The 114,501-nt window shown below is 37.3% G+C and overlaps 5 protein-coding genes and 1 long non-coding RNA gene across 6 annotated transcripts; 4 read left to right on the forward strand and 2 right to left on the reverse strand.

Moving 5' to 3' along the window:
- Positions 1–9,251: 9,251 nt before the first annotated feature.
- Positions 9,252–10,034, forward strand: LOC117343840. The gene has a single exon (XM_033906376.1). It carries the CDS (start codon positions 9,252–9,254, stop codon positions 10,032–10,034), a length of 783 nt encoding a protein of 260 aa, XP_033762267.1.
- Positions 10,035–12,783: 2,749 nt separating this feature from the next.
- LOC117343847 lies at positions 12,784–13,575 on the forward strand. Its single transcript, XM_033906387.1, has one exon. The coding sequence runs from the start codon at positions 12,784–12,786 to the stop codon at positions 13,573–13,575; it is 792 nt and encodes a 263-aa protein (XP_033762278.1).
- A 2,297-nt stretch (positions 13,576–15,872) lies between these two features.
- LOC117322483 lies at positions 15,873–20,459 on the forward strand. Its single transcript, XM_033877423.1, has 3 exons — positions 15,873–16,036; positions 17,172–17,758; positions 19,146–20,459. Exons 2-3 carry the CDS (start codon positions 17,229–17,231, stop codon positions 19,183–19,185), a joined length of 570 nt encoding a protein of 189 aa, XP_033733314.1. The 5' UTR covers positions 15,873–16,036; positions 17,172–17,228; the 3' UTR covers positions 19,186–20,459.
- Positions 20,460–33,625: 13,166 nt separating this feature from the next.
- On the forward strand, positions 33,626–60,450 carry LOC117322484 (speckle targeted PIP5K1A-regulated poly(A) polymerase-like). Its single transcript, XM_033877424.1, has 11 exons — positions 33,626–33,900; positions 37,045–37,238; positions 38,149–38,787; positions 39,529–39,643; positions 52,388–52,497; positions 53,121–53,359; positions 54,103–54,332; positions 55,111–55,197; positions 55,900–56,024; positions 57,579–57,773; positions 59,281–60,450. The coding sequence occupies exons 1-11, from the start codon at positions 33,858–33,860 to the stop codon at positions 60,124–60,126; spliced, it is 2,823 nt and encodes a 940-aa protein (XP_033733315.1). The 5' UTR covers positions 33,626–33,857; the 3' UTR covers positions 60,127–60,450.
- A 633-nt stretch (positions 60,451–61,083) lies between these two features.
- On the reverse strand, positions 61,084–61,820 carry LOC117322485. Its single transcript, XR_004531559.1, has 2 exons — positions 61,528–61,820; positions 61,084–61,139 (listed from the first exon to the last, which is right to left on the reverse strand). It is a non-coding gene; the product is annotated as an uncharacterized LOC117322485 (long non-coding RNA).
- A 33,261-nt stretch (positions 61,821–95,081) lies between these two features.
- LOC117322486 lies at positions 95,082–102,626 on the reverse strand. The gene is made up of 3 exons (XM_033877426.1): positions 102,583–102,626; positions 97,102–97,449; positions 95,082–95,269 (listed from the first exon to the last, which is right to left on the reverse strand). The coding sequence occupies exons 2-3, from the start codon at positions 97,433–97,435 to the stop codon at positions 95,193–95,195; spliced, it is 411 nt and encodes a 136-aa protein (XP_033733317.1). The 5' UTR covers positions 97,436–97,449; positions 102,583–102,626; the 3' UTR covers positions 95,082–95,192.
- Positions 102,627–114,501: the final 11,875 nt, after the last annotated feature.

Below are 114,501 nucleotides of genomic sequence, written 5' to 3' on the forward strand. Positions count from 1 at the left end.
TGGACGAAAATCATGATATTTTGAAAGCAATGGAATTTTAACAATGATTTGAAATGCAAAGTGACAAGTCAGTATATAAAAACAATGCTTTCCAAGTGATACAAAGATTACTATTAATACGGGAATATGTTAGAAAACACACAACAATATAAAACGAACAGACATGGAGGAGTCAACAGCCGTTGTTGGCCCAATGTTGAATGAAATTACGTATTTTATTTACAAAAAAGTAAATTGTTTACAAATCATGTACATTAAATACCTTAATCTCTACCAGTATGGATATCAAATTCAAGTTACTGATTGGTTAGTCCTCAAATACATATTCCAAATGACTTGGTTAGAGGATAACACGTGATTTGAAGCAAATATGAAATACAGTACATCACAAAACAACTATATATAATATTAATATACCCCTAGTGTCACCCCTGCGGAGTTAATAATCCCTGGCTAGGAATGTCCTAGACTAAACATCATCTATTATAATATCCTGCCTACAACTTGCATATATGCCAAAGGCAGTACCACTTTCTGGTAATTTCAGTATAGTGGGGCCGCGGCGATCGAGTGGTTAATCACTTTATCACTAGCCCTCCGACTCTTGGTTGCGTGTTCGAAACCTACTGTATGTGGGGCAGTTGCCAGGTACTGACCGTAGGCCGGTGGTTTTCTCCGGGTACTCAGGCTTTCCTCCACCTCCAAACCTGGCACGCCTTAAATTACCCTGACTGTTAATAGGACGTTAAACAAAATAAACCAAATAGGAACGAAAATATTGTAGAGAATTGTTTGTGCTATTGGACAGGTCCATAGAGGTGTAAGGGAGACAACCCCTATGAATTAACAATGATCGCCTGGTTGTAATTAAATTTTCCCGCGTTTCGCTAGTATAAGCCGGGAAAATGTTGTATAAACGGCTCGTGCTACTCGCTCCGTACGTGTAATAGATCACGTGATACAGGTGAAATAGGGTATTGTAGTAAGGTGAAATATCATTATCTAGCTGCCCACAGTACGGTTAACACCATGGATTCGAATTCAGACGTCCGCATACAGGCCCAGATTACAGCAGCCATATCTCAATCACAAAACGACATAATGAGCGAAATGAGAAACTTATTCCAATCCATGTCGTCAGAGAACGCGTGGCTTGCGGACAATATTAGCGGTGATTATAAATTCAAAAAACGTGGAAATGAGGAGCAACACAAACACAACGTCAGAGTTTTAAACAAATTTAAGGAAATTGAGGCAGTTGTTTCCTCCATGAACAACGAACACACACCAAGCCTTATGGAAAAAGTCGAACAAGGTATGCAGTTAGTTTCCCACCGCCAAAAGCTAATTAAATTAGCAGACTCGTCCGAGGCAGGTTGGCTCGCCGTCAGCGAGTACGAAACAAATCCTTTGGCCGACGACAGCGACGACGAAAGGAGGATTATCAAGGCACAGTCACGAGCCGATAGGAAAATCAAGGCAGAACGTCAAAAACGTCAGAACGACAGGCGACCTTATAATCCAGCGTTTCGACAAAACAACCACACTGTACACAGGGCTGGGAACGGTGAAATGGACCACAGCACGTACACGAGAGCCACACCGCTAAAGAAGCCTGGGAGATGTTTCAATTGTGGGGACCAGGGTCATTGGAAAGGGGAGTGTCCCAAGGGAGCAAGACTCACCAATGAGAAGATAAGTAGTTTTTCTTTAATTCATTTGAATACGGTGAGTAATACTGTATCCAGTAATCTAAATGTTTTGGTCGGAGGCGACGCTGTGACGACGCCAGTAGGCAGGCTATTAGCTCAGGTACACCAGTGGGAGAAAATTACACAAAATGGTCATATTCTCGACATTATAAAAGAAGGGTACAAGATACCATTGAAAACCACCCCGGTAAGTACCGTTTTAGACAACAATAAATCTGCTAAGAATAATGCCGAGTTTCGTTACACAAGAAATACAAAATTTGGTTAAAAAAGGATGCGTTTCCATGGTAACAAAAAAACCAGAGGTAGTCAATCATTTGACAGTGGCCTGTAACAAAAAGGACAAGCTTAGGTTAGTACTAGACTGCAGACATGTCAATCCACATTTGTTTCAATTTCGATTTAAGTATGAGGACGCTCATGATCAAGTAGCCAGAAGCACATTTGACAAGGGGGATTTTTTATTCAGTTTCGACCTCAAATCTGCTTATCATCACATCATGATTTATCCGCCACATCGCACATTCCTAGGATTTGGTTGGCAAGGTAAGTTTTACGTATTCAACGTGCTATCATTTGGTATCAGTACAGCAGGACATATTTTCACAAAAGTTACCAAAGAGGTGGTTAAATTCTGGCGAACGAAAGGATTTAATATTCTGATGTATTTGGACGACGGAATAGGGGGAGGTAAGTCTGTCGAGGCGGTACAAAGAATTAGTCAACAGGTTAGGTCTGACCTGATAAGTCTCGGATTTCTATTAGCTGAGGAAAAATGTACTTGGATACCCGTACAGAGATTGCAGTGGTTAGGTTTCATATGGGATACAAAGGAAAACAGGTTACATGTATCTCCTGAGCGTATCCAAAAGGTCATCCAGTACTTGGAGAACATTAAGGCTCAGTTGAGCGTAGGTAGACGCGTAGTCAGCGTTCGTTTTCTGGCTTCCATCGTTGGACAGTTAATTTCCACCCATGCGGTATTAGGGGACAACGTGCGATTTCATACGCGCAGTATGTATAGGTGTGTTTTGGAAAGAGCGTCTTGGAATTCAGCGGTAGTAGTAACTAAGCAGGCTGAAAATGAGATCGATTTTTGGCGGGAAAACATTCAAAAAATGAACGAAGGCGGTTCAAACATTGGTCATTTGACAGGCACGACGTTCGATGTTGCGTTGTTTACTGATGCTTCATTTGAAGGTTACGGCGGCTATTTAGCTACCAGTGACAATGTCCATATTGGTACCCAGGATATGTTTGGGTCATAGAGTTACATTGAAAAACACGCTAGTTCCACTTGGAGAGAATTAGAGGCAGTTAATAGAGTTGTCAAACACAATTTACCCTTATTGACAGGTAAGTCGGTAGAACTGAACACTGATAACAAAAATGTACAGATCATTCTCTCAATAGGCAGTCGAAAAGAGCAGCTACACGAAATCGCCAGCGATATCGTAAGTACATGCCATTTGGCAGCTATACACATGCGCCCTAAGTGGATTCCTAGAGCGGAAAACGGTACCGCCGACGAGCTGAGTCGGCAGAGTGATTACGATGATTGGGGTGTTCAGACATGGGTTTTTAGAAAGTTGTCATGTCTGTTTGGTGAATTCACAGTTGATTGTTTCGCATGCGATTACAACAGAAAGTGCGAAAAATTTTATTCAAGATTTTGGTGTGCAGGGACCTCGGGAATAAACGCATTTGACTTTAAATGGAATTCAGAATTCAGCTGGTTAGTTCCACCACCAAGTTTGATAGCTAAGACTATTCAGAAAATAGAATACGAAAAGGCAAAAGGGGTATTTATAATTCCGGAATGGAAATCTGCGGCATATTGGCCTAAAGTAGAACAGTGTGTTAGTAGTGGAATTTTTAAGCACAAAATGTATTTCAAAGGAGAAAGTTTCACCCACAAAAGGAGGGGTAATAACGGTATATTTGGCAAGGTTTCACAAAAATTTAGATTCATAGCTCTAATTTGTAATTAATTAGGTTTTTGTTTCCATCCTTCAGGCCTAGACCTACATACTGATGTGACTGCAGCCGCAATCGGAAGTGGAGTAATGGGTGACAGCGGTTTGGGTAAATTATCCAGGAAGATGGCACATTTTTTGCTACAATCCAAAAGTGACAATACGACCAAGGCATATTACTACAGTTTCAAGAGGTGGGAATCTTTTATCAAAGGACATGGCTTTAATCATTTACCAGCACAGCCCATACACGTAGCGTTATATATCACGCATTTATTAGATAATAATTGTTCGTATCATTCCATTAACTCTGCTATTTACGGGATCAAATGGGCTCACGAACTTAAAAATTTTATTGATCCCACAAAAAATGCATTTATATCAAATCTTCAGGAGGCGGCCCGCAGAATTGCCAAAGTGTGTAAAAAAGATCCAGTGAACGTGGAAATGCTTGTTAGATTGTGTGAGATGTTCAAAGATTCAGACGATCTAGTTGTTATCAGAGATTTGTGTATGATACTACTGAGTTTTGCAGGTTTTTTGAGATATGACGAAGTAAGTGCATTGCGCGGTGTCGATATAAAAGTTCGCGATAGTCATTTATTGTTGTATATTGAAAAAAGCAAAACCGATCAATATAGGAACGGTAACGAAGTTCTCATAAGTAAAGGACATACTTTAGCTTGTCCTTACCAGATGTTTCAGAAATATACGGAGCTATCCGGCATTACTCTCGATAGTGAGTTTTATATTTTCCGTCCAATTTTCAGATCAAAAGACATTTGCAAATTGGTTTATAAAAAACGATTACGTTACACGAGAGCCAGGGAAACGATTATTACCAGGACTACGTTTGGTCGGACCAAACCTTAATCTTGGTCTACACTCTCTGAGATCAGGCGGCGCTAGCGCGGCGGCTAACTCTACCGTGAACGAGAGATGCTGGAAGAGCGAGGGTAGTAAGGATGGTTATGTGGTGGACACGGTAGAGAAAAGGTTAGATGTGTCTAGGTCCTTAGAGCTGTAGAGTTTACCATTTGGTCCCAGCTTCACATGTCCGGAACCCCCAATTGTTGCGTTTCTACTCTACGCGGCAGGCTAGTCGGCAAAATGTAGTATTTGTGTCGGTGTTGTTTAAAATGGAGTAGATAGAGGAGTTTATACTTAAATTTTCCCGCGTTTCGCTAGTATAAGCCGGGAAAATGTTGTATAAACGGCTCGTGCTACTCGCTCCGTACGTGTAATAGATCACGTGATACAGGTGAAATAGGGTATTGTAGTAAGGTGAAATATTATTATCTAGCTGCCCACAGTACGGTTAACACCAAAACTTGACAAGTTTTGCAATGCACTTGTATTCGTTTATATATATACAAATGTACTATATAAATTTTATTGTGTAATAGTATAATTTCCGAATATTTTTTATATGTGCTGTACATCTTGGTGATTAGGGGTAAAACATTTGTTTCAATATTTTTGTCCATCCCGGATCAGTCCAAGGTTTTCCAGAGTTTTTTTATATACATATTTAAAAAAGAACGATTTATTCTGAAACATACTATTGAGAAAAACATGTTTTTATCTCTGGTTTTTAGCCCAGGACTCGATCTTTAATTTCAATTTCTACAATAAACGTCACATATGAGGATAGGAGTGGAAGCGAGGGACGGGTATATATATATACGTGCGAGGTCATGTTACATTTGTAATTTGCTCAAAATGCAAAATTAAAATAAACTCTGGCTACCGTACTCTACGCGGCAGGCTAGTCGGCAAAATGTAGTATTTGTGTCGGTGTTGTTTATAATGGAGTAGATAGAGGAGTTTTATACCTATCTATATAATGTGCAATGCATAACCTTTATACTGAAGTAGATCCTGCCTGTTCATACAATATGCACATGATATCATTGCAAAACAACAAAAAAAATTCGGTATTCCAAAGTAGCGCACAACACGGTCCTTATAACTAGTCCATTTCCGTGGTAACGACAATATGATATATTTTAGTGCATTCTCACCTATCCGAACGACGTCAGTTTATTTCATGGTTGTGCGCCGGTATGCAACTTTATCGAATGGAAATATGGTCCGAGTACCACAAAATACAACATTGGAACAAACATTTAGTCACATATACGTCTACCAAACATGCAACAGTGGCGCCCAATTGTTAAGGTTCATGACCACACTTCTGACATAAAATCACCGTTCAGATTTATTTTACCTGTAAACCCAGGGCTTCTTACAAAGGGACTACGGTAAATAGGGTGTATCTCTGAACGCCAACATTTTGAATTCACCTGTAGGGCAGTTTGTTTTGATAGTGATTATAGTCTTTTTCCAAAAAGGAGTCTCAATGCCAACAGGTAAATTTACCTGTAAATGTTTACTGTTGATACTCACTTGTAGGTAAATTGAAGGATTTTAAATTAAACATCATATACTTATATGTGTATTTTTTTCTAAAGTTTAATATATCATTTCTAAAAAAAATGCAATACAATATTATATTTCTGAATATGATTTTTATGTCAAAAATTATTATTTGAATTTATCACAGTCTTAAAATTAAAGTCTTTAATTATAACTGTTTATTTTCCCCAAAAAATGTTTAATGCGATAAATGAAATAGTGAAATATATACAGCTTTATATAGAAAAGTATATCCAAACAGCAATATACATATAATTATACACTCTGTACATATAAGTTGAGTGCACATTCGTTGAATTTTAATACTGGTAGATACGCCATGTGAAAGTTATTAAGATGTAGATGAAAATCATCTTATATTGTTGTGTCAATTTATTCAGAATCAAGAGTTACAATATATCTACTCATACTTTTATTACCGACCATCGGTTTACAAAGTAACGGAATTTTGGAAGATATTGATTCATGCTAAGCTTAGGAGAAAATCACTTTTAAATAGCTAATATATCATTTATATTTGCCATCTTTATAACGTAATGTGTTTTTGTCTTGTAGTTTACAAATACTAGATGCTTATGCAAAGCGTACGATTTTCAAATGAACTCCATTTAGATATATAACATTAACAGTTTCTTTGGAATTTTTGAAAATAAATATTAAGAGAAGATGTTTTCCTACTTTTAAATTTCCTACTTTTCAAAACGTGATTATGTATACAGTCCAACCCGGCTATGACGAATTTCAGGGGACCCCTCAAATGTTTTCGTACTATACGGGTTTCGTATTATGTGGGGTCGTATTTCCAATGTGCAACACCATGTATGCACGCACAGCACATGTGCACACGTTTCATGTTGTCAAGGCATTCGAGGGCCTTGCGATCTGTGACGCATGTAAACTTCCGGGTCAGTTCCATCATCATCGTCATCTTCGCTCTCGATGAGCTCTGTTCCTTTCACAGAATTGATGTCAGCCTCAGTAATCTTCTCTGATGTGACAATACTAATATCAAAGGTATACTCATTACTTAAATTATTTTTTTTTATCTATTATTCCTGTTTTTAAAAATAATGGTAGTTTGTTCGATCCCCGTTTAAATGAATATGCTAATAAAATTGAACTCATTCTCGAAAATCAGGAAGGGTTTCGAAGAATTGTTTTGCGCCTTTATAGATTTTGAAAAGGCGTTTGATAGTGTATGGCGAATTGGTCTTTTTTGGAATAAATCTTTGATCAATAATATCAATAACATCGATGCAAATGTTTTCGAATTATTAAAAATTTGTACAATTGTATCAAGGCCCAAGTAAGTAAAGATGGTGTATTCTCAACTGTATTTTTGAGTTCTTCCGGGGTCCGACTAGGCGATAATCTATCTCCGTTTTTAAGATTAAGAAATAACCACGTTTTTTAATCACATAAAATATTAGTTTGTTGTTAAATCATGATAATTGTACATATTGCATTTTGAATGAAATTTACAGATTTTTGTCTCAAGAAATTGAAAAAGCTTATCCAAAATCTAATTAGCTAGAGTTTGTAAAACAGGAACTTTTTGAACTTGGATTGGGTTTTATATGGATGCGACTTGCTCCTCAGTTTATTACCTTTGATCAAACAACGTTTAGAGGATGAAGCTAAGTAAACTATATTTAACTCTTTGAACATTTCTAGTAAATGTGATCTGTATAAGTACATATATATAAAAACATGATGTTATTACATGGTACATTGTATCATATATTTGTTACCATTTATTGAATGTGGGCATGTACAAAAAGCTGGGAAAAAATATATTTATGTATTCCTAGTGAAACACATGTAAATCTCAGTTGACTGTACAGGTAAAAAAGGACAACTTATATGAAACAGTATATAATTGCATCCCCATTGTTTCCTGAAACAACAACTATCTATTGTTTAAGAAAATGTTGGCGTTCAGAGAACACCCCGGTAAATACACCTGGCCTATATATGCCTCGGGCTACTGAGACAACGCTCTCGGTGAATCCGATTGTAACACCGTCATGCTTGACCACAGACTCCATATTGGCTTCGAAACAGGTTTTGCTGGTGAGGTACTGCATAGGGTATTTAACGAAAGTGAAAACCGTTGTTATGTAAGCTATCATTGAAAATGTATACTGTACCCGTAATGGACCCCAGGTTACTTTGCTCTTTTACAACCCAAGGACATACTACTGTATCTGTGAATTTCACCTATTCATTGCCCAATATTAGCAAATCCAATGGCACAATTTATTTCCTTTAAAAAAATCCAGAGCCATTTCTGGAACTAGCATCATTATGAAAATAAAACAAGTTGTTTATCCATTTGTCTGAAAGGTACTTCTAGCACTCTCTTACCTGAGTATTGTCAATACCCAAAATATCATAGACACATGTATATGTACCTACTCCCTCTGAAGTTGCCCGATGCTACATAGGGTAGGTGAGTTTGCAACACTAAAAGTTAAAATCCAAAATGTATTTTTAGAATTCAAGCATAGGAGTACCTTTGTCAATGTCATATGGCAACCCATAGAAAAGTATAATTTCCTACCTGTTACTTGTTTTGAGATAGATTTAAAAAAAAGTTTCTACTTATTCTCGCTGTAAACGAACCAACCACTTTGGTTTATAAGGAAGAGTTTGTAGGCCTGTGTGAATACGAGAATGTTCCATTTTCAAAAGAAACATAGGTAAAACCATAGCTAATCATTGACTGGCCACTATCGTCCATCTTGTGTATATCAATGTATAAATACACTTAAAGATCGTGCAATAGAAGAAAAACGTACTTGTTTTGGCGTAGGTCGATCATTCGGGTTCATTGCCTGTATGCTAATACACTAAAGGTGAACTTAAGTAGGCTAAAAACTCGTTCTTAGATGTCATCACCACATTCCGAACTGTAATTCATATCTTTATTATATCTACATGTATCATAGTTTTATATTCAGAAAGCAAATGAAGGTAATGAGATAAAGCCATCATCTATTTTGGTATGCTGTCCTGTTGACATAAGGTGTAGGTTCATGGAAAATTAAAAGGAAGCCTTATGTACTTCAGTACCTACTTACCAGCTATACACCTATATCTCATTTTTCAAAGAATTCACAGTATGACAAGTGAGCTTTCCTTTCTTACAAGTGAAAGTAAAAACAACGCTGGCTGGTACTATAATGACTGCCAGGCGCCAACTAACCAGTGGAAAGAAATTAATGCACAGGAAGAGAAAAATAATGATGACGTCGTCTCGATAGGGACAGAAAACCGTCAGGATGCTAAACCTGTACCAGAGGCATGTAAACAACATCAAGGTAAACTCTGTGATCTATACTGCTCGGACTGCAATGAGCTGATTTGTTCAATGTGTGTGTCTAACATGGAGAAGCTACACATCCGAAAATCATTCGAAGACCAATTTTCTGTCAAAAAGCAACGAATACAGAGATATATGACCGATATATGTGATATAATAACACATCCGAAGGCGTCAAGTAGCGGAAAATATGATAACGATTTATTCATCGACAATATTAATATTATCAGGACAAAGAAAATGGCAAATATTCATGTTGATTCTATTGCGGATTCTGTGAAGGCTGAACTGTCGTCTCTCGAGGACGAAGAGTTCACGATGCATAAGAAATATCGTCAACTTTCTGTAGAAATAGTTAATGAGTTGACGGGTTTGGATAACGACACGGAATTGGCGGACACATCATGCGTACCCATGTGCGAATCTGAACTTTCATCTAGGCCCAGTTTTGATACAAATGTAAAATATATCTTGCCCGACCTGTCAAGTTCTCTTTCTGAAAGTTTTGACGAAGCTATGGATATGTTGGATGAATTACACATCGAAGGCCAGTATGTGGTTAACGATATCAGCAGTGATTAAGTCAGAATCTACAGTAACATGAAAACATGATTTAGGTCACGTCAATGACAATCACGTGTGGTAATGAGTTATAGATACAGAAGTCTGTTATTGGTAAACAAATGACTTCTTGTTTTCCTTGAACTACCATGGTAAATGTTAACATGATGTAAGCAACAGGAATACTAGTATATTTACATATATCCTTAATTCACAATAAAAGAGGCATCTTTTGCCACCATCATGCCAAGGGATGTCGGCAACTTTTACTTTTTCATTGATAATTGAGAGTCTTATTAACAGAGACTGAGATCTGTCAGGTTGGTGACAAACAGAAGTACGCCCTACAGTTACGGACATGACGGTGATAGTGGTCGGATATATATAGAGGCTTTAGTGCAAGATGTGACAGTAAAAACACTTGAGGAACTTGTTTATAGCGATTGTTTGGACAAAAACTAACTTTGTAGTAGCATTCATCAAGTTGTGGTGTACATGTACATGATATTGTGATATTTCAATATTACCAAGATTTTATGCTTACAAACTGAATACTACATTTCTATACCTGTAGTATTATGGTAACCTATAGAATCCATTTGTAAACACCTACAAAGCTTTCTGAAACCATCCAGATTATGTAGTTACAATAAATATTCTGTTATATAGAATTATCAGGAAAGAGGATCAAACAGTTAAAATACCCACTCTTTAAACACTCTGTATATAAGAATGATGTTGTAGGGAAGCACAATGGACAAACATGTTTTTAGTGGTTTTTTTTCTTTATATTTGTAAATTTGAATTTTTGTGTTTTCGAAATGTATATACCGCGAAAAGTATTTTCTGAGTGTTAAATATCAACCTAAACCCAGTGTTGATTTATATATCTGATTATGTAATTATAAATCTAGATACCAAGTCTTAGCTTCTATACTTTGTTTTCTCTTGTCTTTATTCATAAACGCTTGTAAACTAACGTCATACCTAAGCATAACCCCTATGCCGTTACAAGGTGAACTGTTTCTGCTATTCTAGGTAGGGTTGAAACGTGAACACATCTGAAACAAGCCTTCTGAAAACCTGCATATAATCATTGATAATGTTTGACAGAAAAACACTTTGTTGCTAAAGTCATTTATATTTTTTGTCTTGAAATGCAGATTACCAATAAGAAGTCATGTATCATTTCAACGAAATATATTTTACTTTTATCGAAATGTTATTCACTAGAAAAAAAGTATTATAACCCAATGGTCGATCACACCGATATTTTGTTATTCTTCAATGATCATGGGGATATGTACGGCACCATTTTTAATACAGCAATATATCAATACTTCTTACCCGGTATCTTGTTAATTAATAATGATAGATTCGTCAATCAATTTGACGTCATGATATATCTGTTTTTTAATTATAATGTCGAAATATGTATTTATTATCTTAACTAATGGATGAATGACCAATTAACAAGTTCAATAATGTATTTTGATGCCTTTACTTATTACTAAATAAACGGACAGCAACATATTTGTTAGTCAATCAAAACAATTGTTTGGTGATAAAATATTTATTAATTACTCATAACTATAATTAAAAGTACAATACAATTCTGTGGGGCAATGCACATTCTTACCATCATCACATTAATAGTTAAGTTTAAAGCACTCTTTTGATATTACGAGGCGCGGAAATGCTCATTTTAATCAGTTTCTATGGCGTATCTGTTTAAATGCCTTTATTGTGTCTGTATAACTGTTGACAATGTATTTCTCCGTTTATAAAATTTATAATTGATTTGCATAACTTTCTTAAACAATTATGTTCATCACGTACATTTCAATTTCGTGATTTAAAAACTTCAGATAGGCAAAATATCTGTCTGTTGTAGTTCATTATCATTCTAATTAATCTGTTACATAATTCCTATTTAAATGAAATCCATTTGTGCGACATTTGAGTATTTATTCCTTCTTTAGATAATTTCTCCATCAGTAAAGATATCGATGTAACTTTGTTTCTGAAATATAATGATAAATTATCTTTGTTAGAAGTTTCTTTTTTGCCGTCCCCACTGAAAAGCCTATATGAGTTAAATTGATTCATATTCAAAATAGGGAAAAGGTGGATTCCTGATGTTCACCCTTTAAGATTAACAAATGATAAAATTCGAAACGTCTGCAACGATTACAGTGCAGAATGTCAAATTATATTTAGCTAATATCTGTTTAACATCTGACAATGATAGCCATGGCCTTTCATCGATCCGATCGTAACTCTGTCAAATGCCATGTCAGACAGGACTGTTGTCGTATATGGATTCGACCGTTGCCCTTTTAAAGTACTGGTCAGACAGTGCTTGGCCTTTATCGCCCATCTTCTGTATATAAATGTATGAATTCTAACTTAAAGATCGTGCAATGGAAGCACCACATACTTGTTCCGGCGTAGGTCGATCATTCGAGTTCATTACATGTATGCTTCTACACTAAAGGTGAACCTAAGTAGGCTAAAACACGTTTTTAGATGTCATCACTACATTCCGAATTGTAATGCATGTCTTTATTATATCACATGTATCATAGTTTTACATTCAGAAAGCAAATGAAGGTAATGACATAAAGCGACCATCTATTTTGGTATGCCGTCCTGCTGACATAAGGTGTAGGTTCATTGAAAGTTGAAAGAAAGCAATATTTATTTCTGTACCTACTTACCAGCTACACACCGACATCTTACTCTAATTATTTCTCAAAGAATCCACAGTATGGCAAGTGAGCTTTCCTTTCTTACAAGTGAAAGTAAACACAGCGTTAGCTGGTACTGTAATGACTGCCGGACGCCAACTAACCTGTGGAAAGGAGGTAACGAACAGGCAGAGGAAAATAACGATGACGTCGTCTTGATAGGGACGAAAAACCGTCAGGATGCTAAAACTGTACCAAAGGCATGTAAACAACATCAAGGTAAACTCTGTGATCTTTACTGCTCGGACTGCAAGGAGCTGATTTGTTCAATGTGTGTTTCTAACATGGAGAAGCTACAAGTCCGAAAATCTTTCGAAGACCAATTTTCTGTCAAAAAGCAACGAATACAGAAATATATGACCGATATATGTGATATAATAACACATCCGAAGACGGCAAGTAGCGGAAAATATGATAACGATTTATTCATCGACAATATTAATATTATCAGGACAAAGAAGATGACAAATACTCATGTTGATTATATTGCGGATTGTGTGAAGGCTGAACTGTCGTCTCTCTCGGACGAAGAGTTCACGATGCATAAGAAATATCGTCAACTTTCTGTAGAAACAGTTGAGGAGTTGAAGGGTTTGGATAACGACACGGAAATGGCGGACACATCATGCGTACCCATGTGCGAATCTGAATGTTCATCTAGGACATCAATGCCCAGTTTTGATACAAATGTAAAATATATCTTGCCCGACAGATCAATTTATGTTTCCGAAAATTTTGACGGTGCTCTGGATATGTTGGATGAATTACACATTGAGAGCCAGCATGTGGTTAACGATATCAGCAGTTATTAAGTCAGAATCTACAGTTACATGAAAACATGATTTAGGTCACGTCAATGACAATCGCGTGTGGTAATTAATTATAAATACAGAGCTCTGTTATTTGTCAACTAAGAGGATATGATATCAGACAACCACCCTGGTAATACCACCATGGTAGGAGGAATAGGCGTACAGATAAAAAGTGATATCTTTTTCTACCATCATTTGAAAGGGATATCGGCAACATTAGGGAAGGCAAGTTTTGTACTAGTGTGTAGCAGCTGTATTGAAGCTGTAAAGACAGATATTTGTACAGTTGTAAAAAAAAACATTTATATGGACCAATATAGTGGTTTTATATCCCTGGGTTTGAGTAAGCGTTAGAAGATATCGCAACGTTTACTGTTTTCATTCAGAATTGAAAATTATTTAACAGAGACTAAAATTTGTCAGGTTGATGCAGCACCGAAGGATGCTTTAATTTTTTGGAAATGGTTGTGGTATTGATCGGACACGTACGGAGACTTTAGTGCAAGACGTGACAGTAAAGGCACTCGAGGAACTTATTTATAGCTATGACTTTAATATAGTAATCATCAATCGGCAGTGCACATCTACCTGGTATTGCGATATTTATAAATAATCTATTGATAATCTTTATTGATAATCTTTATTGATAATCTATTGATAATCTTTATTAATAATCTATTTATAATCTTTATTGATAATCTATTGATAATCTTTATTAATAATCTATTTATAATCTTTATTAATAATTTATTGATAATCTTTATTAATAATCTATTGATAATCTTTATTGATAATCTATTGATAATCTTTATTAATAATCTATTGATAATCTTTATCAATAATCTATTTCATTTGATAACACGGACTAAACTTTCGTTATTAGTTCAGAGTATGTAGTTACAATAAATGTTCCGTTCTGCAAAATTATCAGGGAAGGAATATAAAAGCTAAAATACCAAGTCTAAAATCAATGTCCAGAGTATGGTATGAGTATTAAATAACGTTGTATCAAAGCCTTTATATTGAGATATTTCCAGGACGTTATACCTACAGGCTGTTTCTATACTTGTAGTAATATGGTAATCTATTTCATTTGCTAACACGGACTAAACTTTCTTGATTAGTTCAGAGTATGTAGTTACAATAAAGGTTCTGTTCTGCAAAATTATCAGGGAATGAATATAAAAGCTAAAATACCAACTCTAAAATCAATGTCTAGAGTATGGTATACGTATTAAATAACGTTATATCAAAGCCTTTATATCAGTTGTAAAACGGCGACAAAACGCCATGAGAAATACCATATACAACAAGGTTTTATGACCTGTTTCCAACACAAAAGAAAACCATTTCATCACCACATAGTATGAACTATAAAACATTCTACCACAATAGATGGGCATTATCCAACTCCAAAAGCATGAGCTGATCATTACAACTGTAGAATAACATTCTAAATCTGTTTGGATGTGTTGACACGGTAAACCATGGCCAGGACTATTTTTAATCACATGGTTCAATCTATTTTGGTTGGCTAATACTTTAAGGCCGCTTCGCAAGATCCCGGAAATGATAACTCACATGAACTTGTTCAGTTTAAAAAAATGTTTAAAACATATAATTTTTTTTATCAATGTATTGCTTAGAACAAAATAGACTTGCTTATTTTTTTGATGATGTATATTGAATTGTAATATTTCCACACATTTCCGAAATTGTCAGTTTTGCATATTAATTAGCGGCATTTCACCTTAGGCCATGTCCTTACACTGTTAAAAAGAAAACAAGTTTGCACAAAACAGCTCAATGTTTCCTCTACATAACTTTTCTTTCTTTTGTGTTGGAAACAGGGCATGAAACCTTGTTTTATGTGGTATTTCTTTCATTATCGTAAGTTTATTTTTCTAAATTTAATAAAATATTTGCTAAAGCTTTTAAAAAATAGCTAACTCAAGTGAAAGGATTATCATATACAATGACCACTCGTTGAACCTCTAAATTTCAACCATGGTGACACTTGTTATATAAGAACACTGTCCACACTCTTTATGATATATTGTTGTGTCCCTACACTATACATACTATAGTAGAAATAACAGATTCATACATGTATATACACAGAGTACATATTGAAAAATGCACCTTTCTTGGTTAAGTTTAAAAACAAAAAATAGATAATAGCCCTACCACATACATAATCGTTACTTCATCGTTGATATAACACTTCTCCTAAACAGTGTAACATAGTAAAGATATTAAACCTACATATGTACACCAAATGTGTCATTAAAATTAGTATGCAAGCGCCCTAGGCTGCCAGTGATGTATGGTCGTCCTAATCGTTTTGTGACAACAACAGGCACACTACCGCTCCAGGACGTACACGACAGATGGGGGACTTACTCGTACATATATGTCTTAAGGAAGTCTGTCCCCATCATACTACTCGGACGTCTACAAGGTAAGACATATTCATATAACGAGAGTCTAATCTAGATTATAGTTCAAAAGGTTAAAAGCAGTGAATAATACTGGTCTTTTATTTGAAAAGTACCTGGTAACATACAAATGTACATATATTTGAATTTTAAATAATTTCAAATTATATATGTGTTTGTCTTTATGATACACAAGCTTCTATGAAGTATATTATATATTATAATTATCTCCAAAATGTTACTTACATGTATCCCTCCGTAAAACTGTGTGAACGTTACCATTGTAAATAGATTTTTTTTTCTATTTTACGAATTTTGATATTTCGAATACTGAATTTGTCTTCTTTTAGAATACCTTTTCATTCATTCACACTTTAATTCCTCTAAAAAGATATACATTTCAAGATGATAATGAATACAAAACATTTTTTTTAGATATTACAGTCAATTGTTTTCAAAAAAAAAAAAATAATAAGAGAAGTATAAATCATCGCGTTCGCGATGTATCTTAACATAAGCTACTTCGTGAAATGTGACGTGACGTCAGTAAAATTTTATGATATGAATTTCTCACGAATGTAAATCATCTTAAAAAATCACTATGGTGTCGGAGGAACCTGATATAAGCTACAATCTGATGACAGAATTGATGTCTCCTTTCTTCATGCAGTTCATCGTTATTAATCGGTGTTTTGTTAAATAAATTTAACTCAAGAAAGGGTTCTTTCCTTTCTGTCAGAGACTTTCGAGAACTATTTACTGTAGTGAAGTTATACCTTATCACAGGCAATATTACCTTGATATGAATTGTTTGTTTGACCCCGTTGGAATTATATTCCTGTCGGACCTTAACTTAACCAAACACGCCGATGCAAAAGGTCACTCTACTGTATATTATTGAAATAACGATATTGTTATAACAAGGAAAAGTCAACAAATATGGTGGGGTTTTTAATCATCCCAGTGTGTACAAATAGTTCATGCTTATATCGCTATGGGTAGATAACGATTATTTTGATTTGCTATAATATTATAATCAAACATAAAATTTAATATAAACAATTATGAGACACTTATGGTAATCTAAAGAAATACTGTAATTATTTTTTTCTATTTGAACAAGGAGCTGTAATTTATAATGATTTTCCTTTCATTTAGGATACAAACTTGATCGAGGTGCGAAGCATTTAAAGAAGTATCAGACGACAGAACGCCATGTTACTACGAATAGGGCAGATTACACGCGTTTACTGTGTGTTGTTGTGTTTTCGACTAGCTTGTCAAGCTTTTTCACCATCAGAAATAGAGAAAGCGTTTAAGAGCAAAATATTGGCAGCCATCAAGAAGAACAGAATTCAAGCCCGTACTGCTTCATCCGGATCTGAAAACGTTAATTCACTGGTGCCACCTGTTATTAAAAAAAGTACGCCACCAATATCTAAAGCAGAAACAAGTGTCCCAGCGACATCTAGTGGTGGAAAAGGCACACATCCTGTAATTACTCCGACTGTTGAAACACCAAACGGAGCGAACAATCCGGAAACTGTAGTGTCAGACTCCACATCGACATCAAGGGGAAAACCGGTAAAACCGAAAAATTTGGACTCACAAAGCGTGGACGTAAATATAAACATAAATAACAATATCAACAACCAGGATCCCGTAACAACAGAAACTGTTCCGCAAAAGAAAACAACAACGAAGTCTAGCCAAATCAACTGTGAATATGCCTGCAAATTCATTACGTAAGTATAGGTCATATCATGTGACGTCGTCCACAAAGACCAGCGAACATGCCAAAATGGAATTAATACGAATCGAGTCGTATCAAGGATGTATGTAGATAATTACAATCGCACTATAAATTGTGTTTTTGAATTTAGGTTTATTTTGAATAAAAAAAAATCTGCATAGATTTGAACAAATTTAATTATAATTTATATTTACATGAATCTGTGTTCTCATGAAGTACATGTACATATTCAACGTCGGGGGTCTAAGATATGATACACACATGTGCCGTACCGTAGCCGCACGTGTATGCTTCCCCACGTTTTAGAGAACAAAGAAATGCGATGGATTTGTAAGACTAAAGCTAACCAATAATAGTTAGTTTCTTACTTACCACAGGTAAATGTAGGTAAACATACAGGTGAATTCATTTGAAATAGACTACATTGTATATTCTAGCATCGCTCTCCGTACACGTATGTACCGCGGGTTAAAGAGACTAAATGGTTAGATAACATATAAAAAATGTTTAAGGATTAAAAGCATGCAAAGAGTTATTTACTTTGTGTCAATTATAAAATTTCAAATTGTCTATAATATTAAAAAAAAAAACAAAAAAAAAACGTGAAAAATTTAAATTTAAAAGAAAGGACCTAGTCACTTTCTCATATCATTATCTTTCGGCGAGTGTAAACAATGTCTTTACGCATGCGCGAAGCGGAAAATTGAAAACATAATTTTGAGGCAACGAATTGAATGTTTATTATCACTTTTTTCAACATAACATGGCATGCATAATGTCTTTTTTCATGTGTTCTTACCCTAATTATTACTTGAATCGTGCATATTTAAGGAGATATTCATTATGGCGTCTCTATATGTGACACCAAAAGCTTCACGCCTCGATGGCGATTGATAATATATAAGGTCACCGACAGGAGTCACTGCTATCTAGTTGATAAAATGACAGCATTTGATTCAATTTCCCTAATATTTTACAGGACGGATAAGATGACGTATGTAATTCAGTAAAAACTATCACAGTATTTGTATATCATGTTTGATTTTTATCCGAACCTTTCTGAACGTGTTAACATTATTATTTATCAATTCCTAAATTTATATCAACCACAATGTAATATCACAAATTTCGTTTCGTCTACCCATCGTGCGGACACCGTGCAGACGTTGTGTGCACATTGTACAGACATCGTGCGCACATCATGTAACGTTTTGCGTTCCCATAACTGTAAAACAAGATTTCGTTTTAACATCCTACATATATGTGCTTTTGTTATGACTCATACTTCTTGATTGTATAAACACTAATTGTATCGTGATATGACATTATTTTATTGTATACGATGTGTTATCAATATTTACTTTGTATTGTTTCCCCAGACTGCCTACATGTGGGTGCACGCAAGGAGCATGGGCCTGACACTGTGGTGATGATTCCTCGTCTGTTCTTAGAAACAGCAATTCGCCATACAGCGACCTCTGGTGGTTGAAAAATCCATCATCAACAATGCTATCTTCGTCTACTACAATGCCTTAAATGTACAGACACGCGTGTATGTCTATAGATAGTTATTGATCTGATGTATATTATGATTTTGGCTTTATGACGTATTGCTTTAATTTAGTTTTTGTCATTTATTTGACGTTATTGCATAAATTGATGATATTTTGTTTAAGGAATGGAATTCATGAATATTGATATTAAACAGAAAGACTGTTTTGCATTCATCTCATAAACTGTTTCACATCAAGTCTATACTATTAAAACTATGAAACTTTATCAATGAAATGTGCAGTTTCTAATTCTATTTTCAACAATATGTCGTCGACTTTAGATTAAAGGTAAACATGCGTGTTAAGCGTAATAACTTGCATGGTGATAATCGATGTATTTCTTATTTAAGTTTTCATGCCGATTATATAAACAACAGCATGTCACATTGTTTTGTTCTTCGTTGAGATAGTCATTAATCATACGGTAACAACAGTTATAGCCCTAGTCTGTGTTCATGACTTGACTTCCCCGTGTGTTATATCACAGTTATTACGTAACGTATAGCTCATCAGTTTCGTGATATTTATTACACAAATGGTGTTAGGGACACAGGTAAGAAAATACCTAGCGGAACTATGAACCGTTGTTATTGATGTATGTGGTGCCAGTATCAATTAACATACCATAAAGACAGGCTTATATGTATTTAAATTGACTTTAAAGAAGGCAGTATTTATATTTCTTACCTTTTAATATTACAACAGATATCTTACTATTTGGGAACCAAACACTTTCACCACAAGAAAATAAGGTCATCGTCTTAGCTGTTCAATATTATATAATTAAAACAAACAGGTTTTCATAAAATTTTATTTTATTTATCCCAAAAGAATGTTTTTGTACTTAAAGTCAAGTTGTCTGTATCAACAATCTGAACTCTACACCAAGTATTCACCATTTTCCTTTTCTTCTCCTTGCTTAAACTTTTGTTATTCATTGTTAATATATGGTCTTATATGGCAAATAATATGTTGTCCATCCTCATTATATTTGCTGTTTATGATAAGGTGATAGATTTACATAAGTGTCTGAGACACTTGTTTCTATTTCCTATTCTCTACATTCAATTTTGTAACTATACATGTTTTGAAATGCCTGAATAAAAGAAAGTTTAAACTAATTGACTTTAAAAAGGATCATTATGAATTTTTATATATTTTTTTTAGTTTAAGTGTTTTTTTAAGATAACGACTTAATGTTAATGGTAGTCTAAATTGATTGACAGCATGTATCTTATCCAATATGCCGTACTCTAAACGTGGAAATGTACGCGAGGGGGAAATTTACGCTAATTACGCGGATCCCTTTTGATCGCGAAAATTTCCCTATGTCTATTATTTTGATATTAATTTGAGTAAACTCGAACTACAAACGAAGGTGGGTCGATCGCTAAAATTACCCTCACGTGTTTTATTTTGATATTAATTTCAGTAAACTCGAACTACAAACGAAGGTGGGTCGATCGCGAAAATTACCCCCACGTGTATAGTTTACATATCGAAATCGCGAAAATAACCACCCGCGAAAATAACCACGTTTACAGTATTGGTATTCAAACAATCTCTTTAGATACGTAGAATAATAGTAAACCTGTAATTCTTAGGGTAACCATGTAGTTATAACATTTCATATCTCCAGCAATAATACCTTATTGCACGCAGATAAAGATTTAGTCAACGAAGTAGTAACAAGTAGGGACATTAAACACGCACTCACTATAACAAAATCATTTGTAATTTTAGATACATGATCGGGTTAACAAAAGACAATATTGATGTCATTGAGAAGTTGATACTAGATCACAAGTACTTCCACAGCCAGTTCGAAGTAAATCACCTAGGCCGGAATATCAAACATGATTTATAAGTTTTGTATTACCTATTCTTTAAATTACATCAAAGAAATAAGCATTATCTAGAGATACCGCTAGTAAAATACAGAGGAATACCAGTTTAGGATGTTACACTGTGGTGCTGTTTCTAAATAATAGCGGTAAATATTATTCCAAGTCCGATCCATCTCAAACCGTTGTTGTAACCTTATAAAATAATCCACGAAAGAGAAGCCAATGTTATCATGTATTGTTGTCTTAATAGGTGTGGTCGATGAACTGATAAGGCGTTGATTGTCCTACTGACTATTTCAAAGATTGTTTTCATTATGATGACTGTACGAATGTTAAAATCCCCCTCTCCTTATGTTTGTATGAGATAATTAACTTTGTTTCACACGTCATGAAATAAATAATGCTCCGGATCAATCTTAGGACAAATAAAAAAAGAGTTTAATTACAATTCGCACAACATTCTCTTTAATCCATCACACAGCGCAAGAGACACCGAAGATAAATATCATTAAACAGTCTTAAGCAATGATGAGTGTGTTTCATTCATCAAAATATACAGCTTTTTAAAATCATTGGGGAATTTAGAGAATGTAATTAGTTAATTAACATGACCTCAGACGGAAGCATATGTGCATGTATATGCACGGAACCTTGTCACATATTTATACCTTCATACAATAACCATCCATCATTTCCTTTGTTAACTGTCAGTTATATTGTTGTTTGTTTCTACTTATCTAACTGTCATTTATATTGATGTTTGTCTCTACTGTATCTAACTGTCAGTTATATTGATGTCTGTCTCTACTGTATCTAACTGTCAGTTATATTGATGTCTGTCTCTACTGTATCTAACTGTCAGTTATATTGATGTCTGTCTCTACTGTATCTAACTGTCAGTTATATTGATGTCTGTCTCTACTGTATCTAACTGTCAGTTATATTGATATTTGTCTCTACTGTATCTAAGTGTCAGTTATATTGATGTTTGTCTCTGTTGTATCTAACTGTCAGTTATATTGATGTCTGACTCTACTGTAGTTTTGTACCATGTTTGCGTAAACTGTATATCACCAGTGTGATTTTGCTGGGGCATTTTATTGGCTGCGCGTGTCAAAATTCCATTGTGACGTTTAAAGATAGTTATGACGTTATGTCTGGAATTGGTTTATATGGCGAAACACCTTTTTAATTTTTTCCTCCACATTTTGACTTCAACACATGTAAGTTTGCTGAGTTATGTGACAAACTATATGTTAAATTTATTTTCATTATATACGCGATTTTATGAATTTCGCCAAGGGTCGCTAAAATAAAATAGAATTTCTAGGACTCTCCTCACAAAATCTTATAAGAAAATTAATGGAAACACAGTTAGGACCCTATGTATATTGAAAGATGTTATAATGTGTCTTTAGTACAATCCTAAGACGTAGTGTATGCCGAACAATGCTGTCTCTTCTTATGATAAGGTACGGCATATTTAGATATTTGATACGTGTATTTTTAAGAAACATGATGGTTGATCACCAGTCGTTTTTCATGTATGACGATACAGCAATATCATGTACATGTACCAGAAACTTGTTCTGTTCAAATCATCTACCACTAATCAATGATATTATACTATCAACAAATAAAAATTAACGAACAAGCTTACGATCTAATACCGAGACAGTGTAACATAAATAAGTAGATACATTACACGCCGGGGGATACATAGATAACACCCATACTCTTAATCAATCAAAACGGATGTTTGTCATTGTCAATAACATCTGTACAGTACTAGGGGCGGTACGTTCAAACATCTGTGTTCTGAAACACGCCTACTCCAGGAATAGTTCGATGTCCAGGTTAACCTTGTGTATATAAGTAGGGCTCACAACATGACAGCTGGGTTTGGGTTTTATTATTTTATTTGCCCCGTGGGGTTTTGTCTGATGAAGAATAATACCAACATTTTTTAACACATTACAAGTTAAAACATTCACATGTGTAGAAAAGGCATCATCATCATCATCATCATCATCATCATCATCATCATCAAAATTTCATCATTGTTTATCCATATTCCATTTGAATTGCAACATTATATATAATTATCATCCTCCTCAACATCCATCCACACATAGTCATAACAATGTCCACTCACCCTGTTGATTAACCAATCATGTTTATCACACGGTAGAGTAATGACGCGAAGATCATTTTATATACGTAAATGTTATGCGAAGTATTTACATGGTATGTATAAATAGATTGATGGCATCATAGTTCATACGGTCCCTTCTACATCAATCTCCATCCACGTTTTCTAGGATCCGTGTAAATGATGAATTAGTGATAAAGAGAGACTCCATGTAAACAGGTATTTGTCATGTGTAAGACGTCATCCGGGTGATAATTACTTTGATTTTGTAATAGAAAGTGAGAAGATTCTATCCATTGGTTAGTTGTGCAGTTGACATTTATAAAAAATGCATGGAGACCTCTCCTGGAAGAAAAGAAGTAGAATTAGACCAGAAGCCTCGTAGGGATGAGCGTCTTCTGCTTCATGGGCGGCGACACCCATCATACAAATATAGGCAAAATCTGAGTTGAGTCACAAGGAGGTGACAACGGAACCACATGGCATATCAGCAAGCATCAAGTGTTTCTTTCTTCATATCGCATACAGAAATAGCATATTTCTAAATGAGATAAAAACATTTCTACTGTCTATATCAACTTCTATGTCTTGAAACCCTATGTTGGTACTTTCCCGACATCTGTCGCGGATATTGTAAAAGTAGAAACAAGTCCTTGAATGACAACTGGGACATATACGGTATCGTCGGTAACACTGTAGGTAGGGGATGCAGGTATGTTTCTATCCAGAAAGGGAAAATGAACAATTAGAAAGTTGAAATAATTGCTCATATTATGCAGCTTAGTTGTATAAACATCTTCAATTTCTCTAATGGTAAAATTGAAGTACTTTGCCATGTCTCTATTATTTGTCCTGTAACTCAGCAATCAGTTTGGTTTCGTTCTAGTGGAGGGTCTAAACAATCAGTGGAAGTCGAAGTTGTATTTGGCAGTCTGGACGTCAACTTTGACGCGATAGAGTTGAATCCGAGCTGATGGAATCTTCACGTTATGGTGTCTCGGTAAAAGAAAAATAACTTTCGCCTGTGAAGAAATTGACCTTTCTTGCATTTGTTTTCTTCGTTGAATGACTAAAAGGTACACTGGGGTTTCTTTGAATATCTTGTTTTATATATGCCCGTGGGCATTGTTAGTTTGTATTTATATTTTAGTTAACGTCTTTGCAAACTTTACAATGTATGAAAGGTCATGACAAGCCAAGAAGTTATCCAATTATTTACAAAACAGCTTCATTTGAACATGACTTCAAGCGTCCACTTGCTTCTAGATCGACCCATCCATCCAGGAAGAGCAGGTTCTCTCAGCAGAAGAGGCGGTCGACTGGTCATAACGGGGGTGATGAGATCATAGCACGCGCTGACATTGATGCTTGGGAGATAACAATGAGTACTGAAATAGTAGCAGTGTAATTCAAAACCACCGGCGCTAATATAACACGTAGTAGTGTGGAAGCTTATATGGAGCAAAGGACAAAAAGAAAAAGAAAAAAAAAAAAAAAAAAGACAGCTCCATTGGCATGTGCAGAGCCATTAAGGGACACTTCAAAAACATCACTTTTGGGTCGGAACAGATGCCTAGATATCAACTAGGACACGGGGCAACAAGCTCATCATCCAGACCTTCTTGGTCAACTTAAGGGACATCGTCTACCAACAGACCTCCCGTAAGGCTGTGTAATTTACTTGACATCTTTGCTACCTATCCATCACTCGTCAGTACGTTTTCATCCTTCCAGTTCTTGGTGATCATGATGTGATGATACTGGATATCAATATCATATATCAGCGTTAGGAAACAGTTCCTAGACTTATTTACTTATATTCTAAATCCAACCTACAAGCCATAGAAGAGGAACTTGCTATATTGTTTGAGGATTTTACCAACGGTGACTCCATCACAGACCGAAGGAATGAATTTCAACAGAGGAGTGTGGAAGCTACCAATACCCATGTCCAAGCCAAATACATCTTCACATCCATAGGTTCTGCTAGCCATAGTGTGACACGGAAACCCGTCATATCAGCAGATGTAAGACGGAAGCGCATCGTAGAGCTAGGGAGACCGGGAAAGCACCCAACTGGAAGAGGTACCGAGCGATCCAACGATAAACCAAAAGGTGTGTAGAAACTCGTACCACAGATTAATAAACGACATAGTCATCGAGGAAGGAAAAATGTGTACAAGAAGCTGTAGAAGAAGCTGTGACAGTTCAGGAGCCTCGTCATTTAGGCCTCGGTGTGGATGACATGTTATGGAATTTACAGCAGACTGATGTCAGATACACTAGTCTACAATAAGTAATGTTGTTTGTTTGTTTGTTTGTTGTTGTTGTTGTTGTTTTTTGTTTTGTTTTGTTTTTTGTCTTAGTATAGAGTTGTCGTTGTTCTTTGGCTACTGATATTGCTATGCCCTTAAAGAAAGTGGTTGAGATATCATACGGGTAGTATATGGCGATATCTTCCTCCAAGATTTAAAATATCCGACACTTGCGTCGAGTAATGATTTTCACCAGTTGCTGGCGTCGCCGTGCCATCCACGACAGCAAACTATACAAATTGTCGGTCCACGATCTCCTTTTTTCTCCTAACGGCTAGAGAAAAATATTTCGTCATCTCTTTACTCGCATGGAAAAGAACAATATCCTCGTAGACAACATGGCTTCAGTAAAAGGAGATCGAGAGTGCCAAATCATAACGACTATCCACGAACTTCCTAAGGACTTAAAGACAAACGGCAACTCGATGTTGTCTTCGATTTCAGCAAGACATTCAACAAGGTGCTAAATGCAGCAGTATGAGAAGGCCTGGGAAACGACCTTTATCTCGCATAAGTATCACTACCACAAACAATTGAGGCATCGTTGATTCCCACTGACAGGCAGCGCCAAATACCTGGGAGTCACCATCGATCCGAAACATGCCGCCGTGTAACAAGTGTTACCAGGCAAACAACACTGTCGTTTCCTTAGACACAATGTATCATCTTACTTAAGGACAACATCAATGACACCTGTTATACAGGACTTTTCTCTCATATCTCGCCATGTTGGATAGAGTTTGCCCATGTAAGATAGCTATGTAAGATAAATCTATCTTACATAGCATTTCACGCGCGCGGATTAATCTGCGTTCAAGGGGGACAACTCAAGGGGGACAACTCTCACAACGTCGTCTGCTTGTGTTCACATCCGACAGTCCTTATCGTCGGTGTCGGTTTTGAAACGTTGGACTTAACTATAAAAATACATACATTCTTAGATAAATATATATCGTATCAGCAGTAAATCAATAGGGCTACACGGTTAAACGATTAGACATTTCATCTGAGCGAACATATAACTCCGTTACTGTAACAAACAGACTACGCCTACAGGCCTGTTGTAACAGTTACAGTACAATACAGACTTGCCTACCCGACAGATTTGTCATTTGTCATTAAAAACATGTAAACACACACAATCACCTGGCAATGACAGGAAGTAAAATAAAAGCCATACATAAAAAAAATAAAAAATAAAATGTCAAACGTCACAACCTATGAAACGGTTCCGTTTGCGTCAGCAGGGGGCCCTGGAATTTGTGTACTCTACTGTACTGTCCGTAACTGTTAGGCCTACTCAGTAACCTGTGTATTTGGAAGTTGGGAATTGGCTCTTAAATGAACGAACATTCGGTAAAAATGACACCCCTCGATGTTCATATAAAAATATTTATTTTAATTGTAACTCAGAGTCTATATTTGTGTAGAGTAACCATGAAAACTAACTGCCATCCTAGCCTTTCAATATGATCATCGTTAGCCTATCGACTGACCTACCTTCGTCATTCCATCAAGACAACCGGTTAAACACATATAATCCTATGTCACAGAAAAGATCGAATACTCGTATAGAGTCACTGTTCGCTGGTTCACACACGAAGTTGCCAAAATCACAGTGAATTTAAAATTACCAGCCACGAAACATCGCCGCGTCATGGCGATCGAGATCGACATCACTCTCAATATCTTTGAACTATGAATGGAATTCCAATGACAGTCGTGACGTCATGCAGTGACGTAGTATTTTATAAAAAAAAATTGACTTGACATTTAAAAGTACAGTGTGTTCTGTGAAATGATTAAATATGTCGAGGTGCAAATCAAATTATATGTGAAGTTGAAAACTCATTTCAGCGTTGGCTTTCAGTATTGTTGATAGAACTTCTTTTTCTCGGATGTTGACAATTTGATCACGGCCACGTAAAAGTCGGTCAAGTTACGGTAATTTTTATCGGCGAATTGTTCATTCGTTCATCACTTAACCACAAAATGAATGAAATTTGTGTGCAAACATAGTTTGACAAAATAGGGTATGGTCTTTCAGAATATCACAAGTATATTTAGTAAAAACGTCAAATAAAGAAATTAAAAAATTGAAGAAAATGGATGGCTGAGGGACACTTTCGCCAGAAATTCGGTAATGATATGAGAGAAAAAGACTCTTTCATTATATATATGTGTATGTAGGATAGGGATATTCCACCCTCGGGATCACAAAATGTTGTAAAGCCCTCGGCAAGCCTCGGGTTTCACCACATTTTGTGACCCCTCGGGTGGAATATCCCTATCCTACATATACACATATGAAAGAGTCTTATATGGTTCATCTTTAGTATGTGGCTACGGTATAAACTCCGCCGAATGCTGGGCAGTACATTACTGGTGGCTCGGTTTATCATTGCTGATTAGCTAAAGGTTGATCTCGAGCTGGAAACTACGAGTGAGACGACTCGAACTAGACCAACCATGACGACGATCAATAACAATAACATTTATTATATATCGGGCAAAACAATGGTAACTGATTCATTACTGATAAATAGAATTTTGAGTCCAATTTGATATTTTCATTGTAGATTTGACATTTCCGCAAATTGACAGATTTTGCAAGCTACAAATTATGCACTCTAGTCATGCTAATTCGCACATATAAAATTCACTTCCAAGATTCTGGAAGTAGTCATTTGATTGGCTGATCCAAAAGGTCACCCCGACGTGACCCCTTAGGGGATGATGTTAGATGTTCATGTAACGTAGTGAGAAAGACCATCTAGATTTTAATTAGATTGGATCATATCCTTAATACCAGTATCCACACTGGTATTTTCCCAACTAAGCTCAAAGAATCAAGAGTAATTCCTCTTTTTAAGTAAAAATTATCCTGGTAACTACAGACCAATATTAGTCCTTCCCACTTTAGCCAAAATATTTAAAAGACATGTAACCATGTAATCATCTAAATAAATATCTGGGTAAATGCAATCTTCAACATGCTGCACTGTCTGGATTTAGGGCGAAACATTCGGGTCAAACAGCACTTGTAACGTTAATTGACTAGTGGAGTAGGAAAATTGAGAATAATGAAATAATTGGCACTATTTTTCTTGATCTCAAGAAGGCATTTAACATAGTTGATCACAAAATACTATTATATAAACTAAAATTATCAAAACTATCACCCGCGAGTCTACAGCGGTTTGAATCCTATTTGAATGGCATACGACTTATCATAATGGCTAATGATTACACATCTTCTCCGCAAAGGATTATAACAGGAGTATCACAAGGGTCTTTACTTGGAACTCCGCCGTAGCCGGTCCCAAGCCCGTGTTGAGAAAGGAGGAGGGGATCACCAACTGACAACATCTAACAGTCACCCCGGACTAATGTTCTAACCTAGAGTCGCGAGTAGAGGTTGTAACCTAAATCACCCCGGACTAATGTTCTAACCTAGAGTCGTGAGTAGAGGTTGTAACCTAAATCACCCCGGACTAATGTTCTAACCTAGAGTCGCGAGTAGAGGTTGTAACCTAAATCACCCCGGACTAATGTTCTAACCTAGAGTCGTGAGTAGATGTTGTAACCTAAATCACCCCAGACTAATGTTCTAACCTAGAGTCGCGAGTACAGGTTGTAACCTAAATCACCCCAGACTAATGTTCTAACCTAGAGTCGTGAGTAGAGGTTGTAACCTAAATCACCCCAGACTAATGTTCTAACCTAGAGTCGCGAGTAGAGGTTGTAACCTAAATCACCCCGGACTAATGTTCTAACCTAGAGGCGCGAGTAGAGGTTGTAACCTAAATCACCCCGGACTAATGTTCTAACCTAGAGTCGCGAGTAGAGGTTGTAACCTAAATCACCCCAGACTAATGTTCTAACCTAGAGTCGCGAGTAGAGGTTGTAACCTAAATCACCCCGGACTAATGTTCTAACCTAGAGGCGCGAGTAGAGGTTGTAACCTAAATCACCCCGGACTAATGTTCTAACCTAGAGTCGCGAGTAGAGGTTGTAACCTAAATCACCCCGGACTAATGTTCTAACCTAGAGTCGTGAGTAGAGGTTGTAACCTAAATCACCCCGGACTAATGTTCTAACCTAGAGTCGCGAGTAGAGGTTGTAACCTAAATCACCCCGGACTAGTGTTCTAACCTAGAGTCGCGAGTAGAGGTTGTAACCTAAATCACCCCAGACTAATGTTCTAACCTAGAGTCGTGAGTAGAGGTTGTAACCTAAATCACCCCGGACTAATGTTCTAACCTAGAGTCGCGAGTAGAGGTTGTAACCTAAATCACCCCAGACTAATGTTCTAACCTAGAGTCGCGAGTAGAGGTTGTAACCTAAATCACCCCGGACTAATGTTCTAACCTAGAGTCGCGAGTAGAGGTTGTAACCTAAATCACCCCGGACTAATGTTCTAACCTAGAGTCGCGAGTAGAGGTTGTAACCTAAATCACCCAGGACTAATGTTCTAACCTAGAGTCGCGAGTAGAGGTTGTAACCTAAATCACCCCGGACTAATGTTCTAACCTAGAGTCGCGAGTAGAGGTTGTAACCTAAATCACCCCAGGACTAATGTTCTAACCTAGAGTCGCGAGTAGAGGTTGTAACCTAAATCACCCCGGACTAATGTTCTAACCTAGAGTCGCGAGTAGAGGTTGTAACCTAAATCACCCCGGACTAATGTTCTAACCTAGAGTCGCGAGTAGAGGTTGTAACCTAAATCACCCCGGACTAATGTTCTAACCTAGAGTCGCGAGTAGAGGTTGTAACCTAAATCACCCCGGACTAATGTTCTAACCTAGAGTCGCGAGTAGAGGTTGTAACCTAAATCACCCCGGACTAATGTTCTAACCTAGAGTCGCGAGTAGAGGTTGTAACCTAAATCACCCCAGACTAATGTTCTAACCTAGAGTCGCGAGTAGAGGTTGTAACCTAAATCACCCCGGACTAATGTTCTAACCTAGAGTCGCGAGTAGAGGTTGTAACCTAAATCACCCCGGACTAATGTTCTAACCTAGAGTCGCGAGTAGAGGTTGTAACCTAAATCACCCCGGACTAATGTTCTAACCTAGAGTCGCGAGTAGAGGTTGTAACCTAAATCACCCCGGACTAATGTTCTAACCTAGAGTCGCGAGTAGAGGTTGTAACCTAAATCACCCCGGACTAATGTTCTAACCTAGAGTCGCGAGTAGAGGTTGTAACCTAAATCACCCCGGACTAATGTTCTAACCTAGAGTCGCGAGTAGAGGTTGTAACCTAAATCACCCCAGGACTAATGTTCTAACCTAGAGTCGCGAGTAGAGGTTGTAACCTAAATCACCCCGGACTAATGTTCTAACCTAGAGTCGCGAGTAGAGGTTGTAACCTAAATCACCCCAGGACTAATGTTCTAACCTAGAGTCGCGAGTAGAGGTTGTAACCTAAATCACCCCGGACTAATGTTCTAACCTAGAGTCGCGAGTAGAGGTTGTAACCTAAATCACCCCGGACTAATGTTCTAACCTAGAGTCGCGAGTAGAGGTTGTAACCTAAATCACCCCGGACTAATGTTCTAACCTAGAGTCGTGAGTAGAGGTTGTAACCTAAATCACCCCGGACTAATGTTCTAACCTAGAGTCGCTGAGTAGAGGTTGTAACCTAAATCACCCCGGACTAATGTTCTAACCTAGAGTCGCGAGTAGAGGTTGTAACCTAAATCACCCCGGACTAATGTTCTAACCTAGAGTCGCGAGTAGAGGTTGTAACCTAAATCACCCCGGACTAATGTTCTAACCTAGAGTCGTGAGTAGAGGTTGTAACCTAAATCACCCCAGACTAATGTTCTAACCTAGAGTCGCGAGTAGAGGTTGTAACCTAAATCACCCCAGACTAATGTTCTAACCTAGAGTCGCGAGTAGAGGTTGTAACCTAAATCACCCCAGACTAATGTTCTAACCTAGAGTCGCGAGTAGAGGTTGTAACCTAAATCGAGACTTTAAAGCAGCAACATCAACATCAAGGTCTTTACTTGGTCCGCGCCTTTTTATAATTTATGTTAATGATCTTCCGCTCGGAACACTCGGATGTCGACATGTACGCGGACGATACCACTGTTCATTTACGTTGAACATCATCAAATCTAAATTACGAAAGGAAATTTTTAAAACTGAAACTTGATGTTCTGTAAATGATATCAGCGACAGAAAAAGATTTTGAAATTAAACCCAGTAATAATATTTGTACAATCGTGAAATACCAGAAAGTCTTGTGAGTACTAATTGACGACATATAGTTGGAAAGACCATATACATAATGTTAGTTCTAAATTGGCAACTAGGTTGGCTCTTCTTCGTGAGCGAAATGTATACCTAAATAAAGAAGCTAAATTAATCGAATGTTTCACCATGACTATATATCACATGAACTTGTATTATGCATCAGCAGTGAGGTGAAATATTTGCCTATAACTTAACAAAGTTGCAAAAACAAGCTCTTTGAATTATTTTCGATTCACCAGTTCAGACACCTTCAAGGGAACTTTTCAAAGATCTTAATATTTTACCATTCAAATTTAGGACATTGTATCACACAAGTGTTTTGATATACAAATTACTTAATGGGGGAAACCCTGGTTATTTAACAGCTTTATTAACTCCACTATCCACAAATGTATCGTATAGACTGAAGATCTAGCTCCAGAGAAGATTTAGCTCTAACTAAAGCCGACCATGAAATACGAAAACGAGCTTTCAGTTATTCTGGTGTGGTGATTTGGAATTCCCTCCCTTGTAAAATCAGAGAATGTCTTGATGCTGATATTTAAATCAAATCAGTTATATACTAGATTAAGATTTCATTAACAGTACTACCGCAGTACAATATCAAACATTAACAACGGCGATCGTGTCTCGTTTTAAAGCTGTAACACATTTAACTTGTAACTTGCCTATCTTTTACTTGTAAGCGACTGTCGTTTAACCTCATTAATTATTGGTTTCATGTGTATATAAAGAGAATTCGTCAACGTTTATATTAATACGTATTATTATCATGTGTTTTACAATGAGTTTGTTATGTACTTGTAAGATCGTAGTTAAGGGGCCATGTGGAAAATTAGTAATGCATTAGAATCTATAGCCATACACATATGTATGCTACTCTCGTAAAATAAAGATATTATCATCATTGTTACTTTGATAATTTGTTTCGTTTGTTTGTTTGTGTACGGCATTGTATACATATAGTCGCGACCAATTGTACATCTCACAAAAAAACATATATATATTCTTGATGCATTTGCATAAAAAATCACCCTGGCGTGCTATATAGACAAAAAATTGAAAAGCGTTTTCATACTGATATCTTGAATTTTCTGTACAAGAACAATGTCCATGACATTCTGTTTGATTTTCCCAATATCATTATTTTCTTCCTCTGGCAAAAACTTGTAAAATGCTTGCGTTTTTTGTTAAGAATCGAATGCTTTTAGGCTGTGTGCAGTAAGCTCAACATACGACATTCAAAACTTCATATCTTGTGTTTTTACCAGCCAACGAGGTAACTTTTGAATGTTCAGCCGCTGAACATACGACATTCAGATTTTGAATGTTCAGCCGCTGAACATACGACATACGACATTCAAAACTTCATATCTTGTGTTTTTACCAGCCAACGAGGTAACTTTTGAATGTTGTATGTCGTATGTTCAGCGGCTGAACATTCAAAATCTGAATGTCGTATGTCGTATGTTCAGCCGCTGAACATTCAAAAGTTACCTCGTTGGCTGGTAAAAACACAAGATATGAAGTTTTGAATGTCGTATGTCGTATGTTGAGCTAACTTCACACATGTACAGCCATGTTGTTATAACGTATGGCGTATGTTTTACCGGAAAACTGTCTCCGGTTTTATATTATACACGACAATGTATTTCCGTTTTAAACAGCGAAAATATACGTAGCCTTGCTTTATCTGTTGGTTTCGCTATATTTAGCATTATCCTATGATAACGACCGTTTAACGTTGTTCAATGCGCCTTGTTTGGAGAGCTATAGAGTGCTATGAGAGCAGAGTATTGGATATAATTCGGTAAAAAAAGCGAAGTTAGGTGTTACCAGAAACAATTGATTTAGATTTTGTAGCTCCAGAATAATCTAACAAACAGATGCGCGTTGTTCTAGGTGGAAGTCAAGTGGATGAAACAACCGTAGTTCCCTTTTTTTGAGCACGCGGCTGGACGATGTTCGTGATTTGTGAGATTTGCGATATCACCATCAACACAGGTAATTTATGATACCACACCTGGAAATATGAGTGATTGATGGTTTTGAAGCCAAACCCTCGTACCTTTTGTGTCAAAAATACTTCGGATGTTGCATTAAATTGTGCGTTGTACTCTGGTTCAAGGTTTCAGCTATTGGAATTCTGAAATATTTTGCCTTTCGTATATTGACAATGCCACATTTTTTTTAATGTTTAATGTCTTGTCATCAGCCCGAGTCTGTTAATTGTTGGAATACATAATGAAATAACTATGAAATGATGCCCGTTACAAGGGAGGTATTACTCCAATAATATTAGAGGTTTACACGACAGGAAACTTTTGACAGGCTGTCATGTAACCTCTAATCACCACCGCGCATAAAACCTGTTGCTGTGACCCACCTAATTAAAGTCGTTTAAAAGTTATCTTTACTCACATTTCATATGATCTGACCTACCTTATTCTATTTATCTATCATAAATACACAAAGTCACACAACGTGTGTCCATAAATAAATCTTAAATGGGGCCCCCACATACAAAACATCTGCAATAAAGCCAACAAAACACTAGGTTTTCTAAAACGAAATTTAAACATCAATTCCATTTCTGTGAAACAGCAAGCATATAAATCATTAGTTCGGCCTTCAGTAGAATATGCTTGTACAATTTGGGACCCACATCTAAAAAACGACATTGACAAACTAGAAATGGTCCAACGACGAGCCGCCCGCTTTGTGACACACAGGTATCACAACACATCCAGTGTTGGCGATATGCTCCAAAGACTAGGCTGGCGTAGTCTTTCAGACAGGCGTAGGGATGCCAGACTCACTATGCTGTATAAAATCACACACAGCCTTGTTGCCATCAACAAAGACAATCATCTCACCACTCAAAACCGTCCAAACTCGACTATCACACTCCTTTTCCTATCAAGTCCCGCACTGCCGCACCACCTGTCGTAAAGAATCTTTCTTTCCAAACACCATATCCGAATGGAACAAACTCCCTCCTGATCTCATCTCTGCAAACACTATTACTGCCTTCAAATCCCAGCTCTCTTCCTACAAATATTAATTTCGTCCTCAATGTACATAGTTTTAACCTGATAATTTAGTGCTACTTCTTATTTTTCCCTTTAAGCATAGCGCAGATCATTGACAGCATCTTCATAATATTGAAGGAGGTCACAACAATCGGTAGAAGTAGAAGTAGAAATATCTATATCCAAGATCAGTGATTATTAGCCTCTTTTGTCGTTTAAGCGTAGGTCCCATTTGTATATACCGCCATACTTGTTTTGATTGTGACCTCTCGAGGTTATTTCCGGTTTATCCAAATATGGAGTTGAAATAGACGAAACAAACGAAACGCTGTGAAAATATCCACCAATGTAATCAGGTGGAATAAGACCTCATATACGTATAGGAGTAGGGAGGTATATGAATTTTGAGGGAAGCATTATTTCAATGATTCTATTGTTGCATCCATTAATCTACTTATGGTGATGGCAAAACATTATAAAGTCCTGACCCCAAGTAGTTGTGTAACAGTATATAAAAAGAGTACAGTTTGCCGCTTGGACTAGCACTAACACTAGCCTGATGCTTTACCAATTTAAACGATGATCGTCCCAGTCCAGTTCCACTAATCACTATGCTGGTAGGTTGTATGGTTTGAGAGCAAGAAGTTGCCTAACTTCAGCTAGCTAATTAAAGGTCTCTGGCTATTTTTTGGTTCTGACGCCAACCGACCATTAGCAACCAAACCCTATTTGAAACTGGGTAATTAAAAGTTCTACCCTGATTTAAGGGCGGAAAGAAAGATAAAATTAACACTTAAACGTTAATTAGCTGCTTGACATTATCAAAATCCTGGCTATGAAAATTTAACATTCTGCGCAGTGTAAATCCGTCTTGGGATGTTTGAGGTTACACGGCGTCTGTCATAATTTTCTCGACGTGTTATATATCCTCTAACATTGTTGGAGTAGAGGTTGCCAGTTCAAGCCCCAAGCATGGTCAGGAAATTTTCATTACTCCTTCCTATAACAGATTTGGTGCTGTTGACCACTGAAAGCTTGAGTAGATTGAGAGGCTTACTTGGAGATAAAGAACATGGGTTGGGGTTGTCTTCAGGGGCGAAAAATTTGTGAAGGAGGGATTAGTTTATAAGTAGAGAGTATAAGGTCACCTTACCACCTCAGACACAGAATTTCCCTTTAACCTAGTGATAGGATGAACGGTTCTAAGTTCGAAGCCTTGCACAGGCAGGTAGCTAAAATAGTTAGAATGTCCATCTAGAGTTCAGAAGCTTAAGTCACAGGTTCGATTCCTGGTCTGTTTGTTGCATTTTTCTTCTCCAGTTACACAAGCCTATGAAACATTAGAATTCCCGCAGAATGCTTTTTACCCATATGTAAAGGTTATTAACAATAAGAATAAAACTAGTTTGTTCTTGTCTCACCAATATGTAAATTTGGCATTATTGTAGAAATCACTAAGCATTCCTGTGTCATTTCTTTTTAATAGATTAATGATCACATGATATGCTGTTTTATGTAATACAATAACTTTGAGTGTTTCCATTTGTATTCAGAAAATCTACATAACACATTATATCAGCGTTAGAAACTGGTTGTTCAAAACAAAATACCACAATTTAATGAGAAAAAGTGGGAAAAACCTGCAGCTATATACATATACATCATTCAACAAGAAATTGACCCGGCTATTCATTTTTAAAAAAATTGAATATATTGAATAATTTGGGAAGACAATTTTATTGCTTTACATAGCATCACTATGTATTTAGCTAGCACACAGATTGAGTCATCAGTGTCCCAGGGCTTTTTCTCACTGGTTTGGGAAGGGTCCTTTTTGTCTCATTTTGGGAAGAAAATTGGTGAATTGGAAAAGATTTTTTAAGGAGTATATATAAACTGCAAATTTTGGGAATTTAGCTTTGAAATATAAATAATTTCAATTGGGAATTGGGCCCATTATATTACCACAGAAAGCCCTAAGAAAAAGCCCTGGTGTCCTATCCTGTTGTGGAATGGTAGCTAGAATAATATACCAGGAAACAGATCTTAAGAATATTTTATTTATTTTATCTAGTGTGAAAGACATATTAAAGTGATGTAACAAACGTTGTTGTAGCTGAAGAATATGACCGTCACATCAGCGGAAAAAGACACATCAACCAACTGAACTACTACCGAGAGAAAAAGAAACATGCTTCCTGCAGTGTGTTCGTGAAGGGATTCCCACCAAAAACAACTGAGTGGGAGCTAAAAGTTTACTTCAACAACTTTGGACCTGTGGACAAAATAATTTTTGATAAGAAGGACGAAGTATGCATTTTACACATGTAGAAATAAATATAAGCATTTAAAAGCAGTATTTTTTTGTAAAAAGAAATACAAAGTTTTCCTTCCACAATGTTTGCCAAATAAACTATGATACTGTATTGTTAGCTCAACTTGCTTGCAGGACCAATTCAAGTGAGCTCATACTGTGGAGTGACCTTCATCTATATTCATGCAACGTCACAGAGGTCAAAGTTGTTAAAACCTTTGAAGGACTTCTTCTCACTAACCAATTGGTCTATAATCATATTTGACTGATAGGTTTTTGAAATTGATCCTCACAAATTTTGCATTAAGAAACAACCTGGACCAATCAGGACTCAAAGTGGTTTCTATTTAGGTGGCCATAGAGCCATAAATTCACCATTGGCAACTGTTATTAAGGTGACTGCATGTCAACATGAAATTTTTTTTTGAAAAATACTGAGACATGAAGTAAAATCCAGAAATGTGCCCTATTTCCATCAAATAAACACTTTTCTGATCACAATCTAAAACTTGCTTTATAAAATTGCATGAATGAGTGTAAATTTGCTATTTGGTTATTATTCTTTCAAAGTTTGCAGTCAATGCTTGAATCAAATTTACTATCATCATGATATCCATTTTATTTTGTGAGATGAAGTCCCACAATTTTTGCAATGTGAAATGAATTTGACCCATATATAAGATCACAGAATTCAAATTTGTTTAAATATTCTAGCAACTTCTCACAAACTGAAAGGCAGAAAATCATCAGGTAAACAATGCAGGTCTATTAGGCCTCTTTTTGCAGGATTTTTCCATTGTTGAACATATATCCTACCATGGAGAAGATTGTTATGTATATTTGATTTATTCAATTTTAAAACAAACATAAAATTTTTAAATGCTGAATCTGAATTTCTGCTTGCAGCGTTTCCCCCAGTATGCCATAATAGAGTTTAAATATGAGCAGGCAGCTGATAATTGTCTGGGTTATACTAATCCCCACATCCTTAACAGCACCAAACTAAACGTGAGGAAACGTGACTTCAAAGAGCTGTCAGAACAACCATATTTCCCATGGCAGAAAGGAAGGGGCCAAACCCATGCTTGGAACCAACCTGGAGGGGTCCAGCCTCCACAAAGGGCATCCCAAAATCAATACGATCCAAGCTGGGACTCACAGGCGGGGTCGGCAGGGTTCTACAATCCCTCTGGGGGTCCTGGGTATGAACCCCACTGGCAGATGGATGGTGGATATGGAAACAACATGAGAAATTTTGACCCAAGCTATGATCCAAATATATATCCTGATTTTCAAGCAGGGTATGGTCAACAAGGTCAAGGACAGCAAGGTCAAGGACAGCAAAGTCAGGGTCAAGGACAGCAAGGTCAAGGACAGCAAGGCCTACCAGGTATTCCTGGGAAAAAGAAAAAGAAGAAGAAGAAAAAGGGAGGTGGTGATCAAGCTCAGAGGGATCAGCCTAAGATAAAGAAAGAGGATGTCATTGATCTGCCTGTTTCAGTGGAGGATTTCCTAAAGGAAATGATGTCACAGACTCAAAAAGGGGTGAGTTTTCATTGAAGGGTTGGGGGCTATATTGGGGCAACTCTGTTGTTTATTAGAGCTAGCTATGATAGACGAAGTAAGTGTTCACTACAGTAAAACAGGTTGTAGGGCCTGTAATTACAATTTTCTTTTGTGGAATATTATAGGCTATATAGGGGGTTAGTGTTCACAAGAGAAAAAAATTGTAGGGGCTAATTAAGGAGCAACTGTCTTTCATGCAGTATAAGAGGCTATGGAGGAGTTAAGTCTGTCTTTACTGTGGTAGGGAAGTCAACTTAGATTTGCTTTGGTGCAGGGATTGTCAGCTTGACATATTGTTACTGTGCCATACCATGGATGTAAATAGCTAATCTTCTGTTTAAAACTTCTTAAGTTTTAAGAAAGTTTATGCATTTGATGTTTTCTTTTCATTGCTTGGTTTGTGATAAAAATAATCAAATATGAGTCTATTCCATTCACAGGGCTATCTGAACTCTGGTGTACAAGGTTTGGAAGCATGTCCAGTTAAATTCTAGCATGTCCAGCCAAATTTTAACACTCAGGTTGTGATTTCCCTGTCCCTGGAACAGACCTGTGTAGGGCTATATACTTCTCCCATACTTTACAGGGGTTTCTTCATTTTGCTAGTGAAGACATTATTCTATGTCATACAAAGTAGAGGAAGGTAGCTGAGTTGTGTTACATGTATTTATAATAATCAGAAAGTTTTATAACAAATGACCTATTTTTCATTGTATTCAGATTCAGGCAGAAATGGGCGTGCTGGCAGACCTAATCCAAGTCACGTCACAGGAGCTCCAATCTCGCTATGTCATCTGTAAAACTCTGGAGGAGGTCCTCTCCTTATTCTTCCCAGGTATATTATCCAGCCATCAGCTGTGTGTGTTAGACTACTTATACCCCCCAGGCCACTGTCCGGCCATCAGCTGTGTGTGTTAGACTATGTCTATTTCCCCAGGTCACTGTCCGGCCATCAGCTGTGTGTGTTAGACTATGTCTATTTCCCCAGGTCACTGTCCGGCCATCAGCTGTGTGTGTTAGACTATGTCTATTTCCCCAGGTCACTGTCCGGCCATCAGCTGTGTGTGTTAGACTATGTCTATTTCCCCAGGTCACAGTCCGGCCATCAGCTGTGTGTGTTAGACTATGTCTATTTCCCCAGGTCACTGTCCAGCCATCAGCTGTGTGTGTTAGACTATGTCTATTTCCCCAGGTCACTGTCCGGCCATCAGCTGTGTGTGTTAGACTATTTATACTTCCCAGGTCACTGTCCGGCCATCAGCTGTGTGTGTTAGACTGTGTCTATTTCCCCAGGTCACTGTCCAGCCATCAGCTATGTGTGTTAGACTATGTCTATTTCCCCAAGTTACTGTCCGGCCATCAGCTGTGTGTGTTAGACTACTTATACCCCCCAGGTCACTGTCCAGCCATCAGCTGTGTGTGTTAGACTATGTCTATTTCCCCAGGTCACTGTCCGGCCATCAGCTGTGTGTGTTAGACTATGTCTATTTCCCCAGGTCACTGTCCGGCCATCAGCTGTGTGTGTTAGACTACTTATACCCCCCAGGTCACTGTCCAGCCATCAGCTGTGTGTGTTAGACTATGTCTATTTCCCCAGGTCACTGTCCAGCCATCAGCTGTGTGTTAGACTATGTCTATTTCCCCAGGTCACTGTCCGGCCATCAGCTGTGTGTGTTAGACTATTTATACCCCCCAGGTCACTGTCCAGCCATCAGCTGTGTGTGTTAGACTATGTCTATTTCCCCAGGTCACTGTCCGGCCATCAGCTGTGTGTTAGACTGTGTCTATTTCCCCAGGTTACTGTCCAGCCATCAGCTGTGTGTGTTAGACTACTTATACCCCCCAGGCCACTGTCAGGCCATTCAGCTGTTGTGGTTTTTAGACTAGTCTATTCCCCAGGTCCAAGTCCGGCCATCAGCTGGTGTGTTAGGACTATGTCTATTTCCCCAGGTCACGTCCAGCAATCAGCTGTGGTGTTTGATAGACTATGTATATTTACCCAGGGTACAGTCAGTCCCTCAGCTGGGGTTCGACTATGTATACCCCCAGGTACAGTCCGCCATCAGCTTGTGTGGGTCAGACACTGTGTTCTATTCCACAGGTCACTGTCCAAGCCATCAGATTTGTTGTGTTATGACTTTTTCTATTTCCCAAGGTCACTGTCCGGCCATCAGCTGTTGGTTAGACTGTGTTATTTTCCCCAGGTCACTGGACGGCAATCAGCTGTTGGTTGGGGTGTTAGACATGTCTATTTCCCAGTTTCCACTGTCCCGGCCATCAGCTGTGTGTGAGACTGTGTCTATTGCCCCAGTTTACTGTCCTATCCATCCAGCTTTTGTGTGTTAGACATGTTATTTCCAGGTCACCTGTCCGGCCATCAGCTCGTGTGTTGTGTAGACTATTTATACCCCCTAGGTAACTTGTCGGCCATCAGCTGTTGGTTAGGACTTATGTCTATTTCCCCAGGTCACTGTCCGGCCATCAGCTGTGTGTGTTAGACTATTTATACTTCCCAGGTTACTGTCCGGCCATCAGCTGTGTGTGTTAGACTATGTCTATTTCCCCAGGTCACTGTCCGGCCATCAGCTGTGTGTGTTAGACTATTTATACTTCCCCAGGTCACAGTCCAGCCATCAGCTGTGTGTGTTAGACTATTTATACTTCCCCAGGTCACTGTCCGGCCATCAGCTGTGTGAGTTAGACTATTTATACTTCCCCAGGTCACTGTCCGGCCATCAGCTGTGTGTGTTAGACTATTTATACTTCCCCAGGTCACTGTCCGGCCATCAGCTGTGTGAGTTAGACTATGTCTATTTCCCCAGGTCACTGTCCAGCCATCAGCTGTGTGTTAGACTATGTCTATTTCCCCAGGTCACTGTCCAGCCATCAGCTGTGTGTTAGACTGTGTCTATTTCCCGAGGTCACTGTCCGGCCATCAGCTGTGTGTTAGACTATGTCTATTTCCCCAGGTCACTGTCCGGCCATCAGCTGTGTGTGTTAGACTATGTCTATTTCCCCAGGTCACTGTCCAGTCATCAGCTGTGTGTGTTAGACTATGTCTATTTCCCCAGGTTACTGTCCAGCCATCAGCTGTGTGTTAGACTATGTCTATTTCCCCAGGTTACTGTCCGGCCATCAGCTGTGAGTTAGACTATGTCTATTTCCCCAGGTCACTGTCCGGCCATCAGCTGTGTGTGTTAGACTATGTCTATTTCCCCAGGTCACTGTCCAGCCATCAGCTGTGTGTGTTAGACTATGTCTACCTCCCAGGTCACTGTCTGGCCATCAGCTGTGTGTGTTAGACTATGTCTATTTCCCCAGGTCACTGTCCAGCCATCAGCTGTGTGTGTTAGACTATGTGTATTATCCCAGGTCACTGTCCAGCCATCAGCTGTGTGTTAGACTATGTCTATTTCCCCAGGTCACTGTCCGGCCATCAGCTGTGTGTGTTAGACTGTGTCTATTTCCCCAGGTCACTGTCCGGCCATCAGCTGTGTGTGTTAGACTATTTATACCCCCCAGGTCACTGTCCAGCCATCAGCTGTGTGTTAGACTATGTCTATTTCCCCAGGTCACTGTCCAGCCATCAGCTGTGTGTGTTAGACTATGTCTACCTCCCAGGTCACTGTCCGGCCATCAGCTGTGTGTTAGACTATGTCTATTTCCCCAGGTCACTGTCCAGCCATCAGCTGTGTGTGTTAGACTATGTCTACCTCCCAGGTCACTGTCCGGCCATCAGCTGTGTGTTAGACTATGTCTATTTCCCCAGGTCACTGTCCAGTCATCAGCTGTGTGTGTTAGACTATTTATACTTCCCAGGTCACTGTCCGGCCATCAGCTGTGTGTGTTAGACTATGTCTACCTCCCAGGTTACTGTCCGGCCATCAGCTGTGTGTGTTAGACTATGTCTATTTCCCCAGGTCACTGTCCAGTCATCAGCTGTGTGTGTTAGACTATTTATACTTCCCAGGTCACTGTCCGGCCATCAGCTGTGTGTGTTAGACTATGTCTATTTCCCCAGGTCACTGTCCGGCCATCAGCTGTGTGTGTTAGACTATTTATACCCCCCAGGTCACTGTCCGGCCATCAGCTGTGTGTGTTAGACTATGTCTATTTCCCCAGGTCACTGTCCAGTCATCAGCTGTGTGTGTTAGACTATTTATACTTCCCAGGTCACTGTCCGGCCATCAGCTGTGTGTGTTAGACTATGTCTATTTCCCCAGGTCACTGTCCGGCCATCAGCTGTGTGTGTTAGACTATTTATACCCCCCAGGTCACTGTCCAGCCATCAGCTGTGTGTGTTAGACTATGTCTATTTCCCCAGGTCACTGTCCGGCCATCAGCTGTGTGTTAGACTATGTTTATTTCCCCAGGTTACTGTCCAGCCATCAGCTGTGTGTGTTAGACTGTGTCTATTTCCCCAGGTCACTGTCCGGCCATCAGCTGTGTGTGTTAGACTATTTATACCCCCCAGGCCACTGTCCGGCCATCAGCTGTGTGTTAGACTATGTTTATTTCCCCAGGTTACTGTCCAGCCATCAGCTGTGTGTGTTAGACTGTGTCTATTTCCCCAGGTCACTGTCCGGCCATCAGCTGTGTGTGTTAGACTATTTATACCCCCCAGGTCACAGTCCGGCCATCAGCTGTGTGTGTTAGACTATGTCTATTTCCCCAGGTCACTGTCCAGTCATCAGCTGTGTGTGTTAGACTGTGTCTATTTCCCAGGTCACTGTCCGGCCATCAGCTGTGTGTGTTAGACTATGTCTACCTCCCAGGTCACTGTCCGGCCATCAGCTGTGTGTGTTAGACTATTTATACTTCCCAGGCCACTGTCCGGCCATCAGCTGTGTGTGTTAGACTATGTCTATTTCCCCAGGTCACTGTCCAGCCATCAGCTGTGTGTGTTAGACTATGTCTATTTCCCCAGGTCACAGTCCGTCCATCAGCTGTGTGTGTTAGACTATTTATACTTCCCAGGTCACTGTCCATCCATCAGCTGTGTGTGTTAGACTGTGTCTATTTCCCCAGGTCACTGTCCAGCCATCAGCTGTGTGTGTTAGACTATTTATACCTCCCAGGTTACTGTCCGGCCATCAGCTGTGTGCGTTAGACTATTTATACCTCCCAGGTCACTGTCCGGCCATCAGCTGTGTGTGTTAGACTATTTATACCTCCCAGGTCACTGTCCATCCATCAGCTGTGTGTGTTAGACTGTGTCTATTTCCCCAGGTCACTGTCCAGCCATCAGCTGTGTGTGTTAGACTATTTATACCTCCCAGGTTACTGTCCGGCCATCAGCTGTGTGCGTTAGACTATTTATACCTCCCAGGTCACTGTCCGGCCATCAGCTGTGTGTGTTAGACTATTTATACCTCCCAGGTCACTGTCCAGCCATCAGCTGTGTGTGTTAGACTTTCTATTCCCCAGGTCACTCCGCCATCAGCTGTGTGGTTAGACTATTTACCCCAGGTCACGTCCGCCATCGTGTGTGTGTTAGACTATTTATACCTCCCAGGTCACTGTCCAGCCATCAGCTGTGTGTGTTAGACTATGTCTATTTCCCCAGGTCACTGTCCGCCCATCAGCTGTGTGTGTTAGACTATGTATACCCCCAGGTCACTGTCCGGCCATCAGCTGTGTGTTAGACTATGTTTATTTCCCCAGGTTACTGTCCAGCCATCAGCTGTGTGTGTTAGACTGTGTCTATTTCCCCAGGTCACTGTCCGGCCATCAGCTGTGTGTGTTAGACTATTCTATCTTCCCCAGGTCACTGTCCAGCCATCAGCTGTGTGTGTTAGACTATGTCTATTTCCCCAGGTCACTGTCCGCCATCAGCTGTGTGTTTAGACTATTTATCCCAGGTACTGTCCGCATCAGGTTGTTAGACTGTCTTCCCAGTCACTGTCCAGCCATCAGCTGTGTGTGTTAGACTATGTCTATTTCCCCAGGTCACTGTCCAGCCATCAGCTGTGTGTGTTAGACTATGTCTATTTCCCCAGGTCACTGTCCAGGCCATCAGCTGTGTGTGTTAGACTATGTCTATTTCCCCAGGTCACTGTCCGGCCATCAGCTGTGTGTGTTAGACTATGTCTATTTCCCCAGGTCACTGTCCAGCCATCAGCTGTGTGTGTTAGACTATGTCTATTTCCCCAGGTCACTGTCCGGCCATCAGCTGTGTGTGTTAGACTATTTATACCCCCCAGGTCACTGTCCGGCCATCAGCTGTGTGAGTTAGACTACTTATACCCCCCAGGTCACTGTCCGGCCATCAGCTGTGTGTGTTAGACTATGTCTATTTCCCCAGGTCACTGTCCGGCCATCAGCTGTGTGTGTTAGACTATTTATACCCCCAGGTCACTGTCCGGCCATCAGCTGTGTGTGTTAGACTATGTCTATTTCCCCAGGTCACTGTCCGGCCATCAGCTGTGTGAGTTAGACTACTTATACCCCCCAGGTCACTGTCCGGCCATCAGCTGTGTGTGTTAGACTATGTCTATTTCCCCAGGTCACAGTCCGGCCATCAGCTGTGTGAGTTAGACTACTTATACCCCCCAGGTCACTGTCCGGCCATCAGCTATGTGTGTTAGACTATGTCTATTTCCCCAGGTTACTGTCCGGCCATCAGCTGTGTGTTAGACTGTGTCTATTTCCCCAGGTCACTGTCCAGCCATCAGCTGTGTGTGTTAGACTATGTCTATTTCCCCAGGTCACTGTCCAGTCATCAGCTGTGTGTGTTAGACTATGTCTATTTCCCCAGGTCACTGTCCAGCCATCAGCTGTGTGTGTTAGACTATTTATACTTCCCAGGTTACTGTCCAGTCATCAGCTGTGTGTGTTAGACTATGTCTATTTCCCCAGGTCACTGTCCAGTCATCAGCTGTGTGTGTTAGACTATTTATACTTCCCAGGTCACTGTCCGGCCATCAGCTGTGTGTGTTAGACTATTTATACTTCCCAGGTCACTGTCCAGTCATCAGCTGTGTGTGTTAGACTATGTCTATTTCCCCAGGTCACTGTCCGGCCATCAGCTGTGTGTGTTAGACTATTTATACCGCCCAGGTCACTGTCCAGTCATCAGCTGTGTGTGTTAGACTGTGTCTATTTCCCCAGGTCACTGTCCAGTCATCAGCTGTGTGTTAGACTATGTCTATTTCCCAAGGTTACTGTCCGGCCATCAGCTGTGTGTGTTAGACTATTTATACCTCCCAGGTTACTGTCCAGCCATCAGCTGTGTGTTAGACTATTTATACCTCCCAGGTTACTGTCCGGCCATCAGCTGTGTGTGTTAGACTATTTATACCTCCCAGGTTACTGTCCGGCCATCAGCTGTGTGTGTTAGACTATTTATACTTCCCAGGTCACTGTCCAGCCATCAGCTGTGTGTTAGACTATGTCTATTTCCCCAGGTTACTGTCCGGCCATCAGCTGTGTGTGTTAGACTATTTATACCTCCCAGGTTACTGTCCAGCCATCAGCTGTGTGTGTTAGACTGTGTCTATTTCCCCAGGTCACTGTCCAGCCATCAGCTGTGTGTGTTAGACTATTTATACCCCCAGGTCACAGTCCGGCCATCAGCTGTGTGTGTTAGACTATGTCTATTTCCCCAGGTCACTGTCCGGCCATCAGCTGTATGTGTTAGACTATGTCTATTTCCCCAGGTCACTGTCCAGCCATCAGCTGTGTGTGTTAGACTATGTCTATTTCCCCAGGTCACTGTCCAGTCATCAGCTGTGTGTGTTAGACTATTTATACCCCCCAGGTCACAGTCCGCCCATCAGCTGTGTGTGTTAGACTATTTATACCCCCCAGGTCACTGTCCAGCCATCAGCTGTGTGTGTTAGACTATTTATACCGCCCAGGTCACTGTCCAGCCATCAGCTGTGTGTGTTAGACTATGTCTATTTCCCCAGGTCACTGTCCGGCCATCAGCTGTGTGTTAGACTATGTCTATTTCCCCAGGTCACTGTCCAGTCATCAGCTGTGTGTGTTAGACTATTTATACCTCCCAGGTCACTGTCCAGTCATCAGCTGTGTGTGTTAGACTATTTATACTTCCCAGGTCACTGTCCGGCCATCAGCTGTGTGTTAGACTATGTCTATTTCCCCAGGTCACTGTCCAGCCATCAGCTGTGTGTGTTAGACTATGTCTATTTCCCCAGGTCACTGTCCAGCCATCAGCTGTGTGTTAGACTGTGTCTATTTCCCCAGGTCACTGTCCGGCCATCAGCTGTGTGTTAGACTATGTCTATTTCCCCAGGTCACTGTCCGGCCATCAGCTATGTGTGTTAGACTATGTCTATTTCCCCAGGTCACTGTCCGGCCATCAGCTGTGTGTTAGACTATGTCTATTTCCCCAGGTCACTGTCCGGCCATCAGCTGTGTGTGTTAGACTATGTCTATTTCCCCAGGTCACTGTCCGGCCATCAGCTGTGTGTTAGACTATGTCTATTTCCCCAGGTCACTGTCCGGCCATCAGCTGTGTGTGTTAGACTATTTATACCGCCCAGGTCACTGTCCAGCCATCAGCTGTGTGTGTTAGACTATGTCTATTTCCCCAGGTCACTGTCCGGCCATCAGCTGTGTGTGTTAGACTATTTATACCCCCCAGGTCACTGTCCAGCCATCAGCTGTGTGTGTTAGACTATTTATACCGCCCAGGTCACTGTCCGGCCATCAGCTGTGTGTGTTAGACTATGTCTATTTCCCCAGGTCACTGTCCGGCCATCAGCTGTGTGTGTTAGACTATTTATACCCCCCAGGTCACTGTCCAGTCATCAGCTGTGTGTGTTAGACTATTTATTACCGCCCAGGTCACTGTCCAGCCATCAGCTGTGTGTGTTAGACTATGTCTATTTCCCCAGGTCACTGTCCGGCCATCAGCTGTGTGTGTTAGACTATTTATACCCCCCAGGTCACTGTCCGGCCATCAGCTGTGTGTGTTAGACTATGTCTATTTCCCCAGGTCACTGTCCAGCCATCAGCTGTGTGTGTTAGACTATGTCTATTTCCCCAGGTCACTGTCCGGCCATCAGCTGTGTGTTAGACTATTTATACCTCCCAGGTCACTGTCCAGCCATCAGCTGTGTGTGTTAGACTATTTATACTTCCCAGGTCACTGTCCGGCCATCAGCTGTGTGAGTTAGACTATGTCTATTTCCCCAGGTCACTGTCCGGCCATCAGCTGTGTGTGTTAGACTATGTCTATTTCCCCAGGTCACTGTCCAGCCATCAGCTGTGTGTGTTAGACTATTTATACTTCCCAGGTCACTGTCCGGCCATCAGCTGTGTGTGTTAGACTATGTCTATTTCCCCAGGTCACTGTCCGGCCATCAGCTGTGTGTGTTAGACTATGTCTATTTCCCCAGGTCACTGTCCAGCCATCAGCTGTGTGTGTTAGACTATTTATACCCCCCAGGTCACTGTCCGGCCATCAGCTGTGTGTGTGTTAGACTATGTCTATTTCCCCAGGTCACTGTCCAGCCATCAGCTGTGTGTTAGACTATTTATACCCCCCAGGTCACTGTCCGGCCATCAGGTGTGTGTGTTAGACTATGTCTATTTCCCCAGGTCACTGTCCAGCCATCAGCTGTGTGTGTTAGACTATTTATACTTCCCAGGTCACTGTCCGGCCATCAGCTGTGTGTGTTAGACTATGTCTATTTCCCCAGGTCACTGTCCAGCCATCAGCTGTGTGTGTTAGACTATTTATACCCCCCAGGTCACTGTCCGGCCATCAGCTGTGTGTGTTAGACTATGTCTATTTCCCCAGGTCACTGTCCAGCCATCAGCTGTGTGTTAGACTATTTATACCTCCCAGGTTACTGTCCGGCCATCAGCTGTGTGTGTTAGACTATTTATACCTCCCAGGTTACTGTCCGGCCATCAGCTGTGTGTGTTAGACTATTTATACTTCCCAGGTCACTGTCCAGCCATCAGCTGTGTGTTAGACTATGTCTATTTCCCCAGGTTACTGTCCGGCCATCAGCTGTGTGTGTTAGACTATTTATACCTCCCAGGTTACTGTCCAGCCATCAGCTGTGTGTGTTAGACTGTGTCTATTTCCCCAGGTCACTGTCCAGCCATCAGCTGTGTGTGTTAGACTATTTATACCCCCAGGTCACAGTCCGGCCATCAGCTGTGTGTGTTAGACTATGTCTATTTCCCCAGGTCACTGTCCGGCCATCAGCTGTATGTGTTAGACTATGTCTATTTCCCCAGGTCACTGTCCAGCCATCAGCTGTGTGTGTTAGACTATGTCTATTTCCCCAGGTCACTGTCCAGTCATCAGCTGTGTGTGTTAGACTATTTATACCCCCCAGGTCACAGTCCGCCCATCAGCTGTGTGTGTTAGACTATTTATACCCCCCAGGTCACTGTCCAGCCATCAGCTGTGTGTGTTAGACTATTTATACCGCCCAGGTCACTGTCCAGCCATCAGCTGTGTGTGTTAGACTATGTCTATTTCCCCAGGTCACTGTCCGGCCATCAGCTGTGTGTTAGACTATGTCTATTTCCCCAGGTCACTGTCCAGTCATCAGCTGTGTGTGTTAGACTATTTATACCTCCCAGGTCACTGTCCAGTCATCAGCTGTGTGTGTTAGACTATTTATACTTCCCAGGTCACTGTCCGGCCATCAGCTGTGTGTTAGACTATGTCTATTTCCCCAGGTCACTGTCCAGCCATCAGCTGTGTGTGTTAGACTATGTCTATTTCCCCAGGTCACTGTCCAGCCATCAGCTGTGTGTTAGACTGTGTCTATTTCCCCAGGTCACTGTCCGGCCATCAGCTGTGTGTTAGACTATGTCTATTTCCCCAGGTCACTGTCCGGCCATCAGCTATGTGTGTTAGACTATGTCTATTTCCCCAGGTCACTGTCCGGCCATCAGCTGTGTGTTAGACTATGTCTATTTCCCCAGGTCACTGTCCGGCCATCAGCTGTGTGTGTTAGACTATGTCTATTTCCCCAGGTCACTGTCCGGCCATCAGCTGTGTGTTAGACTATGTCTATTTCCCCAGGTCACTGTCCGGCCATCAGCTGTGTGTGTTAGACTATTTATACCGCCCAGGTCACTGTCCAGCCATCAGCTGTGTGTGTTAGACTATGTCTATTTCCCCAGGTCACTGTCCGGCCATCAGCTGTGTGTGTTAGACTATTTATACCCCCCAGGTCACTGTCCAGCCATCAGCTGTGTGTGTTAGACTATTTATACCGCCCAGGTCACTGTCCGGCCATCAGCTGTGTGTGTTAGACTATGTCTATTTCCCCAGGTCACTGTCCGGCCATCAGCTGTGTGTGTTAGACTATTTATACCCCCCAGGTCACTGTCCAGTCATCAGCTGTGTGTGTTAGACTATTTATACCGCCCAGGTCACTGTCCAGCCATCAGCTGTGTGTGTTAGACTATGTCTATTTCCCCAGGTCACTGTCCGGCCATCAGCTGTGTGTGTTAGACTATTTATACCCCCCAGGTCACTGTCCGGCCATCAGCTGTGTGTGTTAGACTATGTCTATTTCCCCAGGTCACTGTCCAGCCATCAGCTGTGTGTGTTAGACTATGTCTATTTCCCCAGGTCACTGTCCGGCCATCAGCTGTGTGTTAGACTATTTATACCTCCCAGGTCACTGTCCAGCCATCAGCTGTGTGTGTTAGACTATTTATACTTCCCAGGTCACTGTCCGGCCATCAGCTGTGTGAGTTAGACTATGTCTATTTCCCCAGGTCACTGTCCGGCCATCAGCTGTGTGTGTTAGACTATGTCTATTTCCCCAGGTCACTGTCCAGCCATCAGCTGTGTGTGTTAGACTATTTATACTTCCCAGGTCACTGTCCGGCCATCAGCTGTGTGTGTTAGACTATGTCTATTTCCCCAGGTCACTGTCCGGCCATCAGCTGTGTGTGTTAGACTATGTCTATTTCCCCAGGTCACTGTCCAGCCATCAGCTGTGTGTGTTAGACTATTTATACCCCCCAGGTCACTGTCCGGCCATCAGCTGTGTGTGTGTTAGACTATGTCTATTTCCCCAGGTCACTGTCCAGCCATCAGCTGTGTGTTAGACTATTTATACCCCCCAGGTCACTGTCCGGCCATCAGGTGTGTGTGTTAGACTATGTCTATTTCCCCAGGTCACTGTCCAGCCATCAGCTGTGTGTGTTAGACTATTTATACTTCCCAGGTCACTGTCCGGCCATCAGCTGTGTGTGTTAGACTATGTCTATTTCCCCAGGTCACTGTCCAGCCATCAGCTGTGTGTGTTAGACTATTTATACCCCCCAGGTCACTGTCCGGCCATCAGCTGTGTGTGTTAGACTATGTCTATTTCCCCAGGTCACTGTCCAGCCATCAGCTGTGTGTGTTAGACTATTTATACTTCCCAGGTCACTGTCCGGCCATCAGCTGTGTGTGTTAGACTATGTCTATTTCCCCAGGTCACTGTCCGGCCATCAGCTGTGTGTGTTAGACTATGTCTATTTCCCCAGGTCACTGTCCAGCCATCAGCTGTGTGTGTTAGACTATTTATACCCCCCAGGTCACTGTCCGGCCATCAGCTGTGTGTGTGTTAGACTATGTCTATTTCCCCAGGTCACTGTCCAGCCATCAGCTGTGTGTTAGACTATTTATACCCCCCAGGTCACTGTCCGGCCATCAGGTGTGTGTGTTAGACTATGTCTATTTCCCCAGGTCACTGTCCAGCCATCAGCTGTGTGTGTTAGACTATTTATACTTCCCAGGTCACTGTCCGGCCATCAGCTGTGTGTGTTAGACTATGTCTATTTCCCCAGGTCACTGTCCAGCCATCAGCTGTGTGTGTTAGACTATTTATACCCCCCAGGTCACTGTCCGGCCATCAGCTGTGTGTGTTAGACTATGTCTATTTCCCCAGGTCACTGTCCGGCCATCAGCTGTGTGTGTTAGACTATGTCTATTTCCCCAGGTCACTGTCCAGCCATCAGCTGTGTGTTAGACTATGTCTATTTCCCCAGGTCACTGTCCGGCCATCAGCTGTGTGTGTTAGACTATGTCTATTTCCCCAGGTCACTGTCCAGCCATCAGCTGTGTGTGTTAGACTATGTCTACCTCCCAGGTCACTGTCCAGCCATCAGCTGTGTGTGTTAGACTGTGTCTATTTCCCAGGTACATGTCATCAGCTGTTTGTGTTGAACTTTGTACATGTATACTGATTTATTTGTTACCTGGTGAACAGTCTTATCATCATAACGATTCTGTAATGATTGCACATAATTAATCTGTATGTTCCAGTATATTGCGGCTGATATTTACCTAGTTTTAGAGGTTACATATCTACTCCCCCTGGAAAGAACATTAACGTGTCCTCCAGATTCCAGGAGTTACCATGATGTTTAACTTTACTGGATATTTCTTGTTTTAAAAAAGTTTTTACTTTAATTCAGGTATACACAGATGACTTTTGTTTTCGTTTTTCAATGAGGCATTTTTTTTCAGAACATCCATGTTTTTTGTGTCTTCAGTGATTTTTAGCATAAGATGGATTAGATTTTATATTTTAGCTACACCCAGTATACCATACTGTAACTACTATATATTTCTCACCTACAGGTGTGAGTATCAACCAGTTTGGGTCGTCTGTGAATGGTTTTGGTATCAAAGGCTGTGACATGGATATTTATATAGACCTTACCAATCTGGGCATTCCTTGTCGCTCACAGGTAAGTAAAACTCATGGCTATAACTGGATGGTTATACTTGGTCTGTAGTGCATCAGACTTACAGACCTGAGGTGGAAATCCAACGTCTGGGGTTGTATCCCTTCTATGAACACATTTGTAATTAGTGTTAATTCATACTCTAAGATCAAGATTCTTCCTGTGCTGTTGTGGTTGTAACTTTGAGTAAGACAGTACTCTAACTGCTCTGTGTAGTACTTGACAGGTCTCTTGTATGATGTTCAGTGGGTAGCCACAAGCTGCTAGATGAAGACTTTTTCTCAGAGTTGCTAAATATATCAAGGTGATAAACCTACTAAACAAATGAGACCATTTTCGTTGTAATATATACATTTTGTACATGTATTAATACATGTACTCAAAATGACTTGATTCTTTGATATGTCGCGTGATGTTGTGTCCTTTGGTTAAACACTGTACCCTAAATACTATGGATGTCATGCAGCTGGCCTCCTGTCTGTATGTTGTAAAGAGAGGTAGCCACCAGCTACTACAATGTATGTAACCCCAAACTGACCCTTGTTGGTAAATGTATATCTAAACCCTAAACGCAGCAAACAACACAATAATTATGTGATGCTTTATTTTAAATCTTTTGCTCACAGGCTATAGACTTACCTTATGTACGAGACATCAGGTTCTTGAAGAAACAAAAGGGGCCTCTGGGTCATGATGACATGGTCAAGATTACGCCTATTGATAAAGCAAAACTGATTTTGCGAATCCTTGTCGAACATGCTCCATCTTGTTCAGAGTTGACATTAATACCAAGCAACCGATGTCCAATTGTACGTTTCACTCACTTGGAATCTGGCATCAAGTGTGATCTCTCCATTGACAACAAGTGAGTTCTTTGTAAATTGATATCAGTGATTCCTGTGGTAGCTGTCACCTAGATGTGTACTCACACCTCTTTGTCCCGATATTTGTTATTTATGAAACAGGAGAAGGAGAAAATGTAACAGGCAGACCGGGGTTTGAACCTGGGACCCTCCAAACACTAGCCGAATGCTTTACCAATTTAGCTACCTGGCCGCTAATGATCGACCCAGTCCAGTTCCGCTACATATAAAAAACAAAGACAGACATTGTCTTCTTTGCAATTATTTGTCAATATTTATTCATATTGTATGTTTTATATTTACTCTTTATAATGCCCAGTTGCTTTGTCAGACATTTTTTTCAATTTTAAAATAATTCAATGATTGTAAAACGAATGAAGAAAATATCATATAGTCAGGATTGTATAGTCCCCTATCCTACACATGGTGGGGTTATCATCTGTTAGTCTTATTGAGTTATCTCCCTTCCTTCTTTCTATGAAGAAACTTTGTTGAGGCATACTCCTTGCTTGTAATGTACATTTGTTGTTGTTGTTTCGTCCTCTGATAAACATGGCACGCTCAGAGTGAATCTGGCACACAACACATGATCAAATATCCATGTCTCCCTAAAGCATGTTGAGATCATCATCCTACGGAAGGAATTTAGCTATTTCTTCTTTAGTTGGATTGTGAACTATGCAGGCTTTGCTTTGTCACATGAGATGTAATCAATAACATTTTAAAGTCAGTGTTATCTTTGTAGACTGGCCCTGCAGAACACTCGTCTTCTACAGACACTGAGTCTGTATGATCAGCGAGTACGCCCTCTTGTGTATGTAGTGAGGTACTGGGCCAAGCTGAAAGGACTAGCAGGGAACCCACGAGCTTTACCATGTCTCTCTAACTATGCTCTCACTCTCATGGTCATCTACTACCTACAAAACCTTCGTCCTAAGGTGCTCCCAACCGTACAGGAAATGGCCGATCTTTGTGGTAAGTCATTAAAGAAGTGAAAAGAGGAAATGTCTGTGTTGTCCAGTAGTCTATCTGATGGATACTTTGCTTGTTTTTGTTTAACGTCCTATTAACAGCCAGGGTCATTTAAGGAGGTGCCAGGTTTTGGTGGTGGAGGGAAGCCGGAGTACCCGGACAAAAACCACCAGCCTACGGTCAGTACCTGGCAACTGCCCCACGTAGATTTCGAACTCGCAACCCAGAGGTGGAGGGCTAGTGATGAAGTGTCAGGACACCTTAACCACTCGGCCACCGCGGCCCCTATCTGATGGATACATGTCATCACTCGATGCTATTTTCCTACATTTCCATATGTCCAACCGTATATTAATTTACCATTAAAATTCCATAACATCTGAACTTTATTTATTTAACTTTTCACATTCATTTTAATAATTTATTTTAATTGTTTTGTTCAAATATTTAAATTGCTGTCAGTAGATAACCTGTTAATTTGCTCCAATATTATGGTTTAAACTATGAACTTGGCCTATTTCTATGTAATATGATATCCAACAATGAATCTGTAGACGGATTTTACATAAGTGTTTAACACTTGTTTCCGAATCCAATTCATCCCTATGTGTGTTCGCTGTAGTGAATGTAAAGGATGTATATTGAATGAAATAAAGTTTATACTAACAATGAGTATATACAGAATGTAGTTATTACCTATAATAAACAATTTGTACGAGAGTGCTGCTAATGTCAACATGTCTGTCTGAAGTCATTACTGTAGTCACTGTTTACTCTCTAGGTCATCAACGTACAATAATCAACAAATGGGATTGTTCCTTTGTGGCCGCACAGTTCATACCTCCCACCATGAATTCACAGACAACAGGTAAATAAGCTTCCATGCTACTACTTACCGGACATAGGATATTTATTATTTGGTACATGAACCATATTTATCCTGATTGGAGTGAAGAAAGCTGTAGGGGTTACGGGCCTTGATTCTCTTTTCTCTGAAATTTCCATACTGTATGTGTTTTGAGTTTCTAGCTGGAGTGGATCACTGACTTGAAGTTCTATTTGTCCATCATTTTTTGTTGAAATAACTATGTTCAGTAGCCACAGATACTGTATTCATTTAATAAAAGAGCATTTTATTTTCGATTTTGATATTTCGATTTCAGACTGCATTTGTTGCAAATTAATAGTTTAACTTGTTTTCTCAGAAAATATGGACAGTGGTTCTTATGAGAACAAAGACTTTATTTTATCCAATTTAACTGCACAGTATTGATGTTTAACCTAGAAGAACGTTAACATTCAGGTAAAATATTGGCATCGACAGTTAATGATTGTATGATGAACACTGTAAAACTTGTCATCTTTTGTGGCAGACATACAGAGGGACGATCAGTACCACTTTTATTAGAACACTATGTGGCAGTAGCATACTAAGTCACCTACAAATACCCAAATCTTGGAAGTCTGACATTTGTGGAAGTTTTTTAATTCTTTTAAATGGATGACATACATACATGCATAATAAAAAACCCTGTTTTTACATCTGAGATATACTGTTGTGTGTTACCAGAGGAGCTGTTGGCAGGCTTTTTCTCCTTCTTTGCGGAGTTTGATTTCCACACCTTAGGCATGTATATGCGAACTGGACAACCGTTCCCTGTTGCTGAGGCAGTAAATTTAGGAATTCCTATGAAGGTAAGTGCTACTACTCCTGTATAAGTGCTCCAGTATAACCTCCAAAAATAAACAGGAGGCATTAGGTAATCACTTTGTTTATGTATTTCCTAAATAACTTATCCTTATATCGGAAACCTCAAGGACTTGTTGCTCCTTAATAACTTATCCTGATATCGGAAACCTCAAGGACTTGTTGCTCCTTAATAACTTATCCTGATATCGGAAACCTCAATGATGTGTAAATCCTTAATAACTTATCCTTATATCGGAAACCTCAAGGACTTGTTGCTCCTTAATAACTTATCCTGATATCGGAAACCTTATCCTTATATCGGAAACCTCAAGGACTTGTTGCTCCTTAATAACTTATCCTTATATCGGAAACCTCAATGATGTGTAGTTCCTTAATAACTTATCCTGATATCGGAAACCTCAAGGACTTGTTGCTCCTTAATAACTTATCCTGATATCGGAAACCTCAATGATGTGTAGTTCCTTAATAACTTATCCTGATATCGGAAACCTCAAGGACTTGTTGCTCCTTAATAACTTATCCTGATATCGGAAACCTCAATGATGTGTAAATCCTTAATAACTTATCCTTATATCGGAAACCTCAAGGACTTGTTGCTCCTTAATAACTTATCCTGATATCGGAAACCTTATCCTTATATCGGAAACCTCAAGGACTTGTTGCTCCTTAATAACTTATCCTTATATCGGAAACCTCAATGATGTGTAGTTCCTTAATAACTTATCCTGATATCGGAAACCTCAAGGACTTGTTGCTCCTTAATAACTTATCCTGATATCGGAAACCTCAATGATGTGTAGTTCCTTAATAACTTATCCTGATATCGGAAACCTCAAGGACTTGTTGCTCCTTAATAACTTATCCTGATATCGGAAACCTCAATGATGTGTAGTTCCTTAATAACTTATCCTGATATCGGAAACCTCAATGATGTGTAGTTCCTTAATAACTTATCTTGATATCGGAAACCTCAATGATGTGTAAATCCTTAATAACTTATCCTGATATCGGAAACCTCAAGGACTTGTTGCTCCTTAATAACTTATCCTGATATCGGAAACCTCAATGACATGTATCTCCTTAATAACTTATCCTGATATCAGAAACCTCAATGACGTGTGGCCATGTTTATTTACTCTCCCTCTCTTTGGGAATATATAGTGTAATATTCAGATGTACATTGTATTATGAGTTGTGTTTCTATATATTTTTTAGATGATAATGATCTTTAGAAAAAGGATGCTGTTTTTTGCATGGAGGATATATTTAAAGATCAAACTCAATATCTAAAATTTGAAATTTTAGTAGCTTTGAAATGGAAGTACAAAATACCATATACTGTCTGCTTTAAAGTCTTATTTTACATATTTTTGAAAATACCAATAATTTCAACTTTCTGAAAGATATACACTGAATTCTTTTTGGGTCCAAAATCTGTATGAAGTTTTCCATTATGCGATTGGGTTGGAATATTTTGATTAAGTCAGGATATTGTAACTTTTTTAACCTATTGACATTTAACCTTAATGTTTTACCAGATCGGGATGTTTAACATCCAAGATCCGTTTGTACTGGACCACAATATCACTTTCAACATCAACGAGAAGATGCGGCAGCTGATTGCGATGGAGTTCCGTGTGGCGGCAGCTAAAGCGGCCAAGTGGAATAATCCAGATAATACTGGCACAAGGACCATACTGGATCTGTTTACAGAAGAGGTCCCCGAAGGAGTGGTGAGTTTACCATGTTTCTTACTCCAAACGCGACTACCAGGCATTAAATAGGGGCAGATTTTGTTTTCTACAAAAAAGGTCAAGGTCAAAGCTTTAAATAGGGGCAGGTTTTGTTTTCTGCAGAAAGGTCAAGGTCAAAGTTTTAGTGCTCCCTTACCAAACACTTTAAGGTGGTAACCACTCGCACGATAAACCAAATCTTGTGCATATTCATAGTTTTTGCCTTCAGATGTCAGTCCATTCCTTTCTTTGACTTTATTTTATGGTATTTGTCTAAGTAACCTGGTCTACAATCTTTCTTTGGCACAGTGGGGATTTATATTTGAAAGCGATTTCACATCAACTTAAAATCTGTACTTCGTTCAGTTTTATCTGAAAATCGTCATTTGCTTTAGCGATCATGGCCATCTTTAAAAAAAGAAAATCTATACAATTTAAAGTGAAGAAGTATTGAGAGAATATTCCTGCTACTGTATGTTATAACAATGCATATTTCTTGGTAATCAGGAGTGTACTTTAACATGATGTAATTATGGTATTCTAATGGTGTCTTTATACAATTAATGATTCTGCCAACAATGGGTTAACAGCAGAGTACAGAGTGTCTGGTGAAGTCTTAGTAATCATTGACAGATTCATTTCAAAATACATTGTACAAGCACAGGGAACTTGCCTGACTGTGTACGTAGATGAGACATGATCAATATAAATTAAGATGTTATTTGAGTGTTAGTTCAAGATGTTGTAGTCTGGATCCATTATGATTAATGTTTTGGTTTTGATTCTGTTGTTAGATATTCGTTCGTTATTTGGAGTTTAATTGACAAATAGATTTATAAAATCTTAACAAGCCCAAAATATCAACCACAGTTTAATATACACTCAATACTTTTTTGAAGAAGGTATGTCTGTTTTGCAAGACAGGGCACCTCATGATGTTCTTATCAAACTTCATGTAGTATTTAATGTTTGTCATAGGTAAAAGTACAGCCAGTCTTATGCTAATGTACTTCAGTTTAATTATACCGCTCACAATGAATTTACGGGGATAAACTGGAATCAGGTTGCCTGTCCTTTTCAGTCTGAATTTTGTCTGGCAGTTTTTAATGTAAACCCTTCCTGAAACTAGGTTGTAGTCATCACCCTCTGTAGTTCACCTGTTTTCATTTTTTAGATCTGAATATTTTATGGCAGTTATCCCCCTTTCTGTTATAATTATAGACTGGCTTATCCAGACAACTCCTCTTACTTGTGTTTTTCATCCAAACTTTTCGAAGCTTCATGTACACAGTACACTGAATGTGGGCTTACCGCCTTTATCTGCTGTTTCCCCCCTTCTTGTATATAATCTAAAAAAGGGTTAAGGGCAGAGTGGGAACCTGGGTGGAATCGGGAGTGAGGGGAATAGGCTTAGCCATCCTGGCAACAGTTCTAGCTGCAGGCTGATTTATCTTTGCTTTAAACATAAAAGTTTGAATGTCCGCCAATGGTAATATTTATCTTTCAGGAGTTTACCGACCTCACTAGCAAGACAACCTCTGGAATCCAGCTCGGTGAATATCAGTTTACTCTGGAACTCAAGATGGATAACCTTGATCAGGGTTTGCTTCATACACTGAGAAGGACTGGCAATATACAGGTGGCCTGGTGCAAAAAAATGTGTGTTTTTGCCTATGGCATTCTGGAACGTGTGCTCATGTATGATATAGAAATCAACAAAACCAATATAACGGATCCCCTGCCAAAGTCACGCTACTATAATCACAAGGCTAAAGGCAGGAAACGTTCCAACAGCTCCAATTCACAGGATGCTGAAAGCAAGAAAACAAAAACGGCGGATACAACACAGGAACCTGAAACTTCTAAGGATGGGGAGAGTGGCGAGAAGGAAAATATAAATGTTTTGCCAGGCCCTGGTGTAGAACTGGAAACAGATTCTACACAGACAGTCGGAACTGTGACTGGAGCCGAAGGGGGGCAAGAGGCTGAGCCAATGGAAGAAGATAAAACCGAAAGCTACGAGGATGCCGATGTTTACCTTGACATGGATGTAAAGATTTTCTGTAGAACATGGGCAGAACGCAAAAAATTCATGTCAGCCTTCAAGGAACGTGGTTACACAGACAGTATTGAGTTAGAACAGGCGGTATCGGAACGCCTGTATTACGACCACTTTAAGACGGCCAAGTTTCCTATTGTGGAGTACAACTTTGTTATCAAGTCCATTGTGAATGGAAGTAACGCTGTACTGCTTATCACTGCAAATGGTGACAAAGACCAAAAGGAGTTTTACTGTGTCTTTCATTACATCAAAAAGTTTCTCACCAAAATGGCAGATAAGCATTTCTCATAGAACTTGATTAATTCGCAAGTACTTCCAAGTAGAATATCACTCCAGGGGACTCTGTTGATAAGACATATTCTGTGGGTAGAAAAATTGCTTGGATATAGATAAGTACTGCTCAGCATATAATCACATTGAACAGCTGTCATGTTCTTGAATAGATCACATTGTATCAACTGATTCTGAATGCTTCAAGTGAAATATTACAGTGGACAATTCTCTAATCCTATAGTATGTGTCGTGTACTGAAGATTTCTAGTGCTTCAAGTAAAATTCCACATTTTGTAATTTCACATCTATTTGATGAAATAATATAAAATCATGCCAGTGTATAACAATCAGGGATCACCATGGCTTCAGATTTTACTATGGAGGAAACTGCGGGATCATTTTCCCAGCGCGCCGCAAGACCAATATTAATTAATTAAAGGGAGATAATTTGTTTACATGAGTTATGTCCCTTTTCATTTTTAGGGAGATGATTTGTTGTGCAGTAGTTATTAAAATCCTCTTAGAAATTGTTTTCAGAAATAATGTAAACTATTTTAATCATGGTAATATGAATTTATTTATTCAATATGTAAGAAAAATAAATACAGCAATCAGCATTTACCAATCTCTGACTCATCCATATTTGTACATCCTTAAATTAATACATTGCTCGTTCTTCATTCTCTTTACCAACTCAGACTTTCTCAAACTCATGGTCTCTCTCTATCTCTCTTTCAGATTACTAATTAAATGTTACTGATACACTTCCAAAGCTCAAATTTCTTAAAATAATAAGCACTATATCACACTAAACACAATAGCAATATGTAATGTCACAGCACTAATATAATATGATTTCCAATGTCACAATTGTCAGTCATTTTCACACACAAATTGTCCATTTTCTTACAGCACAACTTCACACTTAATTGTCATCAGGATCAAACAATGCGACGATAGTGATATTTCTTTTTCTGATCTCTGTCCATAAGTCTGCTAAGTCTTGTAAGCAGACTGCTTACAAAACATGCCTACAAATCAAATGAAACATTCAAAGTTAATAAAAATAAATTAATAAAATGTTTAAACATGAAACTTTCACTCTAGATAAATACTTTCACCTAATCACTGAAAATATTGAAAAAGAATTAATTTTAATTTTTGGTTTTGTGATTAAACAAAGTCAGTATATATTAGTCACTAATGTGAAATTTGGAAATAATACATTTTTTTCAAATATCAACTAGACATCTTTTAAGTTTTTTTTATATTAAATATACGCCTATAAATCAGTCATACAAACTAGCCAATAACATTTAAAAAAAATGATTTAAAAAAATTATATTTTATTATGACATGTAAGAGATTTATATCATACAAAATACATTTTAGTAACCATTTGACACCTAAATAACTTACCTTCATCTTCGTCGTACTTTAGCCATGAATATTTTTCTTCATTCAGTCGGTAAAAATGACGATCCGTGTTTTGACTTTGTCGGTGAACAGACCGGGCTAAGCCTTCTATCGTTTCGGCGAATTCTCGAAAAATGATTCAATACACTGCTGCTTTAGTTGCCGCTTCATGATTACAGAATAAAATTATCATCAACGGTCTTTTTGTTCTACAGTCCATGTTAACAGTTACTTTCGTTTTGCAAACGCAACATCCATGTCACGTGTGTTACAAAGTAATCGGGGTCATATATGCGTTTGACTTTAGATCTAGATACAGATCCACGTGACAAGCAGAGCACTATTGTCAATAGTGCTCTGCTTGTCACGTGGATCTGTATCTAGATCTATATAGTAAGGTCTGTATCACCTTGGTGTTAATGATGTCAACAACTTACCTGTCCTTTGTATTCACTCTATATGTTAAACTTGACATTGCCTGTTGTCTCTATATACAGAGTGGATTTTCAAGTTTTCTAGAATTGTCTTGACTTTATTTTATAGCTACAGTATGATGTTATACTGATATCGGCTCACTGACATCGGCCCATAAATATCTAGATTTTATTATAATATAGGTGGTCTTGTTGGAGGCACTTGTCTGAACTGTATTAAACTTCATCTTTGGAAACACAGTGCTGCATGCGTATCTGGAAGTCACATTAATTACAAACAGAGTTATTTCCCTTTTTACATTACACCGTTAAAGTTATGTTTGGACAACTAGTTCATCAGAGGCCTCAGTGGCCGAGTGGTTAAGGTGTCCTGACACTTTATCACTAGCCTTCCACATCTGGGTTGCGAGTTCGAAACCTTCGTGGGGCAGTTGTCGCGTACATATGTACTGACCGTAGGCCGGTGGTTTTTCTCCACCTCCAAAACCAGGCACATCCTTAAATGACCCTGGCTGTTAATAGGACGTTAAACAAAATAAACCAAACCACTAGTTCATCAAAAATTTTCATTGGATTCTTTGAAATATTTTTCGAATCCTTACAAAGATCTAGATAAATATCAAGAATACTTTGTCCTTGATTTTTCTCAGAAGAGAACATTTAAATGTTAGATATAAAAGCTAGCATCTAAATTACCTGTACAGTTTTATCATTATCTTCTTTGTTAGTTATTATAAGTCTGCTGTCATTGGTTCAACGTCGGTATTACAAGTGTATTGTGACTGGATGAACTATAATGATTGCTGGTCTATTTTGTTTTGGAAATTTACATTGCTGTATACAAATATGTCTTAATCCATAAAATACTGTAGTGTTACAGCAGTAATAAGAAGCTATGTAAAGGATATGTAATCAAAAATTTTAAAAAGACATTAATACATAAATTAATGACGCAAATGCTGTGTTGAAATACATTGTTTCAATGCATATGTTTGCAAATTTTTTGAAATTACATTTTTATTAAATTTTAGGAAGTTTTTTCACTGTTTTCAAAGTTACGTTGTATACTGAAATCATGATAAACATGTATATATATATTATATATAATTGTCAAGTAGTAATAACGACAGTTTAGACAAGTAAATTGTTGAATTTTCGAGGCAATCTGCCCCTTTATCAAGACACATTGTCAAGTAAATTACATACGATCACATATAGACATAGATAATGGGACAGTTACACAAATATAGTGGGTATAAATAACAATTAATATATTGTTATGTTGTGAAATGATCCCCTCGGCAGATAATTACATATATATTGAAAATAGAAACAATAGGTTAAAAGAGATTTGTTGTGTGTTTTACATTCATTGTTTTTGCTTTGAATTTTTTGTAAAGCTTTGAAACACCACAATACAGTTTAATGCTTATTGGAAATATTGTCAATCATGTCATCAAGTTATTTATGCAGATGTCTCTTACAATTGGTAGTCTGATCGTGTTTGAGGTTAAAATTAAAAATGCAACATACTACCGGACGTGATCATGATTTGATTGAGTATGCATGTCTATATTCTACAATTAATGGACTGTAAATCATACTGACAATGTAAAAATCTTCATCTGACATCTTGTGTGTTGATAATGAGTACATTTTACTGGTGTTTCTGTCGTCCATGTTCTCGTCTTTCTTTGTCATGAAATCTGCAATTACAGCAAATGTATTGATCACACAAATACATTAAAAACTCTAGTATACATTGTAACTTGATTTGTGAGTAATAATCTTAGGTTAAATAAATAAGATCTACGAAAATCTACAAAAAAAAAATCCCCAGTGTTAATGATGAATGTAAAAAAAGCATACATTATAAGTTCTTTAACATGGAATTTTAGGAAAATATTATTTTTTAAGTAAAAAATCAGTGGGTGATATAGGTACAAACGTTTTTTGAGTACAAAATCAGTGGGTGATATAGGTACAAACGTACAATATATGATAACGTGTTATCATCAATATATCATTAATTACAATCATGACATTTACAGTGAAACAAAACTATATCAGGTATGTTTTAATTGATTTATTCAACTTGAGAATCTGGAAAACTGGATATGTATTTATCACATGAATATTGTATATCCTATGTCTTTAATTTGATCATATGTCATCCAATCCTTTTCATCTGTTCATAAAGTCGTATTTAGTCCTTATTTTCATTGTTCAATACAACAGTATTGAGTGTATGAATTTGAACCATTCAGTAGAACTAACTGAGCAGGAATTATACAATTGTTTACTTTACCGTTCTCCCCACAAACAGATCAAGAGCGCATCAGCAACAAACTTTTTGTTAAGTGATTACCATTATTATGTTTTGCAGGAGGCAAAACTTATATGTTAAATATTGTTTATTTGTTTGATGAATGTGCTATCTTTGTACTTTAAATGTTTGAATCATTTTTTATCAATTTTGTTTTCTCTTAAAAATGTCAATATTGAACTTGTTACTTGTAAATTACAAGAAAGTATCCAAAGCGATTTCATTCTTACTGAATTATCAGAGTGATGTCTATATTACTGTATTGTCAGAAATAAATTTCTTCTCTGTCACAAGTTTTTTTTCTCTCTTTTGATAATCACTCAATTTCTACAGCACCATTCATTGATTGAAAAAAAATCAAGAATGTGTTTGGAATCTTCAAACCATGCCCTAAAAACATCATAGGAATGTGGTGTATTTTTACACCTACATTTTAAACAGCATTCAAATGATGATGACGGATGGCAAGATACTATATTTAGGGTAAAGTAGTCATACTATTGAATATACCTACAGTATGATAATAGGGACACAGCACTACACAAGTCAGAGGTAACATACCACCATACTACAGTAACATCAGTAATATCCTACACCACAAGTCTGGCGTAACATACCACCATACTTCAGTAACATCCTACGCCACAAGTCTGACGTAACATACCACCATACTTCAGTAACATCCTACGCCACAAGTCTGACGTAACATACCACCATACTTCAGTAATATCCTACACCACAAGTCTGACGTAACATACCACCATACTTCAGTAATATCCTACACCACAAGTCTGACGTAACATACCACCATACTTCAGTAACATCCTACGCCACAAGTCTGACGTAACATACCACCATACTTCAGTAATATCCTACACCACAAGTCTGGCGTAACATACCACCATACTTCAGTAATATCCTACACCACAAGTCTGACGTAACATACCACCATACTTCAGTAATATCCTACACCACAAGTGTGACGTAACATGCCACCATACTTCAGTAATATCCTACACCACAAGTCTGACATAACATACCACCATACTTCAGTAATATCCTACACCACAAGTCTGACGGAACATACCACCATACGTCAGTAATATCCTACACCACAAGTCTGACGTAACATACCACCATACTCCAGTTACATCAGTAATATCCTACACCACAAGTCTGACGTAACATACCACCATACGCCAGTAATATCCTACACCACAAGTCTGGCGTAACATACCACCATACTTCAGTAATATCCTACACCACAAGTCTGACGTAACATACCACCATACTTCAGTTATATCCTACACCACAAGTCTGACGTAACATACCACCATACGCCAGTAATATCCTACACCACAAGTCTGGCGTAACATACCACCATACTTCAGTAATATCCTACACCACAAGTCTGACGTAACATACCACCATACTTCAGTAATGTCCTACACCACAAGTCTGACGTAACATACCACCATACTTCAGTAATATCCTACACCACAAGTCTGACGTAACATACCACCATACGCCAGTAATATCCTACACCACAAGTCTGGCGTAACATACCACCATACTTCAGTAACATCAGTAATATCCTACACCACAAGTCTGACGTAACATACCACCATACTTCAGTAATGTCCTACACCACAAGTCTGACGTAACATACCACCATACGCCAGTAATATCCTACACCACAAGTCTGACGTAACATACCACCATACTTCAGTAATATCCTACACCACAAGTCTGGCGTAACATACCACCATACGCCAGTAATATCCTACACCACAAGTCTGACGTAACATACCACCATACTTCAGTAATATCCTACACCACAAGTCTGACGTAGCATACCACCATACTTCAGTAATATCCTACACCACAAGTCTGACGTAACATACCACCATACTTCAGTAATATCCTACACCACAAGTGTGACGTAACATACCACCATACTTCAGTAACATCCTACATCACAAGTCTGACGTAACATACCACCATACGTCAGTAATGTCCTACACCACAAGTCTGACGTAACATATCACCATAGTTCAGTAATATCCTACACCACAAGTCTGACGGAACATACCACCATACGTCAGTAATATCCTACACCACAAGTCTGACGTAACATACCACCATACTTCAGTAATATCCTACACCACAAGTCTGACGTAACATACCACCATACTTCAGCAACATCAATAATATCCTACACCACAGTTCTTGATGGCAGCATGAAGTCAAACATGAAACCAACAACTTATTTTGGAGTTATTACTCCCGATTTCTTAACTGTACTGATTGTTTTTCTTTAGTAACGTGGTCATGTTTGTATCGTCTTCTTCTGTCTTCCAGCTAGTTTGATATATACCATCTGAAAAAGAAACTCAAATAGGTTTTTCTAATATAACTTTTAGACATGTGATCTAAATTCAATTCCGTACACTGTGGAAATATTGTTTAGTCGACCACGACCCCGCTCGACGCTACACGCCTTCAGCAGATCTTTTCAAGAAAGTATGCCTCCGGGGTACTCTTCCACCATTCTGGTAGATTATAAAAAACCGAACATTGGAACAGTAGAGATAAGTTACACGGCATTTCTTTTCGAAACCACAAGGCACTCTCGAGTCAGTTTGTGAGTTCATTGGTTTACATTTCCTGATTGTGCTGCAACCGTGTCTATTGATTTCCGTTTGTCAATATCGGTTTTGTATCTATTGGTTCTGTTTGAAAATTAATTATTCCACTATATATCTTGATTCGAAAAGATGTCTTTTAGTTTTAATTTTTACATTGATTTGGTTTTAATAATTGTTTTTTCCCTTTCCGCAGCTAATATTCTTCCTCTTTTTCCGTCAACATAACCTTACGTTGCAGGAAGACAAAGCGGGCCCCATGCTACTAGAGTTTGTAGTGACTTTGTTTTGCTTAAAACAACGTTGCGGTTCTTGATTGACCACGTGCAGCCCAGATCGAGCATTTGTGGGACGACTAGACAGGGGGGTCAGGAAGCGCGTCAATGTCCAATCTAACGTCGTTCAATTCACGCGCAGGCCTATATTGAGAAGTGGAATAATACCCCTCAATGGGCAATACATAATTTGAGTGGATCAATGTTAAAGAGAGTCAGGGCAGCTGATGCCAGGGCTGGGCACACACGCTACTGATTTGGATCAGGAAACCGCGTACGGTATTCTTGTTTTAACGGTATTCACTCAAACACCGTATGTGTAGGACAACTAAACTTGCGTTTCATTTTCCCGCTTATACACATATACTGTAGTCATCAAGTTCTCCTCGGTTCGTTGAGTTATATTCAGAACTCATACCGAATTCATGATTTCCAAGTAGATGACTGCTGCTGAAAATCAGGTGACTAATGACTAGATTATTTTCTGTGTATGGTCTATTGTCTTTTGTCCAAATTCCAAATTAAGACTTTATCTTCGCAACCGTAATTTGGTTTAAAACATTGTCAAATTCATTTCTCGTTGCATCATCTGAATGTATAGTAAACGTCTACGACTGTTACAGTGTTATGTACGCATGCATGGATAGATAGTAGGTACATGGGGTAAAATTTACTGTTATGTGGACAATATCAATACTGATTATCAACATATTGTTTAGATTGTGTTTTGTATTTCTATAAAAGAAGATATATACATAAGGGCACTCTTCTTTATGAGGGGCCGCGGTGGCCGAGTGGTTAAGGTGTCCCGACACTTTAACGCTAGCCCTCCACCTCTGGGTTGCGAGTTCGAAACCTACGTGGGACAGTTGCCAGGTTCTGACCGTAGGCCGGTGGTTTTTAGGTCATCTGACCCGAAGGGTCCACCGTCCGTAAACTTTTCACATTTCAATCTTCTTCTCAAGTTCCACCAGTGGGATTAAGATGAAACTTGCCAGAAATGATCCTGTGATGGTCCTGACCAAGTGTTGTTATTTTTCGGGTTGGTCCGAAATCCAAGATGGCCGCCATAGCCGCCATTTTGAAAACACATTTTAAACTTCTTCTCAAGTTCCACCAGTGCTGTTGGGCTGAAACTTGCCAGAAATGATCCTGAGATGATCCCGACCAAGAGTTGTTATTTTTCGGGTCGGTCCGAAATCCAAGATGGCCGCCATAGCCGCCATCTTGAAAAACACATTTTAAACTTCTTCTCAAGTTCCACCAGTGCTATTGAGCTGAAACTTGCCTGAAATGATCCAGATATGATCCCGACCAAGTGTTGTTATTTTTCGGGTCGGTCCGTTATCCAAGATGGCCGCTGAGGCCGCCATCTTATAAAGCACATTTTAAACTTTTTCTCAAGTTCCACCAGTGCTATTGAGCTGAAACCTGCCTGAAAGGATCCTAATATGATCTCGACCAAGTGTTGTTATTTTTCGGGTCGGTCCGAAATCCAAGATGGCCGCCATAGCCGCCATCTTGAAAAACACATTTTAAACTTCTTCTCAAGTTCCACCAGTGCTATTGAGCTGAAACCTGCCTGAAATGATCCTGATATGATCCCGACCAAGTGTTGTTATTTTTCGGGTCGGTCCGAAATCCAAGATGGCCACCATAGCCGCCATCTTGAAAAACACATTTTAAACTTCTTCTCAAGTTCCACCAGTGCTATTGAGCTGAAACTTGCCTGAAATGATCCTGATATGATCCCGACCCAGTGTTGTTATTTTTCGGGTTGGTCCGAAATCCAAGATGGCCGCAATAGCCGCCATCTTGAAAAACACATTTTAAACTTCTTCTCAAGTTCCACCAGTGCTATTGAGCTGAAACCTGCCTGAAATGATCCTGATATGATCCCGACCAAGTGTTGTTATTTTTCGGGTCGGTCCGAAATCCAAGATGGCCACCATAGCCGCCATCTTGAAAAACACATTTTAAACTTCTTCTCAAGTTCCACCAGTGCTATTGAGCTGAAACTTGCCTGAAATGATCCTGATATGATCCCGACCAAGTGTTGTTATTTTTCGGGTTGGTCCGAAATCCAAGATGGCCGCAATAGCCGCCATCTTGAAAAACACATTTTAAACTTCTTCTCAAGTTCCACCAGTGCTGTTGGGCTGAAACTTGCCTGAAATGTTCCTTAGATGATCCCGACGAAGTGTTGTTATTTTTTAGATTGGTCTGAAATCCAAGATGGCCGCCATATCCACCATCTTGAAAAACACATTTTAAACTTCTTCTCAAGTTCCACCAGTGCTATTGAGCTGAAACTTGCCTGAAATGATCCTGATATGATCCCGACCCAGTGTTGTTATTTTTCGGGTTGGTCCGAAATCCAAGATGGCCGCAATAGCCGCCATCTTGAAAAACACATTTTAAACTTCTTCTCAAGTTCCACCAGTGCTATTGAGCTGAAACCTGCCTGAAATGATCCTGATATGATCCCGACCAAGTGTTGTTATTTTTCGGGTCGGTCCGAAATCCAAGATGGCCACCATAGCCGCCATCTTGAAAAACACATTTTAAACTTCTTCTCAAGTTCCACCAGTGCTATTGAGCTGAAACTTGCCTGAAATGATCCTGATATGATCCCGACCAAGTGTTGTTATTTTTCGGGTTGGTCCGAAATCCAAGATGGCCGCAATAGCCGCCATCTTGAAAAACACATTTTAAACTTCTTCTCAAGTTCCACCAGTGCTGTTGGGCTGAAACTTGCCTGAAATGTTCCTTAGATGATCCCGACGAAGTGTTGTTATTTTTTAGATTGGTCTGAAATCCAAGATGGCCGCCATATCCACCATCTTGAAAAACACATTTTAAACTTCTTCTCCAGTTCCACCAGTGCCATTGAGCTGGAAATGGGTGAGGATGTCAAGGAAGGCGAGCCAACATAATGTTGTTATTTTTTTGGCCTCGTAAAAACTTTGACATGGCAGCAATATGGCGGCCATTTTGTAACATGATTGTGCAATCATGGTTTTCCTGAACAACACCTATTTCAAACTTCTTCTCAAATTCCACCGGCGGAATTCAGCTCTAACTTACCAAAAATAATCCTGAGATGGTCCTTACCAAGTGTTGTTATTTATCGGTTCGGCCAGAAATCCAAGATTGCCGCCATGGCCAACAGTGCCACTATATACTTGCTACAGAGAATGCATACTACAATAATATAAGGGTTTAAATTTAGAGTCAGATGACCGTTAAGGCCCCTGGGCCTCTTGTTCTCCGGGTACTCCGGCTTTCCTTCACCTCCAAACCTGGTCCGTCCTTAAATGATCCTGGCTGTTAATAGGACGTTAAAAAAAAAAAAAAAACCAAACTTCTTTATGATTCAATTAGTCATTATATTAATGTTTGGAAGACCTTCATATGTTTGCTTTCTGATCATAAAAAAAAAGAAAATGTTTTATGACAGGAGAATACCGTGTGTTTTCGTAAAGAAGACCTAGAAAAATGAGGTCCGACGGCCAAATCGTAAAATGATATCTACCACTATTACTTTACAAGTTGTCAAAAGGAAATATCAGGATTATTATCAAATGATCAGCTCAGATTAATATCATTACTGCTTTGGTTATAACAAGTGACGAAACGAGATTCTTACATCACTTTTAGCGATGATATTACTTTCAGCATTGATCAGTCATGTCATTTGTACTCTTACGAAATCGGTCCTGTTTTTGTACCAGTGTTATGTGAGGATTCAACGTTATTTGTTGTTACACATTTGCTGCATATATAATAATGGTTTTTATGGAAATTAAAACAATCACGTAAGCAAGCATACCAACAGAAGGAAAGGAGTGTTCGCTGATCAGAACATTCAATGCTCGCTGCTATTGTCGAAATGTTTACTGTGATATATTATATATGGAAATAAGCTACCAAATGCAGAAAGTATTACTCATATCGGCGTTTTATTAGATAGTTAATCATTTGCGCTGAATTCTTTAACCACTGCACAAAATGTAAAGTATATCCCTCAACACTATATGGCTGTGAAATATGGTAGTTAAAGCAAGGCAAATACAAAGCTTCGTTGCCAAATCAGTCCAAAGTTTTGATGTAAGAGCAGGAACGGATCTGTGCACGTCCCTGATTTGTTGGTTCTACATAAGCGTAAAGAAAATGTTGTTTCTTGGTAGAATATGTACCATGGAAGTTGGCTATTTAACACGCGAAATTCTTATCAAGCGCCTTTTTGAATTCAACCTTTTTCATTTTAGCAGAGGCTTTGTTTCCCGACATTATTAATAATTTACAAAAATGCTATTTGTATCCTGTTTCGGACAAATTATACAATTTGTATCCTATTCTCGATGAATATAGAAGAATGTTGCAATTACAAACATATATCAATGAAAACGTTTAATAAACGACTACTTACGAAATCAATAACAGTTTAACCTATGTGAAAGGACGAACGCCGATAGGATAGTGACTTATCTTGATTCAATCTTCTACATAAGGTACATTTGTACACAAGCATTTTTCTTCTTAATGTCTCTTTTGACACAGCCTCATTATTGGCCTATAAGGAAGGCTTTTGGTTCTGTCTCCAGACCAAGACATTCATGTACTAAAGTCTATAGAAATTGTAGTTGTTATTCTTGTTTAACGCTAAACTTTTTTTAGAGTGATCTTCGCCCTTTGGCAGCATATATGTGACCAGGTGGGGTGTCCTGTTGGATATCATCGGCAGTATGCTTCAGTAAGGTAGCACTATAAGGTCGACATCAGTTTTGCGCTATTACAAGACAGCAAACACGAAGTGTACCACAGTATCCTAAACCAGACATACAGTACACATATTCACTTGAAAGTTTCAAAAGTCAAATCTTCTTTGATTGACATCAACGTGCTTTAATTGATCTTTTGATTTCGCTATCATTGCTGTATAGTAGAGCATTGAGATTGGCCTGATCTATGTTACATCCGCACTGGGAATGTCATCAAAGGGACACAACTCTGTTATACTCACTCACTTCTTACTGAATTAAGATGCATTAGCTGCATTTCTTGAATATTGACAGGAGATACTGAGATAATCTTAAGATGATAATACACATGTAAACAAACCGGAAAGCATATGATGAACAAAAGTATGCCCCATATCTAGTAAACGTCATTAAAGTCTCTTTTTGCTCCTAAGAATGGTTATAAACACATAACCATCCAATCTTTGTTGTAATACGTACTTATGTAATTTGTCATTTCTCCTCGTTTTTCATGTTGATGAAATACTAACGCAACGGATTTTCTAGTTCTTAAACAAAATTTGATATAACATGAAATACATTATAGAACTGATTTCATTGTGATTTTATATGTATTTTTGATATAATATGTATGTATGATATAATATGTATGTATGATATAATGTGTATGTATGGTATAATGTGTGTATGATATAATGTGTGTATGATATAATGTGTGTATGATATAATGTGTATGTATGATACGTAACATACCACCATACTTCAGTAATATCCCACGCCACAAGTCTGACGTAACATACCACCATACGTCAGTAATATCCCACGCCACAAGTCTGACGTAACATACCACCATACTTCAGTAACACTCTACACCACTAGCCTGACGTAACATACCACCATACTTCAGTAATATCCTACACCACAAGTCTGACGTAACATACCACCATACTTCAGTAATATCCTACACCACAAGTCTGGCGTAACATACCACCATACTTCAGTAACATCTTACGCCACAAGTCTGACGTAACATACCACCATACTTCAGTAATATCCTACACCACAAGTGTGACGTAACATACCACCATACTTCAGTAATATCCTACACCACAAGTCTGACGTAACATACCACCATACTCCAGTAATATCCTACACCACAAGTCTGACGTAACATACCACCATACTTCAGTAATATCCTACACCACAAGTCTGACGTAACATACCACCATACTTCAGTAATATCCTACACCACAAGTCTGACGTAACATACCACCATACTTCAGTTATATCCTACACCACAAGTCTGACGGAACATGCCACCATACTTCAGTAATATCCTACACCACAAGTCTGACATAACATACCACCATACTTCAGTAATATCCTACACCACAAGTCTGACGGAACATACCACCATACGTCAGTAATATCCTACACCACAAGTATGACGTAACATACCACCATACTTCAGTAATATCCTACACCACAAGTCTGACGTAACATACCACCATACTTCAGTAACATCCTACACCACAAGTCTGGCGTAACATACCACCATACGCCAGTAATATCCTACACCACAAGTCTGACGTAACATACCACCATACTTCAGTAATATCCTACACTACAAGTCTGGCGTAACATACCACCATAGTCCAGTTACATCAGTAATATCCTACACCACAAGTCTGACATAACATACCACCATACTTCAGTTATATCCTACACCACAAGTCTGACGTAACATACCACCATACGCCAGTAATATCCTACACCACAAGTCTGGCGTAACATACCACCATACTTCAGTAATATCCTACACCACAAGTCTGACGTAACATACCACCATACTTCAGTAATATCCTACACCACAAGTGTGACGTAACATACCACCATACTTCAGTAACATCCTACATCACAAGTCTGACGTAACATACCACCATACGTCAGTAATGTCCTACACCACAAGTCTGACGTAACATACCACCATAGTTCAGTAATATCCTACACCACAAGTCTGACGGAACATACCACCATACGTCAGTAATATCCTACACCACAAGTCTGACGTAACATACCACCATACTTCAGTAATATCCTACACCACAAGTCTGACGTAACATACCACCATACTTCAGCAACATCAATAATATCCTACACCACAGTTCTTGATGGCAGCATGAAGTCAAATATGAAACCAACAACTTATTTTGGAGTTATTACTCCCGATTTCTTAACTGTACTGATTGTTTTTCTTTAGTAACGTGGTCATGTTTGTATCGTCTTCTTCTGTCTTCCAGCTAGTTTGATATATACCATCTGAAAAAGAAACTCAAATAGGTTTTTCTAATATAACTTTTAGACATGTGATCTAAATTCAATTCCGTACACTGTGGAAATATTGTTTAGTCGACCACGACCCCGCTCGACGCTACACGCCTTCAGCAGATCTTTTCAAGAAAGTATGCCTCCGGGGTACTCTTCCACCATTCTGGTAGATTATAAAAAACCGAACATTGGAACAGTAGAGATAAGTTACACGGCATTTCTTTTCGAAACCACAACGCACTCTCGAGTCAGTTTGTGAGTTCATTGGTTTACATTTCCTGATTGTGCTGCAACCGTGTCTATTGATTTCCGTTTGTCAATATCGGTTTTGTATCTATTGGTTCTGTTTGAAAATTAATTATTCCACTATATATCTTGATTCGAAAAGATGTCTTTTAGTTTTAATTTTTACATTGATTTGGTTTTAATAATTGTTTTTTCCCTTTCCGCAGCTAATATTCTTCCTCTTTTTCCGTCAACATAACCTTACGTTGCAGGAAGACAAAGCGGGCCCCATGCTACTAGAGTTTGTAGTGACTTTGTTTTGCTTAAAACAACGTTGCGGTTCTTGATTGACCACGTGCAGCCCAGATCGAGCATTTGTGGGACGACTAGACAAGGGGGGTCAGGAAGCGCGTCAATGTCCAATCTAACGTCGTTCAACTCACGCGCAGGCCTATATTGAGAAGTGGAATAATACCCCTCAATGGGCAATACATAATTTGAGTGGATCAATGTTAAAGAGAGTCAGGGCAGCTGATGCCAGGGCTGGGCACACACGCTACTGATTTGGATCAGGAAACCGCGTACGGTATTCTTGTTTTAACGGTATTCACTCAAACACCGTATGTGTAGGACAACTAAACTTGCGTTTCATTTTCCCGCTTATACACATATACTGTAGTCATCAAGTTCTCCTCGGTTCGTTGAGTTATATTCAGAACTCATACCGAATTCATGATTTCCAAGTAGATGACTGCTGCTGAAAATCAGGTGACTAATGACTAGATTATTTTCTGTGTATGATCTATTGTCTTTTGTCCAAATTCCAAATTAAGACTTTATCTTCGCAACCGTAATTTGGTTTAAAACATTGTCAAATTCATTTCTCGTTGCATCATCTGAATGTATAGTAAACGTCTACGACTGTTACAGTGTTATGTACGCATGCATGATAGATAGTAGGTACATGGGGTAAAATTTACTGTTATGTGGACAATATCAATACTGAATATCAACATATTGTTTAGATTGTGTTTTGTATTTCTATAAAAGAAGATATATACATAAGGGCACTCTTCTTTATGAGGGGCCGCGGTGGCCGAGTGGTTAAGGTGTCCCGACACTTTAACGCTAGCCCTCCACCTCTGGGTTGCGAGTTCGAAACCTACGTGGGACAGTTGCCAGGTACTGACCGTAGGCCGGTGGTTTTTAGGTCATCTGACCCGAAGGGTCCACCGTCCGTAAACTTTTCACATTTCAATCTTCTTCTCAAGTTCCACCAGTGGGATTAAGATGAAACTTGCCAGAAATGATCCTGTGATGGTCCTGACCAGGTGTTGTTATTTTTCGGGTTGGTCCGAAATCCAAGATGGCCGCCATAGCCGCCATTTTGAAAACACATTTTAAACTTCTTCTCAAGTTCCACCAGTGCTGTTGGGCTGAAACTTGCCAGAAATGATCCTGAGATGATCCCGACCAAGAGTTGCTATTTTTTGGGTCGGCCCGAAATCCAAGATGGCCGCCATAGCCGCCATCTTGAAAAACACATTTAAAACTTCTTCTCAAGTTTCACCAGTGCTATTGAGCTGAAACTTGCCTGAAATGATCCTGATATGATCCCGACCAAGTGTTGTTATTTTTCGGGTCGGTCCGAAATCCAAGATGGCCGCCATAGCCGCCATCTTGAAAAACACATTTTAAACTTCTTCTCAAGTTCCACCAGTGCTATTGAGCTGAAACTTGCCTGAAATGATCCAGATATGATCCCGACCAAGTGTTGTTATTTTTCGGGTCGGTCCGTTATCCAAGATGGCCGCTGAGGCCGCCATCTTATAAAGCACATTTTAAACTTTTTCTCAAGTTCCACCAGTGCTATTGAGCTGAAACCTGCCTGAAAGGATCTTAATATGATCTCGACAAAGTGTTGTTATTTTTCGGGTCGGTCCGAAATCCAAGATGGCCGCAATAGCCGCCATCTTGAAAAACACATTTTAAACTTCTTCTCAAGTTCCACCAGTGCTATTGAGCTGAAACCTGCCTGAAATGATCCTGATATGATCCCGACCAAGTGTTGTTATTTTTCGGGTTGGTCCGAAATCCAAGATGGCCACCATAGCCGCCATCTTGAAAAACACATTTTAAACTTCTTCTCAAGTTCCACCAGTGCTATTGAGCTGAAACTTGCCTGAAATGATCCTGATATGATCCCGACCAAGTGTTGTTATTTTTCGGGTTGGTCCGAAATCCAAGATGGCCGCAATAGCAATAAAAAAACAAACAAACCAAACTTCTTTATGATTCAATTAGTCATTATATTTATGTTTGGAAGACCTTCATATGTTTGCTTTCTGATCATAAAAAAAAAGAAAATGTTTTATGACAGGAGAATACCGTGTGTTTTCGTAAAGAAGACCTAGAAAAATGAGGTCCGACGGCCAAATCGTAAAATGATATCTACCACTATTACTTTACAAGTTGTCAAAAGGAAATATCTGGATTATTATCAAATGATCAGCTCAGATTAATATCATTACTGCTTTGGTTATAACAAGTGACGAAACGAGATTCTTACATCACTTTTAGCGATGATATTACTTTCAGCATTGATCAGTCATGTCATTTGTACTCTTACGAAATCGGTCCTGTTTTTGTACCAGTGTTATGTGAGGATTCAACGTTATTTGTTGTTACACATTTGCTGCATACATACTAATGGTTATTAAGGAAATTAAAACAATCACGTAAGCAAGCATACCAACAGAAGGAAAGGAGTGTTCGCTGATCAGCACATTCAATGCTCGCTGCTATTGTCGAAATGTTTACTGTGATATAGTATATATGGAAATAAGCTACCAAATGCAGAAAGTATTACTCATATCGGCGTTTTATTAGATAGTTAATCATTTGCGCTGAATTTTTTAACCACTGCAAAAAATGTAAAGTATATCCCTCAACACTATATGGCTGTGAAATATGGTAGTTAAAGCAAGGCAAAATTTACAAAGCTTCGTTGCCAAATCAGTCCAAAGTTTTGATGTAAGAGCAGGAACGGATCTGTGCACGTCCCTGATTTGTTGGTTCTACATAAGCGTAAAGAAAATGTTGTTTCTTGGTAGAATATGTACCATGGAAGTTGGCTATTTAACACGCGAAATTCTTATCAAGCGCCTTTTTGAATTCAACCTTTTTCATTTTAGCAGAGGCTTTGTTTCCCGACATTATTAATAATTTACAAAAATGCTATTTGTATCCTGTTTCGGACAAATTATACAATTTGTATCCTATTCTCGATGAATATAGAAGAATGTTGCAATTACAAACATATATCAATGAAAACGTTTAATAAACGACTACTTACGAAATCAATAACAGTTTAACCTTTGTGAAAGGACGAACGCCGATAGGATAGTGACTTATCTTGATTCAATCTTCTACATAAGGTACATTTGTACACAAGCATTTTTCTTCTTAATGTCTCTTTTGACACAGCCTCATTATTGGCCTATAAGGAAGGCTTTTGGTTCTGTCTCCAGACCGAGACATTCATGTACTAAAGTCTATAGAAATTGTAGTTGTTATTCTTGTTTAACGCTAAACTTTTTTTAGAGTGATCTTCGCCCTTTGGCAGCATATATGTGACCAGGTGGGGTGTCCTGTTGGATATCATCGGCAGTATGCTTCAGTAAGGTAGCACTATAAGGTCGACATCAGTTTTGCGCTATTACAAGACAGCAAACACGAAGTGTACCACAGTATCCTAAACCAGACATACAGTACACATATTCACTTGAAAGTTTCAAAAGTCAAATCTTCTTTGATTGACATAAACGTGCTTTAATTGATCTTTTGATTTCGCTATCATTGCTGTATAGTAGAGCATTGAGATTGGCCTGTTCTATGTAGCATCCGCACTGGGAATGTCATCAAAGGGACACAACTCTGTTATACTCACTCACTTCTTACTGAATTAAGATGCATTAGCTGCATTTGTTGAATATTGACAGGAGATACTGAGATAATCTTAAGATGATAATACACATGTAAACAAACCGGAAAGCATATGATGAACAAAAGTATGCCCCATATCTAGTAAACGTCATTAAAGTCTCTTTTTGCTCCTAAGAATGGTTATAAACACATAACCATCCAATCCTTGTTGTAATACGTACTTATGTAATTTGTCATTTCTCCTCGTTTTTCATGTTTATGAAATACTAACGCAACGGATTTTCTAGTTCTTAAACAAAACTTGATATAACATCAAATACATTATAGAACTGATTTCATTGTGATTTTATATGTATTTTTGATATAATACAGTACGCGTCAGGTGGTATGGTCCCCAATCACCGCCACAGTGGCGAGGTCTAATCCCTTCCACTCACTCGGTCGGTTGCATGTCGGTTGAAACACCGGCTGACACCGGCTCAAAACCTGAGTGTTCACCTGTTAACTGACACCGCGTGACACGGTGTGGAAGAGTGTTGGGGATTAGTGGAACAAAGGTCCTGATTCATGATTGACAGGTACACTGCCTGATACCGTGATGTGTTTGGTGGAACAAACCTTGTCGTACAGTACAGGTACTCTGTAGCTGGACTTACATTTTGTACTTACAGTATCCAGAAACGTGATATATCTGATATACACGTCTCTGCAGTATCCCAGCCCGGTGTTGAGAAAACGGAGATATTTTTTTATGTAATGAAATCACGATCAATACTAGCGATACTACAGATGTATTGTGTTGTAAATGTACGGTACATATACACTCAAAATTATGTACGTTTTTAGTTTTTAAATTCTAGCTAGATGAGTACCAAAAATGTTTACCGGGAAATCGAGAAAACAAAACACTGTAACATTTAACGATATTTTGCCGCCTTGGTGTTTGTGTTATTTATAGCAATATTGTGATTGGAGCGCTAGCGAGTAAATCCCGCTCGGCATTCGATTGACTTTGAAGTAAGTCTTGAATGATTAATATAATAATAACTTAACTAAAACAAAACAAAAAACATCTGACACTTCTGTCTGTTTATGTCCCCATTGAACACTATATACCTGGCCTATCGTAACACTACCATCACAAAGAATCTTGGATCTCGGAACAACTAAACTAGTATCATGAAATCTGAGACGTATATATCCTGATATACACAAGTCTCTGATGAAATGTAACTAAACAGTTTGAAATCCTTTCGTAATATTCCGAGGTGGCATATTGACCAGAAAATATGTTATCGGTACTAGTGTATCGAGTGTGCTGACTTCACGTACATGTACACCTATAATATGTATAAGAGCCACGATATAATTATTACAATTTGACAGTTTGAGTATGAGTAGAGTTTTAAAGTATTTTTTTCCGAATGTTAAATAAACAAAGAGTTGTCATGGTATCATTATGAAAACTTGATGAAGCCATATACATGTATGCTCATGACCGCCTTTTTACTACCGGACGCTAATTATATAATTAGTATATTAACCCATGAATCCAGACACGACCGCGGCTCTATCACACGCCTCGGTTACTTCAATGTACAGGCAGATACAATGTACGTATATTATATATTTACATAGATTCATATCAATTTCTGGTAAACTAAAAAAAAATATTTGGACGTATTACCAGAAACGCGTATTAGGGATAAATAAAATCGCTCCTTTTATTCGTGACCAGTCAAGCATATCCCTTATCGAGAAGGACTTGTCCTCTATCACACGCGCGAGCACAGGTAAATCGGTCTTTGCTCATGAGGGTATCACTTCGGGGCAAATAGAGAGCTACTTATCTGTTATATATGTTTCTGGTATTACAAATTGTAGCACCTTTTCATTAAAATTTTTGATTTGTTCACAAGTTAAGGCAGAGACATATATACAGATCTGTATATATGTCTCTGGTTAACGGAAATGTGTGCAATTAAAAAAAAATAAGAACACAAACGATACATTTTTGTTAGCGCGGCATGCATCAATAACTAGTTAAATATCGTTTTGATACAATACGGAATTCGAACTTAAATATTTACATTTGCGCTGCATTGTCGCTATATGAACCAACTAAAGTCTGATTCGGTTCACGAGACTATGAACCTAAACAAGTATTAAAATGAACGTGCGATGAAATTAAATAAAAAACAAATAGCTTAGCTGATAATAATTTCTGGTTACGGGTGCTGATGTTTCTATAAGATATAAGTAAAAAGAGTATTCTATTTATTTTTGAATTATGTTTGCGGATGTGATACAATGTGAAGATATGTGACACGTTTCTCTGATGCGTTGATTGACACTCATTGCACCATTTGTGGGCGTGGTTTTAGAATCATGGATTGTGATTGGTTCGTAGCGTTGACAATATTACTCGTGTCAGCGATCAAATGTTTGAAACATAATTATGGTTACACAATTCAAATCAATACCATTTGCTCACCCTTGAATCGATATACAAATTCTTTATTGCATTTACATGTGTATAAAGCATTAGAGTTTGTACTGCAAGACGAGGTTCGGGCGTTTTGTGTGGCGTGATGCGATGGAGACGGGTACGAAAACTCTATGAGTGAGTGCTTGTTTTGAAAACACCAGAAATATTTTGTCTAAATTGATAATCATCCCACGTACTGATGCCTTACTAGGTATACTTGTGATAATTGACGTCCGTGAGAGTAATAGCAGCTAGGACACGAGTTCGTTGCCAATTAATAAAAATTACGTATGACTTCATGATCATTCAGCCAATCTACGGCTATACTGTATTTTACGTTTTCTCAAAATCCGAAGGAGCATGTAAATGAATTGTTACATGGTAAAACAATCAGTACAGGTAAAGGTGAAAGGTCGCAAAACTCTGACCACGATCACGTCTCCAGCTGTGAGTCTTCACACCTTTTCCTACGATCTTAATCCCCTACACTCGCCAGGCCCCGGCCGGTGGTGGCCGGTGGAAACACCCGAGTTGAAACACGGGGCGTACTTAATCCCCTACACTCGAGTGACACTCGCAACCCTGAGGGTGAAAGAGAACCATAACACCTGACGCGTACTGTATGTATGTATGATATAATATGTATGTATGGTATAATGTGTATGTATGGTATAATGTGTGTATGATATAATGTGTGTATGATATAATGTGTATGTATGATATAATGTGTATGTATGGTATAATGTGTGTATGATATAATGTGTATGTATGATACGTAACATACCACCATACTTCAGTAATATCCCACGCCACAAGTCTGACGTAACATACCACCATACGTCAGTAATATCCCACGCCACAAGTCTGACGTAACATACCACCATACTTCAGTAACACTCTACACCACTAGCCTGACGTAACATACCACCATACTTCAGTAATATCCTACACCACAAGTCTGACGTAACATACCACCATACTTCAGTAATATCCTACACCAAAAGTCTAGCGTAACATACCACCATACTTCAGTAACATCCTACGCCACAAGTCTGACGTAACATACCACCATACGTCAGTAATATCCTACACCACAAGTCTGACGTAACATACGACCATTCTTCAGTAATATCCTACACCAAAAGTCTAGCGTAACATACCACCATACTTCAGTAACATCCTACACCACAAGTCTGACGTAACATACGACCATTCTTCAGTAATATCCTACACCACAAGTCTGGCGTAACATACCACCATACTTCAGTAATATCCTACACCACAAGTCTGACGTAACATACCACCATACTCCAGTTACATCAGTAATATCCTACACCACAAGTCTGACGTAACATACCACCATACGCCAGTAATATCCTACACCACAAGTCTGGCGTAACATACCACCATACTTCAGTAATATCCTACACCACAAGTCTGACGTAACATACCACCATACTTCAGTTATATCCTACACCACAAGTCTGACGTAACATACCACAATACGCCAGTAATATCCTACACCACAAGTCTGGCGTAACATACCACCATACTTCAGTAATATCCTACACCACAAGTCTGACGTAACATACCACCATACTTCAGTAATGTCCTACACCACAAGTCTGACGTAACATACCACCATACTTCAGTAATATCCTACACCACAAGTCTGACGTAACATACCACCATACTTCAGTTATATCCTACACCACAAGTCTGACGTAACATACCACCATACGCCAGTAATATCCTACACCACAAGTCTGGCGTGACATACCACCATACTTCAGTAATATCCTACACCACAAGTCTGACGTAACATACCACCATACTTCAGTAATGTCCTACACCACAAGTCTGACGTAACATACCACCATACTTCAGTAATATCCTACACCACAAGTCTGACGTAACATACCACCATACGCCAGTAATATCCTACACCACAAGTCTGGCGTAACATACCACCATACTTCAGTAATATCCTACACCACAAGTCTGACGTAACATACCACCATACTTCAGTAATGTCCTACACCACAAGTCTGACGTAACATACCACCATACTTCAGTAATATCCTACACCACAAGTCTGACGTAGCATACCACCATACTTCAGTAATATCCTACACCACAAGTCTGACGTAACATACCACCATACTTCAGTAATATCCTACACCACAAGTGTGACGTAACATACCACCATACTTCAGTAACATCCTACATCACAAGTCTGACGTAACATACCACCATACGTCAGTAATGTCCTACACCACAAGTCTGACGGAACATACCACCATACGTCAGTAATATCCTACACCACAAGTCTGACGTAACATACAACCATACTTCAGTAATATCCTACACCACAAGTCTGACGTAACATACCACCATACTTCAGCAACATCAATAATATCCTACACCACAGTTCTTGATGGCAGCATGAAGTCAAACATGAAACCAACAACTTATTTTGGAGTTATTACTCCCGATTTCTTAACTGTACTGATTGTTTTTCTTTAGTAACGTGGTCATGTTTGTATCGTCTTCTTCTGTCTTCCAGCTAGTTTGATATATACCATCTGAAAAAGAAACTCAAATAGGTTTTTCTAATATAACTTTTAGACATGTGATCTAAATTCAATTCCGTACACTGTGGAAATATTGTTTAGTCGACCACGACCCCGCTCGACGCTACACGCCTTCAGCAGATCTTTTCAAGAAAGTATGCCTCCGTGGTAGTCTTCCACCATTTTGGTAGATTATAAAAAACCGAACATTGGAACAGTAGAGATAAGTTACACGGCATTTCTTTTCGAAACCACAAGGCACTCTCGAGTCAGTTTGTGAGTTCATTGGTTTACATTTCCTGATTGTGCTGCAACCGTGTCTATTGATTTCCGTTTGTCAATATCGGTTTTGTATCTATTGGTTCTGTTTGAAAATTAATTATTCCACTATATATCTTGATTCGAAAAGATGTCTTTTAGTTTTAATTTTTACATTGATTTGGTTTTAATAATTGTTTTTTCCCTTTCCGCAGCTAATATTCTTCCTCTTTTTCCGTCAACATAACCTTACGTTGCAGGAAGACAAAGCGGGCCCCATGCTACTAGAGTTTGTAGTGACTTTGTTTTGCTTAAAACAACGTTGCGGTTCTTGATTGACCACGTGCAGCCCAGATCGAGCATTTGTGGGACGACTAGACAGGGGGGTCAGGAAGCGCGTCAATGTCCAATCTAACGTCGTTCAATTCACGCGCAGGCCTATATTGAGAAGTGGAATAATACCCCTCAATGGGCAATACATAATTTGAGTGGATCAATGTTAAAGAGAGTCAGGGCAGCTGATGCCAGGGCTGGGCACACACGCTACTGATTTGGATCAGGAAACCGCGTACGGTATTCTTGTTTTAACGGTATTCACTCAAACACCGTATGTGTAGGACAACTAAACTTGCGTTTCATTTTCCCGCTTATACACATATACTGTAGTCATCAAGTTCTCCTCGGTTCGTTGAGTTATATTCAGAACTCATACCGAATTCATGATTTCCAAGTAGATGACTGCTGCTGAAAATCAGGTGACTAATGACTAGATTATTTTCTGTGTATGGTCTATTGTCTTTTGTCCAAATTCCAAATTAAGACTTTATCTTCGCAACCGTAATTTGGTTTAAAACATTGTCAAATTCATTTCTCGTTGCATCATCTGAATGTATAGTAAACGTCTACGACTGTTACAGTGTTATGTACGCATGCATGATAGATAGTAGGTACATGGGGTAAAATTTACTGTTATGTGGACAATATCAATACTGAGTATCAACATATTGTTTAGATTGTGTTTTGTATTTCTATAAAAGAAGATATATACATAAGGGCACTCTTCTTTATGAGGGGCCGCGGTGGCCGAGTGGTTAAGGTGTCCCGACACTTTAACGCTAGCCCTCCACCTCTGGGTTGCGAGTTCGAAACCTACGTGGGACAGTTGCCAGGTTCTGACCGTAGGCCGGTGATTTTTAGGTCATCTGACCCGAAGGTTCCACCGTCCGTAAACTTTTCACATTTCAATCTTCTTCTCAAGTTCCACCAGTGGGATTAAGATGAAACTTGCCAGAAATGATCCTGTGATGGTCCTGACCAGGTGTTGTTATTTTTCGGGTTGGTCCGAAATCCAAGATGGCCGCCATAGCCGCCATTTTGAAAACACATTTTAAACTTCTTCTCAAGTTCCACCAGTGCTGTTGGGCTGAAACTTGCCTGAAATGATCCTGAGATGATCCCGACCAAGAGTTGTTATTTTTCGGGTCGGTCCGAAATCCAAGATGGCCGCCATAGCCGCCATCTTGAAAAACACATTTTAAACTTCTTCTCAAGTTCCACCAGTGCTATTGAGCTGAAACTTGCCTGAAATGATCCAGATATGATCCCGACCAAGTGTTGTTATTTTTTGGGTCGGTCCGTTATCCAAGATGGCCGCTGAGGCCGCCATCTTATAAAGCACATTTTAAACTTTTTCTCAAGTTCCACCAGTGCTATTGAGCTGAAACCTGCCTGAAAGGATCCTAATATGATCTCGACCAAGTGTTGTTATTTTTCGGGTCGGTCCGAAATCCAAGATGGCCGCCATAGCCGCCATCTTGAAAAACACATTTTAAACTTCTTCTCAAGTTCCACCAGTGCTATTGAGCTGAAACCTGCCTGAAATGATCATGATATGATCCCGACCAAGTGTTGTTATTTTTCGGGTCGGTCCGAAATCCAAGATGGCCACCATAGCCGCCATCTTGAAAAACACATTTTAAACTTCTTCTCAAGTTCCACCAGTGCTATTGAGCAGAAACTTGCCTGAAATGATCCTGATATGATCCCGACCAAGTGTTGTTATTTTTCGTGTTGGTCCGAAATCCAAGATGGCCGCAATAGCCGCCATCTTGAAAAACACATTTTAAACTTCTTCTCAAGTTCCACCAGTGCTGTTGGGCTGAAACTTGCCTGAAATGTTCCTTAGATGATCCCGACGAAGTGTTGTTATTTTTTAGATTGGTCTGAAATCCAAGATGGCCGCCATATCCACCATCTTGTAAAACACATTTTAAACTTCTTCTCCAGTTCCATTGGTGCCATTGAGCTGGAAATGGGTGAGGATGTCAAGGAAGGCGAGCCAACATAATGTTGTTATTTTTTTGGCCTCGTAAAAACTTTGACATGGCAGCAATATGGCGGCCATTTTGTAACATGATTGTGCAATCATGGTTTTCCTGAACAACACCTATTTCAAACTTCTTCTCAAATTCCACCGGCGGAATTCAGCTCTAACTTACCAAAAATAATCCTGAGATGGTCCTTACCAAGTGTTGTTATTTATCGGTTCGGCCAGAAATCCAAGATTGCCGCCATGGCCAACAGTGCCACTATATACTTGCTACAGAGAATGCATACTACAATAATATAAGGGTTTAAATTTAGAGTCAGATGACCGTTAAGGCCCCTGGGCCTCTTGTTCTCCGGGTACTCCGGCTTTCCTTCACCTCCAAACCTGGTCCGTCCTTAAATGATCCTGGCTGTTAATAGGACGTTAAACAAAAACAAACCAAACTTCTTTATGATTCAATTAGTCATTATATTAATGTTTGGAAGACCTTCATATGTTTGCTTTCTGATCATAAAAAAAAAGAAAATGTTTTATGACAGGAGAATACCGTGTGTTTTCGTAAAGAAGACCTAGAAAAATGAGGTCCGACGGCCAAATCGTAAAATGATATCTACCACTATTACTTTACAAGTTGTCAAAAGGAAATATCAGGATTATTATCAAATGATCAGCTCAGATTAATATCATTACTGCTTTGGTTATAACAAGTGACGAAACGAGATTCTTACATCACTTTTAGCGATGATATTACTTTCAGCATTGATCAGTCATGTCATTTGTACTCTTACGAAATCGGTCGTGGTTTTGTACCAGTGTTATGTGAGGATTCAACGTTATTTGTTGTTACACATTTGCTGCATATATAATAATGGTTTTTATGGAAATTAAAACAATCACGTAAGCAAGCATACCAACAGAAGGAAAGGAGTGTTCGCTGATCAGAACATTCAATGCTCGCTGCTATTGTCGAAATGTTTACTGTGATATATTATATATGGAAATAAGCTACCAAATGCAGAAAGTATTACTCATATCGGCGTTTTATTAGATAGTTAATCATTTGCGCTGAATTCTTTAACCACTGCAAAAAATGTAAAGTATATCCCTCAACACTATATGGCTGTGAAATATGGTAGTTAAAGCAAGGCAAATACAAAGCTTCGTTGCCAAATCAGTCCAAAGTTTTGATGTAAGAGCAGGAACGGATCTGTGCACGTCCCTGATTTGTTGGTTCTACATAAGCGTAAAGAAAATGTTGTTTCTTGGTAGAATATGTACCATGGAAGTTGGCTATTTAACACGCGAAATTCTTATCAAGCGCCTTTTTGAGTTCAACCTTTTTCATTTTAGCAGAGGCTTTGTTTCCCGACATTATTAACAATTTACAAAAATGCTATTTGTATCCTGTTTTGGACAAATCATACAATTTTTATCCTATTCTCGATGAATAATAGAAGAATGTTGCAATTACAAACATGTATCAATGAAAACGTTAAATAAATGACTACGCACGAAATCAAGTAGAGTTGAACCTATGTGAAAGGACGAACGCGATAGTGACTTCTCTTGCTTCAATCTTCTACATAAGGTACATTTGTACACAAGCATTTTTCTTCTTAATGTCTCTTTTGACACAGCCTCATTATTGGCCTATAAGGAAGGCTTTTGGTTCTGTCTCCTGACCGAGACATTCATGTACTAAAGTCTATAGAAATTGTAGTTGTTATTCATGTTTAACGCTAAACTTTTTTAGAGTGATCTTCGCCCTTTGGCAGCATAGCTGTGACCAGGTGGGGTGTCCTGTTGGATATCATCGGCAGTATGCTTCAGTAAGGTAGCACTATAAGGTCGACATCAGTTTTGCGCTATTACAAAACAGCAAACACGAAGTGTACCACAGTATCTCAAACCAGACATACAGTACACATATTCACTTGAAAGTTTCAAAAGTCAAATCTTCTTTGATTGACATAAAAGTGCTTTAATTGATCTTTTGATTTCGCTATCATTGCTGTATAGTAGAGCATTGAGATTGGCCTGTTTTATGTAGCATCCGCACTGGGAATGTCATCAAAGGGACACAACTCTGTTATACTCACTCACTTCTTACTGAATTAAGATGCATTAGCTGCATTTGTTGAATACTGACAGGAGATACTGAGATAATCTTAAGATGATAATACACATGTAAACAAACCGGAAAGCATATGATGAACAAAAAGTATGCCCCATATCTAGTAAACGTCATTAAAGTCTCGTTTTGCTCCTAAGAATGGTTATAAACATATAACCATCCAATCCTTGCTGTAATACGTACTTATGTAATTTGTCATTTCTCCGCGTTTTTCATGTTTATGAAATACTAACGCAACGGCTATCCTAGTTCTCAAATAAAATTTGATATAACATGAAATACATTATAGAACTGATTTCATTGTGATTTTATATGTATTTTTGATATAATATGTATGTATGATATAATAATGTATGTATGATATAATGTGTATGTATGGTATAATGTGTGTATGATATAATGTACATGTATGATATAATGTGTGGGTATTATATAATGTGTATGTATGGCATAATATGTATGTATGCTATAATGTACATGTATAATATAATGTGTGTGTATGGTATAATATGTGTGTTTGATATAATGTGTATGTATGGCATAATATGTATGTATGATATAATGTACATGTATGATATAATGTGTGTGCATGGTATAATGTGTATGAATGATATAATGTTTATGTGTGGCATAATATTTACATTTTCACTTCGCTCCGCCTCAATGAACATAGTAAACTCAGATCACTTCATTTCCCGTTGAAGATTATGGGTCGCGTGATTTTGTTCTGAGAGACGAATCACTTTCTTGCCGGCGTGTGAATACATTCACCGAGTTTACAATGGCGATCGAGTTCTGTACCGCCTCAAACTTAAATGCACTTTTATTTTGTGAATTGTGTATCATTGTTATAAACGTATATAAACACAAGTGGAATAGCCGCTTTATGTGCTAATAAAAATGCCAGTATGCAGACAGTTTCGAAAACAGGATCTGACAAAACACTGACACTCCCGATAGCACCGAGCTCATGACCTACGTAGCGCAGTAGGTCTAACGTTAGCTGTATCTCGAATGCCATACTTGATACCATTTTAGTGGTCACAGAAAATAAACCTCAATTTTAACACTATTTAACAACACAAAACAGACTGTAGCAGCAGCATGCTACATCGAGCACCCCTAGGGACACATTATTGTCGTAATTTGACTCAATCTCAACACATAGAGGACACAAGTTTCCAGCTGTCGAATACCGCGATTTTCAAATCAATGTTTCTTTACTTACTATTATCAGAATTTACATCCCAAAACGCCAGTACGACAATGAAATCCAATATTTCAAGAGCACAATGTACATCATCAGCTAACCTGCGACTAAATATAATGTGTGTATGATATAATGTGTATGTATGATATAATGTGTGTGTATGATATAATGTGTGTGTATGATATAATGTGTATGTATGATATAACGGTATGTATAATATAATTTGTGTGTATGATATAATGTGTATGTATGATATAATGTGTATGTATGATATAATGTGTATGTATGATATAATGTGTATGTATGATATAACGGTATGTATGACATAATGTGTGTGTATGATATAATGTGTGTATGTATAATGTGTTTGTATGATATAATGTGTGTGTATGGTATAATGTGTATGTATGATATAATGTGTGTGTATGATATAATGTGTGTGTATGATATAACGGTATGTATGATATAATGTGTATGTATGATATAATGTGTATGTATGATATAACGGTATGTAAGATATAATGTGTGTGTATGATATAATGTGTATGTATGATATAATGTGTATGTATGATATAATGTGTATGTATGATATAACGGTATGTATGATATAATGTGTATGTATGGTATAATGTGTGTGTATGATATAATGTGTATGTATGATATAATGTGTATGTATGGTATAATGTGTATGTAATATATAATGTGTGTGTATGATATAATGTGTATGTATGGTATAATGTGTATGTATGGTATAATGTGTGTGTATGATATAATGTGTGTGTATGGTATAATGTGTGTGTATGATATAATGTGTATGTATGGTATAATATGTATGTAATATATAATGTGTGTGTATGATATAATGTGTTTGTATGATATAATGTGTATGTATGATATAATGTGTGTGTATGTAATATATAATGTGTGTGTATGATATAATGTGTGTGTATGATATAATGTGTATGTATGGTATAATGTGTGTATGATATAATGTGTATGTATGATATAATGTGTATGTATGATATAATGTGTGTGTATGATATAATGTGTATGTATGATATAATGTGTATGTATGATATAATGTGTATGTATGGTATAATGTGTATGTATGATATAATGTGTGTGTATGATATAATGTGTGTGTATGATATAATGTGTATGTATGATATAATGTGTATGTATGGTATAATGTGTATGTATGATATAATGTGTATGTATGATATAATGTGTATGTATGATATAATGTGTATGTATGATATAATGTGTATGTATGATATAACGGTATGTATGATATAATGTGTATGTATGATATAATGTGTATGTATGATATAATGTGTATGTATGGTATAATGTGTATGTATGATATAATGTGTATGTATGATATAATGTGTATGTATGATATAATGTGTATGTATGATATAATGTGTATGTATGATATAATGTGTATGATATAATGTGTGTATGTATGATATAATGTGTATGTATGATATAATGTGTATGTATGATATAATGTGTATGTATGATATAATGTGTATGTATGATATAATGTGTGTGTATGATATAATGTGTATGTATGCTATAATGTGTGTGTATGATATAATGTGTGTATGATATAATGTGTGTGTATGATATAATGTGTATGTATGGTATAATGTGTATGTAATATATAATGTGTGTGTATGATATAATGTGTGTGTATGATATAATGTGTATGTATGATATAATGTGTATGTATGGTATAATGTGTATGTATGATATAATGTGTGTGTATGATATAATGTGTATGTATGATATAATGTGTGTGTATGATATAATGTGTGTGTATGATATAATGTGTGTGTATGATATAATGTGTATGTATGATATAATGTGTGTATGATATAATGTGTGTGTATGATATAATGTGTATGTATGATATAATGTGTATGATATAATGTGTGTATGATATAATGTGTATGTATGATATAATGTGTGTATGTATATAATGTGTATGTATGATATAATGTGTATGTATGATATAATGTGTGTATGATATAATGTGTGTGTATGATATAATGTGTATGTATGATATAATGTGTGTATGATAGTGTGTGTGTATGATATAATGTGTATGTATGATATAATGTGTGTGTATGATATAATGTGTATGTATGATATAATGTGTATGTATGATATAATGTGTATGTATGATATAATGTGTATGTATGATATAATGTGTATGTATGATATAATGTGTGTATGATATAATGTGTATGTATGATATAATGTGTATGTATGATATAATGTGTATGTATGATATAATGTATGTATGATATAATGTGTATGTATGATATAATGTGTATGTATGATATAATGTGTATGTATGATATAATGTGTATGTATGATATAATGTGTATGTATGATATAATGTGTATGTATGATATAATGTGTATGTATGATATAATGTGTATGTATGATATAATGTGTATGTATGATATAATATGTATGTATGATATAATGTGTATGTATGATATAATGTGTATGTATGATATAATGTGTATGTATGATATAATGTGTATGTATGATATAATGTGTATGTATGATATAATGTGTATGTATGATATAATGTGTATGTATGATATAATGTGTATGTATGATATAATGTGTATGTATGATATAATGGTATGTATGATATAATGTGTGTGTATGATATAATATGTATGTATGATATAATGTGTATGTATGATATAATGTGTATGTATGATATAATGTGTATGTATGATATAATGTGTATGTATGATATAATGTGTATGTATGATATAATGTGTATGTATGATATAATGTGTGTGTATGATATAATGTGTATGTATGATATAATATGTATGTATGATATAATGTGTATGTATGATATAATGTGTATGTATGATATAATGTGTATGTATGATATAATGTGTGTGTATGATATAATGTGTATGTATGATATAATGTGTATGTATGATATAATGTGTATGTATGATATAATGTGTGTGTATGATATAAATGTGTGTATGATATAATGTGTATGTATGATATAATGTGTATGTATGATATAATGTGTATGTATGATATAATGTGTGTGTATGATAAAATATGAATGTATGATATAATATGTATGTCTGATATAATGTGTATATGATATAATGTATGTATGTCTAAGTGTATGTGTGATATAATGTGTGTGTATGATATAATATGTATGTATGATATAATATGTATGTATGATATAATGTGTATGTATGATATAATATGTGTGTATGATATAATATGTATGTATGATATAATGTGTATGTATGATATAATGTGTATGTATGATATAATGTGTGTGTATGATATAATGTGTATGTATGATATAATATGTATGTATGATATAATGTGTATGTATGGTATAATGTGTATGTATGATATAATGTGTATGTGTGATATAATGTGTGTGTATGATATAATATGTATGTATGATATAATATGTATGTATGATATAATGTGTATGTATGATATAATATGTATGTATGATATAATGTGTATGTATGATATCGTGTGTATGATAAATGTTGTATGGGTATAATGTGTTTTTGGTATGGGATGATAAAGGTAGATGTATAAGGGGGTGTAGATAAATTGATGTTTATAAGGGTATGAAAATTAATGTGTGGTTTATAATGTGATGATATAAGTGTTGTTGGTAATGTGGGTATGTTAAGGGGTATGAGAAAAATTGTTTTAGATAAAGGGGTGTATGATATAATGTGTTTGATATAAGTGTGTATGGAAATGTGGTGTATGGTTAAAAAGGGATGTATAAAATGGTGTGTATGATATAATGTTGTATGATATAAAGTATTATGATATAATGTTTGTATGATATAAGTGTTTTATGATATAATTTTGGGTATTTTATGTTTATAATTGTTTTAGAATAAGGGGTTTTTATGATATAATGTGTGTTGAAATAAAGTTAATTTTTATGTTTTAGGGTTTTATGAATTTAAAGTTTTATTATATAATGTGGTTTGGTTAAGTGTATGTTGGTATATGTGTATATTATAATGTGTATGTATGATAGTGTGTATTTATAATAGTGTGTGTGTGTGTGTATGATATATATGTGTTTGAATTATAATGTATGTGCATTTATGGTATACTGTATATGTATGATATAATGTGTGTATGGTAATATGTGTGTGCATGATATATGTATATGTATGATATAATTTGTGTGTATGATATATGTGTGTGCATATTATAATGTATGTATGATATCAGATGTTTATTATATAATATTTGTGTGATATAATTTGAATGAATGATATAATTAGTTTGTTGATGATATGATGTATGTATGATATAATATGTGTATGTTATAGTGTGTACATGATACAATATATGTATTATGATATAATGTGTGTGCATGGTATAATGTGCGTATAATATAATGTTTGTATGATGTAATCTGTGTATAATATAATTTTTGTATGATACATTATTATATGATTGGTATGTAACACTATCACTCATTGGTCTTATTGAGATCGCAAGGTATCAATTTTTTCCTTCGAAATACCTCACGACATCACCGAGGAGTCAATACAATGTTTTGTCAGATCCTTGTTATCTTATATTGACTCATGCTAAAAAAGTCATTTGTGCTGATGTCAATATAACATTCCACGAACCTGGTGAAACATTATATCAACCTCCCAGTGATGTGTTGATGTATTTGAAAGGAATTTTTTTTTTTTAAATTAATATAAAATCAAAGTAAATGCAGACATTAGTTTCAGGCAATTCATGAACTATATCCACCTCGGCCTTCGAACTTGGGGAATATTGTCCAGCTGATCAGGTCAATAAAACAATGGATTACCCCCGGCCAAAGTCTGTATTTGTATAATATGTATGTATGATACAATATCTGCGTATGATATAATGTGTGGGTACGATATAATATGTGTGTATGATTTAATGTGGTAATAATATGATATGTGTATTTATGATATACATTTTAATATGTGTAAATGTGTACTCATGAAGGTTATCCATTAATAAAAATCAGGAAAAACTCAGAAAGGTTATCCATTAGTAAAAACAGGATAAACTGATGAAGGTTTTCCATTAGTAAACACCAGGATACACTCATGAACGTTACCCATTAGTAAAAACAGGATAAACTGATGAAGGTTATCCATTAGTAAAAACAGGATACACTCATGAACGTTACGCATTATTAAACACCAGGATACACTCATGAACGTTACCCATTAGTAAAAACCAGGATACACTCATGAAGGTTACCCATTAGTAAAAACAGGATAAACTGATGAAGGTTATCCATTAGTAAAAACAAGAATAGAAACATGAAGGTTATCCATTATTAGTAACAAGGATTAACTGATGAAGGTTATCCATAAGTAGTAACAAGGATAAACTAATGAAGGTTATCCATTAGTAAAAACAAGAATAGAAACATGAAGATTATCCATAAGTAAACACCAGGATAAACTCATGAAGTTTATCCATTAGTAAAAGAAGGATAAACTGATAAAGGTTATCCATTAGTAAAACCAGGATAAACTGAAGAAGGTAAACCCAGAAAAAAACATGAAGGATAGTAAAAACACAATCAGCCAACATTCAACAGATGAACGAGGACACTTTATTATCAATACAATCAATAAAATGTGTAATGCATCATTTATGTCGTGGAAATAAGATCCTTCCTGTTAGTAATATCTTCCTGTTCCTTGTATGTCAACGTCCCGAGAGGCCCGAAGCTTGTCCTTGGAAAAGAGACGATAACCTGGAAAATATAAGTATACCGACATGTAAACAAAAAATGTAACTCAAAGTTAAAATCGATAAAAAAATAAATAATAATAATAAAAATATAACAAAATAAATAAAAAACAAAACATAGAAAAATGATAAAAGAAATGAAACAAAATAAAATAAAAATGATTTCAAATTGATACCTATTAAGGGAAATATAGTGCTGTTCCTGAAGGGTATACATGTGTCCTGCCTCATCGTATAGACCCGTCTTGTTATTGTAGGACAAATATTATTGATATTACGGTCCAAGAAAAGGCGAAAACAGAACTAGCATATCAACTAACATTACACAAATCCCATATCGCATAAGTTTATAGAAAAAAGAAGAAGAAAACATAGATATATGTTAGTTTTTGTGTAGGAAAAGTAGAGAAATCACGTTGTATACGAAAACTAAAAAATAACAACCCTATATATATATAATTTTCGTTTAGAAAAGATAAAACAACATTATTGATGCATTTGTGAACGAAAACTGGAGAAAAAAACCCTAATCATAGCTACTTTTGTGTATGAGAACCAGAGTAGAGAAGTCAAATTTCTATCAAGCGAAGCTCAAATAACACAAGAAAATATCTCGTGGCGTGGCGAATGATAATAATGAGAGAGACAAGTTTATCTATTTGTAATAAACCCTAGAAAGATAAAGATTATCAAGGTTATCATTCTGTACACAATTTGGTGAAAACAATTTAAATAAAGGCTACATTTGTTTTACGAAAACGAATAGTGAAGGGATTTTTACCTATGCACTGGTGATTATTAAAACCAATAGAATGTTTATTTTTGTCTTTTGTTTCTCCAATCATTGATGCGTGCTGACAAACTTTGCCGTGAATTAATTATTAAGATTTGATAACTACATCATTTTTTTCAGAAAACCAAACTGGGACAATACATAGCTTGATTTGCATTCCTGTCATAATGTCGGGGTTATGCGCTAAATTGAGTGGGGAAAATGCCCTGCTTCATTGAAATATCTACAAATTTCATAATGAAAGTTCACTGTAAAAAAAGAAAAGAAAAAAAGGCTAGACGTCTTAAGAAGAATATGTTTAATATAAAGTCTAGATCAATACCTAGAGTCATGTTTCTAGGAATACGTTCTCGCATAACGCAATCAAATGTATCATAGGCGACGTTTTATGATTCTGACAGAAAACAATATCGCTTTATATCACGTAAAAGCTATAAAAAAACCCCAACTTATTATTGCCACTGATTCGGATTACTATGTTGCTGTGCCGTTGATTTGAAACTTCTCCCTAAAAGTTAATAACGTTTTTAGAAGTTCACGTGGGATAAATGTTGCATTGATACATTATCAAGACTATAGCTGATCAAAGCGGAAACTTTAATTCAAGCATTATATATATTTTGTCAAACGGCTAGTTTCAAAAACGTAGATAAACTTGCTTCTGTTCATCTTTGATATACATTGTAAGAAAGTTGAAGAAAAAGATACCGAAAGAGGTGTTCGTGTTTAATTCAGACGCGATATTCTATCTTTTATGTTATTATCACTTGAATGTAGTAAATTGTGTCCTTTTGATATACTCATAATTACAATATGTTCTTTTCACTTGTCGGCAAACGCAATTATTTGAAACCGAAACAGTGCTATCCACTTAACTAGAATCACAAAAAGAAGATTCTCGAAAAGTCATCTCGTTATTATACTTGTCTACTAATGGAAAATTATATAGTCTGTGATGAAAAACATCATTATAATAATATGTTCATGCATTAGATCTAGTATTGATGAAACAAACTGTCAATTTTGTTTCTCTGTTGGCTCACCGTTTCTGGCGAGAATCCGATAATACATAGAGTTTGAGAAAGTGGTCGTTGGCTTTTGGTGTTCATGTCTAGAGGTGAATGGCATTTCCCTTTCCTCCTTGTTATATAAAGGATCCAACTGTTCTTCCTCTTCCTCCTCCAGCGGAACATAAGGCATATCCCGCCGGGGATCAGAGACCATCGAAACATGTGGCCAAGCTTCAGACGGATACATATTTCGACGTTTACCGATTCTAGGGAAATCATTTTGTTTGCTGCTGGTGTAGAATAATGCCTTGGTTAATTGTATAAGGGCAAATGTCGTTAGAATGAGTAGGACTGATTGAAGTGTCATCTTGGATTGAACACCTACAAAGACAAGAAAAAAACATCAAACATGTCCATTGTCTATGCATGTAAATGAAGAAAAAAATGCTAGCTTGTTTCATGATGGAGAAGGTCATACTGCATACAATAACTATCGGCTCAAATTAACATTATAATTACGTTCATAAACAAATAAATAAATGTGGGACGTCAGCATATTTTCGTTATTTCAAGCGTGTTTAAGCAGTAAAGTCACACTCCATCTAGAGCCCAGCCTATGCAACAGCAATTTTCAATAAAACTATTTAGTGGGTAACATAATTCAATCATACCTTTATGAAATGAACATCTGGGCCAAGTCGTTCAAAAGGTGATTAGGCTAATCACAGTTTAACAACAATATTAAAATTTTGATAAAATAATTTTTGGTAAAACTTATTTGACAACATTTTCTTAAACTACAACACTCCTCAGTTCCTCCTACCTGCCTATTTTAAAGAATATGCACTCAGAGGTTTTGAAGTAAAGACAAAGGGAGATTTTCACTAATCAAGTGATTAAGCTAATCACCTTTTGAACAACTGGGCCCAGGAAATCGAGGTATGCACAGTGACAGTTTGACTTCGATATTGGAACAATAACTGACATCAGACGACCATAGCTGTAGCTTAAACAGTAATACCCTTACTAACAAATTAGCATACTCCCACTAGGGTTTAGCATTAAAATTACCAGGAATCGACAGTATAATGTCACCTGTATCGAATAAATATTGATATTGTGATATTTGTAATCTGAACAAGCTTTAACCCTTTCTGATATGGTAAGTACATATATATATCACCAGGAGGGAGTTTTACACTCAGCGGTATGCGTCCAACATATAATGAGGATCATTGCCTTTCTCAGCATAATACCACGTTAGAATTAACACCATGACTATTACAAAAATTACGCCATACGCTATAATTGGAACATTCCCACGTCAGAGAGAGAGAGAGAGAGAGAGAGAGAGAGAGAGAGAGAGAGAGAGAGAGAGACAACCCATCAAGGTGAGACAATCTTAAAACATGTGAACAGTGCATTCGGACAACAATACCTGAAAGTATTTACATATTGGCGATATGTTTCTATATTAAACGGTAATTCCACAGGTTCCTCACCTCTTTATATTATGTCTACACTTACATCTTAAAGAGTCTAATGCTACCTGGATTTGACGATTCCTTATACATACATGTTGATGGTATTGTCAACAGCAATGCTTTATTTACAAAGCAAATCAATAGCAAATGCAAGAACAAAGTAACACTTTAACTTTCACTCCGCCTTGGCGACCGGAGTAAGAGTCTCCAAAAGGATGTGAACAGGTGTCCTCCAACAAGACCACGCACGATTTTCTGGGTCAGTATATGATTAAAATAATCTGATGTAATTAACCTCGCAATTAATAAGTTTGTGAATTATTTGATTGATGCTAGATACTTATCTCACAAAGGGCCGTCATTACGTGTCATATTCACCTTTCGGTTGCGTTAGAAGTGGAATATTAAGTTTGCATTATATCCTAAAGATATCAAATTGGATATTTACGAATCTCCTGACATATTTAACCGCCTTTTCCAGAGTTCGCTACAAACTAAAAGACGTCTTTAAAACATTCCTTTTATGCTGAGGTGCAGGCTATTACGAAAATAAATCCTGGCTTTTGAAGAAGTAAACACAATTGGCGTACAGATTGGGGAACCCACTGTTAAATAATTAATTATCACATCTACAGATTAGATATCAAAGCAAAATTGGGTATGCTATATGTCTTGTGTATTGCAATACATGTGTGAAAAAGTCATATTCTTCAATATTTTAACAGTCTATAAAAAACAAAAGACAAAGTAAGGATGTTTTTGAAAATGATAAGTGAATAGAACGTCTACGGAAAAGCAATGATTGACAACGTTTAATGGCCTTAAGTAGGTTTTGGAAACATAAGTAAAAACAATTACTTGTATTCTTGGTGTTTGTACTAGGTGTGTATTGTTCCGCTGTGTGTGTTTAGCCTCGATATGTAGCTGTAAAGCTTATAGTAATGGTTTCAAAGATGCGGCGTTGTCAGCGTTTAGACACGCCGTGTGTGGAAACAGTCTCCCTGTGGATACCTAACGGGTAATGTTTTGTAATGACGAGGGTTTTATTTACTGTCTGCCACATATAAAACCGCCATTTGATGTCTTACAGAGATTTAAAAACATATTAACGGTGTTTCCTTATTTTATTAAGATTCATTCTTTTGTTATGGTACGATCCTTGAAACATTTTTTAAGCTCAGCTGGGGGTATTTACACGATGTTTCTATAGTTACTGCAACACTTTGCCCCAATTAGAGAGATATTAAGTTGTTTAATAACGTTTACTTATGGAACGACATCTTGCTTTGTAACTAAAATGTGGCATTACGCCGAACGTTAGACATAAACCTATCATATTTAGATCAATTTATTTCCAAGGAAAATATGTTTTTATTTTCTTGCGTCAAATTAGATGCCTGAAACGTTCATTGTTAATCACCGAGAGTCTCGATACATACAAGTAAGATCAACTGTACAGAAAACATATTATATGGACTGTACTGATTGTACAATAACTAGCCATAGCATGACTTAACTTATAAAATAACTAGCCATAGCATGACTTAACTTATAAAATAACTAGCCATCACACTTGACTTAACTTATAAAATAACTAGCCATCACACTTGACTTAACTTATAAAATAACTAGCCATCACACTTGACTTAACTTATAAAATAACTAGCCATCACGTGACTTTACCTATAAAATAACTAGCCATCACATGACTTAACTTATAAAAATAACAACCCATCACTTATGACTTTACCTATAAAATAACTAGCCATCACATGACTTAACTTATAAAAATAACAACCCATCACTTATGACTTTACCTATAAAATAACTAGCCATCACATGACTTTACCTATAAAATAACTAGCCATCACATATGACTTAACTTATAAAATAACTACCCATCACTTATGACTTAACTTATTAAATAACTAGCCATCATATATGACTTAACTTATAAAAATAACAACCCATCACTTATGACTTAACTTAATAAATAACTAGCCATCATATATGACTTATCTTATAAAATAACTAGCCATCACATATGACTTAACTTATAAAGTAACTAGCCATCACATATGACTCAACTTATAAAATAACTAGCCATCACATGACTTAACTTATAAAATAACTAGCCATCACATGACTTAACTTATAAAATAACTAGCCATCACATGACTTAACTTATAAAATAACTAGCCATCACATGACTTAACTTATAAAATAACTAGCCATAGCATGACTTAACTTATAAAATAACTAGCCATAGCATGACTTAACTTATAAAATAACTAGCCATAGCATGACTTAACTTATAAAATAACTAGCCATAGCATGACTTAACTTATAAAATAACTAGCCATCACACTTGACTTAACTTATAAAATAACTAGCCATCACGTGACTTTACCTATAAAATAACTAGCCATCACATGACTTTACCTATAAAATAACTACCCATCACTTATGACTTAACTTATTAAATAACTAGCCATCATATATGACTTATCTTATAAAAATAACAACCCATCACTTATGACTTAACTTATTAAATAACTAGCCATCATATATGACTTAACTTATAAATTAACTACTAATCACTTATTACTTAATTTGTAAAATAACTAGCCATCACATGTGACTAAACTTATATAATTACTAGCCATCATATGATTTTCGTGTATAATAACTAAGACAAACATTATACTAGCTAAATATAAAAAATCATTTTACGTAAAAATAGTGAACACCGCTCAATGAATTAACATACAAAAGCAAAGATGTATTAATATTGAATACATAATATCAAACATCTACATACCAGTTCTACATATCAGATTTCTACGGATTAAATTTGCATGTAAGAGTCACATATCACATGCTCTATACATCCCCACTCTAAGCAGTAGTTACACATAACCCAGGAAATATCGGACATTATCAAAATGACAGTATACACTAATGGTGATAGAAGAATCATATAATTACCAATTATTATGGAATCATTTCCTTAAGGTTTGATGTAGGCATTTACTATGAAATATGGTTGATATTCTGTCATATGCATGTATATGATATTTTACGAGAAAACATTTGTTTGATTCTCTTATGTTGAAATTCTTGGGGGATCTGTGGCTACCACCATTGCTCGCATTCTGAGGACGTCTTGCGGTGTCGTAAACGACCAGAAAACGACGTTTATCCTACTGAAACATCTGGTCCTAAGACTTTTACTTCAATATTGTCAAACTGTAGTAAAACGCCTGCTTTATTATGACGACTGACAGACACCACTTCGCATAGCATCTTTCGTAATTGTAGCAGACTTCGACTTATTGTATTTATGATCTGTTACATGTTAAATATTTCGTTCAAATTTGCCTTATTTTATCAATCAACATATTGGAAACCTCTCGGAAACATGTTTATGAACAATTAGCAACATACTAGAAATAACACTATTTTATTTGTGTCCAAAAATGTTCTTGTACTATCAACACTTAACCTTGATTAAAGAGTTTACGTGAATAGCTTATTCTTGAAATAAGAGTGACAAAATCCCATTATGTTGAAACATGATAATATTGAAAACGAGAATTACTATAAAATGTTACGATACTGATAGAACTTAACGTATAAATTTCCGGATAATTGAAAATCATGTTACAGTGCTACAAATATTGTATTATACAACACCATTCTGAATTATTATGAACAATCTTATTGCTCTGTACAATGTTAAGTTAAATATATAGACACGAGACTTATAACAGTTTATAATTACACCTTGGAATACTCTTAGAAATAAGTCTTCAAAATCTCACCTTTCCGTTATCCCTCTTCAACGACAGAAAAATATATGTTATTCCATAACAGAAGAGATCACTATGCTGTGATTAACATTTTAATTAGCACCCTTTTCTGTTCAACAATATTCCTACTTAGCATCCTAATTTTTTCCTCATCCGTTACTCTACCAGCACATTGACAATATCACACTAACATCCATACAATAATACTAACACCTCACCTGCTGTCTGTGCCTGGGGTCCGCCTGCCAATCCTTGCTTTGAACGCGCCTATATACGACCCTGCCAGGAATTCGACACCGGAAGTATATATATATTGTACTTTAGCGACCAATCAAAGTGCCGATGCTTTCGAATCATTTGGACTGGATACATGACACGGAACCATTATCAAAATCTCTGTGAAACTCCTATTACAACATGGATCAGTTTGCGGAGATAATATAAGCAGGATGAATTCAGTGTAATATGAGGATTTACCCCCAAGCCAGGCGTTTGGCATTTTATATAAAAATATATTGAAAAAATCATTTCTTCCAAAGAGTGATGGATGGTATTCACGTGGCATTCATGCTGGCAGTATTTCAAATTATACAACGAGGAAATCTTGGAATCTTCAGGTTAACTTTTGTATTACCTTTTGTTAGTTTGATGTCAGCGCCAGAAACCTTTATCAGAGACGTAGCTGGATAGGTTTTTAACTGTAGGCACATTGTGTATAGAAGACTTGACATGTGCGGAGCAGGTTTAGGGTTTGGTTGGTTCGGGGTCGGATGGAGGTTCTGTGTGTGTGGGGAAGGGTTGTTGTTGTTGTTGCTGCTGCTGCTGTAGAGGGTTTCTCCCTGAAATATATATCACAATTTAAAAATGCAGAAAGGTTGCGACTGTTATATTCAAAGGCTGAATAGACGGTGCCATGTAACATTAAAACTGTGCTTAAATCGGTGATGATTTTATTTTGTTTCGATTATATTTTCCCATAATATTCATTGCGATATATCTCCGCCACTGGATGCTTGATATTACGGGATTATGTGTAGTGTCAATCATTCTATGAATGTATATTCATTTTTTAAAACATTACTAGCTGGGTTTATAGGGTTTATCTCTAAAAAATAGTCAGGTAATATTTCATACTGTTTTCCTCTGATGATTTCGCAAAACAAAACAGATTTGTTTTCTGGTAAAGTTTGCTTTCGACATTTTTATCAAAAGTACAATGGACTTGAAGTGTATTCCACAAAAGTGCAGAGATATACCAATTGAGTTGGATTGGATAGATATTATTCGAAAAAGTGCAAGGTTCAATAGCAAAAAATTACATTATTGATTTTGAAAGGAATTTTTATTAGACGAATAAAATTGACATTTTAATGATTTATTGATAAAAAACACAACAAAGAATGAAAATATTAAAACAAAATCGTATTCCTAGATCTAATTTGATAAAGCGAAGGTAACATACCAAGAAAATATAGCATTGCATGGCTATCATTGACAAAGTACTAGCATAATGAGACCATATGTTTCAGACTGATAAACGTCTTCTGCTTCATCGACGACACCGTACAAACACATCTAGTTCTACTCTGAAATGAGTCAAATTTTCAAAACAAGAACTCATTAGTTAGTTATAGTTATTTTCCAGTTCAGGAACAGAATAAGTTGCTCTACACTGGACTCTGTTAGTATTGGTGATGGCCAAATAACCTCTATTTATAATATCACAACCATCAAATAATTATGCGATATGATATCCAGCGAAAATCTCGAATGTGAGATGAGGATTTTGAACATAAATCAGGATTTGAATAAAAATCCAATATGTTTATAAAAATGTACTATATATCAGTGTTTGACAACAAGAAAAAGATAATATGCTGAACTTTAGATGAGGACATGCCATCCACTTCTAATTCCACAAATTTCAGAATCTTCAATAAGTTTCGTAATACAATAATTGGAAATCAACCATATGTATCTTTGATTATCTGAATTTACATAGCTGTTCATAAAAAGCATTGTTCTGAACCCCAAAAATTCAGGAACTCTGACTTGTCCCCGGAGGCCAACATCGCAGATGAATTATTTTTCAACAGGATACAGATTTGATATTGATAACCATTCGCATTAGGAAACCTTATATGTAATACAACTAAAATTTCAGTCAAAGAATAGACTCCCTATAGTGAGAAAATTTTACAGAACACTTTCCGTGATCTGTCACTAAAATTACACATCATATCAGCATCAGCGCAAATACTAGCAGGAAACTGAACAAGGAAGCATGTATGTTTTTTCTTTATGTCATACTTTTCTTCTCCGATTGATATATGTAGTCCTGGTTACTTTCCTGTTTGAGAACCTGATTTATCCCATAACTACGCTTGTTTCACAAATGATATTGCACGTGATACAATCCGTAGCAGTGCGTTATTGTTTTTGGTTACAGGACCGGTGTGTAACCACTTTCTAAGCCTCCGGTTGGTCATTTGTGACCCCCAACAAATCTGATTGGCCAACCTCTGGCCTTTGACCACGGACTACTTTTAGTACTCTCACTTATTCTTTTTTGTTGTCTGTCTTCAAAAGATCAACATGGACACGTTTTGTGGATTAATTGCCGGTGGTCAACATTAGCATATCTTGGTGAGAGGGTTGTCCTCATGGATATGTCGATTAATCTGGGGTTTGAGTCGTACGAAATACAAAAAATGTATATATAATTTGATGAAGGTAAGATAGACGACGCACGGAAGCGAGATATTGCATCGATTATGCCTATAGATCTAGCAATCCAAAACTGACCCCCACCTCCCCTTTGGTTCTCAATATGCTGTGGACCCCGATGAATGAATTATCAAAACAAAGAACAAATGTGATACAAAATGGTTAAATCACTGTCCGTAATCGTAGTCATTTGAATGAAACGGCAGCGGCATCTATTGTAGGCCTAAGCCTAGAGCTTCCCTTTTCCTGGTACAGTTGTAGCTACAGTTCGGTGTCATTCGGAACAGATATTGTACCAACAGAAAAAAATCAACGCATAAACACTTTCTTATCATTCCACTTACCTTTATTATGAATATATATCGCAAACATAAAACTCTTAAAATAATTTTGTAACATTTGTCTCGTGTCAGTAAACTGGTGAGATTTCGTGTAAACATACTAACAAACTTGAAATTGCATACTGAGTCAGTTGCTCAGCACTCAAGCTCGGTTTCCGAAAAAATTGTCAGAATGCACGGTGTCTGGAATGAATAAATCTTAGAATGAAAATTTAACATCACAATAACCAGTAATAGCATATCTATATATATGAATATATTTGAGCGGAGTCATTTAAACAAGTTACCTATTAATAAATCACACAGACACAAGGATTGTCAAACTAATATTTCGTTCTGTAGAATCATATCATTTACATATATAGTACAGGAGATGTGAACTAAATTAGATGATAAACTTTCATTCATAACAAACTTCGATTTTGTCGCGTAGTGAATAAATCTTAGAATGATTTGGTTCACAGAATTTAGTTGCTACGTTGTGAGAATTTGAACTTGACAAGCTTACATTTGTAAGTAAAGAAGTTATGGGATAAACAAGTTCCCCGACTTGTGACGATTGTTTATCATTTTTATCCAGCTCTCGTTAGTTAATTTTCTAATTTTGAAAAGACACTCGCTAAAGCTCGTGTCTTTTCAAAATTAGAAAATGAACTAACTCGAGTTGGATAAAAATAATAAGCAATCTCTACTCTTTGGGGAACCTCTATGTTGTTGATAATATATTTGGTTTTCCTGATTTGTTTTCTTATATTAAAAAAACTATGTTTGATTTTGGAGAAAATTTGAAACACAACATAACATACTTATATAAAATGAATATGTAGAAACAAACTCCTAGTCGTTCTGTATCAACCTTTTTATAAGCGTTTTGTGATGTTTTACCATGCACCTCATCTTACGCCTTCAATGTTACGATATATATATATAGTAGATTTGTCTGAGCTTGCGACTTCAAAAACAAGCAAACTCCTTCATATCTCTTCTTGTGTGGTTGACGTTTGGCCAGAAATGTGTTTAGATACACTGTCATTGTATCTGATGCATTAATTTCACCACGTGCGTATACCATTGATCATTTCACCCAGGCGTTGGTTTAAATAGAAATATATTGCTAAAAATAAGAAGATATAGCACCTTAACATTACGGCTTATCAACTTCTAATCTGAGAGATTATGACTGAAAATCTGTGCTATTAATACCACAGATAGCAACCCCTCACTGATCACTATCCTGCCTTTGACGCAACAATTGATGATTTAGTGGTTAAATTTCTTTAGTAGATATCTTTTAGATTTAATTCCTTACAGTCATGTCTCTCGGATTGACCATCACGATCTGATTGGTTAAATCGTATCGATAAGTCTTAATAATACACTGAACAGCATTTTCAACATAACAACATAGAGCATCAGTCAGTTATCATTTTACAACTATTGTAACTATCTTAAACGTCGGTATAACGAACAATGCATTACATGGTTAAAACACACAAAGCACTATACTTCCGGTACATAACAAAATGTATGATGATGTATGTACCACATATAACTGACAGATTTATTTAAGTTTATTTATGCAATTTCATTGTTATTTCTATTTCTAGACATTAATTAAAGAATTGATATGTTGGTTGTTGTGCAAAATGTCCCATAAATAATCGCTGTTTAGAAAATTCTATATTTGTGACCTGCCTGCTATATATCTTTTTCTGTTTTTCCCCCTGGTAGCTCTGGAAACCCCACACTCATATGACGCAAGCAGTTGCTAGGATGTTAAACCCCGTTTCAATTGTATTAGAGTATTCCATTGTTGCTATATATATTTTTTTTACATCAACAAACATAGTTCTAATTTTATTTGAATTAACAATAGCACACACAGTTAACAGTATAATAACATGTTAAAACAAAGCAGTGCACTTATGTAAAGAAATACGATCACACGTATCATTTTAGTTTCAATTATATTTTAAATTTGAGATACACAGGGTTAAAGTCCTTATCCTAAACGGAAAACTACAACAATTCACCTTTTCAGTAGTAAATACAACCATCAAAGTAAATATTCATGGCGTGCAACTTCCATAATTTGTATCAAAGATCCCTGTCATCGATGTCGAATCACTTCTTGTACGTTCGTTACAATGTATTACTAGAAACCAAAACATTAAAAAAAGAAGAAAGTAGATAAATAAAATTAAAAAAAAGATACGTAATTCAGGGTCAATATCTTTACTTTACCTACTTTAGAGTTGGTAAATCTCACCGACCTGATATATCACGGTTGTCTTTGTCGGAACTACTTCGCGGGTGTTCAATCTTGTGCAGCACCGTCTTGAAAACGTTCTTTTTATTACTTGTTACTTGTCATTGAGTTCTATTTTTCGGCTCCGGAGCGTCGCTGAGCCATTTGGAGTGCAGTGAAAATTAGTGCATACAGACTGGATATTTACTATCGTGCTATACATGATAACCGCGAACAAAGCGAAAAAGAAATTCCCACTAACGTTACTTACTATACAATATCCTGCATGTTGTTCTCTGTAGCTATTGCTTGTTCCAATCCTATCTTTGATGTCTACTTTCAATACAGCCGAAAAAAAAAGAAAGAAAGATATTCCACACACACTTGTCTGGGTTGTTTTGGGACAGGTTATGCATAACTAGGAACTATTCGAGTTTGGAAGATTACATCTTAGTATGTAAGATAATATCATTGCTTCTTTGGAAAATATATATAAATTAAGATAGTATGCTTTACTCATATTAATGGGGAACTTTGCCTGTAAACATATTACCGGAAGTAATAAGTACTGTCGCTTTGCCATAACAACTATTATTATTACGTCACGGATATGACTGACAGTTATTGTTACATTCTACCATTGTATTGTCATGCGAATGTAAATAGTGTCCTTTATAAACACATGCGCGCGCATTCCCATTCACAAGAAAACCAACGAAAAATATATTTCGGGAAAATGAACATCAACTTATCTTTAGAATATACCACATACTTTATAGTTAGTAATATTTGCGAGAGAATAATTCTGCTATCTTCTCGGTCATTTTATATAACGCGATAATACATACTGTATTCACAACAAAATGTTAACACAGAGTGGTTGCACGAATTTTCAAACCTGCAAACTAGATCTGTCACGTCCGTGGGATATTAACACCGTGAATTAAACAACTACTAAGCATAAAACACCGCTATACATTAATATAACATAACTATTTAAATACAGTGATGACATTTCTATATAGTTGTACTCAATATAAGGCAATGTTACTGAAATCTATCCAAACGAAGAATAATGACAGAACCGCATAAAGGGACCTTATACGATAAACTTAATTGTGAACCTGGGCGAGACACCCTTGCTGCAAACAGACTTCTTCTTTACAAAATTCGTACAGCAACTGCTCTCCCCAATCTAATTCAACAGCATTAATTCAATCTTTTTTCAACAATATGAGCTCATCCTTGTTCTTATTTTTTATTCTAAATATCATATCTTTGAAAATTAGAATGCAGTACCAATTACTGGCCTCAAAGCTCCACGGTGGATGCCAAGTGGCTGGAAAGTCAATATGGACATTTTTGGTCTGTATCCCATTATATGAGGGACTCCTGTTATGGAGTCTAGATTCTAGGTTTTCCAAAAATATATCATTACTGTTCTTTCAAACTCATGTATCTTATGTAATTACTTAATGATTCATGCTTAAACTCTTCAACCATGAAAAAAAAATCAGTAAAACAATATCATAAAGTATATTTAATACATCAACTCATCTATAGGACAGGATTAATATAGGCTATGCCTTTTGTTACAGTAAGTATTTTCTTAATGGAATACAGTTTGTTGAAATACCGAAATATAATTATCAGATTATTATATACAATATGGTGGTATCTAAATCTGACAACCTGTCGTAAAACATCCATTCTTAAATGCTAAAATTGTGATGTATTTGCCAAGAACACAGTCACATTCACCGAAATAATTCTCATTTGCCCTTTTTAACCGCTCAAATACCGTTATGCAAAAAAGATAAAACTGTTATCATCTGCTCACGTACAACTATGGTAATTTACAGGTGATAAGTTATGAGCTTATACACACCGAATGTGTGAGACATATTAAACGTATACACTTTTTACCTACATGTACATGCTTCCCACAAGGTATGTATATTTATTCACGTCATTAGAATGTCATAATTCTGCACAGATATATGGTATAGTACACCGGTCTTCCGTCTCATCAGATACATGCTCGATGCATGATGCTTTAGTATTCTTATAACGTATTCTGATCTAGGTGTTTAATTTAAATTTAGTATGCTTATTTCATTTTCTTTTGCACTTAAGTTGATATCCGTTATTTATAATTATGTTTGAAATGCGAATTGCGTTTGGAACTGTGTGTAAATGTTTAGACATTCGATCAATTAATGATATATAACTTGTATAAGTTCTGAAAGTATACATGTATGACCTATATACATGTATATATTTAATTGAATCTATACGGGTTGATGTCTTAATGGAAACCTTAGTGCTGTCTGTTAATATGGTGTGTTTCAATATTCTAGACAAACATTTTCCCCATTTTTATATTTTCAACGACAGGCTGTTTCCTGGCAAATCATGAAACTGTCTACTCAGCAATTTTGCAACCTTATTGTTTTACCACGATAAGTAAAAGATATATCCACGTAACATTATATATTATTTTATTCGAGGCTTTCCTACTACTACGTTTATAATGTATATCGTGTATCAATATTTATAAAATACTGCAAAAATCTATCGAACATGTATTGGAACAAAAACTTAGATGTTTGCGTGTGTAAAGGAATTTTTTCTGCTGTACTGAATACTATACTTCGTTATACTTACTGTCTTTATCAGGAAAGGAATTCAAAATATTTATGAAATGCACAGCTTTGTATAATTTTATATGAATATTTACACAACAATTAATCTAAGTAGCGTGTTGAATAATTACTTTCTGTAGGAAGTACGTAGTATAATTTTAAATATGCTTGCTTGTAAGGCTTTTTGAATACATGATTAATGGCGTCAGTCATTGTCTCAAGTGAACAATTAGTTATTCGTAAGATATGTTTATAGACATGTGTGTTGAACATTGTCCCTTAGTCAGCAAACTGAATTGCTATGTTATGTACACCGTGTTTTCCCAAATTCATTTGTTATTCAAACATTCGTTATCTTTAGATTGACCAAGATGTGCAGTTGCCATAGCAAGCTCATATTTAGCCTCAAAACGTAATTTGAGTGTAGCCTCTAAGCTAAAACAGGGTAGACCGTACCCTATGGGAAATTAACATTGCTGGAAACAACACTTTTAAGAAGTTACGTTCACATAAATCATTTATTTCCCAGCTCATCTCTGGGAGTGTTGTATGTAGTTCACTATTACAGTGAATTATGTTCTATTCCCACTGGTAGAATTTGCTATTAATATCCTCTCACTTTTCAAAATTATAACCATGATGATGGCAAGGGTGTCAATTCCGAGGAAAAGAGAAACCAAACCAGACAATACACAGACAGACTAATACACTGAATTTAGTCAAACGGAATTAGATTATAATCAATCGATCCCTGATTTAGTCTAATGAAATAATAATTTCTACACACGTAAACTATGCGATTGACACATAAGATAAGCATGACCTTATAAGTACAAATATCAGAATTTACATATTATTCAAATCATTGCTACTTAAGATGGACGCATTATTTCAAACCTATATTGTATATACATGTATGCTCATATACCAGCTACGATGAGGGGAATCCAAAATATATCAATTTCCCTTTGAGCATGATATTTTTACCGCATCTCTGTTCGACATCTTTGTTGAGTTAAGCAAATATCTACCAACGGAATACTTGAATACCTTTAGGAACAACTGTGCCCTTCAGTTGGCTGACGAGATTTCGAGAGATGCTCGTTTATGTAGACATTGATAAGGTTATAGCTAACGAGATGACCTCATAGAAATATGTTATCTTTTCTGGTCCGATAGAAGGTTTGAAGTGTTCCTGGCTTAGTGGTTCCGTTAACTGCTCCCTAGATATCACTGTCAGAGTGTGACTAAACTAAAATTCGACCTAGATTTGTACTGCGGGTGTTCTTCCGGAACCCATGGTCTCACTCTCTTATCAATGTGGACAGTTCTCTATGCAAATCAATATTTTTTGTTTGTATTTTACCCTCGATTTATTGATTTCGAGTTAACGGATTTCGTTATTATGTCGGTATCTTCTAAAATACAAAAAGATGAAGCTATTACATTTCGTCAGTGCTATATATAAAATCTAATTATGTGTACGACGTATAGGCCATGTGTTGGTTGCCGACATGTACACTTGAACAACAATGTATGAAAAGACTGCAGCAACGCTTCTGTCTCAGTTGAAAACAATGTCTCTGTACCTCATATAGAATATTGTGTGTGTATGATAAGACTTTCCCTGTGACGTTTAGCGGAGACGACCACCTTGAGAATATCACTAGTATACAAACAGGTGAAGGCATTCGTAGGAACAATCAGATCATGTGACCATGTCCCGTAATAATTAACCTCATTTATACTTGTATTCTTGAAATTCCAGACAATGCACTTTGTCTAAGTTATGAATAAGTAGATTACTGTAAATGTACATATTTAAGTGGTGATAATATTTTAGCTATTTTGATGTCGGATGTTTTCGATTAACTTAATATACTGATTGGAGTGTATGTGCATTGGTTCCTACGGCAAGTAGCGGCAATTCACCGTATTACAGATATGCTTTATTTCGGTTATTTGTAGGTACGTGTGTAGTATAGGTTCTATAGATCCTAGTAATATACAGCATGTATGCGATTCATGTGTGTGGTATAAAACACCAGTGATACAGAAACGTATGTAGGAGTACTTTGCAGGGCGGGGGTGGGGGACGAAAACAAAAGAATTGAAACATGTAAAAATAAATAGTAATGAAAAGTAATATATTAAATATATAATAGGATCTACATTGAAATGCAAGACCAACAAAATCATATCTGGAATTTAAAATGACGCGTGTTTTAATCTATAATCCCTTTTGTAAGTTGATATAGTTACTGTTGTCTTACCTGGATCCTAGTGCTTGCGGGTGAAACATGCTTATTTTAAAAGTGAAACATAATTTTTATTTGATTTCACATACGCTTTTCTTTTTTTCCTACATTTTACATAAATGCAATATCAAACATAGATATCAGTGAGGCTTGGTTATCACCCAGGGATATACTTTTCTACATATTTTAGACCATGAATTTTATATCATATTTTAGCTTTTACATAGATTCGTCAATCACGTGACAATATCTCGTGAAAATCCTTTAAAAGTGTTATTTTAAGCTTGGTGTCGTCGTTTACATGTAAGTATATAACACAAAAGGGTTTAAACACTTTTGGCAATACTGATCGATTCCATGGAGGTGTATGGTTCAAATAGACAAAATAAGACATACATTGACTATCAAATTGCCTATGAAAATATAAAACAACCGTTATTCTTATTAATTTTTTTTTATAAAGTATACTGAGAGAGGTTTACGCTGTAGACAGATTCCTTAATATTGCCTTGTGGTGTTCGGTGGTGAGACAGGTTCTCGTAGTTCGCTTCTCCGCGTGGGCAGTCTTTTTAACACAGACTTTCTTTCTTGGGAATATCATGTTCTAAGACGATCGTAATTTCTGAACAGTTTGTTAAGATAGTGCAACATTAATACGACTGTTTGTCATTAACTTTCGAAATATAACAGATTATAAATGAATCTTCAATACAAACTCACATTACGTATCATTCGTTATTCTAACGGGGCTCAAATTATGACATGTCAACTGTTCAGCGTTTTCATTAATTTCAGGATCCCTTGCATGTCAGCGAGACCGTATTTTTGTCTAAGATATAATACAACGAGGGCAGATATGTACTGAATACATCTGTATTCATAGAGTATTCTAAACTACCAATACAGGATCAAATTATAACCAGGCATATTTACCAGTATTGCACTCGTCTTACTTCGTTTTGGACAAATAATGGTGAATAAGAGGACTATTAACTAAATTCATGAATATGGATAGTTGATATGGCTATTTTTCAACCCCCTCTCAAGCCAATCTATTCAGACAGGAATGCATTCTTACGGAATCGCAATATCCATGACCTAATCCCATTGTATACTGGCTATTGCAGAACTTACTGCACTATGGATGCCAGAGAGCATTTTCGTCAACAATTTATTATAGAGTCCTTGGACTAAGGCTATGCGAGTAAGGTGTGTTGTAATTCTCTACTACTTTCTCGTGTTGAAATACGTCGGTGTAGATGATTACCTTGAGTATGATCGTGAATAGACTGTATGCCATTCAATGTTTTACCTGAAGGTTTGTTTTCATGTAGATATTTTGGCAATTTCAAACACAATATTTAAAATAAGAATTGTTACTTTTCTTCATAGCCGTTGTGTCCACGGATTGCCTTGAATGTTGACAATTTACCATTCTGTGACTGTTACTTCGTCACTGATATATAAATGTACAATTACCATCAGATACTTACCCGAAATGATTTCCAAACGTAACGTTACTATAAACTATGAAAATAAGGAATATACATTTAAAAGATTAACCATTGGTGTGACGAAAATAATGAATTTACTATGTTATACAGAGTTTGCCACAAAGCGCTGGTTTCTGGTTAAATCTCTGATACACAAGCCTTTTAGTGTCAACAATGGCACATTATGAGATGATATAAAGTGGGCGTGTTATGTAGACGGCGTCTGTGGAAAACGTAACACGCTGACGAAATCGTTAGATCGTGTTTGAACGAAAACTATCGGAGAGCACAACTCCCACCTTTTGTATATTTGTACGTAATCCCTCACAATTCTATCCCATTTTGTTTTAACATTTTGGATCCTATACTTATATTTTCATCGTAAACTCAATTTAGCCATGCATAAAATGACGTTGGAGATGAGG

The sequence above is a fragment of the Pecten maximus genome, chromosome 2 (genome assembly GCF_902652985.1).
Source record: "Pecten maximus chromosome 2, xPecMax1.1, whole genome shotgun sequence".
NCBI lineage: Eukaryota > Metazoa > Mollusca > Bivalvia > Pectinida > Pectinidae > Pecten > Pecten maximus.

What these genes read in the sequence shown, in the direction of transcription:
- LOC117322483 (XM_033877423.1), top strand. Translation starts at nt 17,229, where the DNA reads ATGTTACTACGAATAGGGCAGATTACACGCGTTTACTGTGTGTTGTTG. An exon ending in TATGCCTGCAAATTCATTAC is followed by an intron (nt 17,759 to 19,145) that starts GTAAGTATAGGT and finishes TTGTTTCCCCAG; the next exon opens with ACTGCCTACATGTGGGTGCA.
- LOC117343840 (XM_033906376.1), top strand. Translation starts at nt 9,252, where the DNA reads ATGACAAGTGAGCTTTCCTTTCTTACAAGTGAAAGTAAAAACAACGCT.
- LOC117322484 (XM_033877424.1), top strand. Translation starts at nt 33,858, where the DNA reads ATGTTCGTGATTTGTGAGATTTGCGATATCACCATCAACACAG. An exon ending in CGATATCACCATCAACACAG is followed by an intron (nt 33,901 to 37,044) that starts GTAATTTATGAT and finishes ACGTTGTTGTAG; the next exon opens with CTGAAGAATATGACCGTCAC. An exon ending in GCATTCCTTGTCGCTCACAG is followed by an intron (nt 52,498 to 53,120) that starts GTAAGTAAAACT and finishes TTTTGCTCACAG; the next exon opens with GCTATAGACTTACCTTATGT.
- LOC117343847 (XM_033906387.1), top strand. Translation starts at nt 12,784, where the DNA reads ATGGCAAGTGAGCTTTCCTTTCTTACAAGTGAAAGTAAACACAGCGTT.
- LOC117322486 (XM_033877426.1), bottom strand. Translation starts at nt 97,435, where the DNA reads ATGACACTTCAATCAGTCCTACTCATTCTAACGACATTTGCCCTTATA. An exon ending in TCGGATTCTCGCCAGAAACG is followed by an intron (nt 95,270 to 97,101) that starts GTGAGCCAACAG and finishes TATATTTTCCAG; the next exon opens with GTTATCGTCTCTTTTCCAAG.